Source organism: Panthera uncia, chromosome D1 (genome assembly GCF_023721935.1).
Source record: "Panthera uncia isolate 11264 chromosome D1, Puncia_PCG_1.0, whole genome shotgun sequence".
Lineage (NCBI taxonomy): Eukaryota > Metazoa > Chordata > Mammalia > Carnivora > Felidae > Panthera > Panthera uncia.
In genome coordinates, this window is record NC_064808.1 from 71,788,325 (window position 1) to 71,926,655 (window position 138,331).

Sequence of the window (138,331 nt, forward strand, 5' to 3'; positions counted from 1 at the left end):
GAATTTTTTCTAGATCCAGAAAGTGGTAAGGTGAAATTTATTTTTTTGGGTAAATGCCATTGTTAATCCATGAGGGAAGTTAAACTCTCATATGGCCTCGTCACTAGTGGGTAGTTAGCATACAAGATCATCGATATGATGCCCTGCTATCTAGGACTCTAAAAAACACTAGCTGCACATGGTGTCTGATGATGGATGCCCTAGAGCGCACAAACTTTCTTTGGCCTACAAGATGTGCCCTGACTTTAGCTACATTCGTTAGCATCAAATAATCAGATGTGTCTATTTGGTTCTTCTGTTTTTCATATCTGTGAGTTAAGGCACCTGCCCTATAAAGAATATAGAGTTACATCACAAATGCAAGTTGCAAACCAGAGAGCAATGCATAGTAAGGAGAGTTTTTTCTCTCTTGAAGTCCCTTTTGGGTCCCTTCCTGAAGCTTATTAACACACTTTTCTGGTTTTTATTAAAGATTCCCACCTAGTTTCTCCAAAGCTATGAGCCCTGAGATTAGTTTATATATTCAGGCAAAATTTATGAGGTCAAAGGTTATGTATGCTAAAGGCAGATGCCCACATTGAAGGCCAGAGCTAATGGAAAAGACATTTTTATGGAGGTAAATTATTTCAGTGTTGTGTACCGGATGGTTCATCCAATGGCAATTTGTAAATGAAGTGTAAAGATTGAATAATTTGCATATTTCCAGTGTTGTGTTGGTCCTAATGAATAATGACTAACTATTGAGTCTCCAAAGTTAATGGCTCCTCCCTGCCCCTCTCCCGTGTCAGCTGCGTCCTACTAGGAAGCACTTGGCTCCATAGAAATATACGACTTGGCGATATAGGTCTAGCAATTACTTATTCAGTAGCTAACATTCATTGAGTAACTAGTAGACATAAAAGAACTTTATGGGATATTAGCGGTGGGCTGCAAGAGGAGTAAAACAAGTCATGCCTGAGGGATATTGAACCCAGTAGGGGGAAAAATTTTTTTTAAATAATAATAAAAGGCAGAATGAAATAAGTGCCCAGGAAGGATATCAGGGGAGTAATATCTGAGCACAGAGGAAAAAGTAGCTAATATTCTGATGAAGGGGAAGAGCTGGTAATTGAACCAAGGCAGGATTCTAGTAGCTGAAGCAGGACACTTCAGGCCCTGGGGTCAACATGAGCAGAGAGCATGGCACATTCGAGGAAGGGCATGTACAACACTGTCACTGGTGAGAAGAGCTATAGGATGGCCTACGAGAAAAGCGGTGTGAGAAAGAACTTTAGGCTGATCATGGAAGGTCTTGAATGCCAAACTGAAAAACCACTGGAAGTTTCTGAGAAGGAGAAGGAAATAGTCCAAGCTGTGTTTGAGAACTGGCTTACAGCAAGGAAGCCATAGAAGGAAATGCTTTATAAGTATAGATGGCTTGGTCTGAATAATGTCTACTAATTTTATTTAAGAATAATAGTATTTCATGAGTCATGCTTTTCAGCAAATAGCATTTATTCAGGTCTGTCACTGTGCTTGTTGCCATTGTCTGTTGAAATTTAAACAACTAACTCTCCACAGCGGCTGATACCTAGCACTGTTCCAGTGGTTAAAATAAAGATATATCTTAGCTCCTGACCTTGCTAAATTCCTGCTGATCCAAACCCCTCAAATATCCCCCCACTGGAACCCTCCCCAAGCAACCATAGGCCCTTCCACAGTCCAGCAAGTCGGGTTTACATTGGCACAATAGGATTCCTTCCAGACCTCTTTCTGCTAAAGCCAGCCTCTGTTTTGATTGTTTTCCTCTAAAAGATGGGGTGAAACAATGTTGGAAGCTCTGGAAGCAGCGAAGACTGCTCTTTCTGGGTCTGTGTATTATTGACATGACTGACTACCAGAGAACTAAGGATACTTTTGTCAATTCTCTATGCTTTTTCTGGAGATATAGCAGAAATCCAGAGACACACATAGCTGATGTCCAGAGCAGGTCTTGAGAGGTTTAAAGAGCTACGGAGCTCTCCAGGTAGCCAAAGGAGGGAAATCCTGATACCAGGAGTTTCACAGTGAGATTAATTAATTTGAAAGCCATGCAGTTGATTTGTCGTTGTATCCAGAAATTCCATAGATTTTTCCCTGATGCTTAAAATTGGATTTGCTCTGTTTTTCAAAGTAGGAAGCACTTGAGACAAATGTCATTGGTCCTTCCCGTATTGGGGATTCTTTATATACGTGATTCTCTGCTCTTCAAAGAAAAGTGGTTTTTGAAATGTGAGGCCTTTTATTTTCACAGGTGAATTAAAAACATTGGCTCTTTTGGACCGGGAAAGGGTCCCCGTGTACAACCTGATTGCCAGGGCCACTGATGGTGGTGGCAGGTTCTGCCAATCTGACATCCACCTGATCCTGGAGGACGTGAACGATAACCCCCCTGTGTTTTCTTCCGAGCACTACAATGCCTGTGTCTATGAGAACACGGCCACCAAGGCTCTCTTGACCAGAGTTCAAGCCGTGGATCCTGATGTTGGTAAGTCAGTTGCACTGATGCGATGCCTCCTTGTTCATGCTCTTGACATATCTTCAGTGGTTACCTCTCCTTTGGTTTTACCAGCCCACCTTGGTTCCTTACCATGAGAACACATGTGTTAAACCAATGACCACGTGTCAGCTTTTCCACTGATATGCTTTACATGTATGAGAGAACACTACAGGGTGTCCCCCGCCGCCCCGCTCCTCCTCTTTCTAGGGTTTCAAAAAGCTATACTCTGAATTTCCTTGGCTTCTAACGAAGAGTTTGGGGCTTGTTTGTTCTTTTTTAACCTTTAGAGTAAAAATAATAGCTTGCTTACTTGCCCATTCCTCCTGAACATAGTTAAAATGCTGTGTTGTGTGGCAGGGAGAATTCATTTCCATTTCTATAAAGAATTGCATCACATGCTTCAGCTGAAATATGACAATCTTGATTTATGGTAGTGCCCCACAGTGCAAAGAACAATTACTAAATGTGCTGCCAGTCCTATGTCAATTTTTTTTAACTGCCATTTTCCATAGCCTTTTGGTCACACATATACTGACGTTACTAGGCAGAATGAGGGTGGTGGAAATAAGACGGAATTCGAACTAAAAGTTGCTGCTGATAAAGTTTGTGTTCAGATCCACTTTGCATAATGAGATGGTGAGTTAGAAAAGCCTGGAGTTAATTGCTAGGTAGTCCTTTCAAGAATGCATAAGTTATTGAGGTGATTGTGTGATGGGATGTACATACAAAAGGGCATATAGACAGCCTCTTGGTTGTGCATTTTAAGAGCTGTAAATCAGAGGACTAGGGAATTATGGGGTGTGTCTGCTATGCTAAACAGGCCTTTATATAATTCAGTGTCTTATTGCTTAATTCTGAATTGAAAGAAAAATTATTGGGCTAATGGAAAAGTAAATACATGATAATTAGTCAAAAACAAACATAGAGCCCAGGGTCTCTGCATATTTCCCCTTCGAGAAATTAGTGGCTACTTTAAATTATTGCTCTTACCTCATTAGCATAATTTTCCAGGCTGAGCACCAACCCTTTAAAAGTCTGCATATTATGTGAAGCTTGGTAAAAAACGGTAAACAGGAAAAGACTCCTTTATTGATTTATAATTATGTAATACCTACGAATGTCCTTTTTTTTTCTTTGTAATTGTATTTCAAGGTTTTTCCAAAACAAGGCCCAGGAACCCCCAGGTTCAAGTATGCCCCTGAGCTTGGTCCACTGCTGTCTTATACAAATACGCTTTTTTAAAGCAGCATTGGAAAACATCCTCTGGACTCTTATTAGCAGGCTTTTGGAGGGGAGAGCAGAAATCATGCAAATAAATCTTTCAATTATTTAAATTTGAGAATGTGTAATGGAGCCATAGGGTGAAACTTAAAAAAAAAATTTTTTTTTCATGTTTATTTATTTATTTCGAGAGTGGGGAGGGGCAGGTAGAGAGGAAGAGAGAGAATCCTAAGCAGGCTCTGTGATGTCAGTGCAGAGCTCAGCAGGGGGCTCGGTCTCAGGAACCACAAGATCATGACCTGAGCCGAGATCAAGATTTGGAGCCACCCACGTGCCCCGAGCCATAGATGAAATTTCATGATTTAATTTTTTGACTTAAATTAAAATCCTAATTTTAAAAAAAATGAAATTTTTCTACTCCCTTCCTTCCTGAAGGAATTGGGTATGCTCTAGCTACCAGAGATTGAAGACAGAAAGAGGCTGCCTGGCGCTCATGATGTTGAGGACAGTGGAGGGATGTTACTGGCTCACGGATGTGGCCGTGGTGAAGAACATGCAGTTAGTTCCATCCTTCTTTTCACTTCTTCTGAGTCAGCTGTTCGTGTTGGGAGTTGGGGAAGAAAGATGACTAGAATCTGGGCCTTTAGCTGGCAGAGATGAGAAAGCCTTTAAAGGCCCCAAACCAGAATAATGACCCCGTCAGCACCTGCCTCTGCTCATTTGCACTAATTCTCCAAAGGCTTACATTCAGAGCTTCAAGCAGACACAGAGGTAGGCACAGAGGCTGTGAGTGCGGTACATATAAAGTGTATTCACCAGACCATTGTATCCGCCTCAGGAAAGCTCTAGCATAAGATACCAGATCCTGTCTCCTTTTCTCAGTTTCTGTACAACTCATTTAGCTTTTCTTAATTATTATTATTGTTCTGAAAGAGTGAGCAAGAGAGCACGCACATGAGAGCGGGGGAGGGGCAGAGAAAGAGAGAGAATATCTTAAGCAGGCTCCACGCCCAGCATGGAGCCCAACATGGGGCTCAATCCCACAGCCCTGGAATCATGACCTGAACCAAGATCAAGAGTTGGACGTTCGACCAACCCAGCCACCCAGGTGCTCCGCACTTAGCGTGAAAAAATAAAGGAACTCAGATAGCTGGCAAGAACAAACGAACACTTGTAAAAATGCAGACGAAGCACCCGACCGTGTCCGGGGCACAGGGTGAGGAGGTGGCTGTGAAGGTCCTGGCCAGAGCTTGCAGGGGGATACCAACAGCAGAGGCGTCAGTCGGAGCTGACATCAAAGCGACATCCTCCAGAGTCCCTGGGTGTCACTGAAATAGCTTACACCATCTTCATTAGCTGCCTGCTCAGAAAACTTACTTCCTCAAGGGGACCCAGCTCTCAGTCTTTCAGAAGGGACCACAGAGGAGCGTGAGATGCATATTGAGATTGCCAGGTCATCACGTGGGCAGTTCACCTAGGGCCCAGCTCACCTGGCCTGAAGCTGAGTTTGCATGTCATTAGACTGAATCTGGCCCTCATATCTTTAGTTTGGCCCATTATATAGTGTTCCAAAAAGGTAGAGTTCATTGTCAATAAAATTCAGGAGATTTTCTTTTCGAATTTTCAGTTCTGGGTATTTTATAAAAACAGAAGCAGCCCTCAGAAGTCAGCAAATTCAGACACACAGCCCCACCATGGTAGGAGCTTAAGACATAGCAGCTGCCTTTATGAGAACAGCCAGAGCTCACGCTTCCTGTTCCCAGCCACTTTTCTTATTTATGTTACTGCCTGACCTCATGAGCCCCTTTGTGACAAGAAAATAGTTGAGTTTTTAAAAAAAAATTTTTTGGAACTGATAATAGATTCCCAGGTAGCCGCAAAAAAATGCACAGATCACATGCGCCTTTCACTCGACACTTTCCTCCAATGACAACATCTTGTGTTAGCTGTAGTACACTGTCAGATTTGGCGTGTGTCACATGTGCGTGCGTGCGTGCGTGCGTGTGTGTGTGTGTGTAGTTCTCTACAATTTTCTCACCTGTGCAGCTTCATGTAACCACCATTACAGAGCTCCCTCCTGCTACCCCATCATAACCACACCATCCTGACACTTCCTTCCCAGTCTCTAACCCCTGGCAACCACTAATCCCCATATCTATAATTTGATTATTTCAAAAAACATTATTTGAAAGGAACTATGTGGTGTATAATTCTTTGAGACTGACTTTTTTCACTAAGCATCCCCTTGAGATCCATCCCACTTGTCCTTTCCCTTGGAGATTCACCTACATTGGCTTTTGATTCTAGTGAAGATCGTTGGCTCCATTTGTGTAGACAGCAGGGTGATTTCATTCATGAAACTTCTTTCGTTAAGCATATTCCTTTACCTGAATTTACAAATTACTTCACCACCATTTTGCTACAGTATAAACAAAGTCACTATAAAATACAGAGAAAAGACCAGGATATATTCATCTGAAATCTGATTCCATAAACTTCATGAATTCAAAGCTCTTATAAGGACTCACTGAACTTTCATATCCTGGTTTTCTAATTTTAAAAACTACTATTGCTTTTAGTCAAACACCTCTTTGCTATGCTGAATTTGTTATTCATAATAAAACCAACACTGTTAGAGTAACTGCCTAAGTTAGGAATAAAATCAAAACAGAGGAGGACAAGATAATTTCAACACCCAGTTTATGAGCTCTACGAAATAGCATGACAACTGCCTAGATTTTAGCATTAAAGTCTTAGTCTTCCTGTAAAATGGAAATGTCCTCAATTCCATAAACTAATGACATGATTTTATGACCTAACATGTATAAAAAATGTAATCCTTTCAGTAAAGATCAGGGGACCTTTTGTTGTTACATTTCGGGGTTAATATCTTCCTAGTTAGTCTACCTCTCATAGGTAGGATTTGTGTCCGGCTTCCTAATTTTGAGGGTCTTCTAAGCTAGCAAAGGAAATATGCAGAGATGAAGATCAGAGCTGAAGTCTGTGACCATTTTAGGCAAAGTTATATGAAAATAAAATGTAAACACGCTCTGCAAAATATGCTGTAGCCCATGATTTATTGAGAGGCCAATTTTGAGATATCTGAGATGCAAAAGGACATATTTTTCCTCTTATGGACCAGGGACACAAGGCAAAGAAAGGTTCTAATAAGCAACTCACTTTCTCCTCTCCTATAAAATATTTCCTGCAAGGTATGGAACTTCTTTCAGGGATTTCAGAGAAGCTTGGGGGCTCATAGCACACATTACAATTTTTTTCCATTCAATTTAACAGAAATTTAGTGAGTGGCTAGGTAGAAGGCATAAGAAGGGATCGCAAGATTCTCCAAGATGAGGACTGTGCAGTGACAGGCCTCAGGTCATGTGCAGCAGTGAAGAGCTTGAATCAGTAGCACACATACTTTTCACAAAAGGCGGAGCTCCCGGAATGAATAGGATTTCAACAGGCAGAGGGAGGAAGGTATTCAGGAAGACAGGAACCATGAGGATAAAGTTGTAAAGCTGGGAATGTGTGGCTCCAACTCAATGATTGGGAGGACATCATGTCATCCAGGATGGAGAGAAGCAAATGAGATGAGAAAAGTAGTCTGGGCCTGACTGTGGCGGTTCACAAAAGCCAGGGATTATGTGCTTAAACCAATAAGTAGAAAACAGCCACAGAGCACTTGTGAGAAAAGAAATGATCAGTTCTGGGTTTGGGAAATGCTAATCTGATAGAAGCCTCCAAAATGAGGGTGAGGAAAGGTCCTAGAAGAGTATTGTAAAAGATTACAAGGGCCAAAATTAGAGTGGTGGCTTAGGGACTTTAAAAGAAAGAGCAGGGGCGCCTGGGTGGCTCAGTGGGTCGGGCGTGCGACTTTGGCTCAGGTCATGATCTCGCACTCCATGGGTTCGAGCCTCATGTCGAGCTCTGTGCTAACAGCTCGGAGCCTGGAGCCCACTTCAGATTTGGTGTCTCCCTCTCTCTGCCCCCTCTTCCCCTCTTGCACTCTGTCTTTCTCTCTCTCTCAAAAACAAATAAACATTAAAAAATAAAAAGAAGGAGCAAAACCATGTCTAATACCTGCCCAGAGTGACTCCCATGGAACAGGGGGGGTGCAGGGAGAGGGTTGGGAGAAGGAGCCCTGCCCACCAGCACACCAGCAAAAGCCTCAGCTGAGCCTCTCAGCCAGCCACAGCAGTGCACCCACAATAGTTGTGACCCAGCCACACAGCCCACACAGGAGACAGCCCTGGAGTGCCTGGTCTGGACACCAGTGGGGATTGAGCTTCTGGGCCCTACAGGACCCTCTACATAAGGCCACTCCCTTGAGTCTGGGAGACACAACTGATCTGCCTAATACATAAAAACAAACACAGAGCCAGACAGAATGAGAAAGCATGGGAATATGTTCCAAATGAAAGAATAGAACCAAACCTCAGAAACAGAATAAAAGAAACAGAGGTAAGCAATCTACCTTATAAAGGGTCCAAAATAATGGTCATAAAGATCCTCACTGGACTGAAGAGTGGATGAACAGAGGTCGGAACTTCAACAAAGAGATAGATGATATAAAAAAGAACCAATCAGAGTTGAAGAATACAATAACTGAAATGAAAAATACTTTAGAGGGAATCAAGAGCAGATTAGATGATGTAGAGGAATTGATCAGTGATCTATAAGACAGGATAATGGAAAGCACCCAAGCTGAACAGCCAAAAAGAAAAAAGAATTTTAAAAAATGAGGATAGTTTAAGGGACCTCTTGCACATCACCAAGCATGCTAACATTTGCATTATAGCAGACAAAGAAGGAGAAGAGACAGAGAAAGGGGTAGAAAACTTATTAGAAGAAATCATGGCTAAAAACTTCTTTAACCTGGGGAAGGAAACAGATATTCAGGTCCAGGACGCACAGAGAACACCAAACAAGATGAACCCCAAGACGTCCACACCGTGACACATAATAATTAAAATGTGCAGGGAATTTTCTTCAAGGGCTAGAGGAAATGTGAGAGGAAGTCACCAAGAAATGAGGAAAAATGCCTCACACATGGAGCGCTCTGTAGGTACTGCGTTACATTAATGAATGGACACAACTGGTAGAATGAATTACGTTAATAGAAAATACAGAGATTCTCTCTAAGACTCTTCCAAGATGATGCCTTCTGCTTTCAAGTGAATAGTTAGGTCCTCACATTAATCAAGAACAGGAAAGAGACAGAGAAGAGTTATCTTGTGGCAGAACTTTCCCATTTCTACCCAAATGTTTGTATTTGCACAGCCCTCAACATTCTTAATTTTGCACTGTCATTCACTGTAATAATGTAAACTTGCTGTCCATGGTCAGGATTCATTTTCTGAGTATTTAATGAGGGAGTTGGTATCATGACCCATGCTGTCCTCTCATGGAGCAGGACCTGCAGTGAACTTGCTTTTCCAAAGCACCGATCTTGTCAGAGGAAATAAATGGCTGGCCTAGTATTGTGGAGCATTGTTTGTTCTGAGAGGGTAGCTCCTTATGAAGGAGCAGGAGATTATTTATCTGAGAGTCATGTTCATTAAAATAACCCCTGAGGGTTGTTAAACAGAGATCTTTCTGACCAAACCACATTAAATGAGTCTATCCAGTTGTTTGTTATCTCCTTTGACTCATCCTAGGCTTGTGTATGTGTGCCACTTACTGAAAGCCATGAAAAGGGCCTTGGGAAGAAAAGTGAAGACAGGAGATAAGCTCTCAGCAAAGTGCTGTGGATTAGGTGCTGGAACTATGACAGAGAAGCATGTCAAGAGCTCTGGGTTAGCAGTTTCCTGCATCTTCATGGGACAAACTCTGTGGGAGTGTCAATCATACCAATCTATAAGGATCTCACTGCCTGCTCACATGGCCTTTCCTTGGTGTGTACAGCAGAGAGAGAGAGAGAGTTCTGTCTGTCTTCCTCTTCTTATAGGCTATGAGTCTTACTAGATTAGGACCCCATCCCTATGATCTCATTTAACTTAATATCTCCTAAAAGCCCCATCTCCAAATAGTCGCATCAGTGTTAGGGCTTCAACATGTGAATTTGGGGCTGGACACAATTTAGTGCTCAATACCCTGGGGAGGAGAGCTATGATATTGTGAGGCAGGCCTGTTAGAGGCCCACATGGTGAGGGACTGAGTCCTATTAGCAGCTACATGAGTGTGCTTGAAAGTGGACACCCGCCTCCATTTGAGCCATCAAATGAAACTGCAGCCCTGCTCAACAGGACACCTTGGGCCACAGCCGACCAGCTAAGCCATGCCTGGATTCCCACCCCCACAGAAACCATGAAATACTACATATTTGTTGTTTCATGCTACGTTCTGGAGTAATTTCCCATGCAGCCGTAGAGAACTAGCACATCCATGCAGGTTTATGGGCGTTCTAAATTCTGTCCATGTATCCTTAAGAATCTCATGCCATAGCCGTTATCCACCCACAGACTCCACTGTGTGAGGAAGAAGGGCTGTCATGCAGGTCAGTGGCAATCAAAACAGGGCCCTCCCTGAAGGAGAAATAGTTCAGCCGAATTGGGAACACGCTGCTTTGATGTGGTGGAGTGAGTGCTGATTCAACAGCGTCAGCCGCTCCTTGTTGCTGCTCTTGTGGTTTCCTGAATTCTCCCTGGGGCAGCAGGCCCACTTTGTTGGTGCATCACGGTCCTAGTAGATGTTCGGATGTTACACTGGCAAGTCCCTGAAAAAAATCCAGTCAAAACCTTTCTTTTCCCAAGAAGGAAACGGAGGCCCATAGACGAGATGTACCCAAGACAACGTTGTGAGTGGCAGAGCGGGATCTAAAAGGAAGGTACCCTGATATCTCAGTCCAAGGCTCTTTTCTGTATTCTAATAATTTCCACCAGAAGGTGTTTCAAGAAGGATTTGATTCTGATTCAGCCGGCCTGCTCTTAGGTACCATATATTCTTCTCTTTCCTAATGCCTTGGAGCCTCTTGCCTCTAAGCTGCATAGGTCAGCGACTTAATGTGGTTTTTCTTCTCCCCCAAAGCTCTGTTATTCTCTAAAGTATTAAATCTTTAAAGGCGGCTGAGGAACTGTTAAAATGTTCATAAAAATTAAATAATCCCCCTAAAGACTGAGACATGGGCCATTTCCGGAGCATGTTGTGGCTGAAACCCTTTGTCTGTTGTGGATATCAAAAAATACAATCTTAAGAGAACCCCAAACACTCACACAAGTAATCCTGCTGTGGCACAAGAGCTAGTGGTATTCTTGCCTGCAGATGGAGAAACTGAGGTTCAGAGAGCTAGCTTGCTCCCCTCCAGCCATCTGTCAGGTGGTCCTGAGCAAAGGTTTCCGTGGCCCCATAAACCCCTGAATTCTTGACTTGCCACCAGCACCAGGACGCTTTCTGCAGTGCACGCAGTACACGTGACTAAATGGTGGACTGTGGCACCCCATCACCTCCTTGTCACATTTGCCTATCGCTTTGGGAAGCAACAGCATGCAGTGGTTTGGGGGGGAGACCAGATCAAATACCTCTAGTCTAGCCTTTACTAACTGTCTAACCTTAAATAAGTTCCCCAGCCCTTTTCAATTCCACTTCCTGCCTATAAAAATGGAGATATTAATTCCTTGTTTTCCCATTAGACCATGAGCTCCTGGAGGGCTGGGACACCAATCTGTTCATCTCTGTGTCACCAGCACTGGCATGGCACCAGGCACCCAGTACATGTTCCATACATGTCTGCTGAGCTGTCGAGTGGTTGGGACAACGAAGTTAGACATTCCATGTTAACTCCTTGACATCTTGTCTTGTGCATAAATGGGTTCCTTCCGCCAGGGACTTTCACCCTCAGAGCTGGGCTCCCTCGTGTAGGAAGCCTCAGAGGCTAAAAATTCCTTTCTCCAGGCCCATTGGACAGAACGTAAATGCCTTCTGTCACACAGGGCTTAATTTGGGAACATGAAATAATCCTCTATGCCTAAGAAATTAGAACCCCTTCAGTTGATTAGAGCACTACAAACTATCCCCTCACAAATTCCAGGATCCAACAGCAGAGGAAAAATAACGCACAAAAATCAGACAAGCTGGTTATCAGCCCTGGCTGTGCATCAGAATCCCTTTGGGAGCTTTTAAAAATAAACAGACAAAAATAAACACAAACAGGTGAAGGCTCCGTCTCCAAAATCTGATTCAGAAAGTCTGGGATAGGGCTCGACATACATTCTTTTCCTCTTTTTGACTGTGATGCCTTGCCTGGTTTAGAAGTGTCTGCGTTTGATACACAGAAGTTATTATCGTTATTATGCCTTTTAAAATCCAATTTCTTCCAAGCAGGGGGTCCAAACAAATGAAATAGCGAGTTCCTTCCAGGAAGGGATGTCTCAGTGAAGAGTTTTAGCACCACCACTCATGAGCAGGGAATTCTGATTTCTAACTGTTGATGGCAGTGACCCATTCACACACTGCTTCATTCCTGGATGCCACAAGGGTGGTTAACAGGCCTCTGTGCTCCTCCGTGGATCAGTCCTGATCCAACATGCAGCAACGCAGAGGACAGGTTTACAGGATATTATATTGTTTATAACAGCTTTGGTAATATGCTAGTGGTTCTGAAAATAGACAGCTTTAGCTCCTGCCATTCTACACTTACAATTTAGCAACACTGAACCCCTTACCCTTCCCTGAGCACCCGGTTTCATCATTCTTAACTTCACATGTGTTCATGTCCCCCGAAATGCCCTTTCTTTTTGTCACTTTTCCACTTTGGTACTCCTGACAACTCCTGTCTTTCCTTCATGACTCAATTCAATTGTTTTCTTCCCTGGGAAATGTCCCTTGGCCACCCCTCACCAATAATCCACTATATATATGCTTGTCTCCTGAGACATGGGAGATATTGAGGGGCTGTGATTCTTCTGTGCATCCTCAGTGCCTGCCAAGAGGTGGGAATCCCGTGAAGATTTATTGGATGGAGGTGATTTATTGGATAGATTAATGACTGATCCAATGGCATACATAGTGACCCACTTAGGAGACATATTTAGTATTATTGCCGGGTAGTCCAGTATAGAAGTTCTATACACCAATAAAGATGGAGTTTTAAATACTTTGATGAATTCATTTACTTACACTTGACTCTTCCGGGCTTAGCAAAGTGCCAAGCCATAGATGGGAGAGTTTATGTCCAGACGAGCTGCAGTCTTTGAGGTTTCGCGAAAGGTGGTTATCACCCACCAGTGGGGCCAACTCTACGGAAGGACAGCCTTTGCAGGTGTGCAGGTCCCTCGCTTAGAAGGGCCCCTGTTGGTTTAATACTCTGCTCTGGCTATGTCCAACAGGGGGCCCTGCTTTCTTCTATGGCATAGAACCTCACAATCATGTTGCCAGTGCTACCCAGCAGAGCTGGTGCCAGCCCAACTGGTGAGTCCCCAGGAAGTCTATGGTATTGCCAGGATCTCCCTGACTCTGTGACTGGGGCTGCCTTGTCTCCTTTTTAACTGTTCAAAAGGCCCCGGGATTCCTGACCCCAGAGTTGGTATTTTGCCCAGGGGAATGTGCCAGGGTTAGTCATCACCCAATGAAAAACTTGTAAGAGGCACTTAAAACAGAAATAATCAGAGAGTCTATTTAAAGTCTAACTTGAAAAGTAATTGCAATTCCATGGACCTCCTAATGGCAACTTTCTTTTATTTTACATCATCTGAAGGCCTATTTTAAAGATAGAAAAAAGTGGTCAGTTTGAGCTCTTTAGCTATAATGGGATTTTACTTGCCTCCCACAGACAATGAGATGAGGCTAACCATTTTCTTCTACAGCTTAATTTAAGGATATCAAATAGCTCAAAACAATTTATCACTTGAAATACCTTTATAATGAGACCTTGACAAAAAAATATTTTTTTAATTTTTTTTAATGTTTATTTTCGAGAGAGAGAAAGAGACAAAGCACGAGTGGGGGAAGGGCAGAGAGAGAGGGAGACAGAATCTGAAGCAGACTTCAGGCACCGAACTGTCAGCACAGAGCCCAGTGTGGGGCTCGAACCCACGAACCGTGAGATCATGACCTGAGCTGAAGTCAGACACTTACTGACTGAGCCACCCAGGCACCCCCCCAAAAAATATTTTCTACGTAAAGTCAGTGTCTTTCTGAGTACACACACACACACACATACACACACACACACAAAATGAGGAATGGAAATATCCAGAAAAAGAATGCTAATATAATACATAAGTATCATTTTCTACAATTATTTCAAATGGTATGTATGTTGAGAATTAAACTGGCCTGGAAAATAACTCAGAAATTTGACTGCTCTCCAAAATTGGTGATAAATTCTCCATTACATGATGTTTGTAATAGTTCTTTTACTTACTAGAAACATGATCTGTGTCCACTGTAGAAAATCTAGAAAGACAGACAAAAGGAGAAACGAGTCAATTCTAACCACTGTTGCTATTTCGATGAAGTCCCTTCCACCATTTTTCTTTCCAGAAATGGACTCATAAACTAGATATTGTTTTGTAACCTGCTTTTTTCACTGGCTCACAAACATATTTCTGTCTCTATGTTCTCTTTTATACTTTTATATGGCAACGTATACAGTATTCTATGATTTGAGTGTCCTATAACTTATTCAGTCAGTTCTCATTCTTGACAAATTGGGTAGTTACCAATTTTATTCACAAATGCAAGCATCCAGTTAGCAATAGTTTTTTATATATGAATGTTTTTATATAGTTTTTATATATTGATGTTTTATGTACACTTTTGATAGTAAAGATTCCTGACTCCTCTGTGTTGCACCCTTTTCGGGTCCTTCATTCTTTAACACTTATACTTGTAGTGGCCCTTGGCCACCCCTCACCAATGTGTAGAGTGCTTATCACCTACATTTGTTGTCTTAGTAATACTCTCGTTTTGATCCCCTGGTCACTTCTGCAGTTCAGTGTTCATTACTCTCTGATGTGGGGCCCTGGACTCAGCATTGAACTACAGAAATAATAAGACACAGTCCCTCTGCGTAAAAGATACATTAATCTAGTAGGAGAGAGGCCATAAGTATAACTAATGATAATGTAAAAATAATATTAAGGGAGCACACAGAAAAGAATAACTGGGAAATTAAGGAAGCTGTGGAGAGGAGACCCTTCACAGAATAGGTAGGAATTTGACGAGGGAGGAGGGGAAGAGAACATTCTGAGCGGAAGAAAAAGCATGTGCGGAGGACTGGGGAGTAAGTGTGCATGGAGTCTTGAGGAGTAGCTGGAATAGAGAACACACAATGGAAGGAGAGCAGGGGATGACACTGAAAGGGTGGCTTGGGACCAGAGGGCAAAGGATTGGAAAGCCATTCTTAGAAGTCTCTACTTCTGACTCTAAGAAGTCAGCAGTCAGAGCCTGTCTTGAGCCACTGAGGCAAAACTGGATCCAGAGCTTTGGAAACCGGCCTCTGGTTAAGTTTGGCCAGGAGAAGAGAGAGTCTAAGGCAGCCTGCAGGTTGGAGTCTCTGGCAACAGTCTAGGTGAGAGAAGATGGGAGCCTCACCTGGTGGTGAGAGCTGGCCATAAGATAGCAAGGAGACATCTCCACGGCAAAATCTAAAGAACTGATGGTTCTGATTCAGATGGGAGACAGAAATTGAGGGGAGATGTGCAGCAAACTCTGTTCAATTTAAATAATTCCTCATCGGGGCGCCTGGGTGGCTCATTCGTTTGGGCATCTGACTCAGGTCATGATCTCAGAGTTCGTGGGTTTCAGCCCCATGTTGGGCTCTGCACTAACAGCATGGAGCCTGCTTGGGATTGTCTCTCTCCCTCTTTCGCTGCCCCTTCTCCACTCATTCTCTCCCTCTCCCACTCTCTCTCTCTCTCTCTCAAAATAAATAAATAAAACTTTTCAAATAATAATAATTCCTCATCAAGTTGTCAAACTCCTAGGTTTGGAGATGGCGTCTTTCAGGCTCCACTTTCCCTCAGTGCGGTGCCTAGAGTAGTCAAACAGGTGGCACTTGGCAAGCCCTTATGAAACGGAAGGGTCGTGTCCAGTGTCTCCCGTGAGAAAGACAGAACCCTTCCACTTCTCAGAAGTAACTACTGTCTTTGAAGGATGAGGCCGTAACCAAAGAATGCAATGACATAGTCAAGAACCGAAGCTTCATTGATCATTTTTCTTCAAAGGATAATCCTTATTGCTTAAATAAGAGCGTGCCTTAATCACCAAGCTTGGGTCATAGAAACTTCTGGTGCTGATGAATACATATGAATGAAAGCAGGAAGAGTATTGGTTCAAAAACAAGTTATTAGGGGCTCCTGGATGGCTCAGTTGGTTAAGCGACAGACTCTTGATTTCAGCTCAGGTCATGATCTCACAGTTTGTGAATTCAAGCCCCATGTCGGGCTCTGTGCTGACAGCTCAAAGCCTGGAGCCTGCTTCAGAGTCTGTGTCTCCCTCTCTCTCTGCCCCTCCCCTGTTCACGTGCACTCTCTCTCTCACTCTCTCTCTCGCTCTCGCTTTCACTCTCACTCTCTCAAAAATAAATAAATGAACAGTTTTTTAAAAGTTACTAGATTGCCTGGGTGTGGAATCAGGGTATTGACCTAAATGGAAAATGGAACATGAGGAACCTTTAAGCGGTGATTCAAATGTTCTATATGGCAGTGAGGGCCATGGTTCCTCGGGGGTATATGTACGTGTTTAGAATTTATGAGCTGGACGCTTAAAATCTGTTCATGTTTTTGTACATAAATTATGACACCTCAGTATACCAATAAAGTTGATTAAAAAAAAAATAAGTGAGAAGAACCAAAATTAAAAGGGTTACTAGAGTCTGATTGTTGAAATTGTTTCAGATCATTCCTTCCCCCGGATATCTATTCCATATGACTTCAAATCCCTTTATAAAAGCCAGTTTACAGGAATGTAGCACAGCCCCTATTTTTACTGTGTCACCTACAGACCAGACCTTGTACAGTTGCTGGAGGATATTCGTGTGAATGTCACAGACAAGGCCCTGCCCTGTCAGAGTCACAGCAGCTGCTGACATAAAACCCCAAAGCCAGCCTAACAGAGCTCTCGCGGGTTCCTTAAGCTCAGAGAGCTCAATGTTAGGAGGAGGGCAGAAAACGTTTTCCAAAGACCACGTTAAAAAAAATCTCAAGGTACTTCTGTGTTGACTGCTCACGCCATTTGGTTTTGGTGCTGATTCTAACACCTGTAACAATCTCAAACATAAAGCTGAGTTCTTCTGACTCTGGGTTAGATCCCTGGGAATGATCCTAGCAGAGAGCATTATCTCTCACCGAGGTAATAATGCCTTGCTGTAAGCTGTATGTGTGAACTCTGAACACTTAACTGAATGGTATGAATCTGCTGCACTGAGCTTTCTTCCCATCCAGAAGATTCCAAGAGCTGTCAGGATAGGCTTAATTTGGACTTTGGTGTTACAGCCCACTTATGCCCAGGCGTGGCAGCTTAATGAGCATTTTTGAAGGTGGGGAGATGATCCTTTGGAAATATAAATGAAATGAGCTCTATTAGTTTCATTTGGAAATAAAGTACAGTCTGAAAGATCATCTTGGACCTCACCTGATCTGGGTTCTGTCATTTTAAAATTAAAAAAAATTTTTTTACTTTATTTTTTGAGAGAGAGGGAGCAGGGGAAGGGCAGAAAGAGAGGGAGAGGGAGAGAGAACCCCAAGTAAACTCCACACTGTCAGTGCAGAGCTTGATGGCGGAGCTCAAACTCACAAACCATGAGATCATGACCTGAGATGAAATCAAGAGTCAGATGCTTAACCGACGGAGCCACCCAGGTGCCCGGTCATTTTATTTCTTTATTTTTTTAATTTTTTTAATGTTTATTTATTTTTGAGACAGAGAGAGACAGACAGAGAGAGAGACAGAGCACAAGCAAGGGAGGGGCAGAGAGAAATGGAGACACAGAATCTGAAGCAGGCTCTGAGCTGTCAGCACAGAGCCCGATGTGGGGCTCACGAACCGTGAGATCATGACCTGAGCCGAAGTTGAACAATTAACCAACTGAGCCACCCAGGTGCCCAGCCCCCTGTCATTTTAAAATTGAAGAGACCTGAGGCCCAGTGATGAGGTTAAATGACCTATCCAAGCACATGGGTATAGCTTGGGCAAACCATGGGCTAGAGGCAAGGTCTCCTGTCTTCCAGAACTGGACCATATTGCCTTCATTTGAAAGTACTCAAAACTTCAACTGTTATGTGCTATCCGATGTCTAAAAAGTCCATCTCTCTATTTGGCTGACTTGAGAGGAACCTAACCTCCATCTAGAAACCTTCCAAGAAGGGAAATATAGATACCCTTGGCAACCCACCTCAGAGTTTCACTGCCTTCCCATACTGGGAATTTTTCTGTGCTATTTCCTTCCTCCAACCCCACCCTCCAAAATGCCACTACCTATTGCTTCCTTTCAGCAAATAGGGATTTTAATCATTCTCTTTTTACTTGATTTTAATCCTCTGAAGACCTGCCTGCTCCATTTGCCACAATTATAGCATGCAGAAACTTCACTTGCAATGAAAGTCCTATTTCTCTTGGTAGCCTGTCATTTCAGCATTTTGGGAAGCTAAGTAGCTCCGTCCTCATTAAATTAGGCTCAAATTGGAGAAAAGAATTACATACTTAAAAACACAGACGCAAAATGATAGATTAGTGTTATACCTTAATAGAACACATCGTGGCATGCAGTAAAAGCATTAGACCAATTAGCAAGCAAGTTTTTTACTCAGGTTCATCTTTTTTGCTGGGTATGTAGCAAAGGGATGGTGATTTGAAGGATGGAATTTATCGTATGCCCTTGGATAGAAAGTTACCACTTTAGTGGCATGACCTGCATTCATTTAACAAAGATAGCACCCATCACCTGGTAACACAGCAAAGATCCAAGCGCTACACCAAATGTATTGTCTCCAAATTGGCATTTACCCGTCCGGCTTTATTTCTAGAAATCATTGAAATCCATGGCAATTGGGTCTAAATGGGAATGTTAATACATTCCAAAAATATATTCCGCTCTTTCCTTGAGAGCTACCAAATCATAAGTGATGGCATTTAACAGGGTTGGTGGTTTGAGGTTTTTTTTTTTTTTTCCTCCCCTCCCCCTTTTCTGGTCTCGCTTCCCTATCAATCTGATTGGTAACAGAAAGGAGAAGGAAACAATAAATCTCCCAGTTCCTCCTGGTGTGAATGCCCAAGATATTGTCAGAAGCAGAATGTATGGGAAGTGGGGGGGGGGGGGGGTTTGGGTCAGCAACTTGGTGGGGGGAGGGGATGCTTTTCTGCTGTGGTAAAGCAGAAAAACCCTGCCTCCGAATCTAAATTAACAGAATCTGCCCGGAGGGGAGCCGTGGTCTTTGTGTGGCTGATTAATGTCAGCCTTGTAAACGCAGTGCTCAGACAACAGGGCTAGCCCGCTGAGCAGGAAGCTCAGAGAACACAGCATCTCCTGCTCTGGGATGTGAGCAAAGCCGGGTACCTCTGAATAGGGCTGAAAGAGAGAGAGGCAGACCAGGAACATAGGTGATAGTTTTAATTAGATTTCAGCTGTCTGTCCTAGTGAAAGAAACACAGGCAGCCATTAGGGGCACCTTCCCTCCAGGCCTTGTGGCCACAGAGAACAGCAGCGTGCAAATCCGACCCCTGCCTCTCCTAACACTCAGCTCTCAGCCTGAAAGCCACCGCTTTCAGAACAGTCGGAAGTGCTCTTCTTCCCAAATGATCTTTAGGTCTGAAGGGGAAGCGTGTCCAAGAGCACATCTCCAGAAATCCTTAAAGGGAACACAGGAGCTTTTCCCTCATGCTTACCTAAAAACGCTAGTGGCAGCAGGCAAGCCATCAGTCCTTGGTTTATGCATCTGCGAAGTGGGTCTTGTCAGGAGATGCTCAGATGAAGGATCCTGCATGGATCTCCTGCCCCAACTTATTGTTCCTAAGAGTGGTGTTCCCTACACTGGGGGTGGAAGTCAAATCCACAGGCAATGTGTGTGCTTTGAAAACCTGCATGGTGTATTGATGTCAGTCGCTGATGTATTCCCATAAATCTGTTTCTGTGACTTTGAGCGGTGTCCTGAGAGCCTCTAATCAGTCACTGCAGCTTCTAGGCACAAGACCAGCTCTGCCCCCTTCCCGTCCCCCCCCCACCCCCCGCAGGGTTATTGCAACACTATGTATATTCACCCCAGGAGTTGATGTTGAAGAATTTAATCTTGGAGAGCCAGAAGGCATCCTTAAAATGTCTGCTCTGGGGCCTTATTTTAAGGGGCAGCGAGGAAGAGGAGAACCTTCTTGTTTTTAATCCCAGCACCAATAAAATCAGAAGCTGATGTGTATATATCACAGGGTAGTTGTTTTGAAAGAGAAATAAAAGTAAATGATGAAACTCTGGAAAAAATGGACTCTCTGGAATGGAACCAAGAACAAGCTCTCAGTATTGACCTTTTGGTTAAAGCCACATAATGCAATTTATGTCATTCCCTCCAGATAGATGATTTTATTGGTTTGCTGGGAATTTTGGCTTAAGGGAAATTACATACTGGGGGAGCAAAGTGTTTAACTCTTATTACTGCTGAATGTCTGACCCCATGGCGAGGTGTTATAGTAGAAAACAACACAGAGTTAGGCCCTCCCCTCTAAGAGCTTACATTCTAAGTCTGTGATTTGTAAAAGGCATTTTTAGATCGTGGTCATAGCTAAAAACCCTTGATTAATGACTGTCTTCATTAAGGCATTTAGGATCAAAGTAATGCTTTTTCAGCCTACAAAGATGTTATATTTTGCCTCTTAGAAATCTTAACACCTAGTGAATTGGGGGTGCGTAAATCATTTTGAAGTCCTAAGATCCTCTGATGAAAACAGTTCAATCAGTCTTCAGAACCAGAAGTCAATCTGATCATCAACCACTAATTTGTTGGTTGTTGGTGGACGTCTCCTGGCTGGTATGTTTTAGCTTTCATGTATATGAAGGTAAAATGGCGTCTTGATAAATAAGTGCGTTTCTTTAAATCACAGAGCTGGAGGCCACCCTCTGAGTAGATCTTCCCCCTTTTTTGATGGAGTGCTCCAGGCTCACTGGCCATTGGACTTCTTTTTCTCTTTGCATTCTCTTACGGCCCCAGCCATCCTCAGGGCTCCGTGTGGCCCTGGAACCAGGAGGCGCTCACATTCATAGCTCCACATGGACTCTCCTCTGGTCTCCAGCCTCCTGCACCGGCTCCCTACCTGAGTATCCGCTTACATATCAAATGCCCATCTTGAACTTAATCTGTCCAAAGTGGGGCTCCTAGTCTGTCATCCGAATCCTGGTCCTCCTGCAGTCCTTCATCCCAGCCGACGGCAGCTCCCTCTGAGTCATCCTGGGATCTTCTCTTTCTCTCACGGCAGAAAACAGTCTTTTCTCACCACCTCCAAGTTGACAACACACCCGGGATCGCTCCCTTCTCACCACCTACGTGTTCAGAACAAGCTGACCTCTTCTCACCACTCAGAGGCCACCACCAGTGCAAGCCACCACTGTCACGTGCCTGCGTTCCTGCGGGCGTCAGCCAGCTGTCCCTGCTTCCTCGCTTGCCGCCCTTCCTTCTCTTCACAACCAGCAGCCTGAGTGATCCTGTTAAAATCTGAGGCACACCCCATGACTGCCTGCCTCAGAGCCCTCGGCTGGCTTCCTGGCTCAGCACCACAACCCCACGTGCGCTGCTCCCCAACCTGCTGTCACCCTGAAACCATCTTCTCTTTCTTGCTTCCTGACTGTAGTCACACCGGCCTTCTCGACAGTGCCCTCCAACACGCCAGAGGGGCGCTCTGCACTTGGGGGTCTCTCCGCCTGCCACGTTCTCTCCCCAGATTATCTGCCCTGTTCTCTGCCTCCCCTCCTTTGGGTTTTTATTCAAGGGCCAAGGCCTTCCCTGAGCACCTTATTTAAAATTACCACCCTCCCCTCCATCTCCCAAACTCTCTCTCCTCCAAGCACTCCTGGTCGTCCCCCCCGTGGCTTTTTCTTCCTTTTTACCCCCTGACCTGCCATTTGTTTTACAGATTCTTTATTCTTAATTTATTACTTACACCCACTAAGTGTAATAATTTCCTCAAGAAATGGTTGACTCTTGTCCATTGCTAAAATCTCTAGCACCTAGAGTAGTGACGGATAGATTCCAGATAAACATTTTTTGAAGTAATTAATTTGTATTTCTCTTTTGGTGGCACATCTTTACCCCCGTATTTATTGGCACCTTAGAGTTTTTCTTAAAGATGCATGGGGTTCTCTAATATATGAAGAATACCCAACTATTTATGATATCTGTTGCCAATATTTTATGTTTTTTTATTATTTAAGTTAGTTGTATATGTTATTTACATACAATGTTGTTTTTTTTTAACGTTTATTTATTTTTGAGACAGAGACAAAGCATGAACGGGGGAGGGTCGGAGAGAGAGGGAGACACAGAATCTGAAACAGGCTCCGGGCTCTGAGCGGTCAGCACAGAGCCTGACGCGGGGCTTGAACTCACGGACCGCGAGATCATGACCTGAGCCGAAGTCGGACGCCTAACCGACTGAGCCACCCAGGCGCCCCACATACAATGTTTTTTTGAGAGAAAGAGAGAGGGCGCACACACACATTATGAGGGAGGGGCACAGGGCGAGAGAGAAAGAGAGAGAAGATCTTTTTGCTTTTCAGTTTTTAAGGCATTTATTTATTATTAATTTATTTTGAGAGAGAGACAGAGAAAGCGAGTTGGGGAGGGGCAGAGAGAGAGGGAGAGAGAGAATCCCAAACAGGCTCTGCACTATCAGCACAGAGCCCAACTCAGGGCTCAAATTCATGAACCGTGAGATTATGACCCTGAGCCAAAATCAAGAGTCGGATGCTTAGCTGACTGAGCCACCCAGGTGTCCCTGTACATTTTTATGTTTTTGTAGGACCAAAGCTGTTGGCTTCTGTCATTACTGAGCTTCTTTCTATGAGTAGCCATAATATTCTAGCGCAGACCGTCATCGAACAGCATTCTTCTCACTAACGTTCTTGTGTCTCCCACAGGCATCAACAGGAAGGTGGTGTATTCCCTGGCCGACTCTGCCGATGGGTTCTTCTCCATCGACAGCTCATCAGGCATCATTATCCTAGAGCAGCCGCTGGACCGAGAGCAGCAGCCCTCCTACAACATCAGCGTCCAGGCCACCGACCAGAGCCCCGGCCAGGCTCTCTCCTCTCTTGCCACGGTCACCATCACTGTCCTGGACATTAATGACAACCCCCCTGTGTTTGAGAGGAGGGACTACCTGGTGACGGTGCCTGAGGACACCTCCCCTGGCACCCAAGTGCTTGCTGTTTTTGCCACCAGCAAAGATATTGGCACAAATGCTGAGATTACGTATCAAATCCGGTCTGGGAATGAACAAGGGAGATTTAGAATCAACCCAAAGACAGGTGGGTAAACAGCAACCTGCTTAGAATTCACAGCTTCACTTTTCCCCTGCTTCTCCTAACCATCTAACTGCCCTCTGGGTGGCCTCTGCTTCTTCCTCTTCCTCCCTCCCAGTGGAAGCACATCACGCAGACCCCAGGGTGCCTTCTGACACTCTGCCTCTGCGCCTGCCCCCTGCCAAGTTGTAAGCTCCTCGCTGTGGGCTCACTGGGCAAATACGTGACCTCCAGGTGGGCTCCAGGATTTCTCGTAGGAAGCCTTGGGAGCAGTAAGGTGGTTCATAGATGGGGACAGGAGATAATATTTGCGCATCGAGCATAAGGGTTTGCTTCTTTCCCTCTCTTTTCTGTTTTTGCTCGATTTCATTTTGGGTTGTTTTACTTGGATCATGTGTTTATGTGTTTGGAAGTGCTCCTGGAGATGAGCATCCTAGTGCCCCTGTCCACGCTCAGGCTGCCAGTCTCTGGTCACCTATCAAAGAAGACATTGCTAAGTCTTGCGTGGTGATATGCAGGCCTTCTCAACTGTGCACCCCAGTCAGCTGGAACCAGCTCTGTATGAGTCCTGTCCACAATTCCCAGTCAGGACACTGTCCTTTCTCACCACGCCCTTTTCAAACTCAGGGGCCATGTGGCATCACCTAGGGAAAACACGCCTGGAAATAAATCAAGAGAACAAAAGGAGAACCTAGGCCTTTCTTTCTATTAGGGAGTTAACTATTGGGGGCATTTCAGGTAATAAAGATGGTAATAAAATAAAGATGGTGATTCAAGAAACAAGTTGGGATATTCTTGGGAGAGTAAACATACTCACCCTTTACACTATATATTTTCCCAGTGTTTGAATTCATATTTTCACAGCACTTTCATGGATAATCTCATTCGTTTACCTATTTCCCTATGAGTAGTCATAATCAAAGCCATCCCATTTTTCAGGTGAGAAAGATAAGTCTCTCCCACTTTGCGTCCATTGGACGCAACTCCCTCATCATCACAGGAGAAAAATGCACTTGCTGAACAGGAAACTCATAATTAGCAACATCTGTTTAGCAGGTTGAATACGCCAGACTCTTATTAATTCATTGGTTATTTCTCGCATTTTCCATATGAGAAAAACAGAGCTTCGAAGAGGTTAAGTAAGTTCCCCACTGTCCACTGTGAATCAGTAGAGGACCCAGGATTGGAGCTCAGATCTTCCTGATTCTAGAATACGTGCTTTCACCTCTGTAGAGCACTGCTATGCTGGGGTCGGGGGAGGTGCAAAATAAGGAGATACCGTTCCTGCCCTTAGGTGTAGGGAGGTGGAAATAGCGATGGAAGAATTGCATTAGCAGCTTCTCCCAGCAGTACCTCTGTTTATTAAGGTCATTACTTCAAATTAAAATGTATGGGATTTTCCTCATTTAAATACGTGTTAGACTTAGTCTGTCTAGTTATGGCCATTGTATATGAACACCACGGGGAAATGGTTAAGTACTGTTTAAATTTGACACTACGTAACGAGGCTGGGATACAAAACAAAGCACTAAGGGTGGTAATTGCTAAGAAAACTTAATTATGGGGAGAAAGAGGCTCTTGTTATAGGTATGACTTCTGTTTCTCACCTTAAATAGAAGGGCAGCTTTAGCAGCTAGAGAAGGTGCCTGTCTGGAGATGTGAATGGATGTGACATACTGACCTTGGTCCTAATGATTGTTTTCCAGTTGGGAGAAATGCCCACGAATGCCCTTGAGATCTGCTCTGCAGGCAGTACAATGACCAGTTACCAAGTGCAGAATGCAGAATTGAGTCACCTCACCAGAAAGGGATAGCATGGGAAGGAAGAGCACTCATAGAGCCCCTCCTAGAGGTGGCACCCCACCAGGGCCTTTCTACTTGTTCTACTGGCTTAACTTAAATAGCTTTAGGACGTGGACGTTCCCTCTGTTCTGTAGTTGTGGATGTTGAACTCACACTTATTCGTTGGCCACTAATCCCAGGTATTTCCTTTTCATTAGGTCACTGTACCTTGAGATTTCTGAGATCTTTGCCCTCTTTGTGCTGTCATGGTTTTAGATAAGCGCACTGTAACTTGGCAAAGGCACGTTCGTGGTTAATTGAATTCAGTGAAGTTTGCAGATATTCACTTGCTGACCTGGGACGGGACCGTGCAATCACATCCACACATCTCAGCTCATTTTCCATCTGCCTGGGTCCAGTTAAGGGATCATCAGGAGACGCTTATCAGGGATGCCGGTTTCTGGCCCTTCTCCCTAGAGGCATGTGGGTGAATAATGCCGAAGATTTTCAGGCTGCTTGAGGGAAGTTCAGAAAGTATTGTAGAAACATTCAAAGACTTTATTTCTTCAGTGTTGCATCTGATGGATAGCTATGTTTTAACGGACAGCATTAATCAGACTCTGAGGTGCTTTCAGCAGGGCATTAAATAAACAAATTCCTGAATGTCTAAAATTCTTGGCTGGAGATGATGTGATAAATATTGTCATGATTAGGGAACCGCTGACCACTCTTTTTTTCCTAATCTCTCTTCAAAGGGGGTATTTCTGTCTCTGAAGTGCTGGACTATGAATTATGCAAAAAGTTTTACCTGGTGGTGGAAGCCAAAGATGGGGGCACCCCAGCTCTCAGTGCCGTGACCACCGTCAGCATCAACCTCACGGATGTGAATGACAACCCTCCCAGGTTCAGCCAAGATGTCTACAGTGCCGTCATAAGTGAAGATGCCTTGGTCGGGGACTCTGTCATTTTGGTAGGTGCCAGTGGGAGATCCAGATGTCTGGGACTAATAATTCTACTAAAGAGAGTGAAAAACGTGAGCAAAGTCTGTCTCGGATTCTTGTCACACTCTCTCTTTATGGGTCCTTTTGTCCCCGAGGACTCTAGTCAGTCACCAGTCTTTCAACTGTTCTTTCTCCTTCTGTACATTGGAAGGGTCTGATAAATTCATTTATACCAAAGTTTAAGTGTCTGATAATTACTTTCTTCCTGAAAGTGTATGTTGTTCAAAAAAACAAAACAGACCACAGAATATATTTCTAATGTATTTCCACTGGTTTGTGACCTTAGAGAAGAAGGTATTAGGTGGCTAAGGATAAAAGAAAGTCTGCCTCCCACCCCGCACATGCGCACACACACACACACACACGCATGCATGCACTCACACACGCACACAGAGTAGGACAGCTGCATATGGGAGCAAGATTAAGATTGCTTGGCCACTCTTAGAGAAGCTCTTTCTGGAGGGAATTTTTTCTAATACCAGTAAGAGCAAGCCATGTAAAGAGTACATGGGCTCTCTCAGACTTACAAATTACGTTTTGGAAACAGTGAGTTCCATTCTTACCATCATCACCACCCCTACCGGACAGGTCCCTTCCATCCATCCTTATCTCTGGCTCCTGCAGCACCAGGTGTCGGTGTGCATTCTTTACACACCAGAGGTGGACTTCCCAGAACCACTTTCGTGCATATAAATCCCAGTATCACCAATATGGAGCAGCAGGGCAGTGTGTTTGCCACGTGAGAAAGGGAATTTTCTCAGGCTTCCTTAACACAGAGGCGCATGAATTTAGAGAATGTCTGTCTCAGTGGCAGAGACCACTGTTTGCAGAATTGGGGAAGAATCACCAAACTCCCCCTATGAGCTTTAGCTCTATCCTCAGTGGCTCTATCAGTGAGCTTTAGCTCTATCCTCAGTGGCTCAAGGCCCAAGGAAAATCACGCCTGACAAGCATCAGGCTGTAGGCAGACAAAAACTACTGGAAAGGAAGTGGCTGCTCCAGTAGTGGTGCCTCCCTCCTCCAGCCAAGCCATCCGTTCTTCTTCCGGGGGCATGATGGCTAGCACGTGAGCATAGAGAGCTCTAAGAAAACTGCCAGAGCTGTGCCCAGTTATAAGACCCGGGACCCTTAGAATAAACCTTTTCTCTGTCTCTCATGTCATACCTTTTGTTGTTGTTGTTGTTGTTGTTGTGGTTTGTGTCCCATGAAGCTAATAGCAGAAGATGCAGATAGCCCACCCAATGGACAGATTCATTTTTCCATCGTGAACGGAGATCGGGACGATGAATTTGCTGTGGAGCCTGTCCTGGGACTTGTAAAGGTTAAGAAGAAATTAGACCGCGAACGGGTAAGCTAGTTTAGGCCAGCCCCCTCCCACCCATGCCCATCCTTTCACTGGAATCCACTCAGGCTCCATGAGTAAAAGTAGGAAGATTCTGCATTCCAAATAATGAGAGTAAATAGGATAGGCTGAAATGCAGCATGACATATTTGGGTTAGACCTTTGAAAGAATTTTCTGCCAATAGATGCTGGCAGCTTCTTATTTATGGGTGTCTTAAAGAAGAAAGCAAAGATGTATCTTTCTTTTGTGTAATGTTTATTTTTTAGAGAGAGAGGGAGAGAGCGAGTGGGGGAGAGGCAGAGAGAGGGGACAGAGGACATGAAGTGGGCTCCATGTTGACTGCAAAGAGCTTGATGTAGGGCTCAAACTCACGAACCTATCAGACCATGACCTGAGCTGAAGTTGGACACTTAACCGACTGACCCACCCAGACACCCCCAAAGGTGTAATTTTCTGGATGCTTTGAATTTTGGTCCTTCCCAGAGCAAGGAGGCAGGAAAGTACCTTCAGCATTGGGATCCTGTGGTCCTGGTTTCATCCACAGCTTTAGCACTAGGTGAGCAGATATAAAAGGAGCATCTGAAGGTATTTAGGTCAGAAAGAATGATCCAGAAAACTCCTCTGCCAAGTTTAAACAAAGTAAACATTGTGTTTTGTGACCCAAAATATATGTCTTCAAAGTGAAATTACAGGAAGAGATGTCATAGTGGTGGTACTCAAAAGCAGGAAAACCTCTTTAGGTGATATATCCCCATAACTCCTGCAGTTCAGAACTGATAAGGAAGATCAGGGTGACAGCTGTAGTGTTTGAACACAGGATGAGAACTGTAGTTGTAACCAGGGGTTGTTTTGTGCATCCCACCCCCGACTTCATACCCACCCCCACCGCCCATCCAGGGGACACTTGGCAATGTTTGGAAACATTTTTGGCTGCCACAAATGGGCAGAAAGTGATACTGGCTTCTAGTGGGTAGAGACCAGGGATGTTGCTAAATATCCTACAAAGGCACAAGTCAGCCCCCGGCAACCAAGAATTACCTTGGCCCCAGATGTCAGGGGTGCCGACGTTGCAAATCCCTGGTCTCGAGGACCAAGAGGGAAGGTGGCTGATCTTCAGCAAAGCACAGCCATTCCCGCAGCTCTTCTGAGTGTGTGCAGACTGAAGGAGATGCTGTCCGTCTTCACTGTCGGCCCTCTGTGCTTTGGCAGGTGTCTGGATACTCCCTGCTCGTCCAGGCAGTAGACAGTGGCATTCCTGCAATGTCATCAACTGCCACCGTCAACATTGATATTTCTGATGTGAACGACAACAGCCCGGTGTTCACCCCTGCTAACTACACTGCTGTGATTCAGGTGAGCCAAATCTTGCCTGCTAGTCACCTGTCCTTGCGTGCCCAGCCTTCTTCCTCTGCGATGGTTTACTTGTCATTTTTGTAAATTAGTCCTTTAAGTTTAATTTATTTTTTGAGAGAGAAAGAGAGAGAGCACAAGCAGGGGAGAGGCGGAGAGAGAGGGAAACAGAATCAAAGCAGGATTTAGGCTCCAAACTATCAGCACAGAGCTTGATGTGGGGCTCAACCCCATAAACCATGAGATCGTGACCTGAACCAAAGTCAGATGTTTGACTGACTGAGCTGCCCAGGCACCTCATTTTATTCACAAATTAAAACAATGGTTTTTGGGTTTTTTTACCTGATATCAATTCATGCCATCATGAGACGGGTATGAAGAGAGCCTGATTCTTCCACAGCTACTGACTAATAAATAGTCATAAGCACTATTGCCGACGGGGCTCTCTCAAGTGTCGGGTGCTTTACATGAGCCACCTGTCCCCACCACAGCCTCGTGAAGTGGGAGGCTGGGGCAGCCCCCACTTTATGCTGAAGGAGCTAAGGGCCCGAGGGGCTAAGTAGCTCACCCAAGATCCTGCAGCTGCTAAGTGGTAGAATCAGGGTTTGAACTCAGGTCAGTGTTCTGCGAAAACCATCCTCTTCACAAGGACAGGCTGCCTTTCAGCTACTCTGTGCTATTCTGGCAACAGCGGGAGATTGATACAAACCGTCTCATTTCTCCAAAAGAAATTGGGCATCAGGATAGAGCTGCTACTCATTAAAATCAATCTTCCATAAGCAATTTGTTTAGCACTTTAAATCCACCTGCTCCTTAAAATTAGGTTGCAAGATGGAGTAGCTGGCATTCTATTCTCAGGGGGAATGACTCTTCTTCCCATCTATTTTTTTTTTCAAAAGATGTTTCGGGGTTGCCTGGGTGGCTCAGTCAGTTAAGTGTCCAACTTTGGCTCAGGTCATGATCTCACGGTCTGTGAGTTCAAGCCCCGCATCAGACTCTGTGCTGACAGCTCAGAGCTTGGAGCCTGCTTCAGATTCTGTGTCTCCCTCTCTCTCTGCCTCTCCCCCGCTCATGTTCTGTTTCTATCAAAAATAAATAAACGTTTAAAAAAAAAAAAAAAAGATGTTTCATGAACACAGTGCTGGGTGCCGAGCTATCTCCTCTTCCTGACCACTGGAGGCTCGGGGAATCCAGTCCAGGAATGTTGTCAGTGTGGAGGACATAGAGGAAACAGCGATTGATACACGTGTTGTGGGGGGCCTCAGAGAGTCCTGAGAACCGGCTCTTGCCTGATCCAGTTTGGCCTCAGAATCACCTCCCATGGGGTCTGAAGGCTTTGAGGGGAGAAGGTGAGATGAGAGTGAGCCAGATCTTGAGAGACCCCTTTGGAACAACATAAGGACTTAGGCTGGCCGTCACGGCCAGCTCCCCACCTCTGAGATGTCCAGCAGTCAGGCGGAGCGGAGAGGCGCTCGCTCGTAAAGCAAGCAGCCCTGGCCTCTTTCCTGCCACCTTGTCAACGAAATCGGATTCCTTCAGCAATGGTATTCAGGTCGTCCTCTCCTCTCTGATGGTCTTTCCAGCGGCTGTGCACTCTTGTCCCCCTCCTGCTTCCGCACAGCTTCACCTAGGGGCTGCCCCTTCCTCCATTTCTGTCTCTCTCAGATGGCCCTTCTCCAGGACCGCCTCCCACAGAGGCACTGTCGGCCTCACACAGCCGGTGTGCTCGCCCCAAAACAAAATGGGCTTTGCCCACTCAACATTCGGTTTTATGACACACATCGATCAGCTTGACAGCCTGTTTTCACATGCACAACAGGAAGCCAGCAGTGAAAGAAACGAGAATCGCAGCCATGAGCAGTGACCGCGGCTCCTATCTGCAGCGCCGGGGCCTGTCCGTGTTCTCTTTCACCCTTCTTTCTCAGATGGTGACCCCTGGGCCACACATTCTGTCTCTCTCTCTGTGTCTCTCTCCTGTAGAGGAAATGGCCTTTATAAAGTGAGCAAACAAATCAATAACTCTTCTATTTTGTGTGGTGCTGAGTGTGCTGTCACTGTGAAATAGTGAATCTACATGGGGCTGAGGCAGTGCCATGGCTGATTCCAGAGGGAAACAGGGTCTACTTCCTGATGACCAAAAGGCCACTTGAGAGAAGGAACAAAGTAAGACGTCTTTTGAGGTCCTTTTCTCTTTCTCCTTCAAAAACTGTTCCTCCCTTTTCCCAAGCCAGGACAATTTCATTTTTCCAACACATGGTTTTCATAAGACTAATTCAGCACAGCAAGCTGAAGCGTGCCCGCCCCGTGCACGACTCCGTCCAAACTGCCGTGTATCACGGTCTCCATCTCTGTGACCCAAACTTATTTAATGCTAAATCAGTGTCATCAGAAGGCCTGAACTAATGAAACTGACTTCAGGCCCAAGCTGTGGTAATGCCGAAGTCTAAACAGAATGGGGCAAGAAAACCAATGCCTGGGCTCCAGAGGAATTCAATTTGGCGTTTTTGGAGTGAGGAGAACCTTCAACCCAAGAAGAGCCTTTGTGTTTCTATTTTGGGGAACAGGCAGAAAGGTTCTGCGAAATAATCCTTGAATAAAAACATCAGGGTTTCCAGAAATTCTGATGACTTTAAGGGTTTTCTTTCTCTCCATTCTCAAGTCGAGAAGTAGTGTGCTCACTTTCCCTGTCCTCAAGAAAGACGGGAAAACTGTGTTTGGAGGGGTGAGGTGCAAAGCCCTAGTTCCACCTGGCGTATGCCTTTGTGTGTTTACCGGGAAGTTGCTAAGATGTGCCCCCGCCAAAGCCTGATGTTGTGACACTGCGTCACGGTGTTAGGGCTCAGCATGATTGTGTTGTGACAAGTGTGACGAAGTGCCTTCCTGTCCCAAAAGGTCGATGTTTCCTTGGCCCGAGAGGGTTTCCGACCTAGTCACAGAGGCTCGTGGGCACCACATGTTCCCAGAGCTGCTTAGGTGAACCCAGGGCCTTTCCAGCCTACAAAGGACAAGGTGGAGGCGACACCATCCTGGGAGCCTATGAACCTGTTCAATGCGAAGTTCTTGTGTTCTCTCCTGCAGCTCATTGTCTCACGGGGCGGTTGTGGGGAGACAGCCAAGGATGCAGAGCATGACGCTTACAGACTCCAGCATATTTTCAGAAGACAAGATAATATTACAGGGAATCCCTTCTGCTGAAAGCCCTGTTTTCTAGCCGGTAATGACGGGTTGTTTTTTTTTAAAATGTGAAGAGAGGTGTAATTTTATCTTCCTTTTTAATATACTCTTTTATGCAGGAAAACAAGCCAGTAGGCACCAGCATTCTGCAGCTGGTGGTGACAGACAGAGACTCCTTTCACAATGGGCCTCCCTTCTCCTTCTCTATTCTGTCGGGAAACGAAGAGGAGGAGTTCATATTGGACCCACATGGGGTCCTGCGGTCAGCTGTGGTCTTCGGGCACACGGAGTCTCCGGAATATGTGCTGTGTGTCCAGGTACGGCCCCATCCTCTGTCCACATCAGGCTGGCTTTCTCTTTTGCTGGTTTCTGTGCCCCGTGGATGGTTTTTCTTTGTTGAGCAAGTCAACATAATTCATTACCATGCAGGAATGTTCCCCTTTTAATCTCAAATTCAATTTCACACCAATAAAAGCGGCCTCTTTGTGTGAAATTGAACAGGAAGGAAGGGAAGCGTCATTGTTCAGAAGGGACTTTCCCATAGGGTGTACCAGGCAGACAGTCACTGGGCCCAAATCTGCATTCTCAAAATTCCTAGGGTTCTAATTGACCCACAAAGACAACTAATTGGTCGAGGCTTGCTGCTTTATACCGAGTAGACTTTGCCACATTACTCTACTTGGCAAAGCTTCCAATCTTTGTCCTAATATGATTGAGACATAGCATGGCCTCTGCTTTTGAAGAGACCTTTGCTTGGTAAGTTTTCCCATTGAGGCAGGAGGGGACCAAGCACTCAGATGGCAGTGGTCTCCCAACATTTTAGCTTCCTCAAGGTCAATGGCCTTGTAAAATGAAATGGGACAAAGGGACAAAAGTGGCAGGTATGCAAAGGGTGTGGATAAGAGCAGGAAATGAGTTCCCAGGAATTAATTTTGCCAGTATCAAGATTTGGGTCCCATTAGTGAAACCAAGTGACTTTTTACTCACTGTTGCCACAGAGGGCAACCTAAAGTCATTATTAATGGTGGCAATAATAACAATAATAACCCTTTATATGTGTGTCACATTCCATTATGTTCATTATTTCTTCTGGTAAGTTATGGCTTACACTGCTCCATGTAACCTTCCAAATTAATGACTGTTGGCTCTGAGCATGCCAGTGAATGCTTTGGTTGCCGCTCACTCCTCCAACAATGTTGAGTGAATATTTTTTAATGTTTATTTAGTTCTTTATTTTTGAGACAGAGAGAGAGCACGAGCAAGGGAGGGGCAGAGAGAGAGGGAGAAAGAGAATCCCAAGCAGGTTCCACACTGTCAGTGCAGAGCGTGATGCAAGGCTCAAACCGTGACATCATGACTTGAGACAAGGTTGGACGCTTAACTGACTGAGTCACCCAGGCACCCTCGTAAATAATTTTATATCACAGTATAGGTACCAAGAGCAAGGAGAGACTTTCAGTGCCTTGTCACAGGAGCTGGTATAGTTCTTTACCCTCTCTGATTGTTAGAGAATAGATTTCACATCTCACACCTTAGAAACACCGTAGAGAGCTTTCTCCTCCTAGTCCCTAATGTTAAATTACCACCAAGTCCTGAGATTCTGCCTTCATAAGGTCCCCATATGCGTCAGTTACATGTCCTTTGTCATCGCCCCACTTCATTCACTACCTCCCTGTTCACTCATTGTTGCAGGAGCCTCCTGGGTGACTCCTCTGGCTTCAGCCTCATTCTTTTCTGTTATACCCCTACACCCCTCCCTGAGTAATAATTCCACTTTGGTTATATCAGCCCCCCTGAACCAGGGCTCAACCAACTACAGCCCCAAACACATCATGCCCTTAGCCTGTTTTTATCAATAAAAGTTTATTGGAACATAGGCTTACCTATTCATTTACATATGCTCTGGCTGCTTCACACTGGAACCATAGTTGATTAGTTTATAGAGATCATATAACCCCCAAAGCCTAAAACTATTTCTATCTAGCCCTTTACAGAAAAAATATACCAACTCCTACCCTAAACTAAAACCATCTGTGGCTCCCTAGTGCCAGAAGATGTGGGGTCTGCAGGCCAAACTCCGGCCCCATTCTCTCCAATTTTCAGTTTTGACGTCCTTCAGCAGACATGGTTTTCCAGTCTTGCTTAGTCCACAGGTCCTCTTATCTATCACCTTCCACCCAGCAGCTCCATGCCTTTCTGTCACCTCTCTGCTCTCTGACATTTAAGTGGGCAACCCCTAGCCTATGAAGTCTATACATATCCCTGTCCTTTGAGGCCCTCCACAGCCTGACTTCAAGTTGAATCTCATTTGCTAACTTATCTCTTCCTACCTGACTTTCCCATGTCAGCATCTCTGGTTCATGTGGTTGATCACATAAAGTATGTGGTGATTTTAATAGTAAAAATAACAATCACATTAACTCTGAGGTACAAAGTACTTCCATGGGTCAGGCCTGTGCTAAGCGCTTTGCCATCACGGTGTCTTTTCATCCCCACCTGTGAAGTAAGTTCTACTATTATAGTCATATTAAAGGCGCAGACATTTAAGTTCAGAAACGTTAAGTAACTTCCACAAGGCCAGACACGTAGTGAGTGCCTGAGTCGAGATTTGAACTCAGGTCCACGTGATGCCCAAGTCCCTGCTTTTACATTGCCTTCCATATACGAGGACATATCTCCTCAGATTTCACCTGACCTCCAAGGTCCACCGCATCCCTCCATCCTCAGACACCCTCCCTGGGGACCCCGTCCACAGGAATCTACCCGTGTCTGAAGTTCTACAGCACTGGCTACCCCCATGCTGCGCACAGAAGGGTTCAGGAAAGATGTGCCATCGGGTGCTTCTTCTGTCAATTCTTATACATAGAAAGAAGGCAAAGCTTTTCCAGGCTACCTATCTTTCCCTTCTGCATTCCATTTTTTATTCTGTACCTTAATTTATGCAATTCACACCTCATGTTATTTCTTCACTGTACAGAAAGATGTCCTCTGGCCCAATCCAAAGGAAAGAATTGCAAAGATTGTTCCTTCAAGTAAGAACACCACTTTATGTACGATGTCCCCTGTGGCTTCTGTTCAAAATGAAAACAAGGCCAGTGTGTGGTGGGCATGTGGATCTCATAGCAGCCTCCCTTCTCCTTCCCTGTTCACCCCCAATGGCTATACTGTGTGCACATATTTTATCGTCCATAACAGAGTGTGCATGTAAGGACCAAAGCTGATAAATCACTCCTCTTACTTCAATGCACGCTCTCAGCATTTTGCAGAACAGTAACAGGGGACGGAGGAAGAAGCAAACAAGGGTAGAGGAATAGACGTCTTCTCTCTGAGTTTTGTTGTTCTTAAAAGTGTTGTGATTTTTCTTAGTTCCTTGCCTTTCTCCCTCTTGGTTGTTTTAGGCAAAAGACTCCGGCAAACCGCCGCAAGTTTCTCACTCCTACATCCGCGTGCGGGTCATCGAGGAAAGTATTCACAAGCCCACAGCCATTCCCCTGGAAATTTTCATTGTCACCATGGAGGATGATTTTCCTGGTGGGGTCATTGGGAAGATCCATGCCACAGATCAAGACATGTATGATGTGCTCACGTTTGCCCTGAAATCGGAGCAGAAAAGCTTGTTCAAAGTGAACAGTCACGATGGGAAGATCATCGCCCTGGGAGGCCTGGACAGCGGCAAGTACGTCCTGAACGTGTCAGTGAGTGACGGCCGCTTCCAGGTGCCCATCGATGTGGTCGTGCACGTGGAGCAGCTGGTGCATGAGATGCTGCAGAACACCGTCACCATCCGCTTCGAGAACGTGTCCCCTGAGGACTTCGTGGGGCTGCACATGCATGGCTTCCGGCGCACCCTGCGGAACGCGGTCCTCACCCAGAAGCAGGACAGCCTGCGCATCATCAGCATCCAGCCCGTGGCGGGGACCAACCAGCTGGACATGCTGTTTGCGGTGGAAATGCACAGCAGTGAGTTCTATAAGCCAGCCTACCTGATCCAAAAGCTGTCCAACGCCAGGAGGCATCTGGAGAACGTCATGCGCATCTCGGCCATCCTGGAGAAAAACTGCTCGGGGCTGGACTGTCAGGAGCAGCACTGTGAGCAAGGTTTGTCCCTGGACTCCCACGCACTCATGACCTACAGCACGGCTCGCATCAGCTTTGTGTGCCCACGTTTCTACAGGAATGTGCGCTGCACCTGCAACGGTGAGTGTGGCTTGCCGCTCCCTCCCACCTCCCATGATCTGAGTAGGCTGGGCCGCCATTCCTGGTAAGCATGCGTTCGTTCGTTCCCTCATCCAGCATAGTATTTCCTGACCACCTACGATGCATCAGGTCACCGTGAGAGATGCTGGGGCCGGGGGTAAATGGGACGAGCTCAGCCCCTACTTCCGCGGAGCGTACAGCCTACTGAGCTGCACAGGCGAGCAAGCCAGCAGGAGCCCGTGTGTTGAGTGTTGTTAGGGGAAGTACCAAATCCTGCCAGAGAACCCATCCGGAGGGAAGGTTTCCAAATGGGCTGGGATAAAGGAAAAGTAGGAATCAGACAGGTGGAAAGAGGTAGGGGAGGAAGAATATTCCAGGCCGGGATGCAGCTCGTATGAGGAAGGTTCAGGGCAGGAGAGAAGCCCCCAGCAGGGGAGTGGGAGAGAGGTTCTGTCGCTGGAAGGCAGGGCACGGTGACAAATGAGACCTGTGAGCAGGCTCAGGGTTCACACAAGAGCCATTAGCCGGGATGAACACTGTAGGAGTTGTCCCAAGGCAGGAGGAGCCATGGGCCGAGATGCAGGGAAGAAGTGACGTGCTCTGCACAAAGAGCACGACGGCTGCAGAGGGGACAGACCAGCCGGGGCCAGGCCAGTGGCAGGGCAACAAATTAGGAAGCTGTTGCAGAGGGTGCGGGCAGTTAGATCTGCTTCAGTGAAAAACGGGCGCCACGTAGAGGAGCACAGCCAGGGGATGGACTCTGCCGTCAGAGCAGCAGAGATGGAGTGGCTCAAGTTTGCTGATGTAACTAGAGTCCCTGAGCCTTGACCTTTCCTGGGCAGAGGCCATAGCTGCAGAGTCACGTGCCCACGGTGGTCAGTGAGAAGTATTGCTCTCTGCCTCTTTTCCTCTCGACATGTGGAGCCATAAATTCACTGCTCTCTTCTAAGAAAATTACACCCGGAATTTTTCTAGCCAGCGTGAACTCGGCCCAAAGGGACTGTGGCCAAAAGAGAGGCCATTTGTAAAACATCCCTTTAGGTAACTGGGGACAGGTAGGGCCCCTGGCCTTTTCTCTCAGAGAAAATTCTTCATTGCAGTTTGAAAAATAAGCTCATCAGAGGAGGGCTCTGGAGATCACAGCTCCTTCCAAGAGTCATTTTGACAGCTTCCAAGCAGCCCAAAAAGTGCCAGCCACTCACCGGGTGGTACCCGGTGAATTCTGTCTGTGTTTTCATCAGGTAGATGCAGGGACGTCTGACCTGTTGAGTATGTAAATTAGATCCAAAGTAACTCAAAGCATGCATGCTAGATGCAACGTATTTCTGGCAGATGCCACGAACATGCAGGATTTATGAATGCCAGCTGTCCCGGCTTTCCCTAAATTTCCTTTGTAGGCAAACTGATTTATGCACCAAAGCTCTGCTATGGCCTTCATGCAGAGATTCACGGCAGGGTTCAAAAGAGGTTTGAACAGGACAGGGCAGACCCTGCAGGAGAAACTAAACCAGCTAATTAATCCTTGTGCTCTGAGAACTCATTTCAGTCAGCAAAAATCTGTGGTGGCAGCAATGTGCTAGGCACTGAAGATTCAAGGTGGAGGGGTGCCTGGGTGGCTCAGTTGGTTAAGCGTCCTCCTTCAACTCAGGTTGTCATCTCACAGCTCGTGAGTTAAAGCCCCATGTCGGGCTCTGTGCAGACAGCTCAGAGCCTGGAGCCTGCTTCGGATTCTGTGTCTCCCTCTCTCACTTTCTGATACTCTCACTCGTGCGCGGCGGTCTCTCTCTCTCTCAAAAATATGTAAACATTAAAAAAAAAAGTTATAAAGATCTAAAGTGGAAAAGACTCAGTCCCTGCCCTTAGGAGCTGACTACTACAAGGGCAGCTTGCAGGGACCTATTTGCAATAATGGTGTCATAATAAATGCTAGGAAGTAGAAAGGACAAAATCCCTGCTATGTATGGCCAGAGAAAAGCTTTCTGTGGACATTTCTGTACCACACACTGTCTATGTCCTGGGTCTTGAGGGATGAGTAGGAGTTAATCAAGAGAAGACAGAGAAGGGCAGACATGGCAGAATTTCTTGAAAGAAGGAATTTAGAGGGGTGATTTTTTTGGAGAGAAGGAGGTTTTTCATGAGACAATAATGTTTTAAATGCAGTAAGTTTTTAAGGTGGTGACCTTGCCCAGAACTCCTATTCTCTGATCCCCACAAACCTTTCCACTCCCGGTAAAGCCAGAGTGCCAAAAGGTTTTGTGATTTAACCCCCAGGCATCCCACGAAGATGCCTTCTTGGTTTGAAAAGTGAGCTTTTCCAGGGCACCTGGGTGGCTCAGTCGGTTGAGCGTTCACTTCGGTTCAGGTCATGATCTCACAGTTCTTGAGTCCAAGCCCCACATCGAGCTCCCTGCTGTCAGGGCTAAGGCTGTTGGGATCCTGTATCTCCCTCTCTCTCTCTACCCCTCCTCTGCTTGCACTCTCAAACATAAACAAAAACCATTTTTAAAAAAGTGAGCATTTCCTCAAAGAGGACAGTACATAGTTTCAGGTTCACCTCAGAGCCTCTCCTTACCTTCAAGTCACTCTTACAATTAAGCTGTAAAATAAAATACTGGATTTTAGTAGTAAAAAGCCTTCAAAAGGTTATCCGGTCCAGTCCTATTTTCAGCAGGTGATGGACAATAATCTCCACTTGATAAATGTGGTAGCTCTGTGCCTTGCCCAGGGCCGTAAAGCTGGCGTACTGATACAATAAAGGCTCTTCTTGGACCCCGATTTTATTATCTGCATATTAAGAATAGAAACTCTTCCATTTCTTATGTGAATCATTACCCCAGAGCTATGTGCTCTGTAAGAATACTCAAGTGACCCCATTTTCCCTGGCAGGCTGATCACCAGCCTCATGGTACATCATGAGGGGCATGATACAGGTGCATCATACAGGACATCAGAGGGGCTCTCAGACACCAGCATGTGTGGGGCTTGCCAGAAATGCCCATTGCTGAGCCCCACACTCAGATGTAACAGTAGGTTTCAGTTGGAGCCTGGCAGTCTATATAGACGTAGCCTGGGTGATTCTAATGCTGGTGGTCAGGAAAGCAAACTTGGAGACATCTCACAGCAAGATAAAAGAGGAAAATTTTCCTGCAGGTTCAGGGGGCAAGCTCTTAGTTAGAAATAGAAATAGCTCTCACTTCTTCTAAAGTGTCCTCTAATAAAAATACAGCAAGAAACTGTTAAGGAAAGCATTAGACATTTGAGGTATTTTCTCATTTATTGGATGGAGAGGTAATTGAATTCAATAAATGCCCCCCCTTAAAACACATGCACACACGCATGCACGCACACACACACACACACACACACACACACGCACAACTAGTATTGACTGTTCATCAGTTTACTCTGGAATCTTGGCAGATACAATAAATGGACTTTTCCACCCCTTGGCGGAATAATTATGATGATAAATAGAGGTAGCTGCCTATTCTGGACTGTGTAGCAATATTTATACAGATCTGGCCTCAATATGCTCCTTCCAGCTTCCAACTCATCTTTCTCTCATGCATCTTTTTTGGGGTCCAATTAACAAAATTAGCATCTTGAACCAAAATGCTGAGTTGCTTTAACAAAATGAAAGCAGAGTTGAGGTTTAGTGCCAGAAAGGCTCATTAGATCCCAGCTACCATCTACCATCACATTTGAACAGGACTTCAAGAGGTATGAAGTCCTGACGTCATGACACGGTTCCTGGTAAACTTTACAAGTTCACTGAACACTAGCACTTCAGCCTGACACCCGTTCAAACGAACAGGGAATGGATGGATGCCCTTGAGCCCCTAGAAGGGAAGCAAGTGGACAGAACACCGGGGACAGTCCACAGGGCTGTGCTGACTGTCTGTTTCTTAAAAATTGCATTGACGTTTCAAAAGTCTGATAGAAAAATCTATCAAAAAGGAGACACTTGTCCAGGAGAGTGGATTCCCTAGGAGAGCAGCAGAGTTTAAGAGCGGGGTGTTGATGGGAGTGACAGCCGGAGCTCCAGGTAAAGTGAAGGGAGCGTCGGCCACAGGGGAATCATGGTACCAGCTACACAGAGTGTGTGCAATGGCAGTCCTGCCCTCAGCCATGGGCTATGGCACTATCACAAGAGCTTGCTCGGCCAGGTGAGAGTGACACCGAACACATCATTAACGGTGATGCCCGCTGGGCTAGACCTGAAAGGATGCCTAAAATCAGGTTGGTGTTGGGTAGAGTGCTCCAGGCAGAGGAACACGAGAGCCGAGGCATGGAGGTGACAAACTGCACAACTGAAGGCAGAGACAGGAGCAACAGCTAGCATTTATTGAGCTGTGACCAGTTACCATGCTGTTTTTCAAACATACATAATTGCATTTAACCCTTATGATAAAGGAAGGGTATTATTAACTTTCCTCAAAAGTGAAGGAAACTGGGGCATCTGGCTGGCTCACTTGGTTGAGCATCCGAATTCTTCAGCTCAGGTCATCCTCTCACGGTCTGTGAGTTTGAGCCCCCACCTGGGGCTCACTGCTGTCAACTCAGAGCCCACTTAGGATCCTCTGTCCCCCTTCTCTCTGCCCCTCCCCCACTTGTGCGCGCGCGTTCTCTCTCTCTCTCTCTCTCTCTCAAAAATAAGTAAACATTAAAAAAAAGTAAAAAGAAAAGTGGTATCTTGTTTAAAAAAAAAAACTTAAGGAAACTAAAACTTGGGAAGATCAGTTGACTTTCTCAAAGTCACGGAGCTAAGTAAATGGCCATGCCAGGACTCACACCTGGCAGTCTCAAGCCCCGTGGCCTACTACGTCTCCACACTTTTGAAAGGAACTTGAAAGTTCCCAATTCACCCTCCCACCCGTGACAGACATCCTTTTAACTACATTCCTGGTACAGTAATTCAGCCGGCCTCACAAGATGGACCTGAGACAGTCTTTTCCCTTACAATGCACCAGAATCTACCTGCTGGTGATGTCCCCCAGCTTTGTCCATTAGAGCCACACAGAACCTGACCTGTCTGATGCCTCCTATACCAGCTGCCTTCCAGATATTAGAGGGCAGTTATCACCTCCCAAATCCTCTTTTCCTAGACAAAATGCTGAAGTTCCTTTCCTCGCTGAGTGCAAACAAATAGACGCTATAGACAGTTGTAGGGAGTGTAGTTAGGGCCCAGAGGAGGCCCAGATGAAGGAGTCCCCGGTCCTCCTGGAGGAGTCCGTGAAAGGCACTGGAAGCAGTGAAGCTTCTCATGTTGAGTCTTTGCCAGGCAAGCGATGCTGTGTAAGCAAAGACAGCAGTGAAGAGAAGGGCCCAGAGATTTGGGGCACCGCCCCCCTTTCATTTGCTCATCATTCAGAGAGCAGTAGATCCTTTGCCAGGCCCTGGGCAGGGTGCTGGAGGTATAGTGGTAAGTGAGCCTGGCGTGGTCCCCACCCTCACGGTGCATGGACCCGCAGCCTGCAGGGGACAGACCAGGAGCTCAGCTGGACAGGATGGTGAGGAGTCAGGACAGTCCAGGGGAGGAATGCCTGGTGACAGCCCAAGGAGCCTGTGATAGGCAGTCATAGTAATACGCATCTAATAAGCACAGTAAAATAAAATGACAGAGGCTTCTGCGATGCAATAAGACGCTTAAAACATAACCTTGAAGAGTTTTTAAAAGGCAGAGGAAAAAATCTGAGATTTGGGCTTACACTTGGGCTGGGGTTTGTCAAGGCTCGTTCTCAGAGGAGAAAGCCAGTAGTTCCACCCCAGTGGTTTCAAAGAACTTTCGGTGTAGCCTCTGAATCTTAACCAGGTTCCCCCTGCAAATGGGGAAGTTTCCATTTTCCACTCATAACAGCTGTGTCTCTGCAGAGCCCTCATCTCCAGGACCCTCAAGTTCCAACATGCCAAGAGAGGTTTAGAGGTGTCTACCCTGGTGATGACACCAGCTTCTCCGTGTGTGGATATTCTCTTATATATTCCACCCACACACAACTGCCCCAGAGAGGATGTCATGAATGAAACTTTGCTCAGCCTTCAGCAAAATCATCCAGAAAATATGGCTGAGCCAAGCAAACGCCATTCCAGATGATTCTGTGCTTGTGGGAGAACCACAAGAGACCACTTTGCATCCAAGACCTCTGGAGAAGGTGTTTTAAAACTTCATGGGGGCCAATAATTAAGAGGGAAGCTTACTGACTTATGTGGCATTTGCCAAGACATGGCATCTTGGCAAAGTGTGTGAATTCAGGGTGTAGGATGTTTACCATCAGTTACTGGACAGTATAATGAGGCAGAGACGTAAATCAAGAGGTTCAATCTGCTCAAAGTGATGGTGATAGAAATCACAGCTAGACACTGATGTATTAGCTAAAGGCAGAGACTTAACCCAGAGGGTTGTGGGAATACTGGGGAGGCAAGGAGCGAAGAGCCATAAATATGTAGCAAGACCCTCCTAAAACCTCAAGAGGGTCACCTCTCTCCTCTGTGCAGGTCCCAAAGCTCTAAAGCTTCTGCTCAAATGAATGGTATGTTGTCAGCTCTGTAGAAAGTGACCTAAATTTGCACCTGAGCAAGACTTCAGAACGTGGAAACCTCCTTTCAAAGAACAGTCACGTTGTGTGCACATTTCTCCTGCTGGAAAGGCTGTATAGAAAAAATACATCTGCCCACAACAACGTGGCCAAGGGGCTGACCCCACAGTAGCCAGGGACACTGATTAGTAAAAAGCTCCAGGCCTTATCTTATATGCTACTATGCACACAGGGTTTCATATCATCTATCAATTTACAAATCATGAATCTGACCCAAAAAAGACAGCAAGGAAAAGATGACACTTGAGTTCAGGTTTCTGGCATGTGGCTGAGTCAAAACAAGCGTCTCCAGTTTTGAGACCTTATAGTAATTTGTTTTTACTTTAAGTTTTTCCCTTTAAAAATTGTTTTCACAGGGGCACTTGGTTGGCTCAGACGATTGAGCATCTGAGTCTTGTTTTGGTTCAGGTCATGATTTCCTGGTTCATGAGCTGGAGTCCCATGTTGGGCTCTGTGCTGGCAATGCGGAGCCTGCTTGGGATTCTCTGTCTCCTTCTTTCTCTACCCCTCCCCTGCTCCCACACACACACACTCTCTCTCTCTCTCTCTCTCTCTCTCTCTCTCTCTCAAAATAAATACACAGTTTTTAAAAAATTGCTTTCACATACATAAGCCCATTTGAATCTCACAATTCTATGAACGAGTATTATCCTCATTTTTCAGAAAAGGAAATCAAGACTCAGAGAAGTCAAGTGACCTGTTCAGAGCCACACAGTAAATAAGTAGAATAACTGGTCAGAGCCAAAATCCAGGTCTCCTGCTTGTCAGCGCAGACCCTTTCCTGTTGCGCTACACCGGCTTCTTGAGGGGACGTGGGAATGAGGAACAGAGTTTTCTCTGCCTGCTTTATGTTCTCTGAGTTGCTGAAAACATCTGATCCTTCTATCCTGCCCTGACAAGCAACACATGGCATCAGTTGGTTTGATAAAGTGCAACCCTTCTCCCTTCGTGCTCACTCTGGCACGAAACTGATGGATGCCTCGAGATGCAGAACATGTGGGTCTACAGCCCCCACCCACCCAAGCTGTCACTGATCACAGCACGAGTTAATTAAACCTGGATTATTTAATGATAGTTAATAAGATAAACTTCCTACCAGAGGCCAGTGGGAACTGACACCGTTGTCTCTTAACTATTACTACGATAAAGCACTCTCTGCCACCAGAATGGGGGTCTTTAAGACTCTTAACAATAGTAGGTGTATGTACTTCCATGAAAGGGGGACGATATAAATGTATTTCTAAAAACAAGTTAACCACTCAGCATCCATCTAAAGTATATAGGATTTTATGTCACTAGAGAATTTAGGGCTTTGTCTGGAGAGAGGGTATTATCCCCAGGAAAGTGTCCCCAGGACCCAAACATACGGGTATACCTGAGGTCAAGGGACACACAACATTGTTCAGAGTTAGCATACAAAGGTCAAGTCCCTCTGACAATATATATGTCAGAAAGGACCTAATTTCTTATCCTTATTGATGGTGAAGAACTACAGTCATTGTACATGGAGAATATTTACTTTGGGGAAACCTCGTTCTCGTAGCTAGAAGTCTGTCTCTGTTTGGAATAGACTGCATTTTGCACACATGCTCACATCTGTCCCTAGCTAAGGAGTACCTTACATTTACACTGACCTCCAGACTCTAATCTGCCTTCCTGCTCTGTGGAGCCACGGGTGAGCAGACGTGCCCTGAGCAGAGGGAACTGACAGCAGCAGCTGGAGCCTGCGTGTTTATGGCTGGGACTTGGTGGGGGAGGCCCCTGAGGGTTTTTAATGCATCAGGAGACAGATCACTTGCCAAGAACTGTCCCCTTTGCCTTAAAAAGCCTACGAAAAATAAAAAGGATGAAAAAGAACCTATCGAAGGCAATGGCTGCTAGAATGAATGGAAATATACTTATTGTACATCTAATATTTATTAGTTTGAGAATGCACATATTATAATACTTAAACTAATGTATTTTTTTATATATCCTCCAGCTAGAGTTTTCATAACGGGCACTGGATCTAACATAACCCATTAATTTAGTGGATGCAGTCAGGTGGGTTCTATGGTTATGACACGAGGTAAGACAAAGAAGCTGTGAGTTTGAACCCCCAGCTGCTGGTCTGAATGGCTTTGTCTTTAACTCAAGATAAGAGATATGGTGACAGAGTAAGAAGCCTGTGCCAGCTACCAGGGCAGGGCTAATAATAGTAAGAGAAAAGGTATAAAAAAAAAAAAAGTGGAAAAGTACTCAAATGCTGTATTTACTCCAAAATACTGTGTTTAGTTTTTATTATATATGCTTATAGATGTTTTTTAGAATCTTGGCATAATTCCTATATTGTCATGGGTCTGAAATTATCTAGCCCTCTTTTGCCCTTTTGAAATAGTGGCTTTTCATCTGGAGTTTTGATAATGCATGGTTTCTTAGCAATGTGGTCATTGCACTAGAGCAGAAAAGATATGAATGTAGCACAAGTAGCTATACCTCATCAACATAGAAATTTAGAGGAAGGTTACCCTTTGACTGGCTAAAATAGGACACGGAAAAAGATGTGTCCATGGAATGGGAAGCAACCGATTTCTTAAATACCTAGATTACTGTTTCTATGTCTGATTGGAAGGTGATGCCCAGAGTTACATCTATTCGATGGGATGCATTTTATGTTTCATTTATGCACATTGCCACCTTCATGTGGCCAAGGTTAGCATTGGGCTGAGTTTGCATCTTAGAGCATATACGAACTAGTCAATCAACATTTAGGAGAGACCTGGAAGCGTGCAGGCCATCTGCAACTGAAATGAAGCCAGGCATGGAGACAGCAAAGAGTCAGCTGGCAGAGTTGTGAACTTTTCATGAATGAGCCTTAACACATGCATGCAGTGATCCACTAACCATGGCTGGCTCATTCCCTTGAAACACAGTCCCTTGTTACTCGAAGGATGTCATCCTTCAAGCCTGAGTTTAAAATGCTCCCTTCTTTTATTTTTCCTTTAAAGTTTATTTATATTTGAGAAAGAGAGAGAGAGAGAGAGAGAGAGAGCATGAGCAGAGTAGAGGGAGAGAGAGACACACACACACAAAATCCAAAGCAGGTTCCAGTCTCTGAGCTGTCAGTGCAGAGCTCACGCGGAGTTCAAATCCACAAACTGCAAGATCGTGACCTGAGCCGAAGTCGGACGCTTAACAGACTGAGCCACCCAGGCACCCCTAAAATGCTCCCTTCCTTTGTGAGGATTTCTGACATTGTCCTAGGAAACACAATTGTCCCTTCTCTGGTTGCACTCACATGTCACTGTCTAACTGGTTACCTTAGGGGATTGTAATCATGTGTTTGCTTGTTGTTTCCTGGAGGGAGGGAGGGGCGGTGTTGTTTCCTTTCATCTTTATATGTGCAGGCTTATCACTTGAATGGCCCTAAAAAATTATTTATTGAATGGATGCACCAAGAATTATAAATTATTTAAAAACTGGTTATCAAAAGCCCTATGAAACAGATCAGAAGGTGATAGGTTGCGTAAATATTGATGCCTATATGGCAGGAGTAAAGATTTCTTGGGACGAAAATAGGACGATGTATTTTGGGGCACTTGTGGCTTTTAGAACCATTTGTAGAGATCATTCCAAATTTTCAGTTAAAAATCCCTTCATCTTCCAAGACTTTGTAAGCTGGCTCGTTGCCACGAGTATGTTTTACGGCTGAGCTCTAAACCAGTGGAAAATAGGATTTATGAATTCTGCATTTGCTGGTGCTACTTTTACTGCTCTTCTGGAAGATTACAGTTTTTAAATGTTTATATGCAGTTAGCATTAAATTTCTGCTTTCTCCTAGACAAAGATAGGACTCTATAATGGGATAATATGCTTAATGATGAGGAAAGAGTTAGGATGGCAGGGAGTAATGGTAATGGGTCAGATCTTCCCGAGGAAAGAAGCTGCTGATGTCCGAACGTTCTTGGTTCGCAGAGGAGTGCTCCTTTTGGCCACTGCTAACCCAGCTGTGGGCGGGTGTTCATTTGTGTCTCCTTATCTATGGTCCTTTTACCACTTAAACTCTCACCACGTTGAAAGTGGCCTAATGACATTTGAAATATACAAGATTTCTGAAACGTGGATCTTTCAGTGGATCCTTCAGTGGACCTGCACCTGCCATCACCACACTTCTGAAATGACTCACTTGGGTCCTGAATTTTGCCTTAATCAGTTAATCTGCTTTCCAGGATTTTCTTTCTGAGGGATTAACCTTTCATCTCACTGTGCTATGAACATCGAACAGGTAGAAAGCAAGCCTCCTTTGCCAAGGATAATGCAACTGTTTTTGATAGGCGGCAAGGCACATTTACAGCTAATCAATACAATAGCAGGTAGCAGAAGGGATTAGGAAACAATGTGAATTGTGCTTGCCCGGTTTGGAATTAGTCCTACTTTTCTTTAGGAAAGTCTTTTTCTTTCTCCTCTGAAAAGAACAACTAACATTTTCTGAAGTCTACCCCCTAAGTTTTTCAGAGCAGGGAAAGGGCATAGGAGAAATCTAAACTCAGGTGATGCATTCAAGTGGGCACCAGTGTGCAGGACCCGCTCCAGTCAATACTACCGGAGCCCATGTGGTGTGATCTTTTTTCAGCTAAAGTTGGCCCAATTACAACCTTAGCATATTGTAACCTGAAAGGAGGAGCTCTGTGTATTCTCTGCAGCCAGCCTACTTCAGTCTGCCAGTGTGCTTTTGACAGAGGCAGGGACGTTTGACAGGCACTCACACCAGGAAAAGCCCCTCAGGTGCTCCTGCCTCTGGATGGCCTCTTTGCCTCTCAGCTCAGAGCCTGCAGAGTGCAGCTCTTGAACTTTTTCTGCGCTCCCTGGAATGTAGCGTGAGTCCCCGTGTACTGATCATGTGTGTTCCCTTTTGTCACAGGAGGACTGTGCCCGGGGTCCAACGATCCTTGCATGGAGAAGCCATGTCCAGGGGACATGCAGTGTGTCGGTTATGAAGCCAGCAGGAGACCATACCTCTGCCAGTGTCCACCAGGGAAGCTCGGAGAGTGCTCAGGTGCAGAGTGGGGTGGAATGATGAGGGTCTAAATTCATATTCCTGAAGCACTTGCCCTTGAGTAAATTACACTGCCCTAGCCCTTCCTGAAGACATATCTGTCTGCATGCAACATTTACCTTCAGAATGCACCACAGCTGACATCCACCCTCAAACATACTTGGGATTTATTATAGCTTTGGCCTGTGCTAAGGAAGCATGCAATGACCGTGGACTCCTTGCATAACAGGAAGACCACAACATGTGTTTTCAATCATGTCACATGGATATTAAGAGTGTACAGTGGAAAATAGAAGGCCGTTGGTTAGGCAGAGGAGTCAGAGTATCTGTGGCACGGCCTTCGATGTTCAGAGGGCTGCACAACCCATAGCCACAACACAGAGATCAACAGAAGGTACAGCTGAGCCAGTCCAGTAGATCTTCCATAGAGCAAGCCCAGCCTAGAGCACCAAGTAAGCAGACCCTCCACTGGAAATACATATGATCTACTACATGTCCCCAAAAGGAGAGGTGCTTGCCTCTGTGTCCTGAAGGAAAGAAAGAAAGAGGAAGAGAAAGAGAAAAGAGAGAAAGAAAGGAATGAAGGGAGGGAAGGATGGGCGGAAGGAAGGAAGTGGGGAGAAAGGAAGGAAGGAAGGAAGAGAAAGAAAAAAAGAAAGAGGAAGAGAAAGAGGAAAGAGAGAAAGAAAGGAATGAAAGGAGGGAAGGATGGGAGGAAGAAGGAAAGAAGGAAGTGGGGAGAAAGGGAGGGAGGAAGAAATGTATTTTGTTTCTGAATGACCAATAACCCTGTTACCGATTTTCACTCAATTGCAGTACTTTGTTTGATTCACATATTCTCTATCACTTCTAAACTCTATAAAGAACTCTTTTTGGTAGAGGATGTATTTAAAATACAGGCACACTGATACCCTTTTTGGAATCTGAGAAGTATTTATTAACAAACAATTATGCCTACTATGTGCAAAGCACTTTGCTAAGCATTGGGTTTTAGAAATTCATCCTTTGCAAAGAGAAGCACTATTTTCAAAACATGGAAGCCAAAGCTGTTTCACTGTTGATTTCAAGAAAACAGCTGCCTGTGAATGAAGAGATCACCAGCCTACTTGCCTTTGAGGTCACCTAGGGCTTAGATTTAAAAGATACTTGTGCTGCCCCTCCCCCTGCACCCACCATGTGCACAGAGCAGGTGGGTATGTGGGGTGCCAACAAAGCCAACAAGTGTCCTAGCTTTGGATGTCACTTTCTACCCATCTTCCTTCTCCTTTCTCTGTAGAAAACTTTTGACTGTCCATGCTTGTCATCCATCCAGTGTATTTTCACACTTTCCACCTTTCACCCCAGCAAGACAGCTTTTCAGCATTACTTTGCTTGTTAGAACATTAAATTGGAGTCGGTAAAATAGAGGGTGACTGCAGAATTGAGTGATGTGGGTAGGACTGAGGATTCTGAGAAGGGAAGCCTTGAAATTAATGGCCAAAAAGTAGAATTTTAACAGCACATGAATAAGACATCAACTCCCTTCTGTCAACATTAGTGCAAATTATGTAAGTTGGCTATTTGGCATTAGGGTACTCAGGGAATATGGATATTCTTTGAAAAGAATTCTTTGTCTTTCCTCTGTTTCATGGAGTGGAAAGTTTTTTGGTATCTAAGTGATTGGTGGTGGGAATGAAGGGGTATCGTTTAATGGTGCTCATTTTACAAAGCAGGAATTAGGACATTAAGAAAATTCAGGATATAGAATTTACCAAGTTTCCCTTGGCATGAGACAAGTAAGGTTTTAGGGTTTGTTTTTTTTTTGGTATCTGATGAATTAATATTTTTTTCACATTGGAATTAGAGTGGGGCCTGAAGTGGAGAACCAGTTTTTTTTGTTTGTTTTTTTTTTTTAATTTTTTTTTTTTTCAACGTTTATTTTTGGGACAGAGAGAGACAGAGCATGAACGGGGGAGGGACAGAGAGAGAGGGAGACACAGAATCGGAAACAGGCTCCAGGCTCTGAGCCATCAGCCCAGAGCCCGACACAGGGCTCGAACTCACGGACCGTGAGATCGTGACCTGGCTGAAGTCGGATGCCCAACCCACTGCGCCACCCAGGCGCCCCGGAGAACCAGTTTTTAATCAAAAAATGCCTTCTCCTCAATGCCTTCATCAACTTCCCATGGTCCTTAATCAACTTGCTTGGTAGTTGTTGGGTGAGTTCACGTTTCTGGATGTTAACAGTAGATATGTCTTCTCATAATGGTCTTTTCAGGGCACACTTCTCTCAGCTTTGCTGGAAACAGCTACATCAAATACCGGCTTTCTGAAAATAGCAAAGAAGAGGACTTTCGGCTAGCTCTGAGGCTGCGAACTCTGCAAAGCAACGGGATTATAATGTACACCAGAGCAAATCCCTGCATAATTCTGAAGGTAATTAAAATGGGTTATCTTTTCCTGCAGTGAGTTCTCATGGTAATGTTTTGGCTCTGGGATTGGGGACTGAAATCTTTTTTGTCTTTTAAGTTCAGAAGACCAGAAAGTGGCTTGAGGGCAAAGAGGAGCAGCAGCAGGACTGGGAAGTGTGCCAACACCCCATTTCCTTTTCTACACCCGGCTTCAGAATTGGCTCTTCGGATACTGGGGCATCTCTCTCTAGAGTGGGTTCAAGGGCTGCCCTTCTTTGAGCCGTAATCAGGCAATAGTTCATTAGAATGCACTTCCTAATCAATCCCATGGCAGGGGTGGTTTTTTAAAGAGATCAGCTGTGTCCTTTTCTACCACATGGGCCTATCCCCACTGACCCCTGAAGGTGACTTCTGTTCTTACACAGGGAGGAAGTTGGAGATCTAGGGTCTAGAAGGTTCCATATGTCCTATTGTGGCCCAAGCGGCCCAATTTTTAAATCATTCCCAGCCTCAGAAACTCTCCAACGCAGCCAGATTTCCTTTAGAGCAAGTCTGGCATGTGTATGCAGCTCAGAACTTCTGGGGCCTTCATGAAACCGACGACAAGACTAATACTAACAGTGTTTTGTGCCTCATTTGTTTTGATTACAAAGTTAACATAATAATGTATTATATATGATCTTCCCCATCTGATCAAGGAGAGAACAGAGATTCAGAAAGGCTTGGTTCGTTACCCAAAGTTGTTCGGTTAACGAGCGCCGAGGCCTGGACTTGTGTTCCAGTTTCTCTCACCCCATGCCGTTATTCCGCATGCTCTCTCCAGCTCTCAGTCTTACCGCTCTCATCATTTTATAAAAATCCCACTCTGGGCATCTGTAGATGAAATGGAGCCTTCCAGTATGGGAGGAGGAGGGAGAAGAAGGAGGGAGATGTTTAATCTAACATTGTTTTCACAAGGTCACTTACTAGACCAGCCCGTGGGAAGTACATTCAGAGGCAGATGCAGTCTGACCAGTATGAAGTGCCCATACAAGTGGAAATGGCTGGCATTTTTTTCCTTCCGAGGGTTCTACCAGTAGGCTTAATTGGGATCATGGTGGGCCCTTGTAGCTTCCGTCCTTTGATTGTTTGATAGGTCACATCCAAGTTGATTAGGTGACCCAGGCTTTACTCTGGAGGGAGAAAAGTATGTAGGACATTAAATGCCAGTGGCTTCTCCTGTCACATAGTCTTTTACTTACCTGCTTCTGGTATTGCCAGGCGCTACGTGGTGGCCAGAGGGAGTGAGCAGGGAGTTGGAGTTTAAAAGTTGGCTACTTTCATAGGGAATCCCCCATTATCTGTACACATTCAACTGAGAGAATGATTTCAGCTCTGGGAGAAAAAAAAAAAAGCAGTGTTTTTAAAGAAAACAAGAGAAGCAAAGGATGCAGTTTTAGCAAACAGTGAATTCAAATCCGATATTCATGGTGGAAGAAGAAAAATTCAAAGACCTAAGTCCTATCTTTACAACATTCTGGCCTCTGAAGCAAACTGCCTTGGGTCAGTAGATCACTGTCTTTATTTTATTTTACTTTATTTTATTTTATTTTGTTTTTTATTTTTATTTTATTTATTATTTTTACTGAGAAAGAGAGGGCACAAGTGAGTGAGGGTGGAGAGAGAGAGAATCCCACAAGGCACAGAGAGAAAGAGAGAGAGAGAGAAACGGGGCTCGAGCTCTCCGGATACAGGATGCAGGGCTCAAGTTCTCCGGATGCGAGACTCAAGCTCACCATATGTGGGGCTCAAGTTCACGGGATATAGAGCTCAAGCTCACCAGGTGCAGAACTCGAACTCATGAATCACTGAAGTCAGATGCTAAACCAACTGAGCCACCCAGACACCCAGGAGATCACTTTCTAAATAGCCCTGAGAGGTGGGGTTTTGTATCATTGCTGGGAAAGTGCTCTGCCCATCCAGAGGTACCAACTACCAGGAGCTCAGCTTAGGTGCCTCTGACCTTCCTGTCCTCCTTCAAGCTCTAACAGGACTCGTGAATTCAGAACATCCTTATGAGGCAAATACTTTCTATTAGCAAATCTCTTATATAGCATTAAATTTGAGAGAGAACAAAAATATTGGGCCTGAATGGCTTGATCCTAAAATGGAGCTTGTCATTTGACACTTCACTGGCAAATGTCTAAAATGTGCAGATCCCTGGGGATGGGAAAGAAGAATAATTAAACCTTTTAGGCAGCTCTAGCTCCTAAGGTATATTGTATTTCATGAAACAAGCGTGTTTCTGAAAGTTGTGTAAATTGAATCTCTGTAAATGGAATTCTAATAAACTATGGATGGTTGCTATTTGAAGGAACCCTTCCATTAATCCCTTTGTGATGTGACTAATCACCCCCAATCTGTCTGTTCGGTAAGTTTGCATTTCCTATGTCGAGTTTGCCTACAGCAGGACACAGCTGTACTGAACTATCGAAGATACTCTACAGTCGCCAGGAATATCCACTTAGGGGATTTGAATCTGTTTGCTTAACATTTCCAGCCTCATGCAAGATTTAATTTCATTGGCTTTAGGTACAGTATGTGCCTTGTACTTAGGTTCAACGACTACACTGAAAAGCTTTGTTTAAATTGTACCTCTTGGTTGTTTATATTTTCCCAGTTAGAGCACATTCTTTAAAAAGTACTTGAGACAATCAATAGGGGTGAAGGGCATCCCTTGAAGACAGTCAAAGAATTGCATTGGGATCTCAAGAATTGAAAATGTTCATGGACAAGGGGCACCACAGTCCCTTAGCAGCAATAAAGGCGCTCATTCTTCTGTTGACCAGTGATACCCTGTCTTCTTCCAAAAGAGATTCTAGGCTTACCATAAACACCAAAATGCAATAATCTCAGAGCACTATTAAGATGAAAATGAAAGGTTAAGACCCAACCAATGAAGTGAGGAAGAGCAGAATATCATCACTGAAAACTCTAGACCAAGGGTTGCTATATCAGTTGAACACCAATCATGACTCTGAATTTTTTGACAGCCAAATAAAGAATAAAAATGGTGGGACAGGTTCTCTGGCTCTCCTCAATCCTGTGAAAGAAACATGTCAGATCACCAGGAGAGATTTGTAACTTTTTCCATATATCAGTCTTTCGGGTCCCATATTATAACAAAGCACAAGAATCCTTGCTTGTTAATCTAAAAATGTCATTATTTCATTTTGTGGGGAAGAGATGACACATGGCTTTATTTTGATGGTTCTCAGACATGGCTAGCTTAAAACTCCAGGAATGAAAGGAAGATGGTCAGCTTAAAATTCCAGGAATAAGAGGAAGATAAAAAAGCTCATTTGGTTTGTAAAACAGCCCACTTGGAGTGACCAGATCTTTCCAACATAAAAAAGTAACAAAGAAGTTCCCACAAGATTCTCAAGTTTCAAGGATCTGTGTAACAGTATCACTGAGAAGTGAGTCAAGTTATAATAATTGCAGTATAATGGTAATAAAATACCTAAAAGTTTACCAAGTACTTTACAAAATACATACATGTGTTTTCATCCTCACTGTCTTGTGCCTAGATATGAATGCCTACTTTTTTTGCCTGTGAGGAAACAGGTTCAGAGAGAATCAGTGGCCTTGCCAGAACATAGCTGGTCAGCAGTGGATCTGGCCTTCTGAAGAGGCAAGCCACTCAGGAGTACGACAGGTGTTTATTAAAAGAAGAAATTTGGAGGGCTGGGATGATAATTTATTTATTCATCTAAGGTATAAATTTTGAGCTAGATAGCAATTGATGGCTATCAATAGATAGCCTTGAAAATAAGTTTTCAAAAAGCTCCCTTTACAAAGAATATTTAATAACCTTCTTACAAGTTTGGGGATGTTAGTGCATTTGCTAGAGCCACACCAAGGATCTGGAGCAGTAACACTTTGTGCCATTGTTTATACTTTTTTACTCAAAATCCTACTTTCCCACAAGATGACTTCTATTTTTTTTTTTTTTTTTAATTTGAGAAAGAGAGAGAGCGTGGAAGCGGGGGAGAAGGGCAGAGGGAGGGAGAGAGAGAGAATCCCAGGCAGAAGGAGGGAGAGAGAGAATCCCAGGCAGAGGGAGGGAGAGAGAATCCCAGGCAGGCTCTATTCTCAGCAGAGCCCAATGCGGGATGCAATCCCATGACCCTGGGATCATGACCTGAGCCAAAATCAAGAGTCAGATGCTCACCCAATTAAGCCACCCAGGCACCCCCCTACAAGATGACTTCTTACAGCTCTGATATCTTGTCTTCTAAGCCCCAACCCCAAGCCACTCAAAATCCAGGTTAAAGCACATCACTGATTTCAGACAAAACTGAGAAGCTGAATATCTTTCCCTGCTCTCTGAATTATGCATTTCATTGAACAAATTGCCCACCTGCCTCCCCCAACTCAGCACATCATTTCAGATCATTTGTGTAGATTTTTTTTTTACAATTTCATGCACAGTGCAATTTCTATTAAAATATCTTACTCTCTTCTGCCCTTCTCTTGCTTGCACGTGCACATGCTCTCTCTCGAAAAGAAATAAATGAAAAAAGAAAAAAAAAGCTTGCCCTCTGATTTGAAAAAGCTTTGTCCTCTTAAAAGAGAGATCCTTTCAAACTGGGTAAACCCTATTCTGAAGACAGAGAAAAACTAAATATGATGAGAGCATGAGTTTCCAGTATGAATGGACTCAGACATGAAAGTGTTCTCTTACAAAAAAAAAAAAAAAAAAAAAAAGAAAGAAAGTGTTTTCTTCTCTCCCCGGCATAATATGCCTGTGAGATAGGAAAAGATGAACTTTTGCAAGGTAGCCTTTGATTATCAGCACTCTAGTGTGTCGTCTAAACAAGGCTTATAATTCCAAATGCCTAGAATTTTGAGGCTACAAATCGCTTTTGTTTTCAAAAGGCTAAGGATGATGTAGGCACCTGGCTTTCTCTTCATTCAGCAGCTCGCTGCTGTTATTTTTTTTCAACAGAAAAGAAAACTGTACTCAGTTTAGTACAGTTTAACTGTACTGTTAGTATGGGATCGTTTTCTGTTCCTTAGTTAAAGAACTTTGATGTACCTGAGTACATTAGAGCTATAATGCTTCTCCCAGATGAATTTGCAACCTGGTTATTATCCCAAGAGGTAGGGAGTAGGGTTGGGGAGGGGAATGGACTGAGTAACATATTAATTGAAGATATCCTTTTACAATATCTTAGATGAATTGCACCCTCACCACCAGATTTTCCTTGATAGTCTGGGGACACCACTTTGTAGCCACAGAGCATCACGGCAGCTGGACTGTGCCGGAAGAAGGAAGTCCCCAAAGTCGCATTTGATCATTTTATTACTTACATTGAAATAAAAATATGGATATTACCCAGGAGTTGTTACTGAGCAAGTATGCTGGTATGATTTACAATATCCATTCAGTCCATTTTGTTGAACCAAAAAAATGACCAAGGCAACAGCACAGATTACATATGAAAGCTCTCTGAAAAGAAATAAATATCTGTCTCCAGTCTTTTTCCACTTCTTTATCCACTTGTGTTTCTGAGTGGAGTACGTACGTATGTGTAGCTAACCATTCTAGAGTGGACATGGTCTCCTATCGCTGTTCTCCACAGAAGGGGTCCCAGGCCCAGAGAGGCCAGCTGGTTCTCGCCAGGCTACACGCCAAAGCCTGAGTTAGAGTCCTCATTCACAAATACCCAGGGCTCAGGGGATAAATTCACACTGCCCCCTGACTTCCACATACACATGGTTCCGTGGTGTAAACTTTCTATGCAGGAAGAGAGGGTGCCAGAGAGTCCACAGAGGCAGAAAGGAGAGTCCCTTAGAATCAGTTGTCTGTGGAACACAACGAAGCACAGGTAGAGAAATACCCATTTGTGAGAATGAGTGATACCGTGAAAACCCCCATCAGGCTGTCCTAGGTCAAACACACTTTGGAAAGAGTGGGTGAGTCTGTTTCTGTGCATCAGTTTGACACTTATGCCTCCTTAGCTCTTAGAGACCTGGAAGGTCTGTCTTCCCTTCCCTTCCCTTCCCTTCCCTTCCCCTTCGCTCTCTCTACAAGTTTGTGTTCTCTGCCCGGGTTTTGGGAGAAGACCAACGTCAGCAGATCCTAAATAAAGGCCAGCTGCCTTTGCATGTCTCAGACGCCAGCCTCCACAAGACCTTTTTGCTGGGTCACACACAAAGGCCAGAAAAAGGACTTTTATTTCAGTCTCGGGAGGTGAATCCTTTCAGGGCCCAGTATCGGTTTGTCACGAGGATGGGGGTCCAGCATCATTCCCTGGATCCTCAAGCCACCTTGCATTTCTGAGAAATGCAGATGAGGGTGGACGACGGGGTTCACAGACTGGCCTGTGTCCTCAGCAACAGTGGAACCTGGGTCTCCATGGAGGACCAGTCCCTGGCCAACGGCTCTTCACCAGCTACCATGTTCAATAATCCACACTTCCTCCCTGACTTTGATGTCCCCTTCCAGTTAGTTGGCCTCCCGGAACCGACTTGGATGCCCTCCCTGCACCAGTGCAATCAAAGAAGCAGGCAGGTCTCTGTTGTAGCTGACCCTAGACCAGGGGCTGGGAATAGTTAACCAGAAAATCCTTGTGGAAAGCCAGATGTCATTGAACACATGTAGCTATATTCTAAGCAAATGGCCAAACCCTGAGCACTTTGTGAGGTAATCTTAACCTAAATGATGAGCAGCAGTCCTAAAGAACTGTTTTAAGAACAGGCTAGTGTGTAGGGGCTCCTGGGTGGCTCAGTCGGTTGAGTGTCTGACTTCAGCTCAGCTCACGATTTCACAGCCTGTGAGTTCGAGCCCCACGTCGGGCTTTGTGCTGACAGCTTGGAGCCTAGACCCTGCTTCAGATTCTGTGTCTCCCTCTCTCTCTGCCCCTCCCCCGCTCTCTCTCTCTCTCTCTCTCAGTAATAAATAAACAATAAAAAATGTTTAAAAAAAAAAGAGTATGCTAGTATTTAATATAGAAGGGTTTTAAAATCTTAATTATGGATGGAGCTGGGAAGTAGATCTTTAATTTCTACCTGGCCTCTTCCTCTCTCCTATAGCACACTCAGACTTACTTGTGGAATATATACATATTTCTATGCTTATTTGATTTATGGCAATCTGCCCCCTAAAACATAAGCCCCAAGAGGTCAGAGGTAGTAACTCTTTCTGCTCATGGTGGTCTCCAGAGCGCTTAGAATACTGCCTAGCAGATGTTCAATAAACATCTGTAAATAAATATAGAGTTTACAGAAATCATTCCTGTGGTGGTAATAACTAAGAAGGGTGCAGGGAATAAACAGACCCCTCAACAAGATATTGCTGTGAGATTCCGAAGGGCAGAGGTCCAAAGAATATGAACAGTCTGAAATATAATTGTGGATTTGTGCAGCTGTGCTCATGTTACTAGTTGCAAGATTTGTGACATTTCAGGCATGCATTTGCATGGCATATAATGGGTAGAGATCAGACCGTACTAGATTTATGACTGGATCAAAAGCACTGTCCATCCTAGAGCCTTCCTGGGAACAGGGTGTGCGGGAATGTATTGCCAGATGCATACTAAAAAGCGCTCCCGTGCTCGTTCCCCACGCAGATCGTGGACGGCAAGCTGTGGTTCCAGCTGGACTGTGGCAATGGCCCGGGAATCTTGGGCATCTCGGGCCGCGCCGTCAACGATGGGAGCTGGCACTCGGTCTTCCTGGAGCTCAACCGCAACTTCACGAGCCTGTCCCTGGACGACAGCTACGTGGAGCGGCGTAGGGCGCCCCTCTACTTCCAGACGCTGAGCACCGAGAGCACCATCTACTTCGGGGCGCTGGTGCAGGCGGATAACATCCGCAGCCTGACCGACACGCGGGTCACGCAGGTGCTGAGCGGCTTCCAGGGCTGCCTGGACTCGGTGGTGCTGAACAACAACGAGCTGCCGCTGCACAACAAGCGCAGCAGCTTTGCGGAGGTGGTGGGCCTGACCGAGCTAAAGCTGGGCTGCGTGCTCTACCCCGACGCCTGCGAGCGCAGCCCGTGCCAGCACGGGGGCACCTGTACCGGCCTGCCCTCCGGGGGTGAGTGCACTGCACCCAGGCACCTGCCGGGCGGGGGGCGGGGGGGCGTGCAGAGGGGCTGGACGACCCGGGAGGGACTCCCTTTGACAGGCATAACCTACTCCTCAGTGACAGGAGTATTCACCCAAGATGCTGGCCAACCTTCCTACTCCTCTTTGGGAGGGTCCGGGAGCTTGGCAATTATAGGAGCGTGCGGTTTAACGCTTTTGCAGCAACCCACAGACACGGGGCGGTGACCTCAGGAGTCCAGAGATGCTATCACGGCTGCCCCCTCCCCTGGGCCCTCCACACTCTTCCAGGCCTGGGGAGGACTAGGACCCCCTTTTAAGTATTTGCCCCCTGGAACCAGCTGTGTGTCACTGGAGAATGACTGGCTGCAGTCTGAGTCACTGACATCCCCACACAATCCTTTGTCACTCAACCATACGACTTCACTAGAAGCTAAAGGGAGGGAAGAGTGGAACCCACCACTCCAGAAATGGAAATACAGTGGCGATGTTTTGGAGCATGCCTTTAAAATATGTGTATTGAGGGGCACCTGGGTGGCTCAGTCGGTTAAGCATCTGGCTCTTGGTTTCGTTTCAGGTCATGATCTCACAGTTTCGTGGGTTCAAGACCTGCATGGGGCTCTGCGCTGACAGCACAGAGCCAGCTTGGGATTCTCGTCTCCTCTCTCTCTCGCTCTCTGCCCCTTCCCCACTCATGCTGTCTCTCTCTCAAAATAAACTTAAAAAATATATTTTTTAAATAAATTAAAAATGTGTATTAAAAATAAATCTAGTGGCACTTCTATAAAGGGGTAGAAAGGAATAAAGAAAGGGCACTTTACATGAACTCTCAGGGCAGAAAAACAGTCAGTGACGCCATGATGATTTACCCCAATAATTTTTCCCCCAAAACATATATCACGGAAAAGAAAGAACAGGGTAGGTCAAGAAGGCGGGGGAAGGGTACTGAATGTTTCTAACATTTCTAATGTTTCTCCAGGCCTGGGAGTCTGAAAATGAAAGCGTCCCTGTCTTCCCCAGATGTGGTCTCTGTGCTAACATAAACTAGGTCAGGCACTCGGCGAGTCGAAGGCTCGCCTTCCAATAGCCCAGCCACCGATCACACTTCAGCTCCTTGCAGAGTCTCTCAGCAGTAGTGTGATTAGCAAATTTAAACCTTCCTCACAAATCACTTAGAGATTCTGCTGTGTGCATTACCATCTAATGTTCGTGAAGCCCAACTCCAAATTTAGAGTCCATTTTATTATTAGAATGTTATAAACTGTCCATGAAATGATGCACTGCCGAAATACAGACACCAAAGTTATTTAGACTTGCATATGTTACTGCCACAATGAGGGCCAAGTGCCCTGGGGGGAAATTTCTGCCGTCTCGATTTAAGAAATCTATTTGCTGTTTTTACTGTCTCAGCAGTATATGTAAATAAAGGGTTGTTATGGTGCCATAATTCCCGAATGATGGGCAGTAACTATACTTCAGTGGTTCTATAAACCAGCCCATTATGACAAGTCATGGCCAGTTTTTCACCAGGCAAAACAATTCTGCTAGTATGAGCCATCCACGATATATAAAAGGAGCATATAATTAAATTGGGTTGAAATAGAACACCGCTCCATGTCAAATGCTGGGTACATAGCCACAAATTGTAACATACTTTTAACGATGGCAGGACATTGTTTTTGCTGGCAAAGCTATGGGCTTCCATGATAGGTTATCTTTAAAATAATAATAATCACTGTATTAAGGAAAAAGACTAAGGAATCTTGCTCTTCAGCGTGCATTTTAATTGCCTCAAATCGGTGAGCTAAATATTCTGTGCAGGTATGTTAATTAAGTGAGTGTGACTCATACCAGCACAGAAGATTTCCTCTACTTTTTTTTTTAAATGTTTACTTATTTTTGAGAGAGAGAGAGAGAGAGAGAGCACATGGGGGAGGGGCCGAGAGAGGGGAACAGAGGATCTGAAGTGGGCTCCTTGCTGACAGGCTGACAGCCACAAGCCCAACGGGAACCCACGAGATCATGACCTGAGCTGGAGTCTGATGTTCAACTGACTGAGCCACCCAGAAACCCCTCTTCTAGTTTTTAATCTCTTTTAGTTTAACCAGATTTCAGCACTGAGGACCCACCTGCTGTATACTTTTCACATGGCCTAAAGAACTTGCTTTCCTCTCCCCAGAGGCCCAACCTGGCCTACAGGTTACATTCTCTCTCATACTCCTCTTTGTCCCCTGCTCCCCACTTGGCCCATGACTGGGGTTGAGATTGCGATTCCACGACAGGTGCTCTTTCTTCCAAGGTGACAGAGCCGTTCAGCAGTGCAAGTCTCCTTTGTACATGGAAGCTCACGTTTTTCTAAAACAGAGAAAGTATCTTTCTTCATCTCCTCATCTAGGCACCTCTTCTCTCAAGCTTACTATACCCATGGAGTTGTGGAGGCCCAGTGGCTCTTACCTCAGCAACCGCCAGGGCATGGTCCAAATGTGGCCATCCGGGGGGTCTCATGCACAGCAGTACTGAACCTAGGGCCAACAAACTTCTCACCATTCACCGGGAAATCCAAGAAGTGGGTTTTTGTTTCTTCCCTGGGGAATCAAAGGCACAGAATTCCACCTCTGATGTGTGAGGAGGTATTTACCCGCTTCCTGGCTATTAGGATTGAGACCCTGGCTTCTAAGAAAAGAGGAGAGGGAATCCATTTTCTTGCCACCATTATCTGTTCATATCAGAGGAATTTTTGTCTAGGTTCTCGTATCCTCTGCAAATTCCTGAAATTGGTGCCAAATAGTAAGGGGGGATAAAAGCAAGAAAAGAAACAACCAATAATTTGGCCTTTAACTCATCTGTGAATCTGCAGCTAATTATAAGGTTATTTAAAAAAAGGGGGGGGGGGGAATAATCATCCCAGTTGTGAGTGATGATATAAAAAGAATAAGACTTGAGTCATTAATGAAAGAATATTCATGCCTTGAAGAATTCCCTCTGGCTGCAGGGGTATCTAATCACAGAGAGAATCTTGCTTCCCCAGATCAAAGGCTAAGATGCATGCAGTATTCAAAGAGGGAAATAGGGTTACAGAAAGTAGAGTGAGGTGCTTCAGGTATGCCTCTGTGCAAATGCTGATGACACATTTACTTGACTGGAAGTCTTGCTGCTGTTTGAAGCCCGTAGTCTATGTTGCTCTTAAACTCCGGAATGCATAGTTTATATAATCATCCCCTTGACTATTGAAGAGTGCTGGAGTATTGGTCATTGGCTCTCCTGGTGACAGACTTCGTTCTTCCACTGTGACTCTTCTAGTGCATTGTTCCAGAGCCTTCCGAGGTTGTTGGGTTTTTTTTTTATTTGTTTATTTAAGAGAGAGAGAGCGAGAGAGAGAGAGAACGTGCACCTGAGCAAGGCAGGGGCAGAGACAGGGAGAGAGAGAGAATCCCAAGCAGGCTCCATGCTGTCAGTGCAGAATCTGACGTGCGGCTCAATCTCACGAAGCGTGAGACTATGACCTGAGCCAAAATCAAGAGTCAGACGCTTAACTGAGCCACCCAGGCATGCCCAAGCCTTTAGAGTTTTTAAAGCAGACAACCCACAGCAAGAGGCATTTTCTTTCAGAGAGGCAGGATTCTGTGCTAACCACCCCCAAACCCAACCAAACCCTCGGTATGAAGTGGCAAGGGAGCCGCGTCTGCTAGCTTGGAATGACATGGTCGGTGGCTTTGACCAGTGTTATAACTCTAGCTGTCCCAAGAGCAAGCCATGGGAACCACAGGGCACTTAGAGCCCAGAACACTAACTTGTAATAAGAGTGTAAATATGACTCTGTAAATCAACCACAGAGGGAAGGCTCTCTCTTGTTAAAGCCTTAAAATTATATGTATTTCATAAACATGAACTGGAAATAGCAACCGCTGTGGAGAAGATGTGGCCTCGTCCCTCTCTGACCCCTGCATTTCCAGACCCAGTGGGTAGGGAGCAACCCACTGAGGACCCACAGTCTGGATGAGGAGTCCTCAGTCCTCCATGCCTTATCCTGTTCAACTCAAGCCCCTTCCTGGAAAAACCTATTTGAAGCTAAGCTATAATTTGGCAAAGCAATGCAGCTAGCCAGGCAGTCACCAGGCCAGGAAGAATCATTCTGTCTGTTTTGCATGAGCTTAGAACCCTAACTCTTAAAGTAAGAAGTTGGTAAAATTTTAAATGGTAAGAGTTACCATTTAATAGACTCTTGCTATGTCTTGGTACTTGCCGACCTTGTAAGTGCTCATGCACTGTGACAATTCTCACAGTGCTCTGGGATCGGTACTGGTCTCCCCTCCTCTTATCCCCATTTTACAAAAACACAGGCCAGAGAAGTTAAGTACCTAGTCCAGCATCACACAGTAAAGTGAGGAAGCCAAGATTTGACCCAGGTTTATGGAACCACCCCTCCCCACCCCCCGCCAGCCTGTGCTCTTAACCTTTGTTACTTAAAATGTGTTCCAAGAACCAGCAACATTGGCATCACTACAGATGTTAGAAGTGTAGCGTCTCTGATCCCAGCCCAAACCCACTGAATCAAAATCTGTATTTTAACAAGATCTCTAGGTGATGTACTGATATCTTTCTCTGTCTCTGAACTGCTCTTTTTTGTTTGCACGTATCATATATAGTCGTCCTCAAACCCTGAGATGCATCTGTATCACCTAAGGACCTTATTAAAATGAAACCTTGTTATAGAAGAGTCTCTTGATTGTTAAGGGAAAAGGAGAATTTCTGTACTTGCCTCCATCATTTTTTGCCCATTTCAGAGGAGCCTTCTGCTAGATCACTGAATCATATTCACAAGTTCCTAAACTTACTACCAGGAAAAGTTTCTCAGTGAAAGTTTTGGGGGGAAAACACACACACACACACACACACACACACACACACACAAATCTACAAATCAGAATCTCAGAATCTGCAAGGGTAGAATTCAGACATCTCTGTGTTTAACAAGACTCCAAGGTACTTCTATGCACATCTGAGTTTGAGAACGACTGACATTTGGGAATCCCAATAACTCTGTATTTGCAGGAATGTGAGTTAGTGAATTCCAGAAGAGTTAAGCAGACATTGGATGTTTAGGAATTGAATGTCAGGTACACAGCCTGCATTTGTTATCATTGTTTTAGTGTAAAGATTGAATTTTGCTCCCCAGATAGTCAGGAGTTTGATGTTACCCTGTACTCCCCTTTGAAGAGAAAAGTGATAGTGTCTATCTACTCCCTCTAAAAAAGTTGCAAGCGACAAGTTCTTGGATGTTGCCAAGAGTTGGCCATAGAAGTGTTTTCAGCAGTAAAGCTGCCCAAGATCTTTTGGGTGGTGTCTTACTGAGTGTTTTGTGTCCTTAACGTGTAAGGGTCTAGATAAACTCAGGCCTTCAAACCTTAAGTAAATTCTGGGGTCCCATTGGTCTCTGTGACCAATGGATTCCACTTGTGTGGCCACACAGCTGGCTTAAGGGAATTGAACAGGGTTCCTGGATGTGCTCAACCCACTGGCCCACTGAGCAGAGCGGGACAGACAAGGGAGAAGCCAGACTCCCAGTAAATAGACTGGATAAATCTTTTCTAAAGATTTTATTTTTAAGTAATTTCTGCACCCAATGTGAGGCTCAAACTCACAACCTTGAGAGCAAGAGTCACATGCTCTGGCAACTGAGCCAGCCAGGCACCCCTATTGTGGGCATAATTTGACTGAGCTTTGCAGCTGATGGGGAAAAAAAATTTTTTTCTGGGTGACTGTCTTCTAAATACTGAGGTACCTTTTTTTGGTACTTTGGAAAAAACCTTACAGTAACAACATTAATAATGTAGATACTGATAAAAAGGAAAAAAATACCATCAAAACCCTGAAACAGTCAGGTTATGGGCAAACACAAAAGAACATGCTGGAAGGTGAGAATTTACTGGGTGCCTAATGTTAACACACTGCATGTTTCCAGATCCTCAAAGAAAATGTTAGAGGCTCAGCCCAATATACAGTGTATGAGATGTGAGCAAGCTTTCCCAGGAAAAGTTACAGGTCTCCCTTCAAAGGTCATTATGTAGAAGAGAAAGAGAAAAGTCAGGTAACTAGAAGTTGAGATGGCAAAGTCCCGACAGAGGCCATGATCTACAACAGGGCTCACCCTGCTTATGATTAGCATCTCATGTGGTAATGCGTCCACCAGTCTTCTCAATACTTCTTGAGATTCACACAGACTAGAAGTTTCAGGACTTCCAGTATTCAGCCTAAAAGTCAGAGTAAGAAATTCCCATGGCTTTCAGTTGTTTGGTGGATGGGTGACACAGAAATGAAGCTGATTTCAGAATCCAGAGTAATTACAATAATTACAACAATGAAGCACCTAATGTTTGTGTGCTACATTGTGGTTGATGAATCCAAAAGCCTTATCATCCTCTATGAAGTGGGGATTAGTGAGGTTCAATTATTAGATAAAAATAGGGAGGTTCCTGGAGGCCAGGCGGCTCGGCTGTGATCATACCCCGCTGGTGGGTAACAGCCAGAACTTAAAAGGATGCAGGGCCTCACTGCCACCTCACAGCTGCCTCCCCAGATCATGGGAGCTCTTGGAGTTTCTAAATGAAATCCGTAATCCAGCAAGCATAGTGGTTGATGCCGACTTCAGATCCCAAAGGCCAGTTCACGTTTGTCATTACTTCCACCTTTGTGCACCAGGCAGATGTTTCCTTATCGAGGCAGCCAAACCCGATCAGAATCGTGTCACCAACACTGGAGAGGAGGGCTGAAGGTTGAGGCCATTACCTGGATGAATCAGGTTGGAAAATGACTACTAAGTCGAAGGAGTGAGATAGAAATGATCTTGATTATTTGCCTACACAGCCCAAATTTACTCTATAATTGCTTAAACCGTTTCTATTTTTTGCATTTAATAGGTTTTGCAGTGTTCTTTGCACAAGGGAAGGAGGGGGCATGTTAAGTTTGTCCGGGTGCACATTTCAAAGCCATCTGCATCTGCTATAGCTAGAAGGATCGTAAACAAGAGCACAGCTTTGAGGCAAAGCTTAAAAATACACTTCTCCTTTTGCCAGGATTGGGGGGAGAGAAGCGATCACATTATCTTTTTTTCTTTTTAACATGCATCTCGATGCTGAGAATATGATTGTCTTTTTTTTTTAATCTGGGTACTGGTTTTAAGTGGTGCCTGCCAATTATTGACTATGTAACTTTGAGTAAACCATCTTAGTTCCCTCATTTATAAAATAACTGTAATAATAGTACTTACAGGGTAGGGTTATTATCAAGAATTAAATGACATAATGCATTGACTGTCCTTAGCATTTTTCCTAGTGCATAATAAGCTATCGTTCTTGCTAATGATTTCCTTATGTGACAATTCTCCCCCGACCCAGAAAAAAAAAAGTACTCTTTTTAATAACACTGGGATGTTATCCACTGCATTTTATTTTTCTTTTACATCTACAAAGTGTTACAATATTATTTGTGGTCAGAGAATGCCTGGCTATCTCTTGAAAATCTGTTTCCTTGATTTGTGTTTTATACCAACAGACGGTAATCTTGGGAAGAGCAGTAACTTTATTATGACACTATTTTACTATTTAATGATTATTTGGCTCCCAGAGGGGAGTCTGATGTTGTCCATCATCCGTATCTCCTTAGCTGCCTGGTGAGCTGTGGGGACTAACCCCAAGCCCCTCCTCATTCCTAGCAAGTGATAAGTTCCTGCTCACTGTCAAGCTTCAGTGCCAATACCGTCTTACAGATGTATTTGAGGATCTGAAAGCCTGGACTTAAGCTAAAACTGTATCACTTACCAGCTATATGTACTTGAACAAGCCACTAACCTCTCCAGCACCCTCATGGCGTTGAAATGTTAATGGTGCTGCTTATTTTTCCTTCATAGGGTTATCGTGGCCCTTCATAAAGTGACTGAGAGTGATTTTAAACCACTATCGTATCACTATGGTAGGGTTATTGATATTATAAAATTATTAATAATAGGGCCTAGACCGGATAATGAGATGAGAAATAAAACCTTGTGATAACAGGTTACATTTGATCAACAAGCCTCTTTTGTTGTCTAACAATAGATATCACTCTTCTTTCTTTTTTTAAAAAAATGTTTATTTATTTTGAGAGAGAGTGGAAGCGGGGGGAGGGGCAGAGAGAGAGGGAGAGAAAGAGATTCCCAGGCAGACTCTGGGCTGTTGACATAGAGCCCCACACGGGGCTCAATCCCATTAACTGTGAGATCACGACCTGAGCCGAAATCAAGAGTTGGATGCTGAACCAGCTGAGCCAGCCAGGCACCCCTCATTCGTCTTTCATTAAAACAAAAATCTGACCACCTTAAAATAAAGTCCAATTGCTTTTCCCTCTCATTGTGTTAACATAAAAGCTGCAAATTTAAAGTTGTAAAAGCAATATTTTTCCAAACGTTCTCTACCTCCTTTGCCCCGGGGGTTTGAGATTGTGAGAGCAGGTACTAGACAGCTTCCCTCTGCTTTTGATAAACAGAAGATCCAGAGAGAGTGTGTCATGAAGCACAATTGTTAAAAATGCAATTCAGGACGATACTGAACAGCTTAGGTGTGGAGCCAGATCCGTAGTGGCATCGCGACCGCGAATAAGCCATCAGCTTCTTTGAACCCTAGTTTCCTCATCTAATCAGCTTCTCTGAAGCCCAGTTTCCTCATCTAGAAAACAGGAATAACAATCGCACCTTTGACGTAAGCTCGTTTTCAGAACGTATGCGTTAATACACAGAGAGTGCCTAGTACTGTCCCTGGCACAGAGGTTCACACGAGTGTTAGCTGCCGCCATCATCATCTTCATCCTCTTCTTCCAAATGGATAGCAAGTTTTCTTAGATGTCACACAAAGCTCCTCAGTCGGGCATGGTTTCCTCCAGCCTAGATCCAGTGTCCCCACTCTGGGCTCCCCTCACACCCTGTGCCTACTCGCAAGGTAGTTTTGTACTTGTCTCTGTTTATAGATGGTGTAGTTCTGTCTGTGTCTCCTCAGGGACTGCCACGGTCCTTATTCCAGGGTGTGCCGGTAATCAGCTCTCTAAAAATAAAAGCCCTGATTTGCAGTGTCTGTTGATTTCTGTGATGTAAATACTCCCACCACGGCTGATGTCAGGCTACCAGTGGTTTAATGAGTGGCCTGCCAAATTCCCGAATATTTTACGGTCTGTTCTCACATCCCTTTGAGCTGGCTCCGGCACACCACTGCCTATGGCTTAGGCACTCAGTCAGTGAATAGGTTAATCAGTCAGGCTGGCGGCTGCATCCAGTAGCACTAGATATCCCACAAAAGATAATGAAAATGACAAAATGCAGAAGGAAATGTGGGGGAGTAAAATAGTGCACTAGAGGTATTGCCTCATTTTAAATTCTGATTTTCCAAGGCACTGAGACATCAAATCAAAGAAATCAAACCCATGACCTTAGTTAGAATCCAGTTTCCATGATAGTAATTCAAATGTCCCTTATTCCCAGACACTCCCTCTTTGTGCCTCCCCTGCCGCCCGCCAACTGCCTCTGCTATGGCTTTATTTGGGAAATTGTCAGGAGCTTGCCAAATAGAAGCTGGAGAGGGAGGAGTTTTACCTGCACTGACCTACCTTGCCTTAGATTCCCCTTCCTGGCTTCCCTCCCACCTCATCATCGATGTGCTTTCGAGTCCTATCCTGTGGTTGTGTCGCCCCTCCCTTTAGTCAAGGAAGGAATCTAACTCAGCCTCACAAGTGCCTCTACCTCTAAGCAGCATGCTGTTCTGGCCAAGGACTAGCCAGGTGACACAAAGAAGCATTTTTCCCAGTTCTCACCACTTTCATCAAGCCTGTTCAATTCCATTATGGCAAGCGGCTTCCCAAATTGGAAAGAAAACAGCTTCTAAGTCAGCATAATGTAGCACAATCATACCTCAGACTACTACATCCTGTCCACAGACATCAGGCCGGCTGCCTTTGGACACAATAGTGGTCTTTCCTTAAGAGGTCATTCCCTGATGTTTCATTGGTATAGCATTCAAGAGTATTTGTGTCTCTCTGAGCCTCCATCTCTGGTCCTTTGTGTTTCTTGGTGAGACTACTCAGTCCTCCTCTTGTGAATGGAAAGATTTCTCTCTTGCCTCCTGCACCTGCCTCCTGAAGATGAGTCTTTCTTTCTCTGAACCTGCGAACACCCACACAATCCTAATGTTCTGCTGTACATGAGACTTCTCTGTAGTGTGGGTTGAGTAAACATAAATGAGCACATACACTCTTTCAATCTATCGATGTTTGACTGTCTTAAACCAATAGAAATCAATCTATCGGGGCATCTGGCTGGCTCAGTAGGAAGAGCATGTGACTCTTGATCTCCGGGGTCATGAGTTCAAGCCCACGTTGGGTGTAGAGATTACTAAAATAAATAAATAAACTTAAAAAAAGAGAAATCAATCTATAACATCCTAACATCAGTCACTGGGGAGCAGAGACAAGCCCAAGAACCCTTCAAATAAGAGTGAGAATGGTTATTTACAGCATTTACAAAAGATCTTAGCAATGAGGAAAGCCTTATTGATTACTTCCCAGTAATGGTGGCAGCTTGCTGTCACAACACCACTACCACATGAGTAAAGACATTTTTTTATTTACTGTTTATTTATTTTGAGAGAGAGACAGAGCATGAGTGGGGGAGGGACAGAGAGAGAGGGAAACAGAATCCGAAGCAGGTTCCAGGCTCTGAGCTGTCAGCACAGAACCTGACATGGGGCTCAAACTCACAAACTGTGACATAGGGACCTGAGCCGAAGTCGGACACTTAACCAACTGAGCCACCCAGAAGCCCCTGTGTAAAGGCATTTTAATAAGCCATAAGCTGGAGGAGGGAGGGGACCTGAGAAGGAGACAACACCAACACAAGCTTTGAGGGTGAGAGGCAAACAGAGAGGTGGTAAGGAAGAGGGAAGTGAAGCTTTGTTTTCTTTTTTTCAGCATTTATTTATTTTTGAGAGAGAGGGCATGTGTGTGAGTAGGGGAGGGGCAGAGAGAGGGAGACAGAGCATCTGAAGCAGGCTCTGCGCTGTGAGCACAGAGCCTGATGCAGGGCTAGAACTCAGAAACTATGAGATCATGACCTGAGCCGAAATCAAGAGTCGGCCTCTTAATTGACTGAGCACCCAGGACCCCTAGGAAATGAAGTTCTGAGAAGCTGAAATGCTGACCAATAAAAGGGGATCTGGGAACTGAATCCCCAAAAGGCTCAGGAATTGGAGGCATTAGCCACTTCTAAAAGGGGAAGGGATAGGGAGAAGGGCTTAAAATAAGAATTGTTGAAAAGTGAGTTTAAGAGGCAGTCAGAGCCCCAGATTCCCAATCTCTCTGCATGGCCACAAAACCACTCTCCCCACATCCTGGCAGAGCCCACAGGTGATGGTGAAATGCAGGGGTGAGAAGACGCCGAGCAGCCAGCACTTGGGGGACAGGGAGGTAAAAGTAAATCTGATGTGTTCATTGGATGCTGAGACCCACAATCAGCCCTCCTCTACCACCACCCAGTCCCCTGAATGTGAGAAACCAGGCCTTCACTCTCCCTCTGAGCAGGTGATAAGGGTCATTACTGGCGAAATTTCCAAAACCAACGGTACTAATGTAGTATCACAGTTGACAAACCCCATTCATGTGCTCAGAGCTTCCCATCAGATTTCTGGTTTCCTACCACTCCCCTCTGCAATCTGAGCTGATAAGGAAGGATTGCCGGACAAGGTAGAAAATCCTCTAATTTGGAAGATACAGAATGTATCAAGCTTCTCCAGAAAAACAGAATAGGTAGGATGGATGGATGGATGGATGGATAATAGATAGGTTTTAAGGAATTGACTCATACAATTGTGGGACTGGCAAGTCGGATATTTAAAGGGCAGGCCAGCAGGCTGGAAAATCATGTAAGAGTTGATTTTGCAGTCTTGAATTTGAAATCACAGAGCAGGCCAGCAGGCTGGAAACTCAGGCAAAATTTCTATGCTGCAGTCTTGATGCAGAATTCCTCCTTCTTAAGGTCATCAACTGAATGAGTAAGGGTAATCTGCTTTACTTAAACTCAGCTGATTGTGTTAATCACATCCACAAATACCCTCACAGCATCATCATAGATGGTGTTTGCCCAACATTTGGGCACCATGGCCTAGTCAAGTTGACCCATAAAATTTACCATCACAGAGACCAAAACAAAGAAACAGAAAAAAAGAACTGGGAGAAAACTATGCAGGAAGAAAACTTCATAAATATATTAATATCCTCAGAGAGATAAGAGAAGATATTATAACCACAAAACAGAAGCAGGATGCTCTTGTTTAAAAAACAGAAACACACACACAAAACCTCAGTGAACAACAACAACAAAAAAGCCCTTGGAAAACGACAGCATAAATGAAAATCTCAATAGAAGTTGTTTCAGAAGATGAGAATCTCTCAGAAACTACAGCAAAAACCCACAGAGATGTAACATAAGAAAAATAATTAGAGGAAGATTCAGGAGATCTGAGATCCAAACCATAAAACTTCCATAAAGACAGAACAAGGAAAACAAAGGAAAATAAATCATCAGTGAAACGATGAAAGAAATGTCCCCAAAGTTAAAGAACAGGACTTCCCAAAGTGCCCAGTGTTGGTTGAAATAAACCCATACTAAAGTATATCATTGTGCAATCTCAGAAAGCTGGGGGCCAAGGGAAGAACCTCCACGTTGTCGGAGAGGAAAAGAAACCAGGCCATGTACAAACTTCAGGAACCGAAAGGGCCTGGGATTTCTCAAAGGCCACATGGAGGCAATTACTCAGAATTTTGTACGTTGCCTACCAGAGAGGGGAAAGAGTGGCGTAGTAATGTAGGGTTCAGCTATGCAGGGTCTCACAATATTGACCTCCTGTAAACCCTTTCTCGGGAAGCTACTGTGGAATGTGTCCTGATGAAATAGAGTCTGCCAAGAAATTAGGAAAACAGGTGATACCACAAACACTAGCTCCAGACCAGCAGAGGGCGTTCCCATGACAGCAGCCCCACAGCAGGACGAGGGGGCACTATTCAGGATGAAGCCAGTCAGACCTTGAGGAAAGACTTCTCCAGGAGATGAAAATATAGAACACCAGTGAAACAGAGATAACACAGAAAGACCTAGTCCATGAAGAGTTTGGTGTTGAATTAACGATAAGTACAGTTGACCATTGAAGAAAATGGGGCGAGGGGCGCCGAACCCCCACACAATTGAAAATCTGGGTATACCTTTTGACTCCCAAAACTTAACTCCTAATAGCCTACTGTTGACCAGAAGCCTTACCGATAACATGAACAGTTGATTAACACGTAATATGTATGTTATATGTATTATATCCTGCATTCTTACAATCAAGTAAGCTAGAGAAAAGAAAATGGTATTCAAGTAAGCTAGAGAAAAGAAAATGGTATTAAGTTCCTGCAGAAAATAAATTCACCGTACCGAACTGCAAAAGATTCACACATAAGTGAACCTTCGAAGTTCAAACCCATGTTGTTCAAAGGTCCACTTTTCTGTTCACTGGGATGTGGAGCTGCTGTTGTACAAAATAGAACTTGTAGAACTGACTCTTTACTATGTGGATATATAGCTTTAATTTTTAAAAAAAAGGAATTTAAAATGTAAGTAGGGAGAAAGAAAGTCCTTACTAATTATTCATCCCTTCTATCTCTGAGAGGTAAATAATGCCATTGCCCTCTTAGAATCTTACCTACTCTGATATTTGATATTCTTTGCAGTAGGGATATTACTATCTCTTTCCTCATGATGGATTCAGGAGTGGAGAAAGTTGGCAAAGATGTGAAAATCGGGATCCAAATATGGGAGCTGGGTAAAGGCTGGGATTCTTCCATCTCCCTGTGCGTATGTCAAACTGAGGCTCAGTTGCTATATATTTAAGTTGCTATATATCCTCATTTTACCTGTGCTCTCCTCGTTTCCTCTCCAGGTGGGGGAGTGGGGTGGATTGCAAGTGCTCAGCCAAGGAGAAAGGGCACGGGGGTGAGAGAGGTCTTTCAGAAACGAACTAGCATTGTACCTATGGTAGACTTCTCCTCCCTGGAAAAATCCTGCCTTTTATGTAGTCGTGTGCTTGGCAAAGCATCTTCGTCCTGTCTTGGTCCCTCCTCTTGGAATCTTGGGTGTCTCTTACCATTCTCGCTAGCATTTAGGTATGTGGTTAATTCGGTGCAATTAGCTAGCGGGGGATCCAAACCGTTACTTGGCATTTTTGTGGCAAATGTGTCCCTAGTTCAAAGTAACAATTTGAGGGGTGCCAGGGTGGCTTAGTGGGTTAAGCATCTGACTCTTGATTTCAGCGCAGGTCATGATCTTACAGTTCGTGAGTTCAAGTCTCGCATCAGGCTCTGTGCTGACAGCACGAAGCCTGCTTGGGATTCTCTGCCTCCCTCTCTCTCAGCCTCTCTCTGTCTCTTCCTCTCAATTTCAAAAATAAATAAACTTTTAAAAAGTAACCAATTTGAAAATCATCTTTGGAACCTGGGCCATGCCAAAGATTTGGTTTAGGAGGAAGTAGGAGGGCGCACCGTGGCCGAGTCCCTGCACTCTGAGCACTGCCAGTGGCATCTGTGGCTCATGAGGTCCTCTGTCTCCCTAGGCTATCAGTGTACCTGTCTCTCACAGTTCACCGGGAGAAACTGTGAGTCTGAGATCACAGCCTGCTTCCCAAACCCCTGCCAGAATGGAGGCTCCTGCGACCCAATAGGGAACGCTTTCATCTGCAATTGCAAAGCTGGGCTCACTGGAGTCACGTAAGTGAGATTGTGCAACAGTCTTTCTCCCTGCCACTTCTTGTCCCTAAGAAAGCAAAACAGTAAACAACTAACTGGGATAAAAGATTTACCACGAGCAGGCCAGGCAAAGGGTTAATATCTCTACGAAAAGAGTGCTTACAAATGGCTTAAATCTTAACTGGGATTATCTCTGGGTAATGGAGTTACTGGTAATTTACATTTTTTACTTTATACTTACCTATATTTGCAAATCTTTACATAATTGCCGTGTGTTCTCTAATTAGGAAAACAATTCTTTTAAAGGGAATCATCCATGACCCCTAATAATTCCAGTGTCATTCTGAGGCAGACATGCTTACCCATGTCCCCAGAAGTCATTAACTGGACTCTACTGCCTAACGTTTTATGACCATTCTGAGAAACTAAAACATACCTCTCCTTTGCATACCTTTTTTTTCCCCCAAGAAATGAGGGAAATTAAAGTGTTAGCCAAATGGAAAGGGAATGGTTTAAGCTCTTAGTAAAATGCCACTTCCAACCATCCTTGTTCGTTTGAGAAGTATATATATGTAATCTCAAGCAAGTGATATTCTAATTACAGATCAGTCTTATGTATTCATTAAAGCAAATCTCCCGAGGACTTTACCAGGAAATACTTAGCTGGCTTTGAATCGTTGGATGTAATTTAAAGTAATAAAGCTGCATTTATTTTTAAATACTCTGTGATTCTAATTTCCAAATGACCTGGCCTCAATCTGTTCAAATTAGGGACGTTTGACTACATTTTAAAAGGTGGATTACTAGATATAAGTGATCGTGCCTTTTAAATGAACACATCAGATCAATTGCTGAAGTAGAGAAAAATGAAGAAGGAGAAAGAAGGTCCATGTTCTCACATAATGTTAAACTAAGAAAAAGTAAGACTCAGACGTTTTTGCCTTGTAATTATACTTGAAGTGAGTCGTGGATTGCTTTAAAGAGAATAAAATTGATTTAATTGTTTTTCATTAGAATGCTTTAATCATTCTTTCCTGATAATCTGTATTAGCATTAACCTTTATCGTAAGCACAGAATCTGTAAAATACATAGATATGTAGCCCTGTACCTACCCACCTGCTCCCTATTTTTGCCCAAGCCCTCTAATGCACCTGTGTGTGGGTGCACACACACACACACAAACACACACACACAGTTCCCAGAGAGACCAAAAATTACAGTAACTGTTGAAGGAACATGTCAGAACCAAAGATTTCTTCCTCTTGGGAAACTCTACATAAGGTATATAGGTTCACTGCTCTTTCTCTGCAATTCTACAATCCCAAAAGCTCAAAGAAATAAAAGGGTTAAGGATAAATTAGTGGCAAACTAATCTGGTGGCAAAACCAGCCAAAACTGCTCTGAGACTATTTCTAGTCTTTATTTCTCTCACTGAGAATGAATATCCGTATGTTTTATTGTGGAAACACTGGCATATTTGGTTATGGGTCCCGTGCCAGCGCCATGGTTCCAGCAGTGGGGCGGGTATCTGCCAGAGCATGAAAGCCATGTACTGTATGACGTTTCTAAGACTGCAAAAATTTAAATTCTGAAACGCACCTGGCCCCGAGGATTTGAAAACCAGTACCTCTCCAACAGCATCTGTTCTTTCTTTCTGCTCCTTCTCTCCTCTCCCCCACCCCCACCAGTCGTTGCCCTGCTCCCATCTGGCTAGGGTCTGGGAGCCATCCCCTTGGGAGAAATCCCTTAACTTCCCATGACAACTCAGGTCACCCCCTCCCCGCCCCCCCACACACAGAGGTGCCCAGCCACCTCCCACGCACTCGCACACCCTCACTCTGTTTTTGTCACGCTCCACGTGCCCTTTGCGCTCTGTGCTTTTTGATAAGGAAGGCGGTTGGGAATGGAGCCGCGCGCCTTGCTGTCTGAGAAGGACTCTGTGTTTTCTCCCAAGGTGTGAGGAGGACGTGGACGAGTGCGAGCGGGAGGAGTGTGAGAACGGGGGCGCCTGCGTCAATGTGTTCGGCTCCTTTGTCTGCAACTGCACGCCTGGCTACGTGGGCCAGTACTGCGGGCTGCGCCCCGTGGTCGTTCCCAACATCCAGGCCGGCCACTCGTACGTGGGCAAGGAGGAGCTCATCGGCATCGCGGTGGTCCTCTTCGTCATCTTCATCCTGGTCATCCTCTTCATCGTCTTCCGCAAGAAGGTCTTCCGCAAGAACTACTCGCGCAACAACATCACGCTGGTGCAGGACCCCGCCACGGCCGCCCTGCTCAACAAGAGCAACGGCATCCCGTTCCGCAACCTGCGGGGCGGCGGGGACGGCCGCAACATCTACCAGGAGGTGGGGCCCCCGCAGGTGCCCGTGCGCCCCATGGCCTACACGCCGTGCTTCCAGAGCGACTCCAGGAGCAACCTGGATAAGATCGTGGACGGGCTGGGCGGCGAGCACCAGGAGATGACCACGTTCCACCCTGAGTCGCCGCGCATCCTGACCGCCAGGCGCGGTGTGGTCGTGTGCAGCGTGGCCCCCAACCTCCCCGCCGTGTCGCCCTGCCGCTCCGACTGCGATTCCATCCGCAAGAATGGCTGGGACGCAGGAACCGACAGTGAGTAGGAAGCCATAGTGCGTCTGTTCATCCCGCTAGGGTCACTGGGGAAGCTGTGGTCTGGCACTGTGGAAGGAAAGCAGGGAAAGGAGAGAGAACCCGCCTGCACAGAGCACTCGTTGTGACCTGTCCTGGAATTGACTGTTCAGAAAAACTGATCTGGTTCTTACCGCATTTACAGATGGGGAAAATGAGGCTCGGAGAGCATGCATAAGGTCCCCAAGGTCACACAGCTAGCAAGAGGCAGCAGAGCGGGTGGGCCAGCCCAGAGCTGTCAGCTCTAAAACCCATGCTCTACTCATAATGGCACACCATTGTTGGTAAAGCAAGCTGTGTAATGACCTAAGTGATAAACAGAAAGCGTGTTCCTCCAGGTCAGAAGAAGAGAGTATTTCTCAGCTTAGGGTGAAGACTTGAGAGGAACAGAGGGATATTTGAAATGGACCATGGTACATTAAAGGTCTGGGGAAAGGTGGAGGGACCCAGACAATGAGAAGACAAGCAAACCGTCTGTTCGGCTGGAATGCACGGTCCATGAAATAAGAGGGTGAACCACAAGGCAGGAAAAGTCCGCTCCAGATAGTGGTATTTCCCTCTCCTTTAGGCCTCATGCAGCAGTATTGTAGCCAAAGGAAAGAGCCACAGGTGCAAAGCCCCTGTGGTGGGAAAGACCTTGACATGTTGAAGAACAGAGAGGAGATCAAGGTAGTTGGGGATTGGTGAGCAACAAGGGAAAGTGAATGCATTTTAATGGCAACATCAGTGCAGGTCTTTAAGCAGGTGAGTGACATGATCGAACTTACATTTTTAAAAGATGGCTCTGGCTGATCCATGGAGACCAGACTAAGAAGGACCAAAGAGGAAAGAAAACAGAGTCAGTTAGCTAGCTTCTGTGAACATCTAATTGAGCGATGGTGATTGTTTCCCCTGCCCTAACACCTGTCAGGATGAAGCTAACGCAAGCTCTGTTGTAACCTATGACTTTTCATCAGGCCAAATGGCCGTATATTTCAGCAGCAGAGATGCCCTGGGAGTAGGAATTTCCAAAGGCTGGGGTTTTAGTACTATGATGCATGTTGGGGTAGAGGGTACAGGGGAGGCTGCTTTCAAATGGAGCTGGAGAGCATATGCAGCCCCAGAGGTAAGGGCATCTTTGTAGAGAAAGGGGGAATTCCTGCTGTGTCTTCAAGCATAAGTAAGATTTGGGTAGGAAACTATTGGAGAGGGCCTTACAGAAGCAGGAAGCAGCTTGATGAGTATAAAGGGCACATGAGGGTTACCTGACAGGTGTCTGGCTGTGTTGTTCAGGAGAAAGGTGAGTCTAGAGATGAAAGTTTGGACATCATCTGCATGCAGGGTGGTTGAATCTCTAGGAGGGGTGAACTCGCTGAGGGAACAAGAACAAAGAAAGGATGGTCAAAATGGGCCTCCAAAAGAATTTGGAGATGCCTACGTGTGGAAGGTGACAGAAGCGAGAGGCCAAGAAGGGACAGAAAACAGAGCAGAGGAAGACGACAGGGCAGCTGTGTGGAAGCCAAGACCACCAATAAGGTTAGCAGGGTTGAGTACTGTGAAACCATCAGGAAAGACACAGCCTTGAAAACACAATATATTGTACCTGACACCTGGAAGATTCTTAGACATCAGAAGATATTTCAGCAAGTCATCAGGACAGAATCCAGAATGCAGATGTTAAGGACGAAGAGATTTGTTGAGAAGACAGAGGCAGCCCACGCCACCATCAATGTATATTGGGTCTCCTTAAAGCCTCACACATGCCCACATGGGCACCCAAGGGGAGGAGTGGAGGGGTGAAATGAGCAGCTTGAGGACAAGGAGCTAGTAAAAAGAGGGGTGAGGACTAGGACCTGGCGCATCCGGACACACAGTCTGTGCTCTTACCAACACCGCTCCTGGGAGCTTTAGCAGGAAAGAGGGAGAGAGACTCCTGATGATCGAGGAGGGGGCTTCTGTTCTTTTTAGGGCTGCCCCAACCACACTATCTGCTGATTCTGCCTCTCTGTGAGACACTCCTGTATTGTCAGTCACTGCCCTTGGATTTTAGTCATTCCCTGTCAAATGATCTGTAGAGTTAGTCTTTAAGAAAACCTCACCAATCCACCAGCTATTAGAAAGGCTCTTTTTTAATTTAACAATGAAGAAAGAGGAGGTTGAATAAAGGAAGTGGGGAAAGAAGTTGCATACACGGCCTTCACCAGGGTGGATCATTTGTTGTTTCCTTCCTAGGGTCCGGGGTTAAGCTGAAGGGCCTCACTCTGTGCTTTTCTGAGGCACACCTTCATATGTTTTTGCGGTGTGGCTGTTGGGGGGCAGATTCTCTCAGGCGTCTCTCTCCACTCACATCAGCTGTTTATCCACCTCATCGTTCTGCTGTGGCTTCAGCATCTGACAGCAGGTGTGGAGCCCCAGTGCCCGATACTGACATCACCTTTTGTGGAAGAAACAGTGATTTCTGCACTCACAAAGAAGGACAACTGCTCCCTCAATCACAAGTCACCGTCTCTTCTTCCCATCGTGTTACGCGATGATTTGAAGGTTTTCCTGGTGACCATTTTTCCTCCACTCGCTTCATAACGTGACAGCTTTATTTACAGAATCTACCTCAGGCCAAAACTCACATTTCCCCCCGAAGTATTGTTGTGTTTTTATTGAGTAGATTCCCTTCTTTGTTAAGCAAGGCAGGGTTAGCCAGCGAGACAATCTCTAGGCTACTAATTCATTTTTTACTTGACAACTTCAAAATATGGGTTGTTTTTATTGCTTCCTTTAGTCCATCAAATAAGAAAATAGCCCTGTAGTGTGTGTGTGTGTGTGTGTGTGTGTGTGTGTGTGTGTGTGTTGTTCAGGCTGTCTTTGCATAGCCAAAAGGAGGAAGTGTGTAGATAAGAGCACGTCCACACTGCTGGCTGCCCCTCTACCACACACAGTGCAGAACCGCCGTCATTCCCAAAACCGATGTGACGCTGCCCTCTAGGAGGCGAAGCTGAGAAAGCCACTTGCTCCCCAGAGATGGAAGTTTGGATGAATGGAATGGCATTCTTGCCTATAAAATATTTATACCCCTATTTTATAAGTAATCTCATTTAACCTGGTGTTGACACCACGTCGGTTCATGTAAATGATTTAAATTAACTCTGAATGGCAAAGAGCAACACAGCCACTTCATCCTGCCTTCAACTCTTCACTTAGTCGCCTCACTTTGAGGAGGGAACAGCCACTTTCAGCTGTCAGCTCTTTGCAAGCTCATTTACCACAGGTTAAGGGTTCCGAATCCATAATGTAAATCACTTGATTGACAGACCTTTGCCCCCAGTGGCACAATCAGTTTTCTATTGTGGAGCTAAATTATTTTCTCGAAGCAAATGAAAGAGCTCTGAGAAGTGAACTCTGGGGGTGGGAAGGCCAGAAATACGCACAAGGTAACCAGTGTCATTTCTGCTTTCTCTCCGGCTGTCCGCAAAGACAAAGGGGTTGATGATCCGGGAGAAGTGACCTGCTTTGCAGGCAGTAATAAAGGCAGCAACTCTGAAGTTCAGTCTCTCAGCTCCTTCCAGTCAGATTCTGGCGACGACAATGGTAAGCAGTCTGTAGATGTGTTCCCCTAGGTGGGTTCTGCCTTCTGTGTGGGCGGTCAGTGGTGACCCGATCATGGACTCGTGAGTGCGTTCATCAGTTCATCAGCGTTTTGGTTGACCCCGCTGTTAGAGGTCATTGCTGAGGGAGGACCTATTGAGCTACAGCTGTGGGCAGGCCAGGGGTCCATATCAGAGGGTGACAAAATTCCCTGACCTCTGATAATGCATCCTCTGACTTTTATTTTTCATAATGGAGCCACCTTATCCCAGATGACACTCTCTAGAAAAGTGTGACTTTTTTTTTTTTTTTAATTTTACTACTGGTGATCTCTTCACTCTTCACTGTATATCCAAACTCCCCATCATGAGAAATTAGTTTAGGAGTAAGACCTCCTTCCCACACACCCTCATTCCATGGAAGTGGCATCCTATTTCACTTGAATTCTCCTGATAATCATCTAGGGTCATGGGTCTTCGGAGTATCTGTGAATACTGTGACTATGGACCAGCTCCTTAGAAAAATGCACATACACCCAATACACCCAATATGTTGCACGAAATTCCATGTGGTGCCTGGACCTCACTGACACTCCAGAGCTGCTACCACTACCTGTTGTGAACTTACATTCACGGAGAGGGTACCACTGGGTTTTCTGAGATGAGGAACCAGCTTTGGAGGATGGCTTGGCCTCTCCGGGCCAGGAGATGAAGCAGAAATGGTCAAAAAGCAGTGAGAGCTCACTATATAGCGGTGAATCAAGAACAATTTCAAATGGTCGTCCTCAGAGACAGTTAGCATTACCGTAGTCTACACCTCACTTCATTTTCCCATAAATAAGCAATTGGCAAAAATTTAATATTTATTAATTAATGTGATCATACAACCCATAAACCCATGCTGAGTTTCTCTTATGTGCTTCACCCTATGCTGGGTATTTTGTACCCAGAAGTACAAGATGAAAACAACATAGTGTTTACCCACCCTCCCACGCAGGTAAATATAGGAACAGGTGAGCTCCAAGGCTATAGAAGCAATCTTAGAAATAAAATAGTCTACTTCCATCACCCTCATCCCCAAATGTCTTCCACTCTAATACCCGGCACTCCTTAGAGGTCCAGAAGCCTAATGTATGTGACTGCTGGGATAACAAACCATAGAACAGTGGATCTCTTCTGACCATCTTCAGAAAGTCAAGGGCACGCCTCCAGATCTGTTTGCCTTTATGCTTACTCTTTCCCTCATCCCAACCAGAAGATAAGTTATTGCTGGTTTGCATTTTTTAAATGTTTATTTATTTTTGAGAAAGGGACAGAGCATGAGTTGGGGAGGGGCAGAGAGAGAGAGGGAGACACAGAATCCAAAGCAGTCTCCAGGCTCTGATCTGTTGGCACATGAACCGTGAGGTAATGACCTGAGCCAAAATCAGACGCTTAACCAAACCCAGGGGCCCCTGGTTTGCATTTTAGAGGGAAGCACCCAAGAACATACAGTTTCCAAACTCCAGGCAGAGCACCGACATGATACCTGGTTGACTATGCTCACGGGCTCTGCTATGTGTGCCCTTAAGCTCACACATTGGGCCTTCCTGCTAACATTCTGGGTTGGTCCGGACTAAAGGGTGTGGCGTTAGGAATTGTCAACAAGTTAATTTTAAGCAGGATCACCTCTCCACGAGCTGCTGCTGTCAGGTGCTAAATCAACCCGTGCAGATCACAGAATTCCCCTTCCCAGATTCTAACTATTTCGGAGGCCAGATACTGACTTCTGTTCATGCTTCACTGGTAGAAGCTGGGCTCTGGGTTGTTCTAGGCTATCAGTGGCATCATGTACAGTGTGAAGCCTTCAGTCCTGCAAAGGTTGTCCTCCGTCACTGGCATTTGCTTTGGAGCAGCATGGCTAACCAACAAATAATTATCCGTGGGAATAGAGAGGTCTTCCCTGGAGAGCCTTGGGGAGTTATTAATGAGAAATTACCATGAGCTTGACGAGCCACTGCCTTCCTAGATTGATTTCGCCGGGCCATGGGGTGTGAATTTATGATCCAGCAATCCCTGCCGATCATGCCTTTCAAAGGACTAGCCCCGGATTTGCTGCTGTTTCCCTTCTGTTCCAAGTAGCCCCAGGACTCCCAGATAAAAGTGTCCGCTGGAGCACTGCCTAATGGACAGACTGGGGAGCCTTTGGGTGTTTGCATGCCACGTCTTTGTTGTTGCCATTGTTGTGAAGAGAAGTTCACTTGTATCTGAAATACGTGACTAACCTGAAACTGTCCTTCCCTTCCCCCCATCTTCTTTTCCTGGCCACAAGCATCCATTGTGACTGTCATTCAGCTTGTCAACAATGTAGTTGACACTATAGAGAATGAAGGTATTTACTTTTTTCTTCAATGGCATTTCTTTGTGTAGAGTTATCCTTTTGGAAATAGGGCTTCCTTGTTACTTGGATCTAGGGGTGATTTTAATCAGCTGGTAACTGAGGGGACACCGGATGTTTCTTTAGAGATTGGAGTGAATTTTACAATTTTGAAGGAAAAAAAATCTAGTTCATAAGTTTTTAAATAGTTGGGGTAGTCTTTTTTTTTTTTTTTTTTTAAATAAAATCCCTTCTAAGAGAAGAGCACCCAATCATCTGGAATCCAGATTGCTACTAAATTCCTTCTTATATTCAACATGTATCCAGTGAGCACCTATTATGAGCTGGAAATACTTAAGGTATCATTCAAAGCTATAATCCTAGGGGGATTGGTTTCAATCAGGTAACTTTTATCAGTGACTTAATACAATTGGGGCCAGGTATAGATGGGATTTATCTTTTTGTTTCCTAAATAACAATGAGGAGAAACAGGAGCATGTTTTTTTGTTTGTTTTTTTTTTAAGTCATCTAAGATGTTCTGTTTTACCCTCTTCACATGGCTTGGATTACCAGGTTTACCTCTTACTTTGTATTTAAACAGTGTCTGTCATGGATCAAGGACAAAACTACAACCGAGGTGACTCTGCCATGACCCCAGCATCACATTTACTTAATGCCTTTTGAATTGCCGAGTTTGTTCTTACTGTGTCCCTTTGCCTCCGTCTTTCCTGTGTTTCTTTGATCTGAATTTTGCATGTTCCAGGTGTCTTGTGTGCTTGGCATCGGGAGGTGAAAGCCCCTCCAGCATCCCACCCCCAGCCTCCCCACTGCGCGTGCGGTTCATCGATGTGCAATGCATCTCCCTGCCTTCTGTGGACCACAGTATGGCCCATGTACCCCTCTCTCTGGGAGCATGCTGCCAGCCTCGCTCTGCATTTAGCGTGTGGAAAGGAAGAGGGAACAGAGGGAGGGGGTGCTGGAACTATGTTTCCTCAGCATGCCCTGGCTGGCCGTCCCTTCTGGCATGGCTGAGTGTGAGGTCTTGCAAAACCAGGCACCATCTCTTACAGTCGCCATCCCCTCATTGCCCCAGGGCCAGAGCATGGCTGGTCCCTCATAGAACCCTTGTAAGGAGCATGCACTTGACCCCCGGCATCTCAGGGTCTCTTGGATGTCAATTGCATGTCAGGTCCCCCCTCTGCTCCTTTCCGAGCCCTGCCCTGGCTCCAGACTGGAGGAAATTAACTGTCACCGCTTTTGTCCCACAGCCTACCACTGGGACACCTCTGACTGGATGCCCGGGGCCCGCCTGTCGGACATAGAGGAAGTGCCCAACTATGAGAACCAGGAGGGAGGGTCTGCACACCAGGGCAGCACTCGGGAGTTGGAGAGCGATTACTACCTGGGCGGCTATGACATCGACAGCGAGTACCCACCCCCCCATGAAGAGGAGTTCCTGAATCAGGACCAGCTGCCCCCTCCCCTGCCAGAGGATTTCCCAGACCAGTACGAGGCCCTGCCCCCTTCCCAGCCCGTCTCACTGGCCAGCACCCTGAGCCCGGACTGCAGGAGACGGCCTCAGTTCCACCCCAGCCAGTATCTCCCTCCCCACCCATTCCCCAACGACACGGATTTGGTGGGCCCGCCTGCCGCCTGTGAATTCAGTACTTTTGCCGTGAGCATGAACCAGGGCGCAGAGACGGCCGGCCCAGCAGACAGCGTGTCTCTATCCTTGCACAATTCCAGAGGCACCTCGTCCTCGGATGTGTCGGCCAGCTGCGGCTTCGACGATTCCGAAGCAGCCATGAGTGACTATGAGAGCGTGGGCGAGCTCAGCCTCGCCAGCCTGCACATTCCTTTTATGGAGACTCAGCACCAGACCCAGGTGTAGACAGCCGCGGGCGCCGTAGCCCTGTCTGTGGCTGAACTGCGGAAGGAGGCTGGCCGGGCTCGGGTCTCCACGGCCTGCAGCCGGAAAGAAACACATTGTTTGCCGCTGGGAACTTCTTCACAAGTCCTGCTGCCACGGGCAAGCTCCACTCCAGCTAGGCAGAAAGAAAGGCTCTGATTGTTTCTTGGGGGTGATGGAGAGCCTTGCAGTAGGTACCTGTGTTCACAGCCAAGACCGGGCACCAAGTTTCTACAGGGCGAATCAACTCCACCCATTGGGTTATACAGCCTATCTTGTATGGCTTTGTGCAGTATTTGGGACCTGGAAAGGGTTACGGCAGAGCCGGCAGTATTAACGACTGGCAAGCAGAAAGAGGCATTGTTGCATGTAATTTTGAGCCAATGGGGGGTGGGGGGTTAAAACAGTAGTTATGATGGTCAGAAAAGTTAGTCTCTTAGGCAAAAGAAAAGAGAAACAAATATTAAATAAATAAAAAAACAGACAAGAAAATGGGCTGAAGCCTTTAAAATCAACTCTATTTTTCTTTAATAAGCTGTCCAATTTTCAGCTATAAAATTAGGTTTGGGTAATATGGTTTGTATGCTTAGTTATTTTTGTTTGTTTGTGTTAAGCATCCAATATAATATAGTTGGGCTTTATGATCTTTGAGAAGGGTATCAGTGGAGGGAAATATGAGGATATGTGGGCTCGCTTTTGTGGGTTGGGGAGAAGGTTAACAGTGTTCACACATTAGAAAGAATGTGATTATCTGTTTTGTGTTTTCCAGAAATATTCCTGGCTCTCGCTACAATTTTAATATTGCTGCAGACATTGGCCTTTGTTCTGAGAATCAGGGAAGAAAAAGAAAAAACAAAAGACAAAACACAAACAAAAGGTGTACTTTAGCGCATTGTTCTCTAGAATGAGAGGTATTCAGAGGTTTAAGCAGAATTCAAATTCAGGAGGAAAAAGGGAAACATCCTTCCAAAGTTTTCAGCTGGATAATCACAATTCTTGCTAATGCAGACAAAAATCTAAGTGTTATCCTAAATTGGTAGCATCCTCACTATAAATGCAATTACGTTTGGAAAAGGAGAAAGTAGATTAGCTCTTGTGTACAAATTATAATAGTGCGTGTGTCTGGGCCTATGTACAAATATGTGCTTGCACTCAATAAGGCTGCTCTTGAGGAAAGCGGGCGCGAAGAGTTTAGGATACAGATCGTGTTGAACACCCTGCCAGCAAGGCAGGTCTTTCACTTTCTCCGATCTCTCCAGTGTCAGAGAAACACAAAATGCCATATTTTGCTCCGGTTCAGTTAACTTTATTTTGGTACCGCCATTTATATTAACTTAAAACAAAACTGTGCTTTTTAAAGAATAATATTTTGTTATCGTTTTCCAGAACTAAACTCTTATTTGAAAAATGTGTAATGCTTGATCACACCCTGGGGTTCTCCTCTCTTCTGACACGTGGGCTTGAGCCATATGAGTTTCCAAAATTGACAGGAGAATCATTCCACCAGAAATAGAATAACCCAGTACTCGAAGCTTAAAGTTACCAAGTTGACGGACTTTCCTCTTTCGCTTCAATCGGATTATGGCCACGTGCACAGTGGCCATGGTAAATAAATGCACATTTGCACTAGCTGCTTCATGAGCAAATCTCTGTGTCCACAGTTTCTGGTGACATATGGCATTGGTGTGTCAATTGTACTGTCCTGAATCCGCGTATCATCCACTCAGACACATCTTTAGTGGCTTCAGTTGTGTTTAGTAGGAGTCAGTGTTGCTGAAGTTCGTTGTAAAAAAAAAAAAAAAAAAAAAAAATTCCTTTCCATTCCCAAGCTTCCTGAGTACATGAGACACTTCACAGATTCCTCGGCTTTTCTCCTCTTCCCGTCTCTTGGTCAGTCCTACTCGTGGAGGCATTATCCACACTGTGGTCTTGAAATAAATGAATTTCACTGACGCTGCTTTGGAGAATAAAGTCTTTGGTATTTTTCTTATAGAAGAAGCACATTTGCAAGAATCGCGGAGAAAACGATGAACTAATGGTCTAGAATAGAATCACCGCTACACTGTTAATAACGCAATGACATAAAAACCATCAAAGTAAAACCAACAATTCATTTCTTGCCCCCAGGAAACATTACAGCGACATTAATGCCGACGGCTCACTACTGCTTACCCAGCATCTCCTCCAGGGAGAATGCCTGACTGACACGGTAATGAAGGAGTAAATAGATCTTAATGCAGTCGTGAAGTCACCCAAGAAAATTGTGCCCACTTTTTGCTCTGGCCTATATAAAATACCTCTTTCTTCAGCATATCTTCCCCTGATTCTCTGCAGCTAAATGTATACCAGACGAGCATGTGTTATGTTGTGATTCATTACCTTTAAACACATGGCATCTTTTCCCTTTGGGGATAACTGGATTTCCCTGTAGGTTACAAAATGGTTTGTAGTTAGGCCAATGTGGAATTAGGTGGGGTGACTGCTGATTCAAAGAGCTGGAAGGGTCCTTAAAATCCCCTTGCCTAACCCCCTTGTTTTATAAAAGAGGAAACATGGCTGGAGAGGCGATGAGACTTGACCGAGCTCACGCAGGAAGTTAAGTAGCTGAACAGGGACTAGAACGCATCATTCTGCCAAGATGCTTTCTATAGAACACTGCTCACCACTAACTTTCCTGGGATATGGTATCTGCCTGCTTCTGTTGACCTCCCACAATCCTGCTTTGGAATACGCTAGAAAAGAGAGTTCATGGAAGCCTTAGGATCTCCTGCTTGCTTGCAGCCCCCCTAGGAAGGATGCAGTTACAGAATTCACACTTTTCTTTGGACATTTATCAAAATGCTGCTTTTACCAAATGAATGTTTTCTAAAGTGAAGCTGGAATGATAATTACAGAATGGAGCTCAGACCAGGCATCAATTATAGTGAAACTTTGATTATAATGTTACCTACTGGATGCATTTTTGTTTTTCTTTTTTCTTCCCCCCTACCAGTCCTGATGTTTGTTCCTGCCCCCTCCACCATGATGAACCACATGGAAAATATGTAAGCCAGGAAATGTCTTTCCCTTTTTTCTAACATGTATGTGCTACCTCCTAGAAGCCATTTTCCATAGCCTGTTGTAGGCACTTTATCTGTATTGCACACATTCTGGTTAGGTTGAAAGCAGCTAATGTCATAGCATTGTCGTAGCAGAAGCGATGGGGCTGTAAAAGATGAGTAATGTACGTGTTCATTTGCTTTCTTCTGCAAGTATTTTGCTGCTGAGTTCCATACCGTGCCAGCTTTCCATTTACTCACGTCCTGCCCATTCGTGAAATGCCATTGTCGAAGACCCAGTAGTAGCAGTAAGAGCAGGTCAAGTCTATGCATTTGAGGTTTACCCTGTCAGACAATCAGTTTGAAGGCCTGGAAAGGGAATTTATGATGCATTCCTGGAACGTGTCTGGAGCCGCCCTTGGGAGTCACCAGCGCAGACTGGGACAAAGCTAGTAAAAGATCTATACCACTGGCCAACTCCTACTTCTTCCCACCCCCACCCCACCCACTGCCCCTGCTAATGCCGTGTCTACATAATCAAAGTCAGGGGACTTGAGAAAAGAGATCACCACAGTGAATCGCACAAGATGCAGAACTCACCTCCCTGGGAACGAATTCAGGAAGATGTAGCATTCGTTTTGCAGGGGCTGTCCAGGTAATTGTCTGTTTTTTCCCCACTTCTGCCCTCCCAGTGCACGGATACTGCTAACGTGGTTAGGCTTTTATGTTTCGTGTTTCTAGTTTCACACCATGAGAAATGGAGGTTCGAAGAGGCCCTACTCCAGAGTCCTCATTTTGTGTGGTCTGTGAGAAGGCGGTTACGTGTTTATGCTGGTTTTTGTCCCGCGACCTTCAACTGCACATTATTCTGGTGGAAATCCACAATGGCTTTAAGCTTCTGGCTGCGTAATTCTAGGGTTTAGAGTCACCATTTGTGGATTTGGCATCAGTTACTATTTAGCCAGCTGGCTAAGAGGTAGGAAAAGAGTAAGATTTTCTTTCCTTATGTAATAATGAAAAGCAATAATTACAAGTATGTAATAATACACAAAGGCCATAATTAGTCTCTTCCAGTGTTGGAGATGCACTGGAGAATCGTACAGTCATTCGAAGCGTGTTGGGACCCATTGGTATGGACCGCAGCACCCTTCCGGCAAACAAATACCTGAATTGCTACTACGTAACAACTCTGAGCCCATACTACTGCATTTGGGGAGGTGACAAACATGTTCAGGAAATGGAAGCAGTTCTTTTTAAGCACTGTATCAGAGAGATTGTCTTGTAAATTTACCTGTTACAAACAGGCTGGTTTGTAAAAGATGTATGTTTTGGTGTTTCAAATGTTTATAAAATTGTATATAATGGTTTCAATTTTCCAGGCTTTTGTAGATACTGTATTTGATGCCTATCAGGATGCTTTAATTTCGGGGGGTCGAATATAATTCTAAGTCACCCATGCTGTTGGTCTGCCACTTTTGAGATAACCACACACACACACACACACACACACACACAGGATTTTAGATTTGCAAATGATGTTTTTTAATCATTTCAAAATGTACTGTAACCTTTCTTTGGTTCTACTGTTTTCATTTAACTTTCTCTGTTTCCAAGAAGATGTTTGTAATTGACATTTTTTAAAACAAGTGTGTTTTGCCCAGTTACTAAATACCTGATTTTTACGTCATTTCAAATTCAGATGAAGTATGTCATTTCTTTACATACACGCACGCGCACTCCCCTGAACTTGCACACACATCACATACCAAACCTTATGCAAAGGGGGAAGCTAGCACTTCAAGTGAATCTTGTCCCTTATGGAAATGGATTGTTTCTGCATATATTGCTGTTGGCAGTATTCAGTCTTGTGTTCTTTTTCTAAAAAAAAAATTTAAAAAAAAAAGAAGAAGAAGAAAGAAAGAAAGCAAAACAAACATCAGCAACAACAAAAAGACGGCCAAAAACAAAAACCACAAAAAAACAACCCAACAGTGTACAGGTTTGTAATTGCCAAAATTTGATGGTTAAAACACGTTTTCAAGTAAAAAAAACAAAAAAATGAAACTAGCAATTGTGTTGACCCTTTTTAAGTGCTTCCTTTTATTCGCCTCCAGTTAATTACTCATGTGGAAACTAGTCATATTTTGCAGGGGATGGTGTTTTCTTCAGACACTTCTTATCTCCAGAGAGACTTCCACTGGTTCTGGGGCACATGTGTTGGGATCCTCTGTAGCGACTTACTGGACACATACCCTGTAGGGATTTTCCCTGGTGAGAAAGAACACAGCCCTGGAGGCTTGGAAAACAAGGGCCATTGAGCCCCACCTCTGCAGAAATACCTCCTAAACACCTCCCCACACCTTCTAGACAGCTTCTCCAGTACTTGTCTCCCTAAACAAAAAGTCAAAAACTTTGGAGCACAATTAGTACTTGAGTTTTCCTCCAAAAAGCTCTTGAAAATTTTCCATACAGAGTAAACATCAAAATATATACAGAAGTTGGGGGATTGGGCAATGAGTTTTTGTTTCTGTTTTGTTTTGTTTTGTTTTTTAGAGCGAGAGACTGGGGGGACAAGAGTGCATGGGCAGGGGGAGGCACAGAGAGAGAGAAAGAGAGAGAGGAAGAACGAATCTTAATGAGGCTCCACGCCCAGACCCAGTGCTGAGTCTGTCATGGGGGGCTCAATCTCAAACGTGAGATCATGACCTGAGCCAAAATCAAGTCGGATGCTTAACGGACTAAGCTGCCCAGGTGCCCCTACAAATTGATACTTTGAAGAGGAAGTGACATTACAAGAAGTTAGCTTGTGAGCAGGAAGGACTCCAGAAGGGGAAGGGCACTCTCTGCCTTGCGTTGGTGGGGCAGGGCTGGGGCCTCCTGGCAGAAGGCCCTGGCTGAACCCCAGCAGCAAAAAGGCCCCTTCCCCAGCCCCAGGGGCTCTCGCTAGATGCTAGAGTGGGTCCTGCCTACACCTGCAGCAAAGTGCCCACCCCGCCCCTACCAGAATCCTGGAGCCACTCTGCAGGGTGGGTCCCAGCTAGGCATCCAGTGTCTCCTTACTGGAAATCCTTACTGTGCTGGCAGAGTTAGGTGTACTGAGATCCTCTGGTTCTTCGTGTACCCCACAGTGGTGCCCAGGAAATACTGAACCACTAACTGGGTAAAAGAAGGGGTGCGGCAGTTTGGTGCACTGGCCACTTCCTCGTTACAAATGCTCCAATCATGGCTGATTTGAAACTACTAAGGTAATGTGAACAGGCTTACAAATTCTCGGGAGGCTAACCAATAGTGGCTCTCACAAGCCAGTATGAGCCAGTCCCAGTTTTTACCTCCCGCTCCCGGACTAGACCATAAGCTTCTTGAGAGCAGAGTCCTGTCTTCACTCTCTTTGTTTCCCAGGTTCCCAGTACAATACTGGCCTTCGCTATTATGTTCTTGCTTGAGAATTTAATCGATGATGTTCCCAGCTGAATCCCCTTGACCTCATAAATCCTCCCTCATTCTGCTGAATTTAGCAACTGCAGTGAGAAGGATTTCAAGACAGACAAGCGTTGAAAATACTCCAAGTCTCCTGCCTTTCAACCCAACAGCACAGTGATATGATCATGACTTGAGCAACAGGAAAATATTCACCTCCTTGCCTTTCATGTGGCTGCCCTTAGCACATGGAGAATCTGTTTACATCTCCATCCATGCCTCAAACAGGACAGAGCAATCCAGACCTGTCTGTTAAGAAATAGCACTGGTCTGTTGGGGAAACGGGAAAAGAAAGACTTTTCATTTCTGTCTTCGTTCTCTGCTGGTTCTTTTTCTGTGGCTGGGTCAGGAGTCCCTAAGACCACTCCCAGTTGTGATGATCCCCAGGACTCAGGACTCAGCATATAGTTGTGCTCACATCTATGAAATATTGCCAACCAGGGGAGCTCATTAGACAGTCTGCCGGCAGTTTTATTGGAGGTTGATGTCACCTGCAGCCTCTGCTGGGATTTGCCAAAATTCCAGACTCCGAGAAGGAATCATACTGAAATAGTGGGGGCCCCGCCAAAAGTTCCAATCCCAGACACCAGCCAAGGGCCAACCTCGTAAGAAGGCCTTTCAGACCATAGCATCAGACCTGCCAGTCCCTGCAGACTCCGTGTGAAATTTCTACCACATGGACACTCCTCTGTGATTTGAGCAAGAGTTATCTTCACCAATCACTAGCTTTGGATAACTGCTAGTTTGGGTCCACAGCAGGGCAGTTTTCCAACCTAGATCTTCATCTTAAAGCATTTGGCCCATTTCTCAAAATTCTTCCATTTATGTCTCCATTCTTTTTTTTTTTTTTTTAAGTAAGCTCCACATGCCCACATGGGGCTCGAACTCATGACCCTAAAATCAAGAGTCACATGTTCTACTGACTAAGCCATCCAGGCACCCCTTGTCTTCATCTTTTTGCTTGTTAAATTCTAATTAATTTTTATCCAATTATACCTGTTTCATACTGTTTTTAATAAAGAAGATTTGGAACAGCCTAAATATCAAACAATAAATGATAACTTGGAACAAACTGGCATAAAAACTAAAACAGCCTAACAAACCAAGCAGGAACAAGTGGCTTAAAAATAGAAAATTTTAGAACAAATTTTTAGTGTTTCTTTCATTGTTTGCACTGCCCTTCCTTCCTTCATTCCTTCCCTCTTTCCTTCCTTCCTTCCTCTTGCTCCAAACCAGTGCAAGTTCATTACATAAACAAGAAAATGAAGACAGGGAAAGAAGGGCATGAAGAGCCCCTCTAGATGTCCCCAAAAATAATCACTTGTGTTTTATCAGAGTATATTCTTTCAGGCCATTTTCGATCTAGATACACATCGACATGCTTTTTTAAAGGGGAATTTTTATAAATACACTTTTGGGAATTTTTTAAAATACTACCCTATGTAATACATGACTACTTTCTCACAAAAAGACAGACACAATCCAAAGGCATCCCAAACAAAGCATGGAAGGTCCCTTTCACTTTGCAACTGACAATCCTACATCTCTTCTACCTTCAAAATACCATTTCTTTAAATATATAGGGGGCATTTTTTAACACTTTATATTCAAATCATTCCCGATTGAGTGCTCTTTTGTGATGCTCCTTGATGATCGCTTTTTTACATTTTATGATCTAGCTGCCCTTCTTTGGCCCTTGGAATTCTATAAGATTCCAACACCTCTCCCCTGTCACTTTCTCCGGCTTCAGGAAATCCTGCCCTGTTTGCCAAAGGCACCTGTCATTTAGTGCCCTCAGTACCTTGCACAGAATTGGCACGACATTTCGGGAACCCACAATCAGCTAGAGCCAGAACAGCACAGATATGGACTCCAGGGCTAGGCAGGAAGAGACGTTGCGCTAGAGAATATTTTTACAGGTTTTCAGTTCCTTGGTGAATACTTTCTTAGTGTGAATACTTTCTCTCGCTGCCCAGCCTAACAGTAAAGGGTTCAGATGATGAAGACTCTCTGTATATGTACAAAAACATATATGTAGATGGGAGGGAGTTATACAATGGGATCCGATTGCCCTGAAACTTGCTGTGTTTGCTTTATGATCTGTCTTAGACATCTTCACAGGCTAGTGCTGTATTTTCTTAATGGCTACATTGTTCCCATACGATGTTCATTCCATAATTTATTTAATCATGCCCTTATTGATGGACTATTTTACTGTTCAGGTATTACAGATAATGCTCCCATATACATCCTTATGCCAGTGTACACATGTGTTAGTGTTTCTGAAGGATAGATGTCTGGAAGCAGAATAATTATTTATAATTTTTTTAAGTTTATTTTTTGAGAGAGAGAGACAGAGAGAGCGAGCAGGGGAGGGGCAGAGAGAGAGAGAGAGAGAGAATCCCAAGGAGGCTTCACACTGTCAGCACAGAGTCTGATGCAGGGCTTGAACTCACTAACTGTGAGATCATGACGTGAGCTGAGACCAAGAGTCTGATGTTTAACAGACCAAGCCACCCAGGTTCTCCTCTGGAAGCAGAAGTTTGAAGTCAAAGAGTATGTCCATTTTTAAGTCTGAGCATTTCTCCTATTTTTAATTGCCTCCAAAGTAGTTTCACCAAATAATAATCCTATCAATAGTTACACATAGTGTGCAGAAAACTATAGAACTCTCTCTGTCAAACAAGTCTGTGGAGCTGGCTCAGCATTCCAGAAGCCACGCTGCTACTCCCTAGATTCTCAGGAGATCCTAGGTTGGAGACTGCTAGGCAACTTACCACCACCATGAGAACCAACCCTGGAAGTCTCCACTTCTATAGGTACTGTCACTTGTGCTACCTGTGGACAGGGCTCACAGAGGGGGGCTGGACTACCGGCTAAGAGCACCGAGAACTCATTCTTTCTGAGACACTAACCGTCCAGCTCTCAGACCCTACGTTAGGACATTTCCTTTTACCAAGGAAAACATAAGCAGTTTCTATAGAGACTGAATGCTGATGTCCTTATAACATCAGGCCATGTCTGAACCATCATTATTCCACAACTTTTAGCTTTGAAAATGTCTAATCTCTGTGCTATAGAAAAGCTCAAAGGAATCCTTAAAAGGTGACTCTCCATATGAGCTTGCATCAGTTGAAAGCAAAGAAGCTTGCATCAGTTGAAAGCAAAGAAAGCACATTCAGAGGAACCATAATGTGTCCCTCTGGAGGCTGTTAGGGTCTACCGCCTTGCTCCTCAAATTGTGGTCCACAGACCAGCAGCACCGTTCTCACCAGTGATCTCACCAGAGATCTCCCCAGCGTGTTAGAATATGGAGTCCCAGACCCATTAATGCACATTAATGTCTGGGAAGCACAGCAAGACTTTTGACTTAGACTCTAATACACTAGCCTAGTGTGAATTTGAGTGAGTTACTTAATCGCTATGTACTTTAGTTGCCTACTCTATAAGATAGGTAGGTTATAAGAAACAGGAATGCAATTCATGCAAAGAGCTTAGTGCAGTGTCTGGAAAATAACAAGCGCTCAAATGGTAGCCACATATTATTTTTCCTATTTTCATTCAGGTTCCACTGCGCAGAAGGGGCTTTAATCATTTCCGGGGGCCCATCTCATCTGGCTACTAGAGAAACAGTTCAGCTCAGAATGATTAAAACTATTAATAAAAAAGAAAAATCATTTGCGTTCAAGCTCAGGTGTTCTCTGGAGTCATGCTTTCTGAGAACACTCTTCGGCACATTATCAGGCATCTTGTTTAAATAAATGTGTTTTGCACAGATGGGGGCTTTGATGCGGACACCTATCGGTACGGAGGTTCTTCATCTTTCCCGTCTGGTCCGGGCATTTCCTAATGAAGTTGAGTCCCTGATCAATCCCGGGTCCTACTTCTTGAGGCAGAGATTTTAAGGCTGTATCATTTTTGTGACCCAGAAAGAAATAGCATTTAACTGGGTCGCAAAGGAATTCGGTGACAGGTGACAAGACCTTGGTGTGTGGGAAGACTAACGGTGGGCATGCTAGTTCTAAGTGGTCGGAAATTGGCTCTGAGAGGAATGAGATTAAAATGACCAAAAGGGCAACAACTTTGGGGACAAAACTGAAAGGCCATGATAAGATTTACCGTGTAAATAAGTCACCTAACACAGAAAAAAGCTTGGGCTCTCAGCACACAGGGACTTTTTGCAGGTCTCAGAATATAATTAATCAAGAATTCAGGGTACAAGGGAATTAGAGAAACCATAACCTGGAGGCATGCTGCTGAATTATTCTGATTATTTTTAACAATGAGAAAATTTAATTTTCCCATCGTGTGGCATAGATTTGAAATTTGGGTAATGTGGCGAGCAACGTTCCTACAGTGCAGTCAGCAAATTAAACTGTTTCTTTTAATTTGGATTTTCCAGCAAAAATCAGGATCACGTGATTGAATCTGAATCACGGAAATGATTGTCAGAGCTGGAAAATACTTGAGAGAAAAATGTACAGATTACAATTGATTCTTGAGTCTTAACACTAAGCTGCCCTTTGTAATTAGTGTGAGTGTGTGTGTGTGTGTGTGTGTGTGTGTGTGTGTGAATCTATTGAATTATTTGATGTTATGTACTGGGATCAGGGAGATGAATAAATTATTCCTATATATATAATGGAGGCAAGGTCAAATTACCAACACATTACATTTTCTTTGACAGGAAAAGGCTGTCAACACTTTCTAGTCTCCAATTAGTACTCATAGAGTTAAAAGTGAAGAGCTGAATTCACTTTTTGATGAACCCAGCATTCACAGAAGACAGGCTGCAACCCACTGCTCTTGAATTACCCATTTTTCACATTATTTCAGGCATTGCTTATTTAAATATTTCCAAGTGTACTTTTCATGCTTTTTATTAGCACATCAGTTATTCAATACGCATTTGCAGACCATTACGGTAATTTTCCAAATATCTATTGCCTCATTTTGTACCTGTAATATCCCTACTTTAATTGTGCTCTCAAAATTTCTGAGGGCCTCACCCAAAGCATAGTTTTGGTTTCAGAGAGACTTGGTGTGACTTCCTCTGTTGTGGGTTGAATTGTGTTCCCTAAAAAGCTATGTTAAAGTCCTAGCTTTGGGAGCCTGTGAAAGTGACCTTATTTGTAAATAGGCTCATGGCAGATATAAGCAAGTTAAAATGAAGCGATACTGGATTCGGTGGCCCCTATTCCGATATAACAATTGTCTTCATAAGAAGAGGAAAACAGACACAGACACACACACAAGGGAACATGCATCTGAAGGTGGGGAGAGACTGAAGTGCCAGGTCTCAAGCCAAGAAGCCCAAGGATTGTCAGAACGACCAGAAACTAGAAGAGAGGGTCAGAACAGATTTTCCCTCAGAAATTCCAGGACAAGGGGCACCTGGGTGGCTCAGTCAGTTAAGCCTTCGACACTTGATCTCAGCTCAGGTCTTTGTCTCAGGGTCGTGAGTTCAAGCCCAGAGTTGGACTCTGTGCTGGGCATGAAGCCTACTTAGAAAGAAAGAAAGGAAAGAAAAGAGAAAAGAAAAGAAAAGAAAAGAAAAAGAAACTCCAGAAGAAACTAACTCTGCTGACCCTTAGATTTTGAAAACTCATGTTAACAAACCATATCTGCCTTGCAGAACTGGGGCAGCATTTAAATGAGATCCCTCTACTAGGTGCCAATACAAGTGTTGTGCACACTGATTCTAGCTTCAGTTCAAGGAAGCCTAGACAAGGGGCACCTGGGTGACTCGGTTAAGCGTCAGACTTCGGCTCAGGTCATGATCTCACAGTTGGTGGGTTCGAACCCCATGTTGAGCTCTGTGCTGACAGCTCAGAGCCTGGAGCCTGCTTTGGATTCTGTGTCTCCCTCTCTCTCTGCCCCTCCCCTACTGGTGCACATGTGCACACGTGCTCTCTCTCTCTCAAAAATACACATTTAGAAAAACAAAAATTTAAGGAGGCCTAGACGTTAAGAAACAAGCCCAGCAAAGATAAACAACTCTGTCTTCTTCAGAAAAAAAGATCTCACCTGTTTTTCCATTTTGATTGACATTTTTTTGACTGACAAGCAGCAAAAGCAATACTAAGTAAGCTTTTGTTGGGGGAGAGGAGAACTCCCCATACTTCTACAACCCTCGTGATTTCTGTTTTTATTTTCCATTTATTTTCTTTTCCATTATTACTTTACAGTAATACAGTAATTCAGCCATTCATTTGCATAATTTTTTGCAGCTGTAATCACAGTGTTGACATCATTTTTATATTCATATCCTATTCTTTCGTTCTGTGTATTTAGATATTTTTCTTGCTTTTACAAAGTTATCGTATTTAACTTTTCATGATTTGCTTTCTTTTTTATTTTTCTTTTTGACTTGCTTTCTGTATATTTGAGGGCCATTGATGAGTTCAAGGAAGATAGAGCTTCTAAGTTTGGAGACCAAATGGGGGAGGAGATGGGGATCCTTCACCTGCACCCCCTTCCCCTGGACATCCCTAGATGGTGGGCCTGTCCACTAGGGTGGGAGGGTCTTATATTAGAGAATGAGAGGCCTTGGGAGACCTGGAGACTAGGGCCTAGCCCCTGTTGGTCACAAGGAATGGATGCTTTCCAAATCTACATACCTTTTCTCCAGAGGAATTGGCTCATGTGGCCGTGGAGGTTTGGTCCAAAGTCTTATGAGGTGGGGTAGGATAGGCCAGGAGCCTGAAGACTCAGGGAAGAGTTGCTGTGCAAGTCCAAATGCAATTGGCTGGCAGAATTCCTTCTTGCTCTGGGGAGGTAAGTCTTTGTTCTATTAAGGCTTTCTACTGGTTAGATGAGACCCACCCATGTTATGGATTGTAATCTACTTTAGTCAAAGTCCACTGATTTAAATGTTAATCTTATCCAAAAACACCTTCAGTAAATAGTATTTGAAGGGTGCCTAGCTGGCTCAGTCAGTAGAACATGCAACTCTTGATCTTGGGGTTGTGAGTTCAAGCCCCACATTGAGTGCAGAGATCACTTAAAAACAAAATCTCTAAAGGGGTGCCTGGGTGGTTCAGTCAGTTAAGCATCTGACTCGATTTCAGCTCAGGTCATGATCTCACAGTTCATGGGTTTGAGCGCCACATGAGGCTTTGCGCTGGCAGTGTGGAGCCTGCTGGGGATTCTCAATCTCTCTCTCTCTCTCTCTCTCTCTCTCTCTACTCCTTCCCCCATTTGTGTGCTCTGTCTCTGTCAAAATAAATGAATAAATTAAAAAAAATAAAAATAAAATCGGGGCACCTGGGTGGCTCAGAGCCTGGAGCCTGCTTCTGATTCTGTGTCTCCCTCTCTCTCTACCCCTCCCCTGCTCACACTCTCTCTCTGTCTTTCAAAAATAAATAAATGTAAAAAAAAATTTTTTTTAAATGTAAAAAAATAATAAAATCTTTAAAATAGAAAAGAATATTTTGCCAAAATAATGTTTGACCAAAAATATTTTTATTTTAAGTAATCTATACATGTTTTAAATCAGAAGATGAAGAAAGCTAAACTCTTTCTTATTCCCAACATAACTTCCCCGATTTATAATAATATACAATAATGATCTCAAATGCAATCGTTTGGTGCATATCCTTCCAGCCTTTCTTCTATAATGAAGTGTAAATATAAATGTGTGAAATTTGTTATACAAATATGGGATCCAACTGTTCTGAAACTCGCCTTTTCTACTTCACGGGACTCCCTGGTTTCCTTCCTGTAATCAATACATTGTTTTAGCAGCTGCGTAATATCCCGCTGTATGGAAGCACCTTAATTTACTCTTATTGATGGTCCTTTTATTGATGGATATGTGGCATAATTTGCAGTTTGGAACTGTCACAAACAACACTGTAGTGTATGTTGCGGAACATATCTTAGCAACCCTGTGCAAGTATATTGTACAATAGAGATCTAATAGTGAAATTATCATATCAAAGCATATACCCATTTTAGATATTGCTGGATATTGTCAAATAGATGCTTAAGAAGTGTTTGTGGAGTTGAAAGACTCAGAGTTCTAAAGCAAAGACAGCAGAGAAGGAAAGGAGAGAGGAAAGGAAGGGGAAGAAAAGAAGAGAGATTAGAAGAGACACAGAAAATGTTTTGATACCGACTACATTTGGCCAAGCTGGTGCTGTAGACAGTACATTGTGTCCATGAGGTAGACTCTAAGAAGACAGGGCTCTTTTGTCATTGAGCCAACAGAGCCTGATAAAAAGAAGATGCTGGATAGATAAATATTTGTTGAATAAATGGTACAAAGAAAATCAAGACCCACTGAGTTTAAGTAAAATAAGACATGAAAAGTATGTTGTATGTCTTACGCCCTCAGTACATGGTGGCTGCCTCTATAATAGCAGATACTAAATTATGCTGTCACTAAGCATTGGAAGAGTAAGTGTTTTTCTAAATATTTTATCTAGTTTTGAAGGAGTGCAAGTGGGGGAGGGGCAGTGAGAAAGGGATACAGAGGATCTAAAGTGGGCTCTGTGCTGACAGCAGCATGCCCCATGCAGGGCTTGAACTCACGAACCGTGAGATCATGACCTGAGTCAAAGTCAGACATTCAACCGACTGAGCCACCCAGGTGCCCCTACGTATTGGAATGGTGAGTAAACCCCAGTGTGATGCCTGCGGAGCAAGTGACTTCCCATTGCCTCATAGAGGGTGTCCTTGGCTGAGGGACATCATCTAGAAAAAGTAGGATTCGGCCTCTATGCTTGGATTGAAAGTCACACAAGGACAGGCTCAAATACCCGAGAGCAGCCTATTTGGGAGTAAGCAAGGCAAGGGGTCCTCAAAGACTTGAGTGTGGTCTCAGCCTCCATTTTTCACTGAGGCTCTGGTTGCCAGCTTTATGTGGCGTAAAGGGAGGAACACAAATGTTTTCTTGTGTACGATCTCCTCTTACAATGAACACCCCAGTGTTCGTCACAATATGAGAAGAAAGTGGCACAGCCGCTGTGCGGGGTGTGCCCCACACCCAGGAGCTGCGGCAATTACACCATTTCGGATAATTGTCTTGTAATTGCTGCTGTGATTTAAAATCTAACGCTATCCTCCAATTGTTCTGATGTCTTCTCATGAATAATGCAATCGTCTCCGGAGCCCTCCGCCAGTTTCTCATTTAGATTGGCCCTGTGTTTGAGTTATGCACCATTGTCTCACACACCATTGTCTCTCAAAACTAATGTGGCAGAGACAATACAGGGAATAATTAGGACTTGGCTAATTACGGGAAATGGGAATGTAAGTGAGGAAGGTATGAAGTTCTTCCTCTGAAAATATTTTCCACCCCCACTTGGCCTCTGGGTAAATAAGAGGAGGGCAGATTTCTCTTTGAAGGCCTACTGCTATTTCCGAATGCTGGCCATGCTCCTTCTGTCTGATATGGTAAGAGCTTTCTTTTTGGAACGGAAGGAAAACAGATTTCTCCGTAGGGTGACTTCTCTCCGTGGCACTGTGTTGTCATCAAATGCAAACAGCTCTGTAAACATGAGCCGGCACATCTCCCTACAATGCCAAAATACCAATTGTTTCAATGAATGGGCAATGACAGCTTGGATTTCTGTTTCTGGAATCTGGGCCTTGGTTTAATAGAACCAGAAGAAATCAATTGTGTTCAGACAAATGACAATTGGGTCATTTTAGAATTTCAATTTAGCTTCTACCAAGGGAAGGGACCATCTCAGTCTGGTAGAGTCTTGATCACTTATTTCCATGTCAATGACATGATGCCCTCACTATGAGGCCCTCTCAGCCCTAATGAAAGTGGCGGGGTACCTCGACCACCTCCCAGCAAATGGAAGTAATCAGGTCATGTGTAGTCACTGTGGGGCTTCTCATGTTAGGGCCCAACGTGAGTATCTCAGTCAGTTCAAAGCCTGCATTTCTCATTTAGAAGAAAAGCATTCACATGAGCACTTTATGGCTTCTCTCTGCCTTCATCACATCAAGGCCTGCCCACCTTAGCATTCCCAATCTGCACACCAGCATACTGCCCTCCTGCTCCCCTCTGGGCCTTTGTACATGCTGTTTTGTTTTTTCAAGTCAGTACAGTATTTTCAAGAAGGTTTTTTTTTTTTTTTGATTCCCCAATCTCTGTTGTTGCCCTTATGTTCTTCCATAGCCTCCCGAAGTTAGCCATATCATAGATTTCTCGCATCATATTATAGTTTTCTATTTACTTATTCTCCTTGCCAGACTATGACATGTGGGTGGGCAGGACTAAGTGTTCCATCCAGCTCGGCCATGTTTGTCTTCATTGAACATCTGGTAAAAGACAAGATGAGTAAAGAAATACGTGGGCTGGGCTAGGCAGCATGCCCTCCAGGAAAGGGGGTGCCCAAGGACTTCAGAGTGTTCTGATGTGATTTGTGGTCTGTAGGATAGTTTTATTCTACAGAGTAGAGGCGGCTGTTTAATGTCTGAAGGAACCTAATTGGGGCTGCACATGCTAGAAATGGTTATTTAATGTTTGATCAGTACTCCGAAGCCCCCGCGGCAGGTGGAAGTGGTTGGAGGGCAGGGGAAATGGTTCTTACCCGGAGCCTCAGGCAAGTCAGGCTCACCCTTATCTATCTCCAGTTAACACCAGAGTTTGTTGTTTGTCGTAAGGGAGTTTAGTGAAGATTTTTCGGTGGTGAAACCGGTAGAGCTGATGTAGAAGTTGACAGGAGCTATTACCTAGGCACCTTCCTGGATGAACAGGTGAGCCCAACAGCCTCTACCCTTTGAAGTGGCAGCCAGGGCCTAGGGACTCTATCCTATATTGAGTCATTTTCGGGGGATTCTGTCCCCCACTAAAAGCCTAGCTGAAGCCTACTGCCTGCGTGCAAGGTGCTTGTCAGGAAAGACAAGGACAGATTGCTGGCGCTTCACTGTAAGGCAGGCGCGCATGCCTGTTCGATGTCTGCTAACAGGTGTATGTGCGGGACAATTCCATGCGAGGCCTGCTCCATTATACCAACCTGTCTCAAGACCAGGTGGGGGGAAATCCAACAAGGGGAGGCCCCCCATACCTGCCAACAAAGAACCGAATAACTGTGACTGACCAATTATTAGATCCATTTGCAACTTTGTGTTGAGGACTAAATGAGGGGGTCCTAGACCAGGAGGCTTACTCTGCAGGTAAAACACCGGAGCTCTCACATACTGGTGCACTGCTACAGCCAGGGTCAGGCGCAAAGCCTCAGCCAGCTCTGGCAGTGCTCACAGAAGCGCTCTTGGGGTTTCTAGCAGGACAAGGTTCCCTCTACGACCAGCGGCATTTCCTGCCACCTCGGTGAGGAATTACTGAGTAGCGAACATAACATAGTACTTGGGAGGGTTCATCATGATATTTTTAGTTTTCTTTTCAAACTGATTTTTTAAGGCATTCTTGAGAAAGAAGCATGATCATTCTTGAGAACTGAGAGTAAATTGGCATCCACAGTCATTCACTTCTTTCAACAGACATGTTGACACTCATTCATTCACTATTCAACAAGTACTTCTTGAGTACGTATCAGGGACCCACACGATGCAAAGTTGCAACTTGAGCTCCCTGATCACTTGAAGCAAAGCTGCGGTTGTGATTCGTAGAATTCTTAATAAGGACTTCGAAGGACAGAAAGGACTGGCCATTTTGCACAGGCAGCAGGAGGGGGTGGGCGATCTGCATTCTATCTCCATAGCAGCTTCTGAACACGTCTGCTTCCCCAAGCCAGGCGGGGTGGTCTTTGATGACACTGACAGGCTTGAGGTGCTCCAAAGCTTGGTCCAGGTCCCATTAAGCAGATTTGTGCTGACAACAGCTGGCATTTGACAGGTTTCTCAGCCTGCAGACAGGTGACTTTCTTGATGCCTGATGCAGTGACAGCTCTGATAGGCCATCCTGTTATTTCCAGGTTTGTGCCGGGCCTGGGGTTTCCCTGGGTATTTGCACTTGAGAGGGAACCAACCTGACAGGCATGGACAGGTAATGTTATTGATCGGTGAGAAGAGGCCACTACACTCTTAGTCTAAATCTTGGACATCAAAGTCTCAGGGAAGGACAGGAAGTAATATTCCCAACCTGGCTTCAGAAAGGGCTCCATAGGAAGAAGTAAAACTTTCACTGTTTGCAGGTGACATGACATTATATATAGAAAACCCTCAAGACTCCACCAAAAACTACTAGAACCGATCGATGAATTCAGTAAGGTCACAGGATACAAAGTTAATACGTGGAAATCTGTTGCGTTTCTATACACTAATAATGAAGCAGCAGAAAGAGAAATCAAGAGCAGAATCCCATTTACAATTGCAACAAAAATAATAAAATACTTAGGAATAAACTTAACCAAAGAGGTGAAAGGTCTGTACTCTGAAAACTATAAAATACTGATGAAAGAAATTGAAGATGACACTAACAAATGGAAAGATATTCCATGCTCATGGATTAGAAGAACAAATATCATTAAAATGTCCATACGACCCAAAGCAATCTATGTATTTAATGCAATCTCTATCAAAACACCAGCAGCATTTTTTTTCCCACAGAGCTAGAACAAACAATCCTAAAATGTGTATGGAACAAAAGACTCTAAATAGCCAAAGCAATCTTGAAAAAGAAGAACACTGGAAATATCACAATCCCAGATTTCAAGATATACTCCTCAGCAAATGGTGTTGGGAAAACTGGACAGCGACATGCAGAAAAATGAACCCAGACCACTTTCTTACACCACACACAAAAATAAGCTCAAAATGGATTAAAGACCTAAATGTGAGACCTAAAACCATAAAAGTATTAGAAGAGAGCACAGGCAGTAATTTCTCATATCATCCAAAGCAACTTCTTTCCAGAGCTGTCTCCTGAGGAAGGGAAACAAAAGCAAAAGTAAACTATTGAGAATAGCTATATGTATAGATGGACATCTATGGCTTCTGAGCAGCAAAGGAAACAATCAACAACACTAAAAGGCAACCTACTGAATGGGAGAAGGGGAGAAGATGTTTGCAAATGACATCTCTGATAAGGAGTTAGTATCCAAAATCTATAAAGAACTTTTATAACTCAACACCCAAAAACACAAATAATGCAATTTAAAAAGTGGGCAGAAGACATAGATATTTCATTTCTCTAAAGATGACATCCAGATAGATGGCCAACAGACACGTGAAAAGATGCTCAGCATCACTCATCATCAGGGAAATGCAAGTCAAAACCACAATGAGATATCACCTCACACCCGTCAGAGTGACTAAAATCAAAAACACAAGAAACAACCGGTATTGGCGAGGATGTGGAGAAAAAGGAACTCTTGTGCACGGTTGGTGGGAATGCAAACTGGTGCAGCCACTGTGGAAGACAGTATAGAGATTCCTCAAAAAGTTAAAAATAGAACTGCCATGCGATCCAGTAATTCTATACTGGGTATTTACTCAAGTATGAAAACACTAATTCAAAAAGATACATGTACCCCTGTTTATAGCAACATCATTTACAATAGCCAAGTTATGAAAGCAGCCCAACTATCCATTGATAGATAAATAGATAAAGATGCAGTATTTATATGCAATAGAATACTACTCAGTCATAAAAAAAAAAAAAAGAATGAAATCTTGCCACTTGTAACAACATGGATGGATCTAGAGTTTAATGCTACGTGAAGAAAGTCAATCAGAGAAGGTATTAAATCTCACTCATATATGAAATTTAAGAAACAAAATGAACCAAGAAAAGGGAAAAACCGAGAAACAGCCTGTAAACTATAGAGAACAAACCAATGGCTACCAGAGGGGAGGTAGGTGGGTAGATGGGTGAAACAGGTGAAGGGGATTAAGAACACCCTTACTGAGTACTGAGTACCATCGAGTAATGTATAGAATTGTTGAATCATGACATTGTACACCTGAAATATAACATTGTATGTTAACTATACTGTAATTTAAGCTGTTAAAAAAAAAAAAAGGACTCTACAGTCCTTCCAGGCCCTGACACGTTTTACGAGCACTCTCCACATTTGTAAGACTAATGGTTTTTCCGATAAAGAATTGATTGCAATCACACAGTTGATTATTTCCTTCTAGCAGGCAGGGTCCACATGCCTGTCCTGGGACCTCCAAGTAGATGCTTATGGGCAAGGAGTTGTACTTCCATGTCTGGAGGACTCCCCCCCGACTATCTTAGCCTCTCCCTTCTCTTCACACCAGCATCTTAGCTGCCAATCCACCTCTACTTCTCATAGAAGCTCTACCATTCTAATCCCTCGGGCCAAAAACCCAGATGTCAACTGACTTCCCTTCTGCATACCGTCCACTCAATTTTTAGAAATGCATCAGCTTGTAAGTACTTTTAGAACCTTTACAAAATACTTCCAGAACTTACCACTTAACCCCATGATTACCAGCCTGGTCCAAGTCACCACCTTGTTTGCATTGTTGGAATATAGCCTTTACTGTGTGTCTTTCGTGGTCTACTCCCCAGCTCTACCATTCACCATTTGATAGTTGCCTCTGCCTCTAACTAGGTCAAGTCCATGGGGTGAGAGCAGCATCTCACATACGGGAAGGGCCAGTATTTAATAAATGGATAAAGAACATACCACTGGCAGACCTTGGGGACCTGACTCCCAGCAAATGTTGAAAGAACACATAATTTAGCTTAAGGTCCATGAGATGTTATCCTGTTGCGTTCATGAAGTTAGGAAGCAAAGACCACAGAACTATATCCCTTCACTCCTTGCCCTCTAGGCATATTAATATTGACCTGACCCAGACTAACGTGTTGGGCAGCAGCTTGAGCCCAAGCTTCCAAGGGAGCGGCTTGGGGGTTCCCGCCCCATTCTTGGCCAAGTGATCTTGATGTTTACTCTTCTATCAGGATTCTGGGTAATAAAGCCACTAGTACCAGGAACCACACAGCAGTGCTGGACTGACCCACTGGCACTGAGATCCTGTCCTATGCCATTGTAAGTGTACTTTTCACATCCCAGAACAATTCAACTTCCCCACAGGGAGAACAGGTCAGAAGCGATTAAGTTTGAGGGAAATGAGAAAGGACAGGATGGAGCCCTGCCTGAGAATGAGGGACAGGACCCTGAATCGTCTTCACAACCCAGGGCGTAAGTGCTTTGAAGCCAGTGGGCACTATCTTTTTTTACTGTTTGAGAGAGAGAGAGAGAAAACAAGTTGGGGAGGGGCAGAGAGGGAGAGAGGATCCCAAGCAGCTGAGAATCCGCGCTTGTCAGTGAGCCCAACACGGGGCTCCGATCTCATGAACTGTGAGCTGAAACAAACGCTTAACCAACTGAGCCTCTCAGGTGTCCTGGAAGTCAATGGGCTTTAAACTATAGTTCATTCGTGTACCTAGAGCTTCCTTGTTTACCTCCTCAGAAGAAACCAGGAACCAGGACAGCTACTTCAGTTTTATTAATCTCATTCAGTAAATACATAGAATTTTCAGTAGCTTTGATAGTGGAAGATTGCTGAGGAAACCGCATGCCTCACTTCTTGTTGGCCTTTGCTGCTGACTTGGTGACCTTGCCAGCAGATGACTTCTTATCCACAGCCTTGATAACTCCCACAGCCACTGTTTGTCTCATGTCCCGCACGGCAAAACGGCCTGGAAGAGGGATGAAGAATGAGGTTTCTGGAAAGTGATACGTAAGGAAATGCTCTTTAGTCTGTACCCTGCCCACAGGAGATAAAAGCTTTCTTCCTAAGACTCCGTAGCAATCCCTGGCTCACCTAGAGGTGGGTACTCCGAGAAGGTCTCCACGCACATAGCCTTGCTGGGGACCATCTGAACAATGGCTGCGTCACCCGACTTCAGGGCCTTGGGGTTGTCCTCGAGCTTCTTGCCTGAGCGCCGGTCAATCTTTTCCTTCAGTTCGGCAAACTTGCAGGAGACGTGAACTGTATGGCAGTCCAGCACTGGGGTATAGCCAGCATGGATCTGCCCGGGGTGATTCAAGATAATCACCTGGCACGAGAGCAGGACAGAATTTGTAAGAAACATGGCACGTGATCTGGGGCCACATCTTCATGAACCTGGGGCCTAAGAAACCAGAGCTGATCCGTAAGATAAGAAGTATTCCCACCAATGCCAGTGCTCTTAAGGTTCTTGGCGTCCTGGGCACTCACCTGTGCCACAAAGCTGGCAGCCTCCATGGGGGGGTCATTTTTGCTGTCTCCAGCCACATACCCACGGCGTATGTCCTTTACAGACACATTCTTCACGTTGAAGCCCACGTTGTCACCAGGCAGGGCCTCAGACAGGGCCTCATGATGCATCTCCACAGACTTGACCTCTGTGGTGAGGTTTGTGGGGGCAAAGGTGACCACCATCCCAGGTTTCAGGAAGCCGGTCTCTACACGGCCCACAGGCACAGTGCCAATGCCTATCCAAGGGAAGGGAAATCAGAGCTGTCCCACACACCTCTCCCTGCCTTGAACAGGCTTCTTGGGGGGTCCCTTGGTTCTGCATTCGAGGACAAAGGGCCACCTGTGGAACTAGAATGACACACTGCATGGATCATGAGCTATTTAAACTACCTATCGCATTAGCTGGAAAGGCTGGGTGCCTTTGCACGTTGTCCTAGCTCAGAAGTTGTGGATTAAGTCAGGATTTGAACCCTGGCAGTCAGACACCAGAGCTCATTCCTAACTTCCGAATTGCAGAGTGAAAGGTCTCCTCTCCGCCCCACCCAGCCCCTTCACCTCCAATCTTGTACACATCCTGCAGAGGGAGCCTCAGGGGCTTGTTGACTGGGCGAGTGGGTGGGAGGATGGCATCCAGAGCTTCCAGCAGAGTCACCCCAGTGGCATTTCCCTCCTTCCGTTCCACCTTCCACCCCTTGAACCAGGGCATCTGCCGAGAGAGGTAGAGCGCACGTGAGTCTGGGGCACAGGTCCCGGAGCGCCCCCTCCAGGACCGACTGCACCTTGCTCCGCCCCCCCCCCCCCAACCCCGCACTCACGTTGCCGCTGGGCTCCAGCATGTTGTCGCCGTGCCAGCCGGAGATGGGCACGAAGGCCACGGTGGCCGGGTTGTAGCCGATCTTCTTGATGTAGGCGCTCACTTCCTTGGTGATCTCCTGGAAGCGTGTGGCGCTGTAGGCGGGCTCGGTGGAGTCCATCTTGTTGACCGCCACGATGAGCTGCTTCACGCCCAGCGTGTAGGCCAGCAGCGCGTGCTCGCGGGTCTGCCCGTTCTTGGAGATGCCAGCTTCAAACTCGCCCACGCCGCCCGCCACGATGAGCACGGCGCAGTCGGCCTGCAAGCGGGACAAGGGGCTGGGGCAGGGGGCCTCAGATGGGCTGGGAAGCCGGCTGGCGCTCGGCAGGCCCAGATCCCTTTGTAGAGCTGAGGGGCGTGCCCCCAGAAACTTACCAAAAAAGGCCCACAGGGATTCATGGACTTTCCTGCACCACCCCAGGTCCTGCCTCCCAGTGAAACTCTCATCTACTCCCACAAATGAGCTTTTAGTTCCTCCTTCCAGGAGCCCACGTAGGCGCCTGAGGGCGTACGGCTTTACCTGGGATGTGCCAGTTATCATGTTCTTGATGAAGTCCCTGTGGCCTGGGGCATCGATGATGGTGATGTAGAACTTGTTAGTCTCAAACTTCCACAGGGAGATGTCGATGGTGATGCCACGCTCTCTCTCCGCCTTCAGCTTGTCCAGCACCCAAGCATATTTGAAGGAGCCCTTGCCCATCTGGGGAAGGGGAGGGGAGGATAGTGCATTGATGGTGAGCAGAACGGTTTATTACAGCCAACTTCGGGGCACCTTAGACCGCGGAGTGCACCCTGCTTTCTGCACTCTGCAACCTAGACGCCCCCCCCCCCACCGCGAAGGGGGACAGCCACTCCTACACACAATAGGCACCTTACCTCAGCTGCCTCTTTCTCGAACTTCTCGATGGTTCTCTTATCGATACCCCCACACTTGTAGATGAGGTGCCCGGTAGTGGTGGACTTGCCAGAGTCCACGTGGCCGATGACAACAATATTGACATGGGTCTTCTCTTTGCCCATGGTGCGGCTTCACTAGTCACTACTGGACAGACCGTGGGAGTGGGTGAGGCCAAGGTATTCCGAGCCTGCCTCCTTCCTTTATTTCCCTCCATTCTGCTTGGGTCCGACACCCCTTTCCACGTCAGTGCCTACTAGTCCAGAGTTTAAGACATGGCAGGCATAAACTGCAAAGTAAAACTAACCTACCCAGGCTCACATGCTGGGACTAGTCCCAGGGCCCTGGTGGGCACTTCCAAGAAGTCCTAGCTCATCCTTCCTCCTCAGTGAGCCTTCCCCAAATGGCCAGGGCTCAACCAACCCCTCCTCCCCAACTCCCTCCTCCATCTGATTCACTTCTAACATAAAAGACCCCGACGTTCTGTAGTTTGCTTGTTCCTTACAAGAACTCACCTCTAAAGAAAAAGAAGCAAACTAGATCCAAAGACCAGCAAGAGCTACAGCAGCTGTGACGATACCCAACGTCTTGCCTCTTGCTTTTATAAAGCTAGCACTGGACCCTCCTCCTTCTGGTTCCCACCAAATCCAAAACCAGAGCCAAGGGTTTAAAAAATGCCACTCCCTAACCACAGTCCCAATTTAGAAGACTCCTATCTTGATTGATTGGATTTTTGGGTGAAGAGAGGGTAGACCAGGCCCACTAATCCTTTTTTAAGTAGGATTACTGGGCGTGGGGTGTGGGAGAAGGGAAAGACTGGATAAGATATAGAATACATGTGCATGTTACCGGACTTTGTGCAGATGTTCCCTCAAGACTAAGGTATGGAATGGTTGTGGCTCTTCATCCATTCAGCATTTACTGAATATAGCACCCAACACCATACGGGAGGATGAAGACGTGCAAATTAGGAAATAGTCAAGACCTCTCTTCTGAGAAGCTCTCAGGCCCCTGGAGACATGGCAGTCGCTTCTGGGTCTCCTCCAAGTCAGCCATCTAAGATCTCTTAAAGAGACTGCTGCTTGGACTGAATGGGGACTGACTGTGGCTGTTTGGAGCCTTCTCTGAGGCCAAGTATGTCCTCATCCTTCCCCTAGAAAGTCCTTGGCAGAGCTCAGTCATGCACAGTAAGCGCTCACTCCTTCCCCCAGCTCCTACTTGGGCCCAGGAGAACAGGAAGCCTTTGAGGAGTCTGCCCTTCCAGGGGTCCTGGTCCCACAAGGGCCACGTCCCTGCTTCGCTCATTTTTTAAGTCATTATTTTCCACCTTTACTCCTAAAGAACCAAGAAACTAAAATGTCAGAGAAGTGAGGTCCTTAGGAAACATCAAATTCCTCCCTTTCCCCGTTTTGCAGAATTATCTGAGGTCTCAGGTGACAAAATACTTCTTCAAAAGGTTCAGCAAGTCCTTGTTCCCCACTATCAGTATATTTTCCTCACCCAGTCACCTTCTAGAAGGAACGAGGCAGACCTGTTGAGCCCATTTATCCATTCCACTTACACCTAGGAGTAACCACTGCTTGTCTCTGCCCAGGGAACGATAGATGCAACTAGGAGTAATACAGCCTGTCTTTGAGGGGTTCACACTCCAGTAAGGGAGAGAGACCACAAGAAACATTTCGATGTGAGGATACAGAACTAGGAACGCTATCAGTGGGGCTGGTTCAGGAGAGCCTCAGGCGTGTGGGGAGGTGAGGACTGCTTCATAGAGAAGCTTCATGGGGTCTTAGACAGTGAGCATGTCAGGGTCCACAGGTGATGGGGGGCGGGGGCTTGCCAGGCAGAGGAATCAGCTGAGCAGTCCTACACTCAACTTGCCAAGAGGTCAGGGAATGGATTAGAGAAAATGGTGGCTAAAGGGATGAAGAGGAAAGATCATTATGCATTAACTCCTCAGCATTTAATTTTCCCCAACTGTAAATCTAATTATGTAATCCCCCACTTAAATCTCTTGATTACTCTTTATTGCCCTCAGGGGGAAAATTACTCGTTCATTACATGGTGAGAAGCTCTGGAGACTGAGACTGGAGGGGGCGGCCCTTAGGAGGCTAATAATGTAGCAGTCGTGGAGAGAGGTGGGGGGGCCCCAGCCAAGCAGTGCAGTTGATGTGCATTTGATGTCAGTGGAAAGGGGATCAAAAGAGAGGGAGGGAGACCATGAGTGCTCATGGGAGCCCTTGGGAACACAACTTGGTCAACATCTTCTCCCTCATCCCAAAGACAGGCTCCAGCCTTCGAAGGAGCTCCCAAAGGACTATGCCATGAGCTCTGAGGGGTCAGAGTCTGGGCCCCTCCCTGACTCTGCAGCCCGTCCACCAGGTGCAATTGAACTGATCACCACCTGTGCTGTTTTAACATGCCACCGTAATGACATTTCATTCAGCCTCTTTGAAGAAGCACAGAGGCAAATTAAGCACATAAGACAGTTCCACTGCGGGGTCAGCCTTGAGTCTAAATCCTGCCTTGCCTACTTATACCGCTACGTGAACTAGTCTTTCTGAGCTTCAGTTTCGCCCTCTGTAAAGTGGGGGGAAATACCTACCTCCTGCGTCTAGTGAGGATAAAATGAGATCATCCTGTACAGGGCCTGGCACGTGGCAAGTCGTAAATAACTGGGACCTCCTAGCCCTACCTTCCTCTCCCTGTCTTGCGTTGCCAGACTCATATTACTGAGAGGTGAGGCACCTCCACAGAGACAAAATGATTTGCCCAAGGTCACAGAATACATTAATGGAGAAATAGGATGGTACCTCTCAGTCTCTGGGTTTCCAGGCCTCTTCTGAGCCAGACTGTCTCCTCATTAAGAATTATGGTTACCCTTCTTCCATTTGAGCCATTTACATAGTATCTCTGTGGTCTTGGCTGACTCAGGACTGAAGGAATAATCAGAATTAAGAGGTTTTCTGACATTGAAATAAGCTGAAGGGTAAGTGTTCCTGACAGAATGACTTTTCCTGCCTCGTGTAATTGGCTGTTGCTAGCGAAATATCCCCATTATTTACAAATTTGGAGGGATCTGGCAATTCATTATCAGCTTATTGGAAATAGTATTTACAATTCATAAACATAAAGTCATCAGAGTTTCTGAAATGGGACAGTTAAGGATTAGAAATGAATCTATAATGACGATAATGCAGGCTTCAGACAGGATGAAATAAAATCATTTAGACCGACAAGCACACTGCAGTGAGGAGTTGCTGAGATAAATGAGGTTATATGGTCAAGAGGTGTTTGCCAGGCAACTGTGTAAACACAGGGAGAGGTGACCTTGGAGAACACCACACTGGGAGGGTTCATTAATTCCTAAAAGATTAAAAGAGGTCTCCAATTTTGGGGTATGAAGCAAATACGTTTATCCATTAGTTTATCTATCTACATAACTATTAATCAAAGCCCCTTGGTCTCCGTAGGTGGTGAGTAGAGGTAGATGTATTTTTAAAAGTTTACTTATTTTGAGAGAGAGAGAGAGAGAGAGAGAACAAGAGTGGGGGAAGGGCAGGGAGAGAGGGAATCTCAACTAGGCTCCACGTTGTCAGCGCAGAACCCAATGTGGGGCTCGATCTCATGAACCGTGAGATCATGAGCTGAGCTGACATTAAGAGCCAGACACCTAACTGGCCGAGCCATCCAGGCACTCCGAACCAGTATATTTTAAAAGGACAAATGAAACAAACTGGAGTTAGCGATGGGGAACTTTAAAGATAAAAGTTTAACACCTAATATCAACAAATCAGAAGAGCCACCTGCAGTCTCTTTGGTAGGCGGTGGAATTAGACCTAATTTGAACAAAGTGGATTTACTGCATCTGTCTTCCATGTCCCGGGTAGGTATAAAGCCATTCTCTTTGGGGGGAGTTTAGGTTAGATTATGGGTGTCTTCCACGAGGGGTCAGGCTGAGGCGGGTATGTGGAAGATTCCTTTTCTGGTTCCTTCTACTGACCCAGCTCCTTGTATTCTAATTTATAAAATGGAATTTTTCCAACTAAACAAGTGTTTTGACATAGTTCATCCCAGTTTCAAGTGTGTAAACAAGTAGTAGCTAAAGGAAACTTTTCCCCAGGGTCTGATCACCTGAATAAAGAGATACCCAGTTTGCAGACATGCAGAAATAGGAAATCAAATCCTAAGTAGAAAGGAGTCATTTCTTTGCAGCGAATATTCATAGAACACGTTTTATGTGGCTGTCCTGAAAGAGGAGACAGCCTCTGATATCTGCATCCGCTGAGCCAATAGCCAAAGGGGGAGACAAGGACGGACTCAGCCCCCACCCCACCCAGGAGCTGGAGTCAAAGCCCCAGAGGAAACAAAGGACTTAATGTTGTAGTGACTCTGAATTAGTGACCTTTCTGCTCAAATAACTCTGGCTCTGGTTGGGAACAGAGACAAAAGAAGAAGGTCCTTTCCTTTATGTTCCGGAGCTTGACAACTTTAGGGGAAAATGGCAGTGTGGGATGTTCTGGCCAAACCCCATGAAAATGGAAAGCTTTTCCTGTGAACTATCCAAGCATCATTCATTAAAGAAAAATTTCTTGAGCACTTTGTGTTATTGAACCCCTACCCTGATGCTGTGGATGAGTATTTTTGCCTCACCTACCTTTTAAGGGTCGCTCAGAGAAGTAAAACAAATTGTTCAAACCACACATCTAGTATGTAGGTGGGAGTGTGGGGGGTGGGGTGGCATGAAATTTTAACGAAGATGCGTTCCTTTTTAAAAACACCATTCTTACCCCAGCCAGAACATGTTGCCTCTTTAGAAGTTCCCTAGGCATTATTCTAGTACAGCACCTTCATCTGAGATGTGGAAACTGAGGCTTAGGTGTGATTCAATCTGATTTGAGTCCATAAACATTTATGTGCCAGGCACCTTGCAAAAGTGACCTACACTTCCAGGAAATCCCAGGTCAGCTAAAGGGATGCACTCCCACCTACACGTGATAGGCTTTTGCATACAGAGGTCTGTCCACAGGCAGGAGGAGCACAATCCCTCAGGAGCCCCTGCTGGTTCACTTGACTGTAGGTGCCTCTGCTGAGCAAGCATCCATCCACCAATGGAAGCCCCTGGTAAGATTTACGTGATTACTTTTCCTCTTCTGGTACTCTAAAGGTAGCTTAACTTCTCTTTCTGCCAGGACTGCAGTTAATTTTAAATCTCCCAATCTCTATTCACTTTGGATCACAGGCCAGATTCAACAGTGAGTGGATTTTGAACTTCAGCCCAGAGGCAGGGTGGGGCACGGGATGGTGACTAAAATTGTCAAGGCTGCCCTCCTCCAGCCTCAGGTCCTGCTCAGAGAAGTGTCTGTCAGAGGAAGAAGTGGGGGGAAGCAGGGGCTCCTTTCCTCTGTGTTTCCAGGGGAGAGAGAAGGGAGTTGGATGAGGTGAGGGTGCTAGTCGAGGTAAGAAGAGGATGCTAAGGACATAGCTAAAGTTCAATGTCCCAGGGGGTTTCCTTTTGAAAACAGCAAGTGTCGGGGCGCCTGGGTGGCTCGGCCAGTTAAGCGTCCGACTTCGGCTCAGGTCATGATCTCACGGTCCGTGAGTTCGAGCCCCGCGTCCGGCTCTGTGCTGACAGCTCAGAGCCTGGAGCCTGTTTCAGATTCTGTGTCTCCCTCTCTCTCTGCCCCTCCCCTGTTCATGTTCTGTCTCTCTCTGTCTCAAAAATAAATAAACGTTAAAAAAATTAAAAAAAAGAAAAGAAAAAGAAAACAGCAAGTGTCTGGGAAGTGAGTAGAGGGAAGTCAGCATTATAATTGCTCATTCATTCATTCAATTCATTCATTCATTCATTCAGCAATGGGAAAGTACCTATTTCCAATTCTAACTTTTTTCATTGTGAAACATGTAATGTAGGGAAAATCAGTACATAGATGTCCCATATCTTTGAGCACCCTTCCTTCCTTTGATTCTGGAAATTTTAGTTGAGTTTCTGCCTCTCGTTTGTCACTGTGTGACTTTCCAGAAGCCACTGATACTCTGGTGGGCTCTTCACCTGTAGAATAGGACTGATAACCATTCCTGCCCTGCCCTCTACCAGTCCTTAGGAGAATCAGATAAGGAGTTGGAAGCAAACCCATGACGGATCCACACACAACTACAGTCAGTGAGTAGAGACCGAGGGCTTAAAATTTAACTCGGCTGTGCCGGCAAGAACAGACATAACACCCAGAGCACTGGAGGAGAAAAGTGATTATGTAAATATGGCCGAGGGCTTCCTTTACTTGATGGATGTTCAGGGATCATGACAGACTTATTCATTGCTGTTTCCAAGATGTCATTCACAGTGATTTGCACCAAGTCCATTAATGAAGGATCAATGAAGTACTCAGGATGTCTATTCAGTGTCCATACATTAGTCAATATTTAAAGCACCTATATATCTTGAACTCATGCTGTTAGCCCGTGAACACATACGTGTGTTGTGAATACTTTGGCTTGCTTTCGAAATAACTTTATTTGGTCTACCGAGAGATAGGAAGACACAGAAAAAAAATTGTAAGATAAAACAAGGTTCTCCTTCCTCTGGGATGCTTCTAAGGCAAGTACACTCTCCACTCCCACCCCACACCACTCACATATCTATCCTAATCCAGATGTCATTGCTCCAGGGTTGACAGTACATCAGGTGAACAATTAAAATATTATCCCGAGAAATGTCAGATCCCACTGAGTATGTTGATCATTTAGCTGTTATTTAGCATTTATGGATAACACACATACTTGCAAATTGTTTTACAATCATTTTATGGTTGCTCTGTGTGAGGTAATTAAAGCAAAACAACTTTAACTGAAGCGACTCAAAGGGACAAAGTTGTTGTGCCAATAATGTGCTATATAAATGCAAATTATCAGGACTTGTATTATAGTGAAAAAAGGCTTCTATCGTTTTTTCATGGGACCAACGTGTAAATACTTTAACAGTTCCCTGATTTATAGATCACTTTTCTCCTTAAAAGATAAGAGTACCTAGCCATGCATTATTTAACAGATCTCCCCAACTCCCAGAGATGAGTAAATCCATTCATTCATTGATCCCTTCAATCAGATCTCACAACAATGCCCAGCTCCTGATAGGTCCTCAGTGTTTAACAACTGAATGAATGAGGTGGCATTTTAACAAGGCCCATAAATGTTTGTAGCCTTTATGCAGAGAGTGAGTGTTGAGAGGGATGGTCATGAAGTAGAAAAGGTCAAGGTCACAACATTTGGTGATGCACTGAAAAGTCAGAAGACTTGGCAGGGGCTAAGGTTAGGGAGGTGAGTTAAGGCTACCATCAGCACATGGAGAAAAATCTATTTTTCTAACCCTCAGAAAGGGAAACTGAAAGAGAGGAAGGGATGAGAAAATTCACTAGTAATTGGTGAGGTTAATGTTCTGGAGAAGTAACCCCAACTGAGCAATAATCTGTACATTTTAAGTGCCCGAGAAGCCAATAAAAATGTAATCTTGGGAGAATTGTGTCTTCATTAGTATGGATAGAATAGTGGCCTCATCAGTGGTGTGTAGAGAGCAATCCATGCTTTAGATTCTACAAGAATCTGGTTTTATGCAAAGAAAACCGATCTTGGAGTTCACCACATACATTTGATTGGGGAACCCTTTTTGGAAGCACGCTATTAACCACTTGTGGAATAATGTACTGAGGAATATGCTTTGGAAAATACTGGAGCATAGAAAAAATAGGACAGAACAGCAGTCCCATGGTGGTAATATCTCTCATAAAGAAACAAATCACACTCCTGTTTATATTTTGGCGCTTAATCACAAGAGATGTCCCCAAACCTTAAATCCCCAGATTTCTGAATACCGCCTATAGCATACCATTTCTTCCATAGCGGGAAGTAAGAATATAACTGGAGGGGCGCCTGGGTGGCTCAGTCGGTTAAGCGTCCAACTTCGGCTCAGGTCACGATCTCGCGGTCCGTGAGTTCGAGCCCCGCGTCAGGCTCTGGGCAGATGGCTCAGAGCCTGGAGCCTGTTTCCGATTCTGTGTCTCCCTCTCTCTCTGCCCCTCCCCCGTTCATGCTCTGTCTCTCTCTGTCTCAAAAATAAATAAACGTTAAAAAAAATTTTTTTTAAAAATTAAAAAAAAAAAGAATATAACTGGAATATTTATTTTTTTTTTAATTTTTTTTAACGTTTATTTATTTTTGAGACAGAGAGAGACAGAGCATGAACGGGGGAGGGTCAGAGAGAGGGAGACACAGAATCGGAAACAGGCTCCAGGCTCTGAGCTGTCAGCACAGAGCCTGACGCAGGGCTCGAACTCACGGACTGCGAGATCATGACCTGAGCTGAAGTCGGCCGCTTAACCGACTGAGCCACCCAGGCGCCCCTATAACTGGAATATTTAAATGACCCCTTTCATCCTTGTTGATTTTATCAACAGGAGAATAAGGTTTTTTTAGTAGAGTTATTGCTGTCAATTTTATTTATTTATTTATTTTTAACTTTACTTATTTATTTTGAGAGAGGAAGAGGGAGTGCAAGCAGGGAAGGGGCAGAGAGACAGGGAGGGAGAGAGAATCCAAAGCAGGCTCCCACACTGCCAGTGCAGAGCCTGATGTGGTACTCAAACCCACAAGCCCTGAGATCATGACCTGAGCCCAAATCAAGAGTCAGACACTTAACCAATTGAGCCACCCAGGCACAAACACCATTAAAACATGAAACTGTGCCCTTCTCTGTTGGACTCTCATGGGCTATGGCTAGGCAGATCTATGAGTCCTACACTCAGGCACTACACAGCCTCCTTGGGTTTAGACTGGGAAAATAAAAGACCCACAATTCCCACCGATTGTGATGGTGATTAAACAGAGCAAGACCCTGCAAAGCAAAAGCCTATAAACAGCAAAGATCATCACTATAGTTCCCACCCCAAAGACTTGGTTATCTGTAAAGTAACAAGAGTCATTACGAATACGTGCTGATCTTCTGACACAGTTTTGAGCACTTTCCATGTACTGTTTTGTTCTGTCCTCACTATAGCTCTACAAGCTGGGTACGACTATAATCCCTATTTCACAGCTGGAACCACTGAGATACAGGAGTCCCATTGGAATACTGGTTTCCAGATACAGGGTAAGTGCATCTCGTTATCCCCAGGTCTTTAAAGTAGAAGAGGAATTTCTTCTTGGCCTGGGAGAGAACATTGGATAGTTTTGATCTTAGTAAATAGGCCAGGACTCTAAGCAAAAGGAGTTTAAAAGGCCCTTGAGCCTAAAATGAATGTCACCAAGTCAACTTTGGAAACTTTCTCAATAGTCCTCTGCCCTCTAATACCTTTATCAATTTGTGGCACAGACCTGATAAAACAATTTCAAGTTTAAACTCATAACACAAGATGGAGAAAACACCTTGGTGATGGTGGAAAGAAAAAGGAAGTTTTAATTGAATAGCAGTATTTTAAAAACATAAAGGAAAGGAAGGAGGGGACTTAGTACTTTATAATGACGGTGAAAAAATGGTGAGGTACACTTGTGACTGCAAGATTGTGGGGCAGGATTGTTAGAAGTTAGGAGGAGGCTCTGGAGTCAGACCGCCTGGGTCAAGACCTCACTCTACTGGGGCACCTGGGTATCTCAGTCAGTTGAGCATCTGGCTCTTGATTTTGCCTCAGGTCATGATCTCAGGGTCATGGCTCTGCACTGAGCACAGAGCCTGCTTAAGTTTTTTCTCTCTCTCTGTCTCTCTCAAGTAAAAAAAAATGAAAACAGAAAACAAAACAAAACAAGAAAAACCCAACCCCCCCAAACATCACTCTATTACTTCCCAGCTAAATGACTTTGAACCAGTTAAAATTTCATAAGCACCCTGGTGTGAACCACAAAATGGAAATAATACTGTCATCTACCTACCCCCTTACCTTTGCTTTGATGCTTTCATGGGAGAGTCCATAGAATGATGCCTGGTATATATTAAGCTCTCAGCAAATGATAGTCTTATTATGCCTCCCTTCTCAACAAATCCAAGAACAAATATGAGGCCAGGTGTCTGTCCTGAGGAGTAGATCAGATTCAGTCATGGAAACAAACACTAGGAGTGGAAATTCAAAATGTTTCCTGGTGCAGGACAAATGTGACTTGTGAATGATACATGAGAATGTAGGCAATTTCTTTATGGATTTGAAGTTACTCTTCTGAGAACTTTGTGCTGTTTGTATGCCAAAGCCTGGATTTTATTACCTGCTTTGAAATCATTGGGAATATCCCAAGTTTGTGATCTGGTTTATTTCTATCACTCCAGTTTGGAAGCCTGGAAAGGGAGGGTGTCATCCTCTTACGTTTAGCCATTTTCTAACCATTTTTTAAAAAATGTTTATATATATGTATATAGGTAGTTTTATTTATTTTTAATGTTTATTTATTTTGAGAGAGAGAGAGAGAGAGAGAGTAAGCACAGGAGGGGCAGAGAGAGAGGGAGAAAGAGAGTCCCAAGCAGGCTCCATGCTGTCAGTGCAGAGCCTGATGTGGGACTCAGACTCACAAACTTAGAGATCATGAGTCAGATGCTTTTTACATTATGTCATTTCACTAAATCGTCGTTACTAGTAAATGGCAATTGTGTTGAAGGAATAAATGCTTTATCTTGTTTTATTCACGTATCAACCCTGTGAAATATGGGTTTGTCAATTTCAAAATGGAAGAGCAGGATGAGAGTGGAAGAGGAAAAGAAAATTGACATTAGTTGAGTGCCAGTTACAGAATTCAAAAGGTGTTTCCCATTTTTTTTCTATTATGAAATATGTTGCAGAGGTTAACACTGAAATAAAAACATCTTGCCATGCAAAAATATTCATCTAACTAAACTGTTGATTAACACAGACACTGTTTGAAACTACTCTGGGGGCGCCTGGGTGGTGCAGTCGGTTAAGCGTCCGACTTCAGCCAGGTCACGATCTCGCAGTCCGTGAGTTCGAGCCCCGCGTCAGGCTCTGGGCTGATGGCTCGGAGCCTGGAGCCTGTTTCCGATTCTGTGTCTCCCTCTCTCTCTGCCCCTCCCCCGTTCATGCTCTGTCTTTCTCTGTCCCAAAAATAAATAAAAAACGTTGAGAAAAAAAAATTTAAAAAAAAAATAAAAAAAAAAAAGAAACTACTCTGTATTCCTCTAGTGGCTTCTAAATGTCCCGTGGGGAGGGCATATATCAATCTGACACTGAGCCTGACCTTGATAATGCCCCGTTTTCCTCCCCCACAGAGGAGACTGTGAGCATCTATTGAAAACATGTACTTGGAGATGTAATACTCTGGGAGCTCCGTAGCCTGCAAGTCTGAGCCCCATCCTTCCTCCCTTCTCTTGCCCCCATCCTAGTTCTCACACTCCCCACCCCTGACCTGGCTTAGCCTGGCCCTTGGGGTCCTTGGAGCTGCTGCTGGCAATTCTCTGGCTGGAGAGCAGGAAGGGGATCCTCTTTGGGATTTGGGCTTTCCAAGTGTAACAGTGGAAATCTACCCAGCTGGGACTAGAGCATTTACAGAGAGTCAATATTCTTAGTAATGGAAGTTTACACCATGTGAAAAATTCACCTTTAAGGAGCTATGATTTATTTTACCAGCCAAGCCCTTGATGTCATGATTAGCAAGTGAAAATCCAATAACCTTCTTTACCTCGAGATGGTCTTTGTCTTATCTCTGCATTCCTCTAGGCTACAAGAGGAGATAGTGAATGTAGAAATTGGACAGAATGCTTCCCTGTGAGATGAGTCGTCCTACTGACAAAACTCCAAATTTAATTCTTATCATTTCTCACCCATTGCAAAGGTGACTCAGCATTAGGGAGTGTGGCCCTGACACCATAGATCCAGGCTCAGATTCCAAGAGCCCCCAGGGATTAATAACGATGGGGCATAGGAGGGGGCATAGGAGGACCTGGGCTTCTGCACACAACATAACACAACATACTGAGCACAGGCTGCCTGAGAACCTACCACTAGCTTTGCTGCTTACTAGCTGTGTGACCTCAGGCAAGTCCCTTAACTTTTCTGAGTCTCAATTTCCTCATCTGTAAAATGAGGATGATAATTACTTAATTCTTAGGATTTTGAATATTAAATGAATTAATCCACATAAAGGGCTTAACACAGTGCCTGAACATAAGTGCCAAATAAATGTTAGCTCTTGTGTTTACTTACACTCATGATTGGAAAGAAGCATCCAAGTCAGAGCTTCCCTGAGAAAAACGATCTCACCCTTCATGGACCAATTTTACTTGGCATCTGGGTCCTCACTTTAAGTAAATAAAATGCATTTGCTATTGAGGGGATGGATTTGCATGAACCATCCATGTATTTTTCATCTAGTGACTCCATGTGGTAAATGCTGAGATCCCAGGATAAAATCTGTTCATGTATTTGTTCTTTCGATAAATACTCGTTATCAGGCTCTGGGCTAAAGTAAAAATGGCCCATATAGCCCATATAGTGGCCCATATAGCATGTGTCTAAACATTTAACAATTGTAAGTAAAGGTAATAAATCATTATATGAAATGTTTTTTCCTGTTTTGACAAATAGGCTTTCTTTTTCTTTTTAAGTTTATTTATTTATTTTGAGAGAGAGAGAGAGAGTAAACAAGCAGGAAAGAGAGGGAGGGGAAGGAGAATCCCAAGCAGGTTCCACACCATCAGCGCAGAGTCCAACTCAGGGCTTCATCCCCAAAACCATGAAATCATGACCTAAGCCGAAGTCAAGAGTCCGTCCGTTCATGAGACCCAGGAAAGAAGTGCATGTAGGCAGTGGAAGTGGATTCCGGGCCGTTGGGGTAGATAATTCCAGGGTCCTAGGCATCTGCAAGGAGGACACCGTCCTGGGTGAACAATTCCCTTGGCTCTGCAGACTTCTTACCCTGTGGGAAGAGGCACCCCTGGAGGAGGGCAGGAGCACAAGCCAGGCAGGGGCCTCTTGTTTTCGTCTAAGGACAGTACCACTTAGCAAAGTCCCTGTTGTCTCACTGTCCCTGACACTGGAGATACCACAGTGAGAAGACAGACACGGCATGAAACAGATAATATGAATAAACGTTAAGCAATTACTTAAATAAATAATGACTCCAGGTGTGACAAGGCCATAAAAGAGAAATCCAAGGTATTGTGAGCATGTGGAAAGAGAGCTCTGACCTCCTCTGGGGTTTGTGGGAGGTTTTCCTGGGAAAGCTCCACAAGCAGGGAGCTGGAGGATGTGGAATGTATAGAGGGTATGAGAGAGTCTTCTAGGTGAAAGAAGGATCATGCACAAAGGCCCTGAGGTGGGAAGGAATTGAAGAAGTTAATACATCTGGAGTGCAGAGAAAGACGGAGAAGGAACAGGAAAAGACTGGAGATGTAGGGAGGGCTGAGGTACTTCAGAGTTTGAGGGGATTTTTTTTTTTTTTGAGGACTTATCTAGGAACAACAGGAAGGCATTTAAGGATTTTAAGCAGGGTATGATTTGATGAGAAGGGATGGGGCGGGAGGTGCAGGGGTGCATGTGGTGAACCATTTGGGAGGCTAGAGCAAACACACTACTAGCTTCAAGAGCATGTGGAGAGAAGTGGACAGCTCCAGGGCATGGAGCTAAGTGAATGTGGAGGTGAAACAGGGGAAGTATCCAAGATGAATTTCCAAGGGTCTAGTTTAGCAACTGGGTGGGCAGTGCATGTCTAGTGGGGCAAGCCATGTCGAGCTTGAGGCAACTGTGAGAAACCAGTTGGAGACATGGAGAGGGAGCTCAGAGAAGATGCCTGGGTTGGACCTGTCAGTGGATAGAAGGCAGTGGAGCCATAGGAGGAGATGGGGTCACTTAAGTGACATCTCACTCCAGGGCTCTCTACTCAGGGAGAGAGGTCAGGGTTGGCTGAGCCCTGGAAACTTCCACAGTGCCCTGTTGGACTCCATGACTTCTCATCCTTTTACCTAAATCATCCTCGTCCAAGCCACCATCATCCCTCTTCCCCACAAGACAGTCAGATTGATCCTTTTGGAACAGAGCAGATCATGTCTCTCCTTGGCTCAAAATCCCCCATTAGCCCTCAGCTCATTCAGAGGGAAAGCCAAGGTCTTCATGGTGGACCACAGGGCCCTGCACAATTCAGCACACATGCTTCCTCCACCCCATCACTACTCTCACCTGATGGTCAAATGCTCACCCTCTCGTTCTGCATCAGAGCATTTGCACTGGATATTCCCTCTGTCTGAAATGCTCTTCTGTCAGATGCCTCCATATTAGTTCCATGTCACCTTCTCCGGGAAGCAACTCTGATCACCCTATATAACCCTGACTCACACCTAGCACTCTCCATGTGCCTTCCTCCTCGAGTGTAAGCTTTGTGAGGGCAGAGATTTATATCTTTTTATTTATTACTGTAATTTCCCAGCACCTAAAAGAGCCTCTGGCACACACTTGGTCCTTAGTAAAATTTATTGAATTAAAAAAATGAATGAAAAAAATTAAAAAGTCAAAGGAAGCTGGGGCACCTGGGTGGCTCAGTCGGTTAAGCGTCCGACTTCGGCTCAGGTCATGATCTCACGGTTCGTGGTTCGTGGGTTCCAGCCCCGCGTCAGGCTCTGTGCTGACAGCTCAGAGCCTGGAGCCTGCTTCGGATTCTGTGTCTCATTCTCTCTCTGCCCCTCCCCATCTCATGCTGTCTCGCTCTCTCTCTCAAGATTAAATAAACATTAAAAAAAAAGCCAAAGGAAAATGAGATGTATCAGCCATTTGAGAAAAATCATGCCCAGTACAAGGTATTTCAAAAGTAAGTGAGTGACCCTGCCTCCACTGAAGCTGAAATAAAGCGAAGCCTGACATGTGATCTCTACACTCCCTACATGACCAGCTGGTAAACCACATGAAGACAGAGATCTTTGCTATTTGTTTACAGTGTGGTGCCAGTGCTGGGCACCGTGTCTGTGGCACAGTAGATATTTCAATGCATACTTTGAATTTAGGAATAAATTGACACAGAGGTCACTCGTTGATGACCTTGGTGATGGCCACGTTGACTGTGTAGTGAGGGTGGGAGGCAGACTGAGGGAGTTGTGGGGGATGAGAGGTGAAGACATGGAGTGCCGTGAACTTGAGCAACCCTGGAGACAACTGGCTTCAAGGGGGAAGAGAAGGATTAAGGGAGTAGCTGGAGGGAAGTGTGAGATTCAGGAAGGTTTCCATTGGCTTTTAAGATGGGAGAGACAGAACCATGTGCAAGTGCTGAGTAGAGGGAGAGGGACATGTGCAGTTTCATGAGAGAGCAAGGAAAATCAACATGGAGTACATTCCTAAGGAGGCAGCACGGCATGGCCCCCAGACATGGCGCTGGGAGAGACCCCTCTTCTCCAGGGCCAGACAAGGAGATGGGGGGTTGGTGCAATGGTAGATATGTCTGTGGAAGTTATGGTGTCTCCAGTCATGGCTTCCATTTTCTCTGCATAGTAAGTAAATGGGAGGTCATGGGCTAGGACACGGCAGCAGGGAGGGCAGGTTGGAGCTTTGCAGTAAAAGAAGACCTGACATTTTGGACACAGAATGGCAGATGTTGGGAGGTGGTGGTGTTAATAGTGGGGAGAGCATGTTCGGTGAGGCCCAAATGAGGAAGTCTCTGTTTACGACATGGAATAGATTAACAAGAGGTCAGGGGCCTAAGTTCCGAATCCATGATCTTTCTCTGCATTTACATTTTGTAACTCTGTTGGGCCCGTGCAGGTACCAGAACAATGAGGTCGACTCCCAATAGCATCTTAAGGTAACTGAGAGACTCGTTCAGTTCCAGAGAGAGATTTCATTAGACACAGGGCTTTTGTCTATTCCCCAACCTCTCTAGGAAGCAACAACGCATTATTTTATGAACTGGAAAAAACCAGCCCGAGAGTCTTTGCTGTTTATATTTGGGAATACTGTGTGGGTATTGAGCTCCAGGGGTCACCCCAGGGATTCAAAGCTTCCAGTGGAGGATAAATTACTGTGAAATGCATAGCCCCTGCTCCCAGGAGACCTTGTTGGAGCACAGTGAAAAGATTACTGGATCTGAAGTAAAAATCTGGTTTCAAATCCTAGATCTTCCACTTGGGGAAGAGAAGTCATGCTGATGGAGGAAACCTTCTCTGAGTCTCTGCTTCCCTAACAGAGGAGGACAATAACATGGCCAGCCAACTATACGAGGATACTTACTGGGATCCTTAATATTCTATGAGTCAGTCACTACTGTGAGCATGTCTTATATTAAGTCATCGTATCTTCACAATCCTCTGAGAGCCTGCTATTTTCATCCTTTGACAGATGAGGCAACTGAGACACAAGGATGTTAAATAAGTTGCCCAAGGCCACCTAGTTAGTAAGCACTGAACCAGTCTGAATGCAGAACTGGTGTGTTCACCCACCCACTGCAGAAGCCTCCAGCCACCAGGGAGATTTACCACTTATTGTGTCTTGCCCACCTTACAGACGGATTATACTTAATTATCCCAATAACCTTCAGCATCATTATCACATCTCTTTCTTGCATGAGCCTGTGGATGCTCTCAAAGGCTAAGTCACTTGTTCAAGAGCACAGAGCCACTCGGTGGCAGAGCTGGGTGTATGTTGAGGTTCATGGCTCCCAAAGCCCGCTCTCTTCCTTTCACATCAAGGTGCCTGTCAAAATAAAGTAGCACAAGGAAATTCTTGGCAACTTGCAAAACACTCTGCAGACAATGACAATGGTATTACCTTTCTCAGAGGTTCTGGCTCTCTCTCTCTCCAGATCTTGCAGGTTCACAACTGCTTTTACTGGTAAGACAACTGTTTCAGAGCAGTGAGTTAATTTGCCAACATCACGCGGGAAACAGGAGAGCTGGGATTGGAAGCAGTGAGCCCCGCCCCACGGTGGTCACCATGGTCTCTGTGCCCTTCTCACTGGGAACCCTGAGGCTCAGGGGTAATGGCTAAGGTGCTCCGCATAAAGAATGGTGTATCCTTCTACAGAGTTGATTTTATTCAGAGATTTGGGTGAAATACCATTTTTATGTTAAACATAGCAATATTGGTGCACTGGAATGCAACATTCACATAGGTGTTTATAATAAAACGTGAAACTTCAAAATAGTTTTGCCTTTGCTCCCGAAGCTTAGGACCCCAGACCCCCAGGGACGTAGATTAGTCCTCTCAGCCAGCGCGGGTACTCGGGAAGCTCGAGAAGCAACTCCTACATCATGCACCAGAATACTGGGGACAAAATAGAGACAGAGCAGGGACATTGGTATCTTACACTGGTCGGTTTTATACTGGTGGAGGAGCTGATTGCTTAGATGTGATTAAAACTGCTCGGAACATGAGGTGAGATGGAGAGGTATTTTATCATTGTATACTCTGTGTTGCTTTCGCTTGCTGTACCGCTGTGTAAGCGGTGCCTCTGGGACTCGATGAGAGCCTCTTCCTTCCCGCCTCTCAGACCTCCCTGCATGTATTTCCCTTCTCTACCACTGGGGGTCACAAGTACCCACAGTAATTCTCCGTCTCTTTTTTAAGGAAGCAGAGAAGCTACCTTTTCCCTGAAGCAAGGGAGTCCTGCCTCTTAGATAATGGAAGGGGTAAGGGCTGGGGACGGTGCGGGTTGGGTGGGTGGAGAGGGATTGGGGAAGGGGAAATAAGGAGCAGGCGGAGCTTGAAGCCACCGGGTTGGAGGGCTGGAGCTTGGGTCTCCTCCCGAGGAAGCTGCCTGCTGCTGACCACCTGGGGGTAGTAAAAAAGCAGGTGGAAAGTGGTGGAAAGAACTACAGGATGTTAACCACACCTCCTTCACCTGCAGGCTAAATAGCCTGCCTGTGTGCTGCTAATGGGCAGGCAGGATTAAGAACTGGTTTAGGATGAGGTCATGTTTTACAGGCAAATAGACAGGAAAAACATGGAGTAAGAAAAGAAAGCTGAGGAAATCCGTGCATATGGCCAAAGGGTAAGTGACTGAAGCTTGGGAAACATTTTGTTGGGTCTTTCTCCTCCAAGGGGCTGGAAACTCAGTGTTCTCAGGCTTTGTATTCCCAGCTCCTGGTGTAGCTCACAGGGAGTGCTAGAAAGAAGTAAGGAGGGAGTAGAGGAAGGACAGGAAAAAGAGAGGGAAAAAAGAGTGGAAAGCATGTGTGGTAAGACAGGGTTTGTGGTAGATGGCCCCCAGTGATTTCCATCTTCTGGTGTCCAGGCCTTTGTGTCACCTCCTCCCCTTGAGTGTGGGCTAGTCCCTAGTGACTCACTTCTAATAAACAGAATGTGGAAAAAGTGATGGGGTGGCGCTTCCAAGATTAGGTACCAAGAAGGCCGTACCTTCTGTCTTGAGCGTCCTTTCTTGCTCTCTGGCTCATTTGCTTTGAGGGAAGACCGCATGGCAAGGAACCGCTGTCTCTGGCAACCGCTGAAGAACTGAGTTCTGTCGACAAGCACGCGAGTGAGTTTCGAAGCAGGTCTTCCCCTGTGAGCCTTGACATGACTGCAGCCCCAGCTGACATCCCTGCCGCGGCCTTGTGAGAAACCCCAAGTCAGAGACACCCCGCCAACCACACTGGACTCCTGACCCACAGAGACTGTGACGTAATCAGTGTTTGTTATTTTATGGTGAAATTGTTAGGCAGCAACAGGTCACTACCAGAGATTTCGGTACCTGAACACTGGGGTGTGGCTATAACAAATTCCTAGAAAAGTAGAAGTGTAGGTAGTGGGTGGGGCCTGGAAGGATTTTAGAGAAATCCTAGATTACCTTGAACAGACTTTTTTTTTTTTTAATTTTTTTTTTTAACGTTTTTTTATTTTACTTTTGGGACAGAGAGAGACAGAGCATGAACGGGGGAGGGGCAGAGAGAGAGGGAGACACAGAATCGGAAGCAGGCTCCAGGCTCTGAGCCATCAGCCCAGAGCCTGACGCGGGGCTCGAACTCATGGACCGCGAGATCGTGACCTGAGCCGAAGTCGGACGCTTAACCAACTGAGCCACCCAGGCGCCCCATGAACAGACTTTTTGTAGACATGTGGGCTTTGAAGTCGCGGTTCTCAATTGTTGCACTTCCACGCCTCTCAGGAAACGCAGAGACTCTGCATATATGCAAGAATCATTATGCAAATATTTGTGTTCCTCTTCCGCAACTCTGGAGAAGTTCATTGCTTTTTATGTTTTTAAACATGAGTGTGCTATCATTGCAATTACCCCAAGGATACTTAAGCTCCTTTTATGTGCCTTGCACCATGCCAGACACTGGCAAGACAAAGGTGAATGAAATCATTTTTGTTCTCGAGAACACAGTCTAGTCAGGCGTTTTTATTTTTGTTTTTTGTTTTTAAAACTGGATCCCAGGTTGAGAAGTCCTTGCATCTGAGAGCTATATGTATTCATTTTATTGATAGCAGTGATCATCCCAAAGGCTGTGTGCCATTTGAGATGTGATAGACTCGAGTCAAGTGCACACACAGAAGCTCTTTTCTTAGTAACCATCTTCTCTTTACAGCCGTAATATAATGTCAACATGATCAGCTCCAAGCGATATGTTGAAGGCTTGTTGTTGAGACAGGCTCACTGAAAAGTGCCTGATGAGCTTCTGTGGACCCCATTTGACTCAAGGGCAGCTTACTAACCATGCACACCCTGCAGGAAAGAGAACTGGGCTGAGAGCCAGAAGTAGGGGGTTAAGTCTTGTCATTGCCTTTGACTGAGTGATGTCGGGCTAATCACTTGGATTTTCTGTACTTCACAGAATCACTATTAATGGAAACACACACCTACAGAATTCTCGTGAATATTACATGCAACCGTGTATGTGAAAATGCCTTGAAAAATGTTGTGTTCCTCACATGTATGGGGATAATCTTGCAATATGATGGAAATTAAATGACAATTTCCCTTCTCTCTCTTTTTTTTTTACCTGGTAACAGTTTTCTATGTTCTGACAACCTTTCCACAAGTATTTCAGAGAAAAGTACCGTTAGCCAGAGAAAGATTTTAGATTTAGCATTAACCTTATACAATTTATGAAAGCAAGTAAAATACATCTTGTCCCTTTTTCCTTGGGGGACCCAGCCAGGCATATTTTCATTTCCTTCACATGCCACCTTCTTTTCTTCTTTTTGCACCTTCCCTCTGTCTTTCCTTCCTTTCCCTGAAAAATGGGGGGGGGGGGGCTAAGATACATTTGGCCAAATAAGACATATAAATAGTATTTAGGGTTAGCAAGGCAATAGAGAACAAGACACTTTCATACCCTGCTGTTGGAATTACACATCAGTATAGTCTTTTAAGAGGACCAGGTGGCTGTATTTCAAAATCTTTAAAGTATGTGCCCTTTGACCCTATAAAGTCCACTTCCAGGAGTTATTTCTCTAAGAATTACTGGCATACATGTGTATTTTATGTAAAGAGAGGTGATCATAACAATGCTGTTTAAAATATGAAAAATTGGAAAGAATACAAATCCCGTAGGGTGTTGATTATGGTACACTGATACCATGGACTGCTATGCAGCCATTGAAAAGAATCCGATAGATCTATGTATGTGCTGGCATGGAAAGATCTCTAAGACATTATAAGCAAGAAAACCAATGTACTGATGCATTTTAGTTCTAGAACAAATATTTACTGAGCACTTAATATATCAAACACTGATATTGATGCAAGAAATATGGCAGGGAGCAATTCAGGCAAAGTTCCTGCCCTCACGGGGTTCACCTTGTAGTTGAAGATTAATGTTTAAAATGTGACCCCGTTTAGGTTAGAAAGAACCATGTATGGATATGTTTCTTTTTTCTTTCTTTCTTGTTTTAATGTTTATTTTTGAAGGAGAGAGAGACAGAGTGTGAGTAGGGAAGGGGCGGAGAGAGAGGGAGACACAGAATCCGAAGCGGGCTCCAGGCTCTGAGCTGTCAGCACAGAGCGCCACGCGGGGCTCGAACCCACAAACTGTGAGATCATGACCTGAGCCAAAGTCGGACGCTCAACCGACTGAGCCACCCAGGCACCCCCAGATATGTTTCTAAATGGGTAGAAAATGACATGAAAGATGTAAAGATGAATCTAACTTCGTCTCTACTCTTGTGCCTTTCAGTGAGTAGGAAGCATGTTCTTAACTCAGAAACAGGGACACAGGGACTGGATGGGCACAAGCCCATGTGTCTGAGTCACAGGGACAGAAGGAAGAAGTGTGTTCAGGCAGTACTGGACTGGCAGAAAGAGGACTAGATGATTATTTTTCTCTTTCACACATGCATTTTACAAACAGACAATATACAATCACTGAATTGTATACTACCATACTCTCAGCAACCCAAAGAGTTCTGCAAACCCACGCTCCATGATAATTCAGCAGTTCTATGCATGACTCAGCGCTCATCACGATAAGTGTACTCCTTAATCCCCTTCACCTATTTCACCCATTCTCCCACCCACTTATCCTCTGGTAACTATCAATTTGTTTTCTATAGTTAAGAGTCTATGTTTTGGTTTGTCTCTCTCTTTTTTCCTTTGTTTGTTTTGTTTCTTAAATTCTACATATGAATGAAATCATGTGGCATATGGCCTTCTCTGAAGGACTTATTTTGCTTAGCATTATACTCTCTAGATCCATCCATATTGTTGCAAATGGTGAGATCTCATTCTTTTTTATGGCTGAATAACATTCCATATATATATGTGTGTGTGTGTGTGTGTGTGTGTGTGTGTGTGTGTGTGTATGTGTTTGTATCTCTTTCTCTCTCTCTCTCTCTCTCTATATATATATATATATACCACTTCTTTTCCATTCATCTATCAATGGACACTTGGGCTGCTTCCATGGTTTGTCTATTATAAATAATGCTGCAATAAATATAGAGTTGCATGTATTGTTTTGAATTATGTTTTGAATTACATTTTGAATTGTTTTTGTATTCTTTGGGTAAATATCTAGTAGTGCAACTGCTGGATCATAGGGTAGTTCTATTTTCAATTTTTGAGGAAACTCCATACTGTTTTCCACAGTGGCTGCACCAGTTTGTATCCCCACCAACGGGGCATGGGGCACAAGGGTTCCTTTTTTTCTGCATCCTCGCCCACACCCTTTGTTTTTTGTGTTTTTGATTTTAGCCATTCTGATGGGTGTGAGGTGATATCTCATTGTGGTTTTGATTTGCATTCCCCTGATGAAGGGTGAGGTTGAGCATCTTTTCATGTGCTGTTTACCATCTGGATGTCTTCTTTTTTTTTCTTTTTTTTTTTTTAATTTTTTTTAACGTTTATTTATTTTTGAGACAGAGAGAGACAGAGCATGAATGGGGCAGGGGCAGAAAGAGAGGGAGACACAGAATCGGAAGCAGGCTCCAGGCTCCGAGCTGTCAGCCCAGAGCCCGACGTGGGGCTCGAACTCATGGACCGCGAGATCGTGACCTGAGCTGAAGTCAGACACTTAACCAACTGAGCCACCCAGGCGCCCCTGGATGTCTTCTTTAGAGAAATGTCTGTTCATGCTTCTGTCCATTTTTTAAATTGCATTGTTTTCTGGGGTGTTGGGTTTTATAAGTTCCTTATGTATTTTGGAAACTATCTCCTTATCAGATATGTCACTGCAAATACCTTCTCCCATTCAGTAGGTTGTCTTTTAGTTATGTTGATTGTTTCCTTTGTTGTGCAGAAGTTTTCGGGTTTTTTTTTTTTAAATGTAATGTTGTCCCAATAGTTGATTTTTGCTTTAATTTCCCTTGCCCCAGGAGACATCTAGAAAGAAGTTACTACAGTTGATGTCAGAGAAATTACTACCTATGATCTCTTCTATGGTTTTTATGGTTTCAAGGCCTCACATTTAGGTCTCTCATCTATTTTGAATTTATTTTTGTGTATAGTGTAAGAAAGCGGTCCAGTTTCATTCTTTTGCATTTTGCTGTTAGTTTTGGACATTTTGTTGTCCATTTCTTGAGGAGGCTGTGTTTTCCCATTGTATATTCTTGTCTCCTTTGTCGAAAATTAATTGACCATATAAGTGTGGGCTTATTTCTGGACTCTCTATTCTGTTCAGTTGATGCACGTGTCTATTTTTGTGTTACACGTACCATACTGGTTTGATTACTACAGCTTTATAGCATATCTTTAAATGTGGGATTGTGATATCTCCAGTTTTGTTCTTTTTCAAGATTGCTTTAGCTATTCAGGATATTTTGTGGTTTCATACACATTTTAGGAATATTAGTTCTAGTTCTGTGAAAAGTGCTGTTGGTGTTTTGATAAGGATTGCATTAAATCTTTAGATTGTTTTCTTCCCATTAACTCTTTATTCTGTAGAGCATGGAATTCTTGTCAAAGCTGTCACTTACTAGCTATTTAACTTCTGGTTTTTGAGTCTCAGTTTCTTCATCTGTAAAATGAAGAGAAAAATTTCTGCCCCCAAAGACCATGAAGATTAAATCAACTGACATAGATGAGAGAGATTTGCCATCTAGAAGACATTGTGAAAATATAAAATAAGCTTATTATTAATAAGAGGCCAGGTTGAGGAACCAGGGAAAGCTTTCAAGCAGATTTTCAACATGCTTTATTTAAAAAAAATTTTTTAAATAAATGTGATTCATTTATTTACTTATTTTGAGAAAGAGAGTGCAAGAGAGAGAGAGCGAGAGAGAGCAGGGGAGGGGCAGAGGGAGAGAGAGAATCCCAAGCAGGCTCTATGCTGTCAGAGCAGAGCCCAATACAGGATTTGATTCCATGAACTGTGAGATTGTGACCTGAGCCAAAATCAAGAGTGGGATGCTTAACTGATGAAGCTACCCGGGCGGCCCTCAACATGCTTTAGAAAGAGCTCTCTGGTAGCACATAAAACATGCCCGAGAAAGGGAACGCTGGGATAGAGAGACCAATGTGGTTTGTTGGATCAGTGGAGGTGAATGGTCACGAAGGACATTGGCACTGGCTATGGACCAAAGGATTCTCCATGTGAGAGAGTGTGGAGAAGAAGGCAGAAATGGTGACCCTGAAATTGTAGTCTGAGTGGCTGGGAAGACAAGGATGACATTAACCACAGCGGGTAATTTGTGTATTTGTTTGTCAGTGTTTATTGAGTGCACGTTTCTTCGTAGGCATTGGTCTCGGGGCCTGGGGTATATCCATGAACACTTCACCAACGTTCCCTGTTCTCATGGGCGTACATTCTGGAGGGGTGTCGTGGATCTTTGCCAGCTGCTAAAATGAGGTATCCATAGCCCAATCCAAGGATGAGCTTGAGTCAACATGATCTGAAATGCAGACTGTGTGTCTGTCTATATGAAAGAGGCTTCATGTCTAGGAAAGGTCTCTGAAACTATAAGAAATTTTTTCTTTCTTACTTTTCATTACAGGACATTTCAAACATTGGTCCTGGGGATTAGTATAATGAACTCTCATGTACCTATCATTCAGCTTTAATAATTATCAACCTACAGCCAATTCATCAACTCTCATGCAATTTCCTTCCCCCATTGCTCTGCCCCGATTTATTTTAAAGTAATTTTCAGATATTGTTTCTCTTTATTCATAAATATTAAGTATTCTAATACGTATCTCCAAAAGATTAGGATTTTAAAGGGGCACCTGGGTGGCTCGGTTGATTGAGTGGCCGACTTTGGCTCAGGTCATGATCTCGTGGTCCATGGCTTCGAGCCCCGCATCAGGCTCTGCGCTGACAGCTCAGAGCCTGCTTCAGACTCTGTGTCTCCCTCTCTGTCTGCCCTTCCCCTGCTCACAGTGTGTCTGTCTCTCTCTCTCTCAAAAATAAACATTAAAGAAATTTTTTTAGAAAGACTTTAGATACATAATCACCATACCATTGTTATACCAAAAAAATGAACAATAATTCTTCAGTGTGCTAAGATGAACTACTCTGAGGTTGCTGATGTGAATATTTAGAGGAAAGAGTTTGTGTAATCGACTATACCTTTTAGGAGTCCTCCCACCAAAAGCAAGGATCAACTCAAAACAATGTAGCTGGAACCCTGTGTGCTGTTTATATCTTGCTGCAGGGAAGAGGCTGATCAACAAGTAAAGGAATAAGTGGGTAGATCATTGCAGTTACTAGTAAGTGCCAGGAGGAAAATGAAGCAGGGTGGTGTGGTGGTGCTCGCGGGAAGGGGTGTGCTCCTCTCCTAGGAATGTGGCATCCATTGATTCAGGGAGAAGGATCGGTGAGAGCAAAGACCCTGCCGATGAGAGGGCTGGTGAGGCTGGAATGTGGGAAGAGATGGGGATACTGGTAGGAAATGTGAGGTCAGATCACGCAGTCACGGGAAGGAGCGTGGGGTTTTTATCCTGGGTGGGAAAGACCCTGAGGGCTCTGAGTGGGAGAGTTAGCTGATTTGTTAAGAAAATCTAGCCCAGGCCGTTGTATGGAAAACGGATTGGAAGCAGGCCATGGGGGCTGCCAGGTGGAAAAACGATGGCAGCAGGGAGACAAATCAAAGGCACCTGCAGCTGTCATCCTATATCTTGTAGGGTAGTAGAAACAAACGGAAGAATTGGATGAATATGGGAGAGATTCTTAGAAGGAGATGAAAGAGAACCAGCAGGTTTGGAGATGGCAAAGCTCATTTTTAAAGCATTCAGGATAAGGTGCCGATGCACTGGTTTGAGATATGGTGTGAAGATATTTGAGGGCACCCATCAGAATGGCTGGGTTCACCCTGCACAGTTGCACTCAGGGACCTGGCCTCCAGCCAGCCTTTCCGGTGAGCTCACACACACAGCACAATGTGCCAGGCAGTAATGATGCAGTGAGGCCCGTCCATCCCCCACCCCCTTCATAGAAAAAAAAAAAAAAGAAAGAAAGAAAAAACTTCCTTCATGAAAAAAAAAATCTGACCCAACTACTGCCTCAAGGAAGGTCTTCCTCCTCGATTTGGGGGGAAGTTTTTATGCATCTTGTAGATTTTGGATAAAATGAGCAGAAATAAAAGTGGGGAACACTGGAGGCAGGTTTGGTTCTAGTTTATTCCTTCCAATGTCCCCATCCTACCCAGAGTCTCCCTCGGTGTTGAGGAGGGGGCAGTGAGGGATGGCGATGAGACGAGAAGGGGAGCGTGATGGTAGCTGTTTCAGTATTTCACTGTAGTTAGTCATTTCCATTATGAGGTCAAATCATTGTCCTGGGTTCCATTTTTGTTCCTGCTGCCTCAGTTCTACTTGGTCTCAATTCCCTCTTCCTATCATTTGTTTATCTCCTAAAACACTAAAACGATTTTTTTTCTAATCTCTAGTTTCTCATTTCTGTGTTGTATAACACTTGTCCTTTTTAGAGTCGATATTCAACATTTTTCTTGACTTTGGTTCTGTATTCCTTGAAACAACTGTTAGTGTCAGGTGTTTTCGTTTAGAATATCCTAAAGCTGTACACTTAGACAAAAGATTGCATCTATATCTACCATTCCAACTCTTTGCTCTATTAACAGTGACTAAGTGCAAAGCTGTATTGTGTTTTAGGAACAAAAGATCCTCATAACTTCATCTTTAGGTTTCCTCACGTTTGAGATAAACACACAGTAGATCATTTGTATATACCAGTTTCTTGAAGAACACAAAACATTTGTTTCCCCCCTAGGGAAACCATTTAAGAGCCAATTAAATTATGAAACAGTTATTTTTTAATGTAATTATATATTCTTAAGCAAATGTAAACTTATGTAGCTGTTGCATGCGCAATGTAATTTAATGATAAACAGTGCTAATTAGCACAGAGCCTGATGCGGGTCTCAAACCCACAAACCGGGAGATCATGACCCGAGCAGAAACCAAGAGTGGACGGACACTCAACCGAGTGAGCCACCCAGGCACGTTCAAGGAGCAATTTAAACACTTACTGTATGTTCCATTCTAGTTAAGACACTAAAGGGGCTAAAAGAGGAAGAAGAAGGTACAGTCCATTATCAAACTGTTTCAGTCTAACAGAGGGAGAAAGTATGTATTTATTAGAAACTAATATGGAGCCAAAAAAGGTATAAAAGAAAGGTGGAGTGGAGTATAGAGAGAGGTAGATGTAAATGAGAAAGAAAGTCAGCCCCCTGTAAGGGCACTTGAGGAGTAGTCCCTTACTCCCCCAGCCCTAACATCTCACCTTCACCTTAGCCACAGGATTCTGTCTTTTTCAGGAAGCATCCGTTTTATTGGGAAAGGAGCGGTATAGTTTTAGCCACCATATTTCCTAAAGCAAAGAATCTGGACAGATGGTGTGACAATGAATGTTTTCTCCTGAATCCTCAAAAGTATTCATACAAAGGGGCGCCTGGGTGGCTCAGTCGGTTGTGTCCAGCTTCAGCTCAGGTCATGATCTCGTGGTCTGTGAGTTCAAGCCCTGCGTCGGTCTCTGTGCTGACAGCTCAGAGCCCAGAGCCTGTTTCGGATTCTGTGTCTCCCTCTCTCTCTGACCCTCCCCCGTTCAAGCTCTGTCTCTCTCTGTCTCAAAAATAATTAAACGTTTAAAAAAATTTTTTTAAAGTATTCATATGAAAAGATTTACAAAGCCATAACAATTAGATCACATTTGATTATCCAATTAACAAATTTTCTTTACTGACAAAAGATATAATTAGGTGTACTGGAAAATCTGGGACAGATGTTTTCTCATATATTTGCTGCATCCCTAATCCTAGGCCTTGGCAAGACTGGCAAAATTTGGCCTGTTCTCTTGAGAAAGGGGACCTAAACTGAGTCCCCTAAGAATTATCATTGGGGGTGCCTGGGTGGCTCAGTCCTCAGCCGTTTAAGCGTCCGACTCCTGATTTAGGCTCAAGTCATGGTCTCATGGTTTGTGAATTCGAGCCCCACATCAGGCTGTGCACTGATGGTGGAGAGCCTGTTTGGGATTCTCTCTCTCCCTCCCTCTCTGCCCCTGCCCCGCTGGCATGCTCTCTCAAAATAAGTAAACATAAACACTTAATTTTTTTTTTAATTTGAAAATTATAAATGAGTTTCTGGACTAAATCGGCTGATTCACAGAACTGTGGGCTGTTCGTTTCTAACGTAGACTTGGCTTAGAACAACCTGTAATTGGGAACTCTCTGCCATGGTTTACTGATACAGACCTACTAAGGTATTTTTGAAATATTTCCTCTACTTTCATGGCCATTGGTATTTCAGAAGATTGAGGACCAGCCAGGGCCCCAGGAGGCCCTCCAGGATTTGTCCAGGCCTTGGGGAGGGGTTACTTCGCCTGGACAATAGCAGGGAATGGGGAGGGAAAGAGCATTAGAATGGACTTTAAACAGCGAGGCTTCCTATAGGATTTATTCCATTCATTCCAGTCCATCGGAATGAGGGGACACCTGCCCCACTTTGGCACCAGTGCCACCAGGAGCTAAGAAAGAAGAACTCAGTGAAGTGGGCTCCCAGATGCAAATGCTTACGGGGAGCAGGCAGATAAGACCCAGAATTCGTGGACAGGTGCAAGGAGCACATGACATCCTGTCTCCTTTACCTACCTTCGTTTGGGTGTTTAATTAATTAATTAATTTCTGTTTTAAGGTTTATTTATTTTTGAGAGAAGCCGGGGGGAGGGTCAGAGAGAGAGGGAGACACAGAATCGGAAGCAGGCTCCAGGCTCAGAGCCGTCAGCACTGAGCCTGATGCGGGACTCAAATTCATGGACCGTGAGACCGTGACCTGAGCCCAAGTTGGACACTTAACCCACTGAGCCACCCAGGCGCCCCTAATTTTATATTTATTATAAGGAAACAGTAACGAGAAGAGTTGCCGATGACACTTAGTTTACTTTGGTATCAAGAACACAAAAGACAGTGGTGATCCCCTGCAGAGAGCAGGCCTGATGTGAGGTACAACCAGGGTGGCGCCCTAATAAGCTCTCACCAGAGTCAGGCCAGGCAAAGACGACTCTCCATTTTTTCAAGAGAAGTCGGACGTCAATATTTTTATTCATATTTCCAACTTCGGGCATTCCATTAAAATATTTAGAAAATACCTTCTGAGCCATAATTCTGCAGTCAGTTAAAACCGGTTTCATTCCGGGGCGCCTGGGTGGCTCAGTTGGTGAAGCGGGGGACTGTAGCTCAGGTCATCATCTTGCAGTTTGTGGGTTTGAGCCCTGTGTCGCATTCTGTACTGACAGCATGGAGCCTGCTTTGGATTCTCTGTCTCCCCCTCTCTCTGCCCATTCCCTGCTCTGACTATCTCTCTCTCTCTCTCTCTCTCTCATTAATGATAATAATAATAATAAATACATTAAAAAATAATAATAAAATAAAATAAAATAATAATAATAAATACATTTTAAAAAATAATAAAATTTATTATAAATTTTATTTATTATAAATTTATTATAAATATAATAAAAATAATATTAAAAAAATAATAATAAATACATTTTTAAAAAACCTGGTTTGGGGGTGCCTGGGTGGCTCAATCAGTTAAGTGTCTGACTTCAGCTCAGGTTGTGATCTCGCGGCTTGTGAGTTCGAGCCCCGCATCAGGCTCTGTGCTGACAGCTCAGAACCTGGAACCTGCTTCGGATTCTGTGTCTTTCTCTCTTTGTCCCTTCCCAGCTCACACTCTGTCTCTCTCTCTCTAAAAAACAAATAAACATTAAAAAAATTAAAAAACAAAACAAACCTGGGTTCATTCCCTGAAGAAATGGACCCTACCTCTTAGTAAGCTGCCATATTCCTGGATGGATAAAACACACTAACTTGAGCATGAAATGAGAATATCTGTGGTATATAAAGGGTATTTAATATGTGTCCAACCCCTTCCTCTCCTTCCCATTATAAAACAATATTTGTGTGGTAGAAAAAAAAAAAAAAACATGATAGGGTTTCCATCTCTTTCTTACTCCTTTCTGAGAAGGGTGAATCCCTTCCTCCAGTTGGAGAACAGGCAAGAAAAAAAAAAACACTTGAGTCTTTGCTGATGAGGGGGATGGGAGGGAAGTGAGCAGAGGCCTACATTTCTGTGCTCCAGAATGGACTCACAGACAGAAGAGTCTGGAGAAGAAGAGAAAGGTTGGAGCAAAGGGGAAAGGAAGACTATAGAGAGAGATTCAGGGCATTTGCTTAAGGGAAAGCAACTTTAGGAAAAGAGAAGGGAAGAATTTAAAGGAACCTTAAAATATTCCACCATGTAGTATATATATAACCCTCTGCTCTGTACACACGAGACCTAAAACAAAGACAAAAACATAAGTCAGAACCAAGAGTGCCCCTCAACGTATTTGTAGTCAGATCTGTGTTTGCTCTGAGAAGAGAATGAGGCAGTCAGGTTGGGTCACCTTAGGCTGTGCCACAAAGAACAGTCATGACTAAAGGTGACAAAGGTGTGCTGACCTCATTTTACCAACCGAGGACAGAGGTCTGACAATGGGATAAGGTATTTTGACCATAAAGGAATGTCATGGAAAATCCAGGTCTTAAGACCGGCTATTATGGCAAGAAAAGAAGGCTCACTGAAAAGTGGGGAGGTGAGGGCAGAGGCGGTGGCCAGTGGTGGGGGAGGAGGTAAGGGTGCATGGTGCCTCCAGGCCCAGGCCAGCAGGTGCATGGTGGGGGGGGTCAGCAGAGGCTT

At 44.8% G+C, this 138,331-nt stretch overlaps 3 protein-coding genes across 3 annotated transcripts; 2 read left to right on the forward strand and 1 right to left on the reverse strand.

Annotated features, from left to right (window-relative positions):
- The first annotated feature begins 1,179 nt into the window (after nt 1-1,179).
- Nucleotides 1,180-26,158, forward strand: LOC125929493 (protocadherin Fat 3-like). Its single transcript, XM_049640741.1, has 6 exons — nt 1,180-1,255; nt 2,273-2,506; nt 13,066-13,147; nt 21,073-21,367; nt 22,742-23,186; nt 25,718-26,158. The coding sequence occupies exons 1-6, from the start codon at nt 1,180-1,182 to the stop codon at nt 26,119-26,121; spliced, it is 1,536 nt and encodes a 511-aa protein (XP_049496698.1). The 3' UTR covers nt 26,122-26,158.
- A 1,009-nt stretch (nt 26,159-27,167) lies between these two features.
- On the forward strand, nt 27,168-88,491 carry FAT3 (FAT atypical cadherin 3). The gene is made up of 11 exons (XM_049640755.1): nt 27,168-27,311; nt 28,516-28,659; nt 31,950-32,147; nt 35,229-36,027; nt 47,521-47,655; nt 49,913-50,070; nt 57,662-58,130; nt 72,799-72,952; nt 74,887-75,542; nt 79,026-79,139; nt 82,760-88,491. Exons 1-11 carry the CDS (start codon nt 27,168-27,170, stop codon nt 83,380-83,382), a joined length of 3,594 nt encoding a protein of 1,197 aa, XP_049496712.1. The 3' UTR covers nt 83,383-88,491.
- A 16,822-nt stretch (nt 88,492-105,313) lies between these two features.
- LOC125928534 (elongation factor 1-alpha, oocyte form-like) lies at nt 105,314-107,925 on the reverse strand. The gene is made up of 7 exons (XM_049639243.1): nt 107,782-107,925; nt 107,426-107,605; nt 106,868-107,164; nt 106,608-106,758; nt 106,032-106,288; nt 105,636-105,870; nt 105,314-105,510 (listed from the first exon to the last, which is right to left on the reverse strand). Exons 1-7 carry the CDS (start codon nt 107,923-107,925, stop codon nt 105,392-105,394), a joined length of 1,383 nt encoding a protein of 460 aa, XP_049495200.1. The 3' UTR covers nt 105,314-105,391.
- Nucleotides 107,926-138,331: the final 30,406 nt, after the last annotated feature.

Coding starts and splice junctions, on each gene's coding strand:
- LOC125928534 (XM_049639243.1), bottom strand. CDS start 107,925: ATGGGCAAAGAGAAGACCCATGTCAATATTGTTGTCATCGGCCACGTG. Junction 106,759..106,867: donor TGCTGGAGCCCAGCGGCAAC/GTGAGTGCGGGG, acceptor CTCTCTCGGCAG/ATGCCCTGGTTCAAGGGGTG. Junction 105,511..105,635: donor CTCGGAGTACCCACCTCTAG/GTGAGCCAGGGA, acceptor TCCCTCTTCCAG/GCCGTTTTGCCGTGCGGGAC.
- FAT3 (XM_049640755.1), top strand. CDS start 27,168: ATGAAGCTAATAGCAGAAGATGCAGATAGCCCACCCAATGGACAGATT. Junction 72,953..74,886: donor GCTGGGCTCACTGGAGTCAC/GTAAGTGAGATT, acceptor TTTTCTCCCAAG/GTGTGAGGAGGACGTGGACG. Junction 79,140..82,759: donor AGATTCTGGCGACGACAATG/GTAAGCAGTCTG, acceptor TTTGTCCCACAG/CCTACCACTGGGACACCTCT.
- LOC125929493 (XM_049640741.1), top strand. CDS start 1,180: ATGGCACATTCGAGGAAGGGCATGTACAACACTGTCACTGGTGAGAAG. Junction 21,368..22,741: donor CCAGCAGCCTGAGTGATCCT/GTTAAAATCTGA, acceptor ATAATATTCTAG/CGCAGACCGTCATCGAACAG. Junction 23,187..25,717: donor TAGAATCAACCCAAAGACAG/GTGGGTAAACAG, acceptor CTCTCTTCAAAG/GGGGTATTTCTGTCTCTGAA.